The 119,369-nt window shown below is 41.8% G+C and overlaps 9 protein-coding genes and 1 pseudogene across 15 annotated transcripts; 4 read left to right on the top strand and 6 right to left on the bottom strand.

The window, feature by feature from the left end:
- Window positions 1-2,057: 2,057 nt before the first annotated feature.
- Window positions 2,058-10,029, bottom strand: LOC115146934 (high choriolytic enzyme 1-like; annotated as a pseudogene).
- A 1,577-nt stretch (window positions 10,030-11,606) lies between these two features.
- LOC115101332 (steroid hormone receptor ERR1-like) lies at window positions 11,607-24,043 on the top strand. Of its 2 annotated transcripts, XM_029620735.2 has the most exons (8): window positions 11,607-12,096; window positions 14,437-14,559; window positions 18,105-18,488; window positions 18,669-18,785; window positions 19,002-19,115; window positions 19,353-19,520; window positions 19,751-20,020; window positions 20,603-24,043. In XM_029620735.2, the coding sequence occupies exons 3-8, from the start codon at window positions 18,110-18,112 to the stop codon at window positions 20,854-20,856; spliced, it is 1,302 nt and encodes a 433-aa protein (XP_029476595.1). In that variant the 5' UTR covers window positions 11,607-12,096; window positions 14,437-14,559; window positions 18,105-18,109; the 3' UTR covers window positions 20,857-24,043. The 2 variants fall into 2 exon arrangements, with proteins under 2 accessions (XP_029476595.1, XP_029476594.1); XM_029620734.2 differs by lacking the exons at window positions 11,607-12,096; window positions 14,437-14,559 and adding an exon at window positions 14,580-15,161.
- A 931-nt stretch (window positions 24,044-24,974) lies between these two features.
- Window positions 24,975-30,044, top strand: LOC115101331 (mannose-P-dolichol utilization defect 1 protein-like). Its single transcript, XM_029620733.2, has 7 exons — window positions 24,975-25,142; window positions 25,461-25,526; window positions 25,715-25,847; window positions 26,026-26,111; window positions 26,375-26,493; window positions 28,785-28,895; window positions 29,096-30,044. The coding sequence occupies exons 1-7, from the start codon at window positions 25,028-25,030 to the stop codon at window positions 29,216-29,218; spliced, it is 753 nt and encodes a 250-aa protein (XP_029476593.1). The 5' UTR covers window positions 24,975-25,027; the 3' UTR covers window positions 29,219-30,044.
- Window positions 30,045-36,164: 6,120 nt separating this feature from the next.
- LOC115101330 (peroxiredoxin-5, mitochondrial-like) lies at window positions 36,165-49,038 on the top strand. The gene is made up of 6 exons (XM_029620732.2): window positions 36,165-36,396; window positions 41,214-41,348; window positions 41,896-42,027; window positions 47,829-47,867; window positions 48,321-48,385; window positions 48,495-49,038. Exons 1-6 carry the CDS (start codon window positions 36,304-36,306, stop codon window positions 48,601-48,603), a joined length of 573 nt encoding a protein of 190 aa, XP_029476592.1. The 5' UTR covers window positions 36,165-36,303; the 3' UTR covers window positions 48,604-49,038.
- Window positions 48,804-71,797, bottom strand: LOC115101329 (nuclear RNA export factor 1-like). Its single transcript, XM_029620731.2, has 21 exons — window positions 71,590-71,797; window positions 63,704-63,929; window positions 63,456-63,600; window positions 63,273-63,356; window positions 62,918-63,022; window positions 62,496-62,576; window positions 62,192-62,261; window positions 61,988-62,076; window positions 61,792-61,899; window positions 61,473-61,582; window positions 55,622-55,658; window positions 55,397-55,468; window positions 55,235-55,290; window positions 54,024-54,131; window positions 50,953-51,011; window positions 50,688-50,803; window positions 50,561-50,603; window positions 50,370-50,442; window positions 50,073-50,255; window positions 49,853-49,913; window positions 48,804-49,662 (listed from the first exon to the last, which is right to left on the bottom strand). Exons 1-21 carry the CDS (start codon window positions 71,621-71,623, stop codon window positions 49,624-49,626), a joined length of 1,899 nt encoding a protein of 632 aa, XP_029476591.1. The 5' UTR covers window positions 71,624-71,797; the 3' UTR covers window positions 48,804-49,623.
- Window positions 71,798-74,555: 2,758 nt separating this feature from the next.
- Window positions 74,556-83,194, bottom strand: LOC115101328 (seipin-like). 6 transcript variants are annotated; one of them, XM_029620726.2, is made up of 11 exons: window positions 83,022-83,193; window positions 81,895-82,449; window positions 81,545-81,626; window positions 81,249-81,392; window positions 80,591-80,725; window positions 80,053-80,150; window positions 79,743-79,878; window positions 79,533-79,605; window positions 79,371-79,451; window positions 76,374-76,442; window positions 74,556-75,764 (listed from the first exon to the last, which is right to left on the bottom strand). In XM_029620726.2, the coding sequence occupies exons 2-11, from the start codon at window positions 82,101-82,103 to the stop codon at window positions 75,580-75,582; spliced, it is 1,212 nt and encodes a 403-aa protein (XP_029476586.1). In that variant the 5' UTR covers window positions 82,104-82,449; window positions 83,022-83,193; the 3' UTR covers window positions 74,556-75,579. The 6 variants fall into 6 exon arrangements, 5 of the variants coding, with proteins under 5 accessions (XP_029476586.1, XP_029476587.1, XP_029476588.1 ...); XM_029620727.2 differs by having other exon boundaries at window positions 79,749-79,878; window positions 81,895-83,194; XR_010459949.1 differs by having other exon boundaries at window positions 75,735-75,764; window positions 76,374-76,823; window positions 81,895-83,194.
- Window positions 83,195-84,098: 904 nt separating this feature from the next.
- On the top strand, window positions 84,099-88,264 carry gng3 (guanine nucleotide binding protein (G protein), gamma 3). The gene is made up of 3 exons (XM_029620724.2): window positions 84,099-84,282; window positions 85,975-86,074; window positions 86,191-88,264. The coding sequence occupies exons 2-3, from the start codon at window positions 85,976-85,978 to the stop codon at window positions 86,317-86,319; spliced, it is 228 nt and encodes a 75-aa protein (XP_029476584.1). The 5' UTR covers window positions 84,099-84,282; window position 85,975; the 3' UTR covers window positions 86,320-88,264.
- On the bottom strand, window positions 87,750-96,947 carry LOC115101326 (barrier-to-autointegration factor-like). The gene is made up of 3 exons (XM_029620723.1): window positions 96,840-96,947; window positions 89,108-89,279; window positions 87,750-88,895 (listed from the first exon to the last, which is right to left on the bottom strand). Exons 2-3 carry the CDS (start codon window positions 89,231-89,233, stop codon window positions 88,749-88,751), a joined length of 273 nt encoding a protein of 90 aa, XP_029476583.1. The 5' UTR covers window positions 89,234-89,279; window positions 96,840-96,947; the 3' UTR covers window positions 87,750-88,748.
- Window positions 96,948-99,966: 3,019 nt separating this feature from the next.
- On the bottom strand, window positions 99,967-106,818 carry LOC115101325 (U4/U6.U5 tri-snRNP-associated protein 1-like). The gene is made up of 20 exons (XM_029620722.1): window positions 106,212-106,818; window positions 105,717-105,771; window positions 105,578-105,633; window positions 105,323-105,449; window positions 105,115-105,217; window positions 104,920-104,997; window positions 104,585-104,684; window positions 104,310-104,455; window positions 103,900-104,106; window positions 103,580-103,689; window positions 103,363-103,499; window positions 103,126-103,250; window positions 102,763-102,930; window positions 102,434-102,544; window positions 102,144-102,231; window positions 101,918-102,008; window positions 101,575-101,710; window positions 101,345-101,434; window positions 100,988-101,109; window positions 99,967-100,212 (listed from the first exon to the last, which is right to left on the bottom strand). The coding sequence occupies exons 1-20, from the start codon at window positions 106,483-106,485 to the stop codon at window positions 100,194-100,196; spliced, it is 2,343 nt and encodes a 780-aa protein (XP_029476582.1). The 5' UTR covers window positions 106,486-106,818; the 3' UTR covers window positions 99,967-100,193.
- Window positions 106,819-107,374: 556 nt separating this feature from the next.
- si:dkey-175m17.6 (N-acetyllactosaminide beta-1,3-N-acetylglucosaminyltransferase 2) lies at window positions 107,375-111,283 on the bottom strand. The gene is made up of 2 exons (XM_029689028.2): window positions 110,183-111,283; window positions 107,375-109,488 (listed from the first exon to the last, which is right to left on the bottom strand). The coding sequence occupies exon 2, from the start codon at window positions 109,480-109,482 to the stop codon at window positions 108,145-108,147; it is 1,338 nt and encodes a 445-aa protein (XP_029544888.1). The 5' UTR covers window positions 109,483-109,488; window positions 110,183-111,283; the 3' UTR covers window positions 107,375-108,144.
- Between the last annotated feature and the right edge of the window lie 8,086 nt (window positions 111,284-119,369).

The raw sequence follows: 119,369 nt of genomic DNA, 5'->3' as shown, positions 1-119,369 counted from the left end.
GACCAGAGGAAAGAGTGCCTCCTACTGGCCCTCCAACACCACTTCCAGCAGCATCTGGTCTCCCATCCAGGGACTGACCAGGATCAACCCTGCTTAGCTTCAGAAGCAAGCCAGCAGTGGTATGCAGGGTGGTATTAATAAGTGCATCGATGACATCATCCCCACAGTGACCGTACTTACATATCACATACTTACATATCACAACCAGACGCCAGGCAACATCCTCACTGAGCTAAAGGCTGCCACTTTCAAGGAGTGGGACACTAATGCGGACATTCATAAGAAATCCCACTATGCTCTCCAAACAGATAAAGAGTCAATACAGGACTAAGATCGAATCCTACTACTCTGGCTCTGACACTTGCAGGATGTTTTTATTTTTTATTTGAACCTTTATTTAACAAGGCAAGTTAGTTAAGAACAAATTCTTATTTACAATGACGACACCGGCCAAAACCAGACGACGCTGGGCCAATTGTGCACCGCCCTATGGTACTTCTAATCATGGCTGGTGGTGATACAGCCTGGATTCGAACCAGGGTGTCTGTAGTAACACCTCTAGCACTGAGACGCAGTGCCTTAGACTGCTGCGCCACTCGGGGGCCCCATATCACTCATATACAGTATGTAGCCATGAAATGCTTTTGAAAGGCTCACATCAACACCATCATCTCAAACACCCTGGACCCACTCCAATTTGCATACCACTCCAACAGATCCACAGATGACACAATCTCTATTGCACTCCACAATGTCCTTACCCACCTGGACAAAAGGATTGACTACAGCATCATAGTGCCCTCAAAACTCATCACTAAGCTATAGACCCTGGGACTGAACACCTCCCTCTGCAACTGAATCCTGGACTTCCTGACGGGCCTCCCCCAGGTGTTGAGGGTAGGCAACAACACATCCGCCACTGCTGACCCTCAACACGGGGGGCCCTCAGGGATGCTTAGGGCTTAATCTCCTACTGTACTCCCTGTTCACCTACGACTGCCTGGCCATGCACGACTCCAACACCATCATTAAGTTTGCTGACAACACGACAGTGGTAGGCCTGATCACCGACGACGATGAGACAGCCTATAGGGAGGAGGTAAGAGACCTGGCAGTGTGGTTTCAGAACAACAACTTCTCCTTCAACATCAGCAAGACAAAGGGGCTGATTGTGGACTACAGGAAATGAAGGGCTGAGCACGCCCCCATTCACATCGACAGGGCTATAGTGGAGTGGGTCGAGAGCTTCAACTTCCTCAGTGTCCACATCACTAAGGATCTATCTTGGTCCACACACACCAACACAGTCATGAAGAGAGCACTACAATGCCTCTTCCCCCTCAGGATGCTGAAAGGATTTGGCATGGGCCCTCAGATCCTCAAAAAGTTCTACAGCTGCACCACTGACAGTATCTTGACTGGCTGCATCACCGCTTTGTATGACAACTGCTCGGCATAAGACCGCTTGGCGCTACAGAGGGTAGTGCGTACAGCCCAGTACATCACAGCTCCCTGCCATCCAGGACCTTTATTCCAGTCGGTGTCAGAGAAAAGCCCTAAACATTTTCAAAGACTCCAGCCACTCAAGTCATAGACTATTCTCTCTGCTAGCGCACGGCAAGCGGCACCGATGCACCAAGTCTATAACCAACAGGACCCTGAACAGCTTCTACCCCCAAGCCATAAGACTGCTAAATAGTTAAACAAATAGCTACGTAGACTATCTGCATTGACCCTTTTTGCACAAACGTTTTTTGACTCATTACATATGCTGCCGCTACTGTTTACTATCTGTCTCTTTATTCCTAGTTATATGTACATATCTACCTCAATCACCTCGTATCCCTGCACATCGACTCGCTACTGATACCACGTGTATATAGCTAAGTTATCGTTACTCATTGTGTATTTATTATTACGTGTTTTACTTTTCTATTATTCCTCTCATTTCTTTCTGCATTGTTGAGAAGGGCCTGCAAGTAAGCATTTTACTGTTAGTCTACACTTGTTGTATATGAAGCATGTGATGAATTAAATGTGATTTGATCCTCTGAACATCAACATCCTATTTTCACAGACGGGTTAGGAATAGGAGTGATGGTGTCCTTCCCGTTCTCAATTGAGAAGGCAGGTCCTAAAATGGAAGAGGGACACATTTTATGAGAAAAGAACAGTATCAAAACAGTAGGCAGTTGACTCTTAAAAAGTGTGCCATCATGTCTTACAAAGCTTGAAATCCAAATTGGGTAATGGATAACAGATGAATTGTCATATGGCGTATTTGGATTGTTGGTGTCCTGTTTCTGGAAGTATAGATGGATATGAGTATATATGAAAGTGCTTCTGATACTTGTTGATGTTGTTGAGGTAAGATAGCGCAATTCTTAAAAGGTGTCAATGAATTTGATTTGATATATGGGCACTTGACCATGAGAGTGAGAGGATATTTTCCCCAATTGACCAATAGATCTTGACATACTGGTCTCCGTCACTCCTGTTCTGCTCATAGTAGATGCCCAATGTGTGGACATGTGAGTAAAACTCATCCAGTTTTACTCTGAATGTCAATGTAGTCTGACTGGCCACTCCAGGGACCAAATCGAATGCAGGTTCTTGTGTGAAACGATTTCATGGACGTCTCAATCATAGCCTTTTCGGAGTCATCTGTGATGAAGACCAATAAGACTTCTGTCTCACTTGCGTTATCACATCATAACATCAGATTATATGTGTTCATGGTTTAAGAATAAATAATGAATGTGCTATGTCAATTTATAAATAAAATAATTATTTTCACTTACAGAAGTAATTGTCTTATGATATAACACCTCCACCAGTCCAGAGGAGGATTTGGTCCATCTGCAGTAGTTGCTGTTGCCCCAACACTTCATGGCGTTTCTGGTCCTGAGTACAGCTACATCTCCCTCCATCAGCATCTGGCTCATCCCTTAGTGCAGAGTCAAGTGGATGGCTCATTCCTTAGTGCAGAGTCAAGTGGATGGCTCATCCTTTAGTGCAAAGAGTCAAGTGGATGGCTCATTCCTTAGTGCAGTCAAGTGGATGGCTCATCCCTTAGTGCAAAGAGTCGAGTGGATCACATAACGAAGATATGGATTGTAGATGTTATGTTAATCAGATACTGACTTGTGAGCTTATAAATCAATTTTATGTACCTTTGTTTGCCTCAAGGATCCTTGTAGTGATGTCTAAAGTATTAGATTATTTGGTAATGACATCTGAACAGGAGTGTACAGTTACATGGCAGCTGCCATACTGCAGTATTTAAATATTTCTTGCTAGTTCAGCATTGTGTTTCTAGCTAGTGTTGTAAATTGCACAAATAATATGTACCTTTTCAATATACAGTAGACATGATTATTATATAGCACTGCACAGTATTGTGCATTTAAAGTGAAAGCGTACCATCCTCAACAGGCCATTCATGCAGAGGAGACAATCACTGCGTGAGTGATTCTGAACACTACAGTGAGTTGAGAGTTTAGATAGGAGCTCAGCCGTGCCGAGGGCTCCAGCTTTTACAAGCGGAGAGTGGGCCTGGGAGACCAAGCAGGAGCAAGGCGAAGATGGCGAAGTTGAGGCTCTGGTCCGTGCTCCTTTAGCGGGTGGAGATGCTCAAGGTGGAAGCAGGTGTGTGAGTGAGACAGAGCATAGTTTTTATACAGCCACACAGGGAGGGACCACCAGGCCATATGTCAACACGAGGAGCCGAAAACAAGTATTTTAGAAGAGGGATTAGTACAGTAACCTCGCCCATCCATTCAGTCACTAACTCATGTTACATCTACAAGGGCAGGTAGAGTTGTGATAGCTATGTTTTTCATGAATGGCCGGGGTATCCTGGAAGGATATTGATCTCATCCCGTCAGTAGAGGATGCCTGGATATTTTTTTTTAAATGCCTTCCTAACCATCTTAAATAAACATGCCCCATTCAAGAAATTTAGAACCAGGAACAGATATAGCCCTTGGTTCTCCCCAGACCTGACTGCCCTTAACCAACACAAAAACATCCTATGGCGTTCTGCATTAGCATCGAACAGCCCCCGTGATATGCAGCTGTTCAGGGAAGCTAGAAACCATTATACACAGGCAGTTAGAAAAGCCAAGGCTAGCTTTTTTCAAGCAGAAATTTGCTTCCTGCAACACTAAGTCAAAAAGTTCTGGGACACTGTAAAGTCCATGGAGAATAAGAACACCTCCTCCCAGCTGCCCACTGCACTGAAGATAGGAAACACTGTCACCACTGATAAATCCACCATAATTGAGAATTTCAATAAGCATTTTTCTACGGCTGGCCATGCTTTCCACCTGGCTACTCCTACCCCGGTCAACAGCACTGCACCCCCAACAGCAACTCGCCCAAGCCTTCCCCATTTCTCCTTCTCCCAAATCCATTCAGCTGATGTTCTGAAAGAGCTGCAAAATCTGGACCCCTACAAATCAGCCGGGCTAGACAATCTGGACCCTTTCTTTCTAAAATTATCTGCCGAAATTGTTGCCACCCCTATTACTAGCCTGTTCAACCTCTCTTTCGTGTCGTCTGAGATTCCCAAAGATTGGAAAGCAGCTGCGGTCATCCCCCTCTTCAAAGGGGGGGACACTCTTGACCCAAACTGCTACAGACCTATATCTATCCTACCGTGCCTTTCTAAGGTATTAGAAAGCCAAGTCAAGAAACAGATTACCGACCATTTCGAATCTCACCATACCTTCTCTGCTATGCAATCTGGTTTCAGAGCTGGTCATGGGTGCACCTCAGCCACGCTCAAGGTCCTAAACGATATCTTAACCGCCATCGATAAGAAACATTACTGTGCAGCCGTATTCATTGATCTCTCCAAGGCTTTCGACTCTGTCAATCACCACATCCTCATCGGCAGACTCGACAGCCTTGGTTTCTCAAATGATTGCCTCGCCTGGTTCACCAACTACTTCTCTGATAGAGTTCAGTGTGTCAAATCGGAGGGTCTGCTGTCCGGACCTCTGGCAGTCTCTATGGGGGTGCCACAGGGTTCAATTCTTGGACCAACTCTCTTCTCTGTATACATCAATGAGGTCGCTCTTGCTGCTGGTGAGTCTCTGATCCACCTCTACGCAGACGACACCATTCTGTATACTTCCGGGCCCTTCTTTGGACACTGTGTTAACAACCCTCCAGGCAAGCTTCAATGCCATACAACTCTCCTTCCGTGGCCTCCAATTGCTCTTAAATACAAGTAAAACTAAATGCATGCTCTTCAACCGATCACTACCTGCACCTACCCGCCTGTCCAACATCACTACTCTGGACGGCTCTGACTTAGAATACGTGGACAACTACAAATACTTAGGTGTCTGGTTAGACTGTAAACTCTCCTTCCAGACCCATATCAAACATCTCCAATCCAAAGTTAAATCTAGAATTGGCTTCCTATTTCGCAACAAAGCATCCTTCACTCATGCTGCCAAACATACCCTTGTAAAACTGACCATCCTACCAATCCTCGACTTTGGCGATGTCATTTACAAAATAGCCTCCAATACCCTACTCAACAAATTGGATGCAGTCTATCACAGTGCAATCCGTTTTGTCACCAAAGCCCCATATACTACCCACCATTGCGACCTGTACGCTCTCGTTGGCTGGCCCTCGCTTCATACTCGTCGCCAAACCCACTGGCTCCATGTCATCTACAAGACCCTGCTAGGTAAAGTCCCCCCTTATCTCAGCTCGCTGGTCACCATAGCATCTCCAACCTGTAGCACACGCTCCAGCAGGTATATCTCTCTAGTCACCCCCAAAACCAATTCTTTCTTTGGCCGCCTCTCTTCCAGTTCTCTGCTGCCAATGACTGGAACGAACTACAAAATCTCTGAAACTGGAAACACTTATCTCCCTCACTAGCTTTAAGCACCAACTGTCAGAGCAGCTCACAGATTACTGCACCTGTACATAGCCCACCTATAATTTAGCCCAAACAACTACCTCTTTCCCAACTGTATTTAATTTATTTATTTTGCTCCTTTGCACCCCATTATTTTTATTTCTACTTCGCACATTCTTCCATTGCAAAACTACCATTCCAGTGTTTTACTTGCTATATTGTATTTACTTTGCCACCATGGCCTTTTTTGCCTTTACCTCCCTTCTCACCTCATTTGCTCACATTGTATATAGACTTGTTTATACTGTATTATTGACTGTATGTTTGTTTTACTCCATGTGTAACTCTGTGTCGTTGTATCTGTCGAACTGCTTTGCTTTATCGTGGCCAGGTCGCAATTGTAAATGAGAACTTGTTCTCAACTTGCCTACCTGGTTAAATAAAGGTGAAATAAATAAATGAATAATCTTAGCTCTATTTAATCTTCATCTGATTACAGATAGTAGGCCTATGCATCTACAATGTATAAGTCAAGTTGGACATATGGGAGTACGGAGTTGGCAAAGCTCCCATACTAAGACATTAAAATATCACTCAAAGAGTAAATTTATAGAATCCATTAGAAAATTAATTAAGTGCTGTATATATTACAAAGATTCTTTGAATTTAACATATTAACATAAATCTGTATTGTAAAGCAGACAGATTAAGGGCTCTATTAATTCCATACTGCTAAAATTCAGCATTACAACACAATTGAAATTTAAAGGCAATGTTCCTGTGTTAGCAGAGACTGCATTCATGGTAAATGCTGCAGATGTCGGCTTAATAGGACATGACCTTTACATTTCTAGCGTGCTCTCTGTAACACTTCAGCGATACAGATTGAATAGAGCCCTAATGGTCCAAATGCTTCAGTTTTCAGCGAGGGAGTCCATTGTGGATGTTCTGTCACTAAATAAACCCTTACTTCTAACAGTAGGCTAACACTTTACATTAAGGTACCATTTAGGGCCTCCTGAGTGGCGCAGCGGTCTAAGGCATCACTACAGACCCAGATTCGATCCCAAGCTGTGTGACACCCAGCCATGACTGGGAGACCCTTGAGGCAGCGCACAGCGTTGTTTGGGGTCAGGGGAGGGTTTGACCGGTCAGGATGTCCTTGTCCCATCATGCTCTAGCCACTCCTTGTGGTGGGCGGGGTGCCTGCAAGCTGACTTTGATTGCCAATTGTATTGTATTGGTGCTGCTGGCTTCCGGGTTAAGCGAGCAGTGCGGCTTGGCAGGGTTGTGTTTCGGTGGATGCATGGCTCTCAAACTTTGCATCTCCCGAGTCCATACGGGAGTTGCAGAAATGGGACAAGGCTATAACACCAAATCGGGGAGAAAAATGGGGTAAAAGTACAAAAAATATATACAGTACCCGTCAAAAATTTGGACACACCTACTCATTCAAGGGTTTTCTTTATTTTCTACATTGTAGATTAATAGTGAAGACATCAAAACTATGAAATAACACATGTGGAATCATGTAGTGACCAAAAAAGTGTTAAATAAATCAAAATATATTTTAGATTCTTCAAAGTAGATTCCTCAAAGGTACCATTTATAAAGAGTATACAGTTGTTTATAAATAGTAAATAATAAACTACAGATAATAGTTAGTTTACTATAGTTAAATTATAGTTTATTGTATTACATTGTTTAACATATATAGAAAAGAGTTTTGATCCCATAACCATGTAATCTGACATACTGGGTGAGGTTGCTGCAGTAAACCCTCTGCTAAAATGCATGTTGACCCAAAGTGATGATAAAAAGCATAAGCCTGTCTGGTAGCACCTCCCTATGTGGGTCTCTGACAGTCTCACACACCTGTTCCTATGCACCGGATGACGGTATCATAGGTCAGCCATTTAGATAAGGTAGAGGTTAATCAAACTCGACCAAAACAACAGAATTGCCATGGAATCGCGTGGGAGAAAGGGCCGTGGGGGAATGTTCCTGAGTCTCCTCATTGCCCTCCAGAAAAATGTGCCTACATTTAGGCTATTGTTCATATGTGTATTTCACATGTTGCGGTAAAAAGCTGAGTATAATGCTTGTATAGATGTCAACCCCAACACATGTTCATCGTCCTCTGGGGTGACAGGTAGCCTAGTGGTTAAGAGCGTTGGGCCAGTAACCAAAAGGTTGCTTGTTTGAATCCCTGAGCCGGCTAGGTGGAAAAATTGGCCATTGTGCCCTTGAGCAAGGCAGTTAACAACAACTGTGCCAATGATGTTGATTAAGGCCGCCCCCCACACCTCTCTGACTCAGAGCTTAAATGCGGAAGCATTTAGGTTGAATGCATTCAGTTGTCCAACTGACTATCACCTTTCTCAATCAACTGCATTACAGTAAAAGGCGACTGACCACCACCACCGAGTTCTGTATACTAACCATTTTACATAAACAGGACTTTGCATTTAGCAGTCACTTCTAAACCTGAAAAGGGACAACTTGTACAGCCAAATCTATCCAAATCAGACTTTAGTAACCACATTGTGGGCCTGTTACAATACATCAATCATGACGGATTTGATGAATATCCAATATTTTTTTACATCAGATGTGTGGAATGCGCTCCAATCTGGTCAATGGAACAGTCTACACTCCTTTACCGCATCTATGGTTGCTATGTTCATACCATTCTGGAACTTTGAGGGGTCATGACATAGCCTCTCTAGTAATTCAATAGGATCTCAATGAGCTTATTCTACATTGCAGTGCAGGCGAGTTTGAGAGCATCAAACTGTGATATATCCAGTGCTTGACTTGGACGGGAGCTCACCAGAGCTGAGTACCAGCACCTCAAATTTTCTTCTGCTTGAGCTCCTGTTCCTCTTATAGAATATTAGCTCAAAATAATTGTGGTGTTCCTGCACCTAAATATAAACAGTAGGCATACCGGCACCCAAAATGAGTACTGGCAGCTATTCCAGTCCAAGTCAAGCACTGTATAGATAAATGGTGACTGACTGACTCATCTACAAATAATAATGAGTATTTATTTATGATGCAAGGTGATTTGTAGATCAGTCAATCGGCTGTCGCCTGCACCTATGGTTCTGATAAACCATCAAGCCTGCATGCGCAGTTGACTCTGTGACCTTGTGCTCGAGGACACGAAAGCAGACGTCACCACAGACAGGCACATACTGTAATTGGCAATGTAATAAAAACACCACTAGAGAGCGCTACAATACAACAACTAATGAAATGCGACAATTCAGATTCCCCTGACATTGAAAAGCTAAAAAATAAATGTATATTGATCAAATATGTCTGTCCTCTTTCTAATTCTATAACATTTATGTATGCTAAAATATTGCCACTCAAAACCAATACTAACAGGTGACAGGTGTCCTATTCCACAATGACCCAGTAATAACTAACACAATAACTAACAGGTCATGTGACATGCCATGCGGCCTAACAGTTATGTGTGTTTGGCTATTGGATGAGTAAAATTAAGATACCAGTATGCTTTCTCCATTCAGACAGGATAGGGTTGTCTACTATATAGAGGGTGTTGGTCTTCAGAGATGAAGAATGGCAGTACTAGAATGTAATGTTCGGCTGGCTGGTGGAACATTTCCTGATATGACAAGGCTTACTTTTTATTTTTTATATCACTGAGGGTCTCTCTTTCACCCCTTCTCCCATTTCGACCATGTCCCGTTTCCCTATTGGTTCAGTTCACTCTTGGTTACTTAACCTTAGATGGACAAGAACAGGCTGAGGACACCCTAAATAATTAACTCCCTTTATATCCGTCTCTGCAACCATTTGGCAGCAGACCCCCAACGCCAGGATGAAAAAGCATAATTCAATAAAAAGCCATCTCATTAAAAGTACGCAAAACAATTAGATGAGTGGGCTACAGTAGTAAGATACACATATGCACAACAACTGGATCACAAAGAGAGTAGCCTAGCTTTGTGGAAGCTATAGTCGGCATACACTTTTCACTATACAAAGCATTATCTGTGTGGTTGCTTGTTTTAGTGCCTGTGTGTCTGTTGTTCACACCTGTCTCTGGTCATATGACCTGTCAGCATGCCACCATCCCAGGCCATGGCCTCCTTTGACATACAGCACATTCGTTCATACCTAATTCTAAAGTCGTACAATGGTTCACGTGACTCCTCAAACGAGGAGTGTTTAAAGGACTAGGCAAGGCATCTTATGCTCTAACAACTTAATTAACAATAATAAATAAAAACATTCACTTCAAGCTCCTAAACCTACCAGTCGCCCAGAATATAGTGTATGTGAAACGCCGTTTTTGCAATAGGGGATAATGCGTGTGGAGGCTGACTGCAGCAACATGCAAACCGTTTGAAATGCAGCGCATGCGGAATCCGCGTATGACCTTCAATTCAAGGTCGATGTTTTTCTCAATGACACCGGGAACACTGCCATCAGTCTCCAATCTCTCTGCAGTGTCTCTGAAAATGTTCTCAGACGTCATAGGTCTAACACATGAACATACAATACATTATTATAAGCGAATTATTTTATGATTGATAGGTTTGATTAAATAATATTTACTGTTACATATTTGTATTATAGGAGACTACCGCATGTGGTCTTCCTCATGCTAAGCTATTTTAACAAACACACTACTTAGATAATTCCAGTTGCCAACTGTTCTGTGTTTTAAAATTAATTTTCCGCGGACAGAGGAAATGGGTTGTCGGCTCTTTCCATGACTGCGATAGCACTGCATGCGCACCCCTCTCCCTTCCTCTATCGATGCCAGCTGTTATAGTCAAGTTAACAAGCGGATTCTAGACTTCGGTTTTTCCTCTTCTCATCTCGTTGCAGTCGTCCACTGACCCCCACTTCCTTGGCATCGATCCAAAACTCCGCGTACCAGCTGACGAGTGTTGCCTACGTAGCGCAGTGAGCCCGGTCAGAGTCACAAGACCGAGTCGACTGAGCTCGGTTGCAAACATTTTCCATGCCATCTAAAGCTATGTTTACTATGGTGTCGTTTGATCCATTGGGGGACATGAATTCCACTGCATTACAGACATGTACGAATAGAATGTATTTTGCAAATTGGCCCATAATTAACTGGTTATTGTTCATTAGAAACTCAGGTATGACAGGACTAGGAAATAGTGCAGAATTTATATTGTGAAGCTATTTGGATTGCATAATCATATAGCTGTTTCTGAAATGAAGTAGGCTAGGCCTAGACCAACAAATTATCAAACTGCATAAGCAATCCAAAAAGCAGCCTTTATGGAAGTTAGTAGGGCCTAACTTAATTGGCCTTCCTGGTAAAATAAAACATGTAATAAAGATCACCTATTATTGGTCCAACTATTTATAATAGGCTGGGCCTACTGTAAATTATTGAAATCCATGAACCTGTAAAAGGAATTATGGCATATTACTGGTTGGCATTGGAGTTTAGAGGCAGCACATAGCCTATTCGATGCAATAATAAACCAGGCACTCTTACTGCGCTTTCTGTATGTTGGTAGTGAGCACGATCTAAATACCATAGGTAAATGATCACGACAGGTTTGTTTCTATATGCGATGTATAAAACCTAAAACAGTGAGGCTACAGGCTGACGCTAGACTACAGTAGGTCATTTTTTCATTGTTGCAACGCAGATGACGCTGATGGAAGGAGGCTGGATTGGAGGGCGCGCACGGACGTAACCGAGACACCGCAGACGCAAATTGAGAGAGGGAGGAGAATGGACAAGGGATAGGCTATACGTAACTAAAACCTCAGTTGTAGCAGCGAGGATAATCTACAACCTCCAGTAACATCAATATGCAGGACCAGGCCTGATAAGAGAATAGCCTATGGATTAAATACCACATTTGGTTTACCATTTTTTATCAGCTGCAATCAGTCTTTCGACGCTGTGTCCCTTGATACATTGTCGCAGCAGTTTCTATTTTCAAGCAATCATTTTAGAAACATTTTGCGCTACGACGACTGATCGCAGCTCAGATCCTACAATTTAAACATAAATAAACGTTATAGGCTATTATTTTGGCCACGAGCTGCATCCACTCTTGTGGCAATGTCGAAACCCCGGTGAGTATAACCGTGGCTTGTAGTGGAGTTCTCTGTGGCTTCCGTAGCGACAGTACTGCCTGGTCTGAGACTTCTTTCCTGCGATGTTCACACAAATACAAGTAAGTGCTTGATAATGGTCAACATTGTAAATCTGTCAAAATATAGGCCTACTGTAGTCTGTATTCCGTCTGAATCATTTGCACGCGCAGCTCCTCTCTATTCTGCAGCTGATTAACTTTGCATGACCACGTTATTGAAGTGGGACGCGCTAACGATAATTGTAACGGTGAGTTTCTGTAATAATAAGATACCGAATGCTTTGGCATGTGTGTTGTGTCACTGGGACATCATGACTGACCCAAAGAGTTCAGTCAATTCCCTCTAACCTACATCAAGCTAAAGCTTTACCCTCACTCATCAGCGCAATGTAGTTACCTACACATTTTCATGTAGGCTTTTATTAATCCAAACATATTGGTATGAAATAGAACCAAATAAATTATCCTTACTGTAGCATTTGGTCTGCAGTGGACTAGTTCTTGTTTCTGGACTTTGGCTACCACAGTTAAGTCATACATTGTACATATATATATATTTACCATTTAGCAGACAGACACTTATCCAGAGTGATTTACAGGAGCAATTAGGGTTAAATGTATTGCTCAAGGGCACATCAACAGATTTTTGACTAGTCTGCTCAGAGATTCAAACCAGCAACCTTCCGGTTACTGGCCAAAAGTGTTTAACCGCTAGGCTACCTGCCACCCTTATCTCTCCAGGTAAAGGCCTGACCAATAGTCTTTGATGGCATACTGAGTGACAACCATAATTTAAAGATACTTTTATGCTTTAGGAACTCAGTTTAAACACTCACACAGTCCAGTTTCTCAACTGCTGTTCTACATTTCATCATCAGAATGCAGGTGAATAGTCTCCCACGGGAATAACCTGTGCAAACTATGACCCTCCAGGACCAGGATTGAGATTCCTGATCTTAAGAAGCCATAATCCAGTTTTGCAATTAACCTTTCACCGGTCTGAGATCAGTTGGCAAGGTCACCTCTGCTGCTCTCACTGTCTCTCCACAGTGCTGCATGCAAAGCTTTCAAATTGAACTTTAGATATCCTCAGTCCTTTACACAGAAACACCAATTGTGTTCTAACAGTTCTTAATCTGAGATAAGGAACGTTTACAGAGATAGTTAACTGAAAAAAATACTGGTATCAGACAAAGAAAGGAGACAGAATTGGGTCTTTTGTTGATGCTGTTACTGTTGAGTTTAAAGTGTCAATTGTCAAGATAGATTTTCTTGGCTCAGAGCTCATCATGATGGTCATTCAAAGCCTTTTTTTATAATGTGCTAGATGTTGTAGAAGATGGTGCCTATCATCGTGCAGAACTTGTGTTAGTAAAAAGATGACGCTATCTAGAAACAGTTTTAGACAAATTTGTCTGTCAGTTTTTGAGCTTCACTTCAGGTTAAACTATTTGTGATGCATGTGAACAATAGTTATGGTGCTGTATTTTCAACTTAAAATAGGAAAATGTATATGAATAATTATGCACTATTTTATACATATGGCATGTAAATCAGAGATTCTTTTAACTTTTCCCCTATAACATACCAATTTAGTCATCCTATCCCCTAACATTTCTTCCAATATTGTTTTGTCCCCCGGTCTTAAAACATTCATCCAACTTAAACATGTTCTGTGTGCTTGTGTCTGAGGGAGGCCGAATTGCAGTTACTCTATCTGTCCTTCAAGCTTTCCTGTGACTTTGACCTTTGGAATGTGTCACAGAGGGAGAGAGTTGGGGGAGGGGTGGTTGGGTGTAGTGTGCAGAAACGTGTATATGTGTGCTTGTGTGGGAATGGGAAAAGTGACTGCAATGATCCAAATTGTGTCTGTGAGAAAGACAAAAATGGTTTCCCCCTTTGTCAGCAATTTCTACCAAATGGTGTTGATGAAGATAACAGGACATAGTGTATGATAGACAGTCACTCAGTCATTTGATACAATTTGGTTTAGAGATAGGGAGTAGTTTAGTAGTTTTACAAAGCTTTGACAAATCTCTCTCTCTCTCTCACACACACACACACACACACACACACACACACACACACACACAGGTTTTGTTGGCTATACATTTCAATACCCTAATAAGCTTGAAAATCCTAGACAGAGTGCTTAAAATATGATTGAGCCTTATAACAAGAAAATATATCAACATCTTCGGGCTTATGTTGGTTAAAGCAACCATTATGTTTGGTGTACAGTACATACTGTATGTACACGTGTGTGTGTGTGTGTGGGGAGGGGTTAAGATTTAGATAAAGTAACAATTGGGAGACCAAGATGAAATGGGTTTTGTCCCTGTCCTATGACATAATCTTGAACATGCACATAAAAATACATGACCTGAGAAGAAATCAGAAATGTTTTGTCTTCCCTCTTAGGTTTCCTGATAATCAGACTGTTCTACCCAGACCATAGCCACAATTCTAAACCAATAAAAAAAAAGTGAGTGTGTTTACCAGGAGAGGAGACGAATACGGCTTTACAGCAGCACAGCAACACAGGTAATTGCTTTGTCTTCTATATCTTTCAATCAAATCTGAACCAACAGTAATTATGGATGTTCAATAGTGATCTGATCTATTAATGCGGTTGTGAAGTTTGCTGAAACTATTTTAAGATATGGTCAAACTGATTGACTTTAAGCACTGACAAAGTGTAGGACTACATACACTCAGCCTGTGGAGGATATGCTTGATAAAAGTTTGAAGGGTTTAATGATTTCACAGATCAAAAAGTTGCCATTATTTGTCAAATTAAAGTTGTTATTTATGATGTGTTTGCTTTTTATAAAGACTTTTAGCTATGCTACTAAGGCATACTGTAGTAGGCTGGGGTAGACAGTCACCCTTGTCTCAGTCTTTCATTGAATGACTTACATTGACTACTTCCTATTATGCATCAGACTTCCCATCTCCTCCTGTCTGAAAACCAACATTCGATTTCGACACGTTTGAGGATCATGACACGTTTTAGACGCGTTATAACATGTTAGCTACGTTGTGTAGCCTCTCAACAACACAAACCTGTGGGATAATATCGCCGAGGGAAAGCACATATTTGGGGAACTCAAGCTACATTGAGGGAGAGAGCTTGCTGGCTAGAGGTAAGTTGATGTCACCTGATGAGGAAAGCCCAACAATACACATAGATTGCTAGCTAACGTTAGCTAGCTATTGTAACGTTACTCGTATATTTTCTTTAGACTTCAGTTTGGGATTACCTAGCTAGTTATCTAAATATACGTTTTCCATTCAGCTAGGTAACTGAACCTCCAACACAGATCTAGATAGGGAATATTAGCTGGAAGGCTAGCTCGTTATACCTGAGAATGTGCCAACGCCACACATGGAATTTCACTTGCTATAACGGCTAGCTGTGATACTGTCTAACGTTAGCTAGCTAGCTAAATTCCTCATAAAGCCAGGAAGAATAATAGGGACGTGGCATTCATTTTCTTATTACCTACACTTTTTCCTTTACCTGACCAACCTGCCTCTCACCGTCCCACGAATGGCTTTGCCCGAATTAAAGTACACGAAAAAATAGTTAGTAAATGCATAGCTGTTAACACAGCTAGCTAGCTAGCTAACTCACATGCACTGCACATTTTATTGAATCTTGCGGGGGCTTCTTCCGGTTGTCTCTCGAGTTTGAGTTCAGCGATGGTGACCGATTATATTGTTAAGGCTCATTCTGACAAATAGGCGTGAAGAACTCAGCATTTGTCAGATCATTGTCAGATCATTGAAATCTCTGTTTTACCACTTCATTTTATCACTCTTGAATATGTTAATTTCATAAAAGTCAGGAGATTATTATTTACCTGTTGGGATCATCATTATCAGAACATTGTAGTTATTGAATAGCTTCACAAATAATAAATGCTCACCTATGCCAAAGATGGGAGCTAGAACAGTGTGTGAAATTCTTGGCATGGATATATTTTTACTAGAAAGCATCTGTGCCTGTGTCTCTCTCCCTCCTTTGCAGTTGGACTGTAACTCCTGTTACAAATAGTAGAGAGGTGGGGTTGGGGTCAGGGTAGTAATGTCATAGTTGACGTGTTACGTAAAGGCGTAAAGATTACAGGCCATAGTGAACGGCGTGTGAGAAGCATTTGGCCACTGGACCAACCAAAGTACATTGGCCCACATTGCAACACCTCCTGCTGATCTGTGGAAAGGAGGAGAAGGGTAGGACCAGTGGCCTACAGTGTAGAGTTCAGAGACAGGATCCCCTTTTTACACAATCCCTGTCTGTGTGCTGTGTGCTGTCATAATCCCAGAATCTCTTTAAGTAACATTTTTGCATTACATTTTGAAAGTGTTCTCTTTCTACAGTTGTACAGATGATTAAGTGATAATCGGCCATGCACAACTGTCTCTAATGCTGTTTGTAGGTTCAGTGCGTCACAATGGAGAGTGTTGGGAGTGTCGTCCATCTCCTTACTGGGATTCCTTATGGGGTTAAGGGATTGCTGCTACTCTGCTCTGGATTAATGACCCTAATCTGGAGAGGTCAGAGTAGGTTGGAGCTGGGATTATGGTCTCTCTCACATCCCTTAGCATTTTAGCGCTCAAATACGGTACATACGGTACTCTCACACGCATGCATGCTTGAACACGCTCTCCCTTCCCCTTCTCTGTCTCCATCTCGCTCGCCTATTTCTCTCTCTCGTAATTCAAAATATCCCATTATTGTTACGTCAAATTATTCTCTGCTGGTGTGCAGCCATTTGTCTTATAGGCTACTGGTTGTTGCATATCTATGAGGCAATAGGTACCCACACTGCAGTAGGGCTGGGAAGCGCCAGGGACCCCACGATACGATATCACGATACTTAGGTGCCGATACGATATGTATTGCGATTTCCACGATTCTATATTTATTGCTGTTCAATATTGTGATTTCATGTTCCAAATATGTCTACTGCTGAGAGATGAGAGCATGAGAACATTAGTTTGATCAGTCATTGAAATTAAAGTGCTGAAAACATGTTGGCTCACTATTTAAAAAGAGGATGGAGAACAAGCTAAATTAGGAAAAATACCAGAGTTTTGGTGCAGATGCAGCCGACAAGCTCTAGCTAACGTACTTTGACTCCAATGTAATATTGTCCAAAATAATATTACGATATGTAACTGTCATTGTTTTTCCTCCCATCACCTAGCAAGAATGATGCAATGTTTAGAGATAAGGAGGAGACTCCACCCAAAGTGGGGTATGAATACCATCACGGGGGAAGCCATGCCTTTGTCTGAATTACAGCTGAATCGACCCTTTGGGAAGAATTCAACTTGGTTAAGCTTTTCTAGTGTCCGTGAGTTATTTACTCTGAAAATTAGAACCTAACCGTTGGCGTTGTCGGCAGGATTCACCATGATTGTTTTTATCAAACCAAAGAGTCCAGATCAGTTGTAATTCAGACAAAGGCATGGCTTCCCCCGTGGTGGTATTCATACCCCACTTTGGGTGGAGTCTCCTCCTTATCGCTAAACATTGCATCATTCTTGCTAAGCAGGGAACTAAGTGATATGAGCCTTTAACGGTTTCTCCCCTTATCAGTACTGTCACGTGCGATTGTTTTCCCTGCGCTCAGCCCCTCCCAAGCTTCGTTATGGCACCCCTCATGTCTCTTTTGTAACTAATGTTCCTATACTTCTGAGTATAAGTGTTCCAAGTTTAACCTCAAATCCAACACTGTGAAAGCCTACAGTTTTTTGTTGTTACTTTTAATAAATCAAAAGGAGGCATATTACAGTGTGTATTATGTTCAGTCTTTGCAGCTCTCTGTTGGTGCTTGGCAGTCAAGCCAAAGGTGTCTTCGCCGTGACTTGTCAGATGTCAAGCGAGTGATATAATTCAGCATTGAGGCAACAGCTTTGATTATTTTAATGTTGTCTCCTTAGGATTGATGTTGGTCCTGGTTGTCTGGAGGGGTGTATTGATACTAACATGTAATGAAAAGGTGACTCAGAAATGGATGTGTGACAGTCTCATACCTCTGTCTCACCCCCCCCCCTATCTTTCTCCCCTCTGTCTGCAGTGATCATGTCTTCCAGGGAGCGTCGGTCAGACCTGTACATCAAGGCAGAGCCCAGCAGTCCAGAGGGAGGTGGTGGGGGCCGGGCCAGCCCAGGGGGAGCCTCCTCAGACTCCTCCCAGAGTGGTGGAGGTGGGACAAGAGGAGACGGGGTTGGGCGCTACTCACCCCCTCTGTACACACCGGCCCTGCGGTGCCACTTCAAGGAGGAGGGTGGTGATGGGGTGGAGGAGGGATCCACAGGTAGCGGAGGAGGGCGGTGCAAGTATGCCCTGAGCACACTACCCAAGAGACTGTGTTTAGTGTGTGGAGATGTAGGATCTGGCTACCACTACGGTGTAGCCTCGTGTGAAGCCTGCAAGGCCTTCTTCAAGAGAACCATCCAGGGTAAGGATGTGTGTGTGTGTGTGTGTGGATGAAGTTGAGTGTGTCTTGTGTGTTTCTGCAATCCAGTACAGTGAATGAAATGGGATAGACCTTGATTGCTTTGACAGAAGTCTCATATCGCTATTGTTTGTTTATTCTCCTTCTCTCTGTCCTTCTTTCCACCTCCTTGCCTTACCTAAGGTAACATCGAATATAGCTGTCCTGCGTCAAACGAATGTGAGATCACCAAGAGGCGCAGAAAGGCTTGCCAGGCGTGCCGCTTCACCAAGTGCCTTAAAGTAGGCATGCTGAAAGAGGGTGAGCGTATGACCCATAGCCCTTAACTAGTGGTCTGGACTGGTCTGGTCTGGAGACACTGTTTGATGCAGTGTGGAAAGTAGTTATTTGATTAAGATCTGCCTTTTTTTATCTCCATACTTCTCCAAACAAAGGGAATTTGTTTCTCTTTTTCTCTCTCACTCTCCTACTCTCCTTTTCACTTTCTATTAATTGTTGTGGTGTTGTGTGTTGCAGGAGTCCGTCTGGACCGGGTCAGAGGAGGGAGACAGAAGTATAAAAGGCGTCCAGAGGTGGAGAATGCGACCTACCAGAGTGCCCCTCTACCGCTTAGGAAGGAAGGGGAGAAAGGTAGGAGATTGTTCAGGAGACATTTTCAGAGTTTTTCAGTTAAGAAACACTCTTAACTGTGCAGTCTGTTTTTCCAGAGAGCCTTCATTTCTGAACAGAAGCATCAAGTAACATCATGGAACTATTTCCACATAAGGATGAGTTTAGATTAACATAGTGCCTTTGTCCTTTGTTTTATGGTAAATGTAACATCAGTTGTGCCATGACCTTTGCTTTCTGTTTGTGTGCGTGACCCAGGCTCCTCCAACATCATCGTGTCCCACCTCCTGGTGGCAGAGCCAGAGAAACTGTTTGCCATGCCTGACCCCCTGCAGCCTGATACGGCTCAGCGCACACTCACCACCCTCTGTGACCTCGCTGACCGCGAACTGGTCGTCATCATCGGTTGGGCCAAACACATCCCCGGTAAGGGGGACAGGGAAGAGGGATTGGTGGGGAGGGAGATCGGCATGAGAAGAGAATGGCGGAAAGTATGGAAAGTAAGGTGAAATAAGTTAGTGGGAACTAGCCCTCAACTCTTATCAGTAGCCCTGCAGTGGTTCATTATGCCTTGATCAGGGACTAGAATGCTGTCTCGTTGTATCAGCTTTTAGCCTAGTGATTGATCAGTCAGTCTACCCTGTCCCCCACTGTAGGCTTCCTGTCGCTGTCTCTGGCAGACCAGATGTCGGTGCTGCAGTCCGTGTGGTTGGAGGTGCTGGTGCTGGGTGTGGCCTTCCGCTCCCTGGGCTGTGAAGATGAGGTAGTGTTCGCTGAGGACTTTGTCCTTGACGAGGAGATGTCCCGCGTGGCTGGACTGACAGAGCTCAACGCAGCCATCAGCCAGCTGGCCCGACGCTTCCGTTCCCTGCAGCTGGACCGGGAGGAGTTTGTCATGCTCAAAGCCATCGCACTCACCAACTCCGGTAAACTAGCTATACAAAAGTATAATCCTAGAATACCTTTTACAATTGGCATTATGTGGAGTGTCACAACATGAAAATGTGATGATAGAAGTAGGTGAGACTGAAATACCGAACCCTCCATATGTACAATTAGTTGCTAATATGATGACATGCTTTATTTGAAGCACTATTCCACTTTCAGTTCCATTAAGGACCAGTTTATGTCCAACCGTTTATTTAAAAGAAAATACAACTCAAGGAATCAGCGAAGACAGATTAGTAAAGATCGGTGTCATAGTCTCCATTTTTGAAGAGATTGTTGATGAAAATAACTCCAGCCCTGAGGGACTGACAGACAATTACTGTAAACAGAAGATGCACCCCCACGGTCTGCTTAACCCACAAAGGCACTATGTGTTATGCAAATACAAAGATGGTCATTAGTCTGGACTGGTGTGTCCTGTTCCTTAATCATTCACATTTTCTGCCAAACACAATCTTACAAAACCATCTCTCCAAAAGATAAAATAAATCATTTAGAAAAAAACACCCTCTTTCCCCACTGATATACAGTCTGACCATGCTCCCCCTCTCCTCTGCCAGACTCTGTGTACATAGAGGACATGGAGGCAGTGCAGAAGCTGAGGGACCTCCTCCACCAGACCCTGTTGGAGATGGAGTGCCAGCGACATCCCGAGGACCCCCAGCGGGTGGGGCGCCTCCTCCTCACCCTCCCCCTCCTCCGCCAGACAGCTGGTCGCGCCCTCACCACCTTCTACAGCATCAAGACCCGAGGTGGCGTGCCCATGCACAAACTCTTCCTAGAGATGCTGGAAGCCATGATGGACTCGCCCTAGAGAGAAGGGAGGATGAGGAGAAGCCAAGGAGAGCGGATGCAAGGGCACGATGAGAGACGGGCAATCTGCAGAGTGAATGGCTGGCTGCTGTGAACGGAGAGGTTTGTCTTAGATTTTGACCATGAAGAATGTGGAGATAATCTCTGGCCTCTTCAAGAATTTCAAAATGGTGTTAAAAAAAATGGAGAAAACATGTATACATGTTGTAGATGCCCTCAGTGGAGGTTGATTGATGGTGGAGTTTAACACCTTAATACTTGACTGCCAAACTTCATTGAAAGAGTCCAAGACATAGTCAGTTTGAATGTCAGAATCATATTAGATTTCCAGTATCACTAAGGTTTTTCATTTGTAGCACTGGGCTCAGACATCAATTCAATGACTATTCCATGTTGGTTCAACATCATTTCAACCAGTGTGTGTGCCCAGTGGGTAAGCTTCACATCAGAAACTACTGAAGAACTGCAGTTAGATATCTAAGGCCAGACTGTAACCTTGTGGCTGAGTCTTGATTGTGAAAAATGCAATAGCTCCCTCCACACAAAAGCCATACTAAAATACCAGGCAAAGAAACAACCATTTACAAAGACTGCAGTATAGGGTCAGACCACCCATAAGAGTAGTAGGTTAGTCTACATACACAGACGCACAGTCTTACAATTTACTCATAGGAATTACTTGCAATATTTTTAAAGCAATACAATACTTTACATACAAAAGAAAATAATAGTGGTAACTGGTTAGGCAATGACTGGCTATACGTATAGGCCTATGTGGCAGGGTGGGTGTGGAAAAACAGCTTATAAAAGGCTGTGCAAATGGTTATTAGTCCAAGAAAAGGGAATATGATGATTGTCAACAAAGTGTTGAAGTGTCGCTGTACTTGGAAGTTGTTTGATTTTATTTATACTGTAAGTAGTCCCAATAGGCATACAAAAAAAATGAATTATGCGCAAGCCTTTGTGTGAGTGTATGTGAGAGAGAGAAGGTGCGCTGTCATTTTGCAGTGTTGGCACCACACTGAAGCGGCAAGATCAGGGGAAAAAGTAACTGTTCTACTTTCTTGGTCAGCCTGGCCATAACAGAGTGAATAAAGAAGATTGGGTCAGAGGGGAACAATGGCTCCTGAGCATGTTTTCATTGGATTCTTGATTCTCCAGATCTCTTCACTGGTCCTCTCCAACCCCTCTGATTCAGATGGAATGTGCTGTTTAAAACCATTAGTTTGATTAACTGACTGCCGTTATTAGTGATCAAATCGATTTGGGGCTAAAATTAGGAATTTAAACTATGTTTTAAATATATATATATATATATATATATGAGGTGTTGTTTCAGCGGAACAGTTTGCTTCTCCTCTTGCAGCCACTGAAAGACTGAAGAAAGGGACTTCTGTTGTTTTGACCTGGAGGTCTTCGTACTGTGTATGACCTTTGAACTGCAAGCCTAATAGTGCCCAAATGGGGTTTAGAGCAACATGAAATGCAACACATTCAGCCTCATATGGGAATCTACAGCCACTCTGACTGAGACCCTCCTTTTAATCCTTCTCATAGTTTCTATTTGTCTGTTTACTCTGTTTTATGGGCTTGATTTGTGAACTACATTTATCTATTCAGAGCTTACAGTTTCTGTAAGCTACAGTGTCTGTAAGCTACAGTCTCTGTAAGCTACCAGAAATTGCCAAATGTAAAGGGCCTGGACTGTTGGTCCTTTGGCCACTTGCTGAGGAAGAATGTGATTGTAAATCAATCAGAGCAGCAAAATGCTAATTCAGTCTACAATGTCATAACATTTCTAGTAATACAGAACCCAACATGTATGATGTAGACTCTAAATCATACTTGTTGGGTGCTGTATTACTATAGATAAGTTATGACTGTGTATTTTCACTGTTGAGAACTTTAAAGCATGGTAAAAAGCCCATAAGAGCTGAATCCAGTAAATGTGGTTGTCCCTGACATGAATGATGGGATAGATGAAACTAATTGCCACTTTTAATTGAAATTCATACTTGAGTATCTGTTTTTTCTACAGGATTTTAATCTTTGAGTTTAGATTGTTAAACTTGGAAAGTTTGGTACTGAAATAAGACGGTTAAACTCTGAAAGTTTGGTACTGAAATACCTGAATAAGGCAATCCATTGTGAATGTTGTGAATGTTATGTTTCAAATTTATTACTGAAATAGATTTTTTTTTCTGATAATGCATTGAAGAAAACCCATGTTCTTTAGTATATTAATTCAACCATGTGAATTAACATACTCTCCTCTCAATTACCCCACCTAGTTGTGAGAGGAGATTTTGCAGTCTGGAAACTCCCAAACAAATGTTCGAGATTTAGTTCTGTTCTTCGTGGCTGTGGATGTTTGCGTTTGATGACCATTTGTGGCTCCATTATTGTAATTCAGGTTTTTAAATTAAAAAGTAACACCAGGCGACAATTGTTTCAACTCTGTACTATATCTTGCTGTCTGATTTGTTATGTGTTCTATCATAATTTTTGTATTTTGTTTCTCAAAGACTGAATTAAAAAAAAACAAATGTGTACAGTTTAATAAAGTTAATGTTTGTGTCAATATTAACTCTAATATAATAATACAAAGGTAGTGTTTTCATAGGGATACGCAATATGTAATGCCACTTTGTCTGTCATATATAGGTACGGTTGGTGGGGGGGATTTAGACTATCACAATGTAGAGGATGTAAAGTCATTGCTAATTGTTAGTATGTTTGTGTACATTGACGTAAATGAGCAATACAAGAAATTACCAAAACTCAGTTTCACATTTCCTTGTATAGTCACATAATGTAAATTAAACATCAACAGTAATAAAAATAATTAATAGTAGTACTAAAGCTTATAATATGGAAAAATTCTAATCGATATTTGTATTTAAAAAAATACTGTATTTAAAATATTAAATTCTATTTTTCACTCAATTTGCTGATGTTTGTTAATACTCGTTTAATTTTTTTGTGTGGGTTTTAGTCTAATGGCTGTGAATGTCTGTGTTTGTACTGTTTTTCAGTAAGCTACAATGGTTCATTTGATGTGACTGTCTATACAAAATGTTCATAATTAAATCACTGTGAAGACAAATGCTACACTGCAGGAAACAAGGGGTCAATCTAAATATTGTAGGTGCTTTGTGTTTTGTAATAAATTAGCAGACACCATCACATATCATTGGTCTCGTACGTCTTCTGTCATGATCTGTTTGTTAGAATGTTTGTCTGTCTGCTGCTGTCCTGTTTCCCAATCATGTTAAACAATATTTCCTGTCCTGCTCACCAAAGGTTCATCAGTCAGATATAACCAAAGATATCCTATTACATTAGTTATAATATGTAAGTCTATGGACATAACTGCATAATGCAGATTCTCAGCAAACATGTACCCCTCTGCAGAGGTACAGTATCATATCAGATTTCATTAAGAACCCCAATTTGAAAGACAGTCAGTTTGTGAACTTGTTGTATTTAGAACAATCTCCCATACCAACAGTTTACCATCAACACATTAGACATGTATCCTGCACAGCCTCATGCACAGTGATCTCTATTTTTATTTTATTTGACCTTTATTTAACCAGGCAAGTCAGTTAAGAACAAATTCTTATTTTCAATGAAGGAACAGTGGGTTAACTGCCTGTTCAGGGACAGAACGACAGATTTGTACCTTGTCAGCGCGGGGGTTTGAACTCGCAACCTTCCGGTTACTAGGCTCTAACCGCTAGGCTACCCTGCCGCTATAGCCCTATGACCTAGGGCTATAGCTCAGTTCATCACCATTTACAGCAGGAGGCACATTATCTATCTATATGGTCAATGGGCTTGAACCTGGGTCATCTGTGGAAGATTATATTAGCCCTCTTCAGCTAAAAACCTAGGCATTTTTTAAATAAAATAAAAACAGCACATTATCTGCCAAACGCTGCCACTGTCACTGACACCAATGGAACCTAACGATGTGCTCTGGTCTCTCGGTTTTGATTGGTTGGATCAGAGAGGATCTTGCTAAAACTGTCTTCTCATTGGACACTGGGAAAAGTGCAACAGCTTTTGCTTCCCGTTTGCTGCGCTTTAATGACATAAGTTCCGCATTATACTTTTTGTTTCCCTAAAATCAGTGGGAAAACTTTCCAAGGGCACACAGTTGTAGAACGATGGACACGTCGGAGGTGGAGGAATTGCTGTCTCCAACTAAACAGTTTCTACTCACATACTTTTTGCCAGAGAAATGTTACAGCTATTTTTTTGTCGACTTAAACTTTCTCCACGGTGAGGTTCGCTGTCCTGTTGGTCCCGAAAAGATGTGCTGCTGACGTGATATTAATTTCAGATGTGTTATTTAGAGATGATTACGTAGAGCAAAGCTGAGGAAATTGTTGCATGCGTGATTGTTAAAGTGTTACAATGTTTCAGCACCTTTTGTATACAGTGTTTTTATAAGCCTTGCCGAAGGTCTTGTAAAGCCTACAGTAGATATTTTCTAATATTTTAACAAGTCCTCCACCCTAGATGTTCATCTGGAAATTTGGGTCACAGCTTCATACTGGTTTAGGTGGTCTGACGATACTTTTTTTGTTGTAATAATAGTGCCATGCTGGAAGATAGTTCTGAGCAAAACTGTGGGAGTGTGGATCATTCTTGGGACTGTGATGGGTGAGAAAAACCTCTCTCTGTCTTTTCGACTGCTCTCACACATTATGCAAGGATTAATAATCGGGAAACCTCTGTTACGCAGAGGTTCTATATCTACATATCGCTTTCTGTCTGTTGCTATGCCTTTTTGCTTTTCCCCCTCTCTCATATGCCCTTCCCTCTCCTCCACCTGTCGGTCTGCCAAACAGCGCAGCTCCCTCAGCTGTGGAAGGTACTGAGGGCCAGGAGTGCATCGGGGATTAGCTGGTGGTCTGTCCTACTGCAGGTCTATGCCATCACAGGTCCTGTGGTCTACTGTATCACCAACAACTTCCCCCTTGAGTATGATCAATTCAGATTTTTTATTACACACTCCCTTTTAACAAAAGTGATTTACACTAATCCAGCCAACAGTGTGACGCTGATGAGCGCAAACCAGTGAATTGGACAGAATTTGATTTGATTTGATTTGGACAAAGCCTGTTATTGACAACATTTGTGTGTCTGTCTGTCTGCACAGAGCTTGGTCAGAGAGACTGTTCATGTTTATGCAGGGTTTGGCCATGGGCTTCCTCATTCAACACTACAGTGGTAACACCCTCAAAGGTTTGACCACTCCTCTCTGTGTATACTTGTGCTTCCAGTGTGCCTGAGTCCCTGCCTGTAGATTAATTTTACATCAATACTCACAATAGTGGCGAGATTAAATGTTTTAAACACGTTGATTAGCTACTGTTTGGTAAGTCACCACCCCCTTGGTAAAAGGAGCAAATTAGGCAATGTTATGACAAAGTAGTTCAACAGTTCACAGGAATATGAGTGTATGGTCTGTACCAGGGCTGTGGCATAACTGTCCTTGTTTCCTGCAGGTATAGTATTCATCTTGGCCTACGGTGGTGTTATGTTGCTCCTGACCTCTCCTCTGGTCCCTGAACACGTCATCCCTGCGATGCAGGCCTCCAGCATGCTGGCTGTTGTTGCTAGCCGAGTATGATACAATACTTTTATTTTCAATTTGCATGGAAATGTAATCAACTGCAAGGCTTATAGCAGTTAAGGTACAGACAGCAGATGGTGTAGAAGTGTTGGTTGTTTAGCAACAAAACCAACGCTTGTGAAACTATGGAGCAAAACAGACTGGGTTGGTTAAACTTTTGACAGCATGTAAACTATAATTTGTCTCAATGTTTATTGAAAACAAATACATTTGCACAATGAGCACAGGTCTCAAATGCATAGTTCCAGTTGCCATATTAGCATAGGCATGACATCAGTCAAAACACCTCAAAACAAGACATGGTCTCAATAACAAGATACAAAGAGGCTGAAAAAAGCTACCTAAGATTATTTTTTTTACATTTCATCTTAAGGGGTGTTGGTAGTTATTTAAGATACTTTTCAAAGAGGTAGGGTTTAAGATGTTTTGGAAAGATGGGTAGGGACTCCATTGTCCTGACTTTAGGGGGGAAGCTTGTTCCACCATTGGGGTGCCAGGACAGAGAAGAGCTTTGAGTGGGAGCTGCCCTCCCGAAGGGGTGGGAGGGCCAAGAGACCAGAGGTTGCGGAACGGAGTGCTCGGATGGGATGTAGGTTTTTGCACAACTTGAAGGTAATGCTGTTCCCCTTGCTGCTCTGTAGGCAAGCACCAGGGTCTTTAAGATAATGTTTGCTTCGTCTGGAAGCCAGTGGAATGTGCAGAGGAGCGGGGAGTACTTAGGAAGGTTGAACACCAGGCACGCTGTGGGTTTGATGGCACAAGTGGGAAGCCCAGCCAACAGATTCCAGGAGTCTAGACGGGAGATGACAAGTGCCTGGATTAGGACCTGCACCTCTTCCTGCGTGAGGAAAGGTCGTACTCTACAGATGTTGTAGAGCATGAACCTGCAGGAGCGAGTCACTGGTTTGATGTGTGCAGAGGACAGGGTGTTGTCCAGCGTCACGCCAAAGTTCTTTACACTCTGGGAGGGGACACCGTGGAGTTGTCAACCGTGATGGAGAGGTCTTGGAGAGGGCAGGCCTTCCCCGGGAGGAAGAGCATCTCAGTTTTTTCGAACTTGAGGTGGTGAGCTGAGATGTATGCTGGGTACACAGAGATGTGTCGCCACCTGGGTGTCAGAAGGGGGGAAGGAGAAGAGTAGTTGAGTGTCATCCGCATAGCAGTTATTTATAGGAGAGACCATGTGAGGAAATGACCGAGCTGAGTGACTTGGTGTAAAAGGAAACGTAAAGGAGGGCCTAGAACTGAGCCCTGGTGGACACCAGTAGTGAGAGCAGACACAGATCCTCTCCAAGACAGCTGGTAGGAGCGACCTGTCAGGTAGGAATGCACCCAGGAGTGTGCAGAGCCTGAGATGCCTAACCCTGAGAGGGTGGAGAGGAGGATCTGATGGTTCACGGTGTCGAAGGCAGCGGATAGATCTAGGAGGATGAGAACAGAGGAGAGTGAGTCAGCTTTGGCAAAGCCTCTGTGTCAAAGAGAAGAGCAGTCTTGGTTAAGTGACTTGTCTTGGTTAGAGCCAAGAAGATTATTCTGAGAGAGATAGCGAGAGAATTGGTCAGAGACGGCACACAAGTGTTTTAGAAAGAGAATAAAGAAGGAATACTGGTCTGTAGTTTGACGTCAGAGGTGTCGAGTATTGGTTTCTTACGGAGAGGAGCGACTGGCCATCTTGAAGTCAGTTGGAACGCGGTCAGTGATGAGGGAAGTGAGGAATGGGAGAAGGTCTCCAGAGATGGAGGAGGGGATGGGGTCAAGTGGGCAGCTTGTTGGGCGGCCAGAGATCACTAGGCAGCTTCTTGTCATTGTTGCTAGCTACCTGGCCGTTCATTTCCGTGCCGCTGTCAGTCAACCCGTCTATAGGAGCAGAGGGGTATACTACAAAGCAGGATTAATGAGTTACCCAGCTAACTTTGATAAACAAAGGTTGATTTTCTGGTCCATTTAAGAAGGCAACGCTTAGATATGCATTTTTGGATGTTGAGTCAATTAGACCGTGTCCATTTTATGCTCATCTTTTAGAAAAAAAACATTATTTCAGAATAGTTCGCTGGCTCAGTCATTGATCTTGCTTTTTGTGTACCCCTCTGGCCGATGAGATAAGCATGCTTATCTCAAACTTCAGCAGGAGAAGTACAACATTGGATTAGTCTGCTGTTATCATTTAGGTCTTTGTCAATCGAGAGAAAAGAGAACTGCTTATGTTAGGTCATAATAAACATTTGCCTATATTGACTTGTACAGACTGACTGTTGATTGTTTTATGTTGGATGTTTATCCAGGTGATCCAGGCAGGGACTAACTACTACCATGGCAACACGGGCCAGCTGTCAGCTCTGTCTGTGTTCCTGGTCTTCACTGGCTCCCTGGCTCTTATCTTCACCTCTCTACAGGTATAAAAAAAATCTGTACCTTTACATTCCCTTTCAATGCCTCTTTGCATTCTACCCTGCCTTCTCATTTGACTTCTACCATCTCTTTTCCCTTGTCACTCCTCTGTTCCTCATCCTTCTCCTACATTATTCCCCTCTCATACCTTTCCTCCCTTATCCCCCTCTCATCCCTCCTCCCCTGGCCTTATCCCTCTCTGTAGGAAACTGGAGACTGGAGCTCTGTCTCTACTGTGACCCATGTAGTGGCTGCCTGTCTCAGCTGCCTGCTCCTGACCCAGGTGGTTTGTTACAGGAATAGCCGTACTAAAGACAAGACAGAGTAGTGGTCAACCACAATTCAATCCAAGGACCCGCTGTTATAGTAAATGGGATACATTGTCTAGGTTATTTCAATCATTCTATTGTGTGTGTAGTATGGCAAAGTTTGTTCAATTTCAGGTCACATAATAAAATCTAATGCTCTATAAACTATATTACTATATAAATGGTATATATATTTGTACTTCCAGTAATTGCGTTGTGGGTCGGAGACCAAAGTGTACTGTGATTCTCATGCCTATCTTGAGGAAAGCTGCTGCAGAAGTGTAATATCTTCCCTTCTTTTACAGATACATTTTTGTGTCTCCATTGGCTCATATATGGGGATTGGGTTATTGAATTTGTTCAATTTTGTTATTAATAAAACTTTTGAATATATTGTCGTACAGCAGGGTCGTTCCACAAATAGAATTCCTTTTGAGTCCCTTTGATATTTTAAGTATAAATTGTGCACCAATATTACTTTTGAATACGCCTGTTTTTATTAAATGAAGTGCCTAATATGAACCACAGAAAATTCAAGAAATCAGTTTAAAGAATAAAGACGTGCTAAAGTGCATGTTTTTCTGACTTCAAGGAGGATTTTATCCTACTCAACCCCTAAATTTCTCTTACGATCATTGCAAAGCAGTAGTTATTTTGTTGCTTTGACTGTAATGTCTTAAGATGAATATTCATTTAATGTGATTAGTGATTCATTTACGTCTGTTCCTCATTTTAAGGTCAACCCTGTTAACATGAACTGAAATCTTGTTTTAATAATACAATTGTTTCAAAATGTAACATTGGACATATAGTGAAATCTGTGTAAATATAGGTGAACTGGTTCTACTCTTTGGCCATTTTTTTGTGTTTTCATGGTGTATTAAAAAAAATGAATTAGAGCACAACACATCAACCCTGTTACTCATAGATGGGCATGAAATGTTTGAACAATTAACACATTTTTGTGAAACTTGCATTCTATTGCCCCTCCCCTGTTGTACACAACACGCTTTCATTCCTCCTGTCACAAGGGGGATTTATCGCATAAGATGAAAATATCAACCCTGTTGCAGTCAACTCTGTTACTTTATCTGGTAGTTCATTGGCACTTTACAATAGTCTTTTTTTAAATTTACCTCTTGAGATGGGAAACACATGTTTTTAAATGCAGTTAAACCACGTTAAAATTAGGTAAACAATATTTTACCAAATTACACTGCCCAAAAGGCACAATTGGTACATCCTTCATGAGAAAGGTAGTCTCACTGTGTGGGTGCAGCATGTAATGATCTTGTTTGTGTGGAAGGCTGTGGATTTATTCTTCACCTTCACCTGAAGTTAAGCTTCATATCTGGACTGGCTCATATCTGCTTGAGGCCCAATGTGTTCTGTTCTTATCTACCTGTACAAGCTTATGCATTTCCAAATTCCCTGACGCATCGATACGTGTGGCAGGGTGTCTATGCCTTTGTCCTGCTTTTTGATGTTCTGTTGCACGGCCCAACCCTTCACAGCTCTGATCTAAGGATCTGCATGTGCCCAATACTTGTCCACGTTTTGTTCAGTTAGGGGTGGGGTAGGCAAATCTGAACTCATCTTGAGGGGCTACAGTGGATGTGCGTCTGCTACCCACATCCATACATGCAGTCAGAGCCAGCCCTAGCCTTATGTGGGCCCTAAGTTAAATTTTGTCCCTCCCTTGCAAGCAAAACATGACCTACAATTCTTCATTATTTGCCATGGGGCGTAAAGAAAATGTTGCCGTTTTAAAGCAAGTTTGCTGCAATTTTCCACATTTTGCCATGGATGCAGAGAGAAATATTTGCACATTTTAGAGTGGCCTTTTATTGTCTCCAGCACAAGGTGCACCTGTGTAATAACCAGTGGCGACCTGTCATTCAGAGCCTCACCTGTTTAGCAAATAATAATAATACAAATTGCCTCAGTGTTCTGTCACTCATGGAGACACTACGTCACCGCAAAATCTACGGGGAGAGCTCGGAAATTCAAGCCCCTTCGGTGCTGCCATAGAGTTACAGTTCACATTTTGTTATGTTACAGCCTTATTCTAAAATGTATTAAATATATTTTTCCCTCATCAATCCACACACAATACCCCATAATGCCAAAGCGAAAACAGGTTTTTAGAAAGTTTTGAAAAAAAAAAGATACCTTAGGTATTCAGACCCTTTGCTATGAGACTCGAAATTGAGCTCAGGTGTATCCTGTTTCCATTGATCATCCTTGAGATGTTTCCAAAACTTGATTGGAGTCCACCTATGGTAAATTCTATTGATTGGACATGATTTGGAAAGACACACACCTGTCTATATAAGGTCCCACAGTTGACAGTGCATTTCAGAGCAAAAACCAAGCCATGAGGCCGAAGGACTTGTCCGTAGAGCTCCGAGACAGGATTGTATCGAGGCACAGATCTGAGGAAAGGTACCAAAAAATGTATGCAGCATTGAAGGTCCCCAAGAACACGGTGGCCTCCATCATTCTTAAATGGAAGAAGTTTGTAACCACCAAGACTCTTCCTAGAGCTGGCCGCCCTGCTAAACTGAGAAATCGGTGAGGTGACCAAGAACCCGATGGTCACTCTGACAGAGCTCCAGAGTTCCTCTGGGGAGATGGGAGAACCTTCCAGAAGGACAGCCATCTCTGTAGCACTCCACCAATCAGGCTGTTATGGTAGAGTGGCCAAATGAAAGCCACTCCTCAGTAAAACGCACATGACAGCCCACTTGGAGTTTGCCAAAATGTACTTCAAGGACTCAGGTCTGAAGAAACCAAGATTGAACTCTTTGGCATGAATGCCAAGCGTCACATCTGGAGGAAACCTGGCACCATCCCTATGGTGAAGCATGATGGTGTGGGGATGCTTTTCAGCAGCAGGGACTGGGAGACTAGTCAGGATTGAGGGAAAGATATATGAAGCAAAGTACAGAGAGATCCTTGATGAAAACCTGCTCCAGAGCGCTCAGGACCTCAGACTGGGGCGAAGGTTCACCTTCCAACAGGACAATGACCCTAAGCACACAGCCAAGACAATGCAGGAATAGCTTCGGGGCAAGTCTCAGTATGTCCTTTAGTGGCCCAGCTTGAGCCCAGACTTGAACCCGGTCGAACATCTATGGAGACCTGAAAATAGCTGTGCAGTGACGCTCCCCATCCAACCTGACAGAGCTTGAGAGGATCTGCAGAGAAGAATGGAAGAAACTCCACAAATTCAGCAAGCTCTAGGAAGACTTGGTGGTTCCAAACTCCTTCCATTTAAGAATGATGGAGGCCACCGTGTTCTTGGAGACCTTCAATGCTGCAGACATTTTTGGTACCCTTCCCCAGATCTGTACCTCGGCACAATCCTGTCTCTGAGCTCTACAGACAATTCCTTCGACCTCATGGCTTGGTTTTTGCTCTGACATTCACTGTCAACTGTGGGACCTTATATAGACAGGTGTGTGCCTTTCCAAATCATGTCCAATCAATAGAATTTACCACAGGTGGACCAATCAAGATTTAGAAACATCTCAAGGATGATCAATGGAAACAGGATACACCTAAGACTCATAGCAAAGGGTCTGAATACTAAATAAGGTATTTCTGTTATTATTTTCAAAACATTTTCAAAAATATCTAAACCTGTTTTCGCTTTGTAATTATGGAGTATTGTGTGTAGATTGATGAAGGGAAAAAATTATTGAATCTATTTTAGAATAAGGCTGTAACATAACAAAATGTGGAAAATGTCATGGGGTCTGACTACTTTCCGAATGCACTGTATAACAACCTATGTGTTGTGATAATTGCGTTGATTGCTCTATAACCTGTGTTGGAGCAAACCATTGAAGTGAGCTCAGCATTGCATGTAGATAGGTTTGGCTGCTAGGCTAAAGTAGCAAGGACATGCACATTAAGAGAAGATGATATCCAGGCCATATGACACCCAGACCATACTCTATTTTTATAGGAATACATTAACCAGGACCATACGTGCATTCATGACAGCTGAACGTGCTGTGGTCAGCAGGGTATAGGAAGAAAGATGTAGGCAAGATAACTGATGACTAACACGTAAAACATAGGCATGCAATACATACATTATTTTTAGAACATGGAAAGAGTTCTGCCATCGTTGTTACCAAAAGCATACTAAGGGGGAGTAACTTTATTTACATATGTGATGTACCCCACTACTATGTATGTATAAAAGCAGAGCCAGTGTTAAGAAGCGGCGGCTTTCCCGCGGACCAGCACGGCTTTAATAACTTGTATTAAAGTCTACATTGAATTCAACAGTTTCTTCTGAGAGTATTATATTTCTATAGACAGTATTATATTTCTGTAACAATTATCTACGACACCTGTAAATTCATATGCCTTGCGACCGTGATATACACTACTGGTCAAAAGTTTTAGAATACCTTCTCATTCAAGGGTTTTCTACATTGTATAATAATAGTGAAGACATCAAACCTGTGAAATAACACACGGATCATGTAGTAACCAAAAGTTTTAAACAAATCAAAATATATTTTGAGATTCTTCAAACAGCCACACTTTGCCTCGATGACAGATTTGCACACTCTTGGCATTTTCTCAACCAGCTTCATGAGGTAATCACCTGGTATGCATTTCAATTAACAGGTCTGCCTTCTTAAAAGTTAATTTGTGTAATTTCTTTCCCAGATAATGCATTTGAGCCAATCAGTTGTGTTGTGACAAGGTAGGGGGATATACAGAAGATAGCCCTATTTGGTAAAATACCAAATCCATATTATGGCAAGGACAGCTCAAATAAGCAAAGAGAAATGATAGTCCATCATTACTTTAAGACATGAAGGTCAGACCATACGGAAAATGTCAAGAACTTTGAAAGTTTCTTCAAGTGCAGTCGCAAAAAACATCAAGTGCTATAATGAAACTGGCTCTCATGAGGACCGCCACAGGAATGGAAGACCCAGAGTTACCTCTGCTGCAGAGGATAAGTTCATTAGAGTTACCAGCCTCAGAAATTGCAGCCCAAATAAATGCTTCACAGAGTTCAAGTAACAGACATCAACATCAACTATTCAGAGGAGACTGAATCAGGCCTTCATGGTCGAATTGCTGAAAAGAAACCACTACTAAAGGACACCAAAACTAAGAAGAGACATGCTCGGGCCAAGAAACACGAGCAATGGACATGAGACCGGGGGAAATGTATCCTTTGGTCTGGAGTCCAAAGTGGAGATTTTTGGTTCTAACCGCTGTGTCTTTGTGAGATGCGGTGTGGGTGAAGGGATGATCGCTGCATGTGTATTTTCCACCGTAAAGCATGGAGGAGGAGGTGTTATGGTGTGGGGGAGCTTTGCTGTTGACACTGTCTGTGATCTATTTAGAATTCAAGGCACACTTAACCAGCATGGCTACCACAGTATTCTGCAGTGATACGCCATCCCATCTGGTTTGGGCTTAGTGGGACTATCAGTAGTTTTTCAACAGGACAATGACCCAACACACCTCCAGGCTGTGTAAGGGATATTTTATCAAGAAAGAGAGTAATGGGAGTGCTGCATCAGATGACCTTGCCTCCACAGTCCCCCGACTTCAAACAAATTGAGATGGTTCGGGATGAGTCGGACCGCAGAGTGAAGGAAAAGCAGCCAACTCAGCATAGGTGGGAACTCCTTCAAGACTGTTGGAAAAGCATTCCAGGTGAAGCTGGTTGAGAGAATGCCAAGAGTGTGCAAAGCTGTCATCAAGGTAAAGGGTGGCTATTTTAAGAATCTCAAATATATTTTGATTTGTTTAACACTTTTTTGGTTACTACATGATTCCATGTGTTATTTCATGGTTTTGATGTCTTCACTATTATTCTACAATGTAGAAAATAGTAAAAAATTAAGAAAAACCCTTGAATGAGTAGGTGTCCTAAAACTTTTGAACGGTAGTATATATAGGCCTAAAGGCTGAGACAATAAAAAGACAATAAGAATACCATTTTAGCTTTTACATTTCAACATCATCAAATCACCACTGCTTAGTCTAATACAGTGACAACTAAAAGATACCAAAAACGATTTAGTCCATTCAACGTAAGCTAAATATGACATGGCTGTCTATGGTGCTGATTTCTGCGTGCGTGTGCGTGCGTGTTCCTTCAAGTAGAAAATATATTAACTCACCCTACTTGTAGAGAAACGCCAATGCCATCCTCCTCTCTTTCATGTTGACGAAACTGTCTATCACTCGGTCATACAGTACACACTTACATTTTTTGTTGTCCTCGGCTTCCCGGCTAAAATGCTTGCTCACTAGCCTAACTTCCATTAATGGGCAACGTTAGCTAGTTAACATCAGCCTTCTACGTATCTACATATTGAACTTCCATCCTCTCAGGCCAGGGGCACAACATTGTATGAATTAATGGTTGGAACAGAATCGCAGTTATAATCATTGGTCAGTATTCCATGGCTAATTTAGGAAAGGGTCAACTTTTGGTGTCTCTCTTGTCGTGATGTGTGTTTTGTCCTATATTGTTATTTTATATTAGTCCCCTCAGGAGGCCTTTTGCCTTCTGGTAGGCCATCATTGTAAGTAAGAATTTGTTCTTAATGGACTTGCCTAGTTAAATAAAGGCACAATTAAAATAGCTAGCTAGCTACTAGCCACAGGAAGACAACACAAGGAGATGCAACAATTCATGCTGTTTCTGTCAATGATTTATGCTCTCAATGCGATTTGATAGGAGTGATGTCAAAACCAAAGCTGGCTTCCCTTGACACTTGTTTTTGGTGCGCCAGGACTATTCATAGTTTAGCTCGTACAATTTAGCTCAACGCTGATTGGCACATTTTTTGTGAAAATAAATTCTCACGGGAGGCCCAAAAATGTTTGCGGCCTACAAAAGGGGGGACGCAGTCCACCCACTACCACCAGTTACTCCTAAGGTGGTAACTGTGTTAGAGTTGACAAAATAAGTATTGCAGTAAACTGGTATTTTCTGGATTGTAAATTCCGTTGCAAACGGACGCGTGGGGCGGGGTAACTGTTGTGTAAACATTTTTTTTGTGACATCCGCACTGAACGGCGTCAAAGGGGCTCGCCTCAACACAGGCCAATGATTTCCAGCTCAGCGATTCTCAAAGGGACCGGTTTTGTCCAGTGCATCAGACCACTACACACCACGATCATTGTCAACATGCCTATCAAGGTAAGAAATGCTGTCAACAAAAATGTTTAAATCTAAAAAATAACGATCCTTGTTGACCTTGACTGTAGACAATTTTGAGGTTTGTAAAACTTTATTATTATACTTATTCTCGAGTCCATGACTCATACAGCCGCCATTCTCGAGTCCATGATGCAACTAGGCATTTGTCCTGATTGGGGTAAAAACATGAATATGGTCGGCCGTTGCATTCAAGCGAAGTCTGCTTTTTATAATCGGCAAGATTAGATAACCGGATTGGGAAGGTTTGTCCACTTCATTTGTAGGGAATCAGATCTGACGCATGAAAGAAGTATACATAAAGGATTTACAACATGAAATCCGTTTCTATCTAATACATATTACTATACAGTTACCACCGTAGACCCCTATCCATAGATTTTCCTACATCCACTTATGTATTTATTATTTGTGGCTGTAGGTGGATAGCCTCGGAAGAAATATCCTCATCTCGCGAATTGACATTCTTTTTCGCTATCCATGTAGCAAAATGTAATGTATGCTCGCGAGATCAGGATGGGTTTTTGAAAAACCTGTATTGCACGAAACACCAGTATGCATAAAAGAAAAACAAACACTGAGTATACAAAACATTAGGAACGCCTGCGCTTTCCATTACATAGACTCGTGAATCCAGTAGAAAGCTATGATGCCTTATTGATGTCACCTGTTAAATCCACTTCAATCCGTGAAGATCAGTGGTTTCCAAACTTTTTATAGTACCGTACCCCTTCAAACATTCAACCTCCAGCTGCGTAAACCCTCTAGCACCAGGGTCAGCGCACTCTAAAATATTGTTTTTTTTTTGCCGTCAGTGTAAGCCTGCCACACACACAGTATACATTTGATTAAACATATGTATTACTTTTTGTAACAATCCGGCTCATGGGAAGTGACAAAGAGCTCTTATGGGACCAGGGAACAAATAATGATTACAAATGTTGCTCTTTATTTAAACATCTTACATTTTAAAACTGTATTTATTCATTGAAAATTGTGACTAACTCACCACAGGTTAATGAGAAGGGTGCATGTGCTTGAAAGTATGCACATAACTCTGCAATGTTGGGTTGTATTGGAGAGTCTCTGTCTTAAATCATCTTCCACACACAGTCTGTGCCTGTACTTCGTTTTCATGCTAGTGAGGGCCGCGAATCCACTCTCACATAGGTATGTGGTTGCAAAGGGCATCAGTGTCTAACAGCGCGATTTGCAAAGGCAAGAAACTCTGAGCGCAGCCCTCTCTAGAAATCTGGCAGTGGCTTCTGATTTAAATTCAATTTTCACAGAACCGCTTGTTGACTCTTTACGTCCGACCCCCTCGCCCCGACCTGGCGCGAACCAGGGACGCTCTGCACACATCAACAGTCACCCTCGAAGCATTGTTACCCATCGCTCCACAAAAGCCGTGGCCTTTACAGAGCAAGGGGAACCACTACTTCAAGGTCTCAGAGCAAGTGATGTCACCGATTGAAACGCCACTAGCGCGCACCACCGCTAACTAGCTAGCCATTTCACATTGGCTACACCTGCATAATTGCACACCCAACTCCCACAGGTGCTTCGCTATTTGACATTGTCCGTAAGCTTGTTCATTTGCACACCAAAAATCATACAATAATGGAAAGACCGGTGTGTTGTTAATGCAGACAGAGAAGAGCTCCAACGTCTTAATCATAGCCTCAATTTTGTCCCGCACATTGAATATAGTTGAGGAGAGTCCCTGTAATCCTAGATTCAGTTCATTGAGGTGAGGAAAAAACATCACCCAGATAGGCCAGTCGTGTGAGAAACTCGTCATCGTGCAAGCAGCCAGACAAGTGAAAATGATGTTGGGGAAAGAAAGCTTGTCTATCAATTTTTAAAAAACGTGTCAATACTTTGCCCCTTGATAACAAGTGCACTTCTGTATGTTGTAAAAGCGTTACATGGTCACTGCCCATATCATTGCATATTGCAGAAGATGCATGAGCATTCAGGGGCCTTGCTTTAACAAAGTTAACCATTTTCACTGTAGTGTCCAAAACGTCTTTAAAGCTGTCGGGCATTCCCTTTGCAGCAAGAGTCTCTCGGTGGAGGCTGCAGTGGCATTGGGAGAAACTGCTTGCACGTGCATTACCACTCCACTATGTCTCCCTGTCATGGCTTTTGCGCCATCAGAACAGATACCAACACATCTTTACCACCAAAGTCCATTTGATGTCACAAAGTTGTCCAGTACTTTAAAAATATCCTCTCATGCCATGTCTGTTGACTCCTCCAGCTGTAATGCATACAATTCAATGGCTTGTATGCGAAGCAGTAATTGTTTCTAAACATCTCCTGCCATGTCACTGATGCGTTGTGAAACAGTGTTGCTTGATGAAGCAATTGTCTGTATAGTTTTTTGGGCCTTTTCCCCCAGCATTGTTCTAGCCATATCCACATCAGCAGGAAGAATGAAGTCCTCCGCAATAGTATGGGTCTTGACTGTCTTAGCCACTCGGTAGCTCACTATATAAGACGCTTCTAGACCCTTCTTATTAATGGTATCTGTTGCTTTTATACATGCCTTACTACTTGATAGTCATCTTAATTCTTGCAACAAAAAAACTCCAGTGGCTTATTTTTCAAATTGGCATGTTTTGTTTCTAAATGTCTGTACAAGAGTGAAGGTTTCATCGAGTTGTGAGATAGTACTTTTGCACATAACACGCTATGGAAAGGTACTACTCCCAATATAAATAAGTGAGCCCCAGATCAATGTAGTTATCATATTTGCGCCTCTTCGATGGTCCAACATCCCTGTCTGTTCGGTGCTTTCCCGGGTAAGGGGGCAGTAGCTCTTCGGCTGCATCAGGTTCACAACTGTCAGTGTCCATGCTAGCTGGGCTAACAACAATTACTGACGCTAGCATTGGATGTGCTCGTGGAAGCAGAACAACTTGTGTCGCCGACAGGTGCAGGTACTGCTGGTAGTAGCAGTACTACCAGTAGAGCTGGTATGTGTATCTATGGACGCGGGCCTTACTTTTTTTTCTCCATTTTATCCATTTTCGAGCAAACGGAAGGAGCAGCAGCTACGTTTGGCTACATGCGGACCGTCCGTTAGTGGAATTCCTGCGAGAGAGTAACGGTTAATTATTTGACTAGGCTACCTGTATTTGACATTGTGTTGTTATTTCACTGAACACTAGATGGTTTAATTTGATTTTTGCCAATGAAACAAGGCTACGTAGGCGAGAAAAAAACCTCACCCAAATGTATAGCCCCGTTGGAAAATATAAATGGACTGTTTGAAAATGTGAAAGAAAAAAAATGGAAATCACATTTTTATTTGGCATACCCCAGACGGCATTACGGGGTACGCGTAACCCAGTTTGGGAATACCTGGTGTAGATGAAGGGGAGGAGACTGGTTAAAGAAGGATTTTTGAGCCTTGAGACAGTTGAATGGGCAAGACAAAATATGTAAGTGCCTTTGAACGGTAGTAGGTGCCATGCTCACCGGTTTGAGTTTGTCAAGAACTGCAATGCTGCAGGGTTTTTCACGCTCAACGGTTTCCCATGTGTATCAACAATGGTCCACCACCCAAAGGACATCCAGCCAACTTGATACAACTGTGGGAATCATTGGAGTCAACATGGGCCAGCATCCCTGTGGAACGCCCCTGACGAATTGAGGCTGCCCTGAGGGCAAAAGGGGGTGCAACTCAATATTAGGAAGGTGTTCCTAACATTTTGTACGTTCATTGTATACGCTATATGCTAGGGTTATAACAAATTAGAGATTATACAAAGACCTTAAAAGACACACAAATTGACTGCTTTTACAGCTTTCTTATTTCTAGAATGATCCTAATGTACTGCTCAAACTCCTTATAGAAATAAAGTTAGTGTTTTTGCATTTTTTTTTATTAGTGAATTGACATTTCCATTGGCACAATTAATTTGCGGTAAAAGTTTTTCTTTATCCTTATTGTAGTTAAGGAAACCGAGCCACACTTTTTCTCCCATAATAAACAAAAGTCATCAAGAATATTGTCATTATCTACAAATATCTTGCCATAATCTCTTTACATGTAGACCATGCCAAAATAAATGCACAACCGTTCATTGATGCTCAACACAAAAAGTACAGTTCATGTTAATCTTTTTGTGTTTCTTCATGTAATGATTCACTGGGTAATAGTTATGGATAATTCTGAAAAATACCTCTACTTTAACACACAGGTATTTGTGTGGTAATAATCAAACATTTTGCCAACTGATATTATTGACAAATGTATTCCAGGAGTTATGAGAATGAATAGATAAAATCCCTTTGATATAAAGCACACAATCGGAGAAACGCATGTTTCCTACTGGAGAGTGAACTGGACTAAGCGAGTATATCTCAAGAAGGTGAGGTCTGGTTACACCTCTGAGATCAAGATTGTTTGTACGAGGCTAGTCGGTAGATGCACCAACACTGCGCATGGCTAAACATACTGCTGACAGTGAGTGCCCCAGAAAGGACTCTGCTCTAACATTAAGCAAAGTCTTCATGCTCCAGTAGTAACTTCAAGGCTGTTGTGGTGGCAGACTGTCCCTAACCACTGCCTGGGTCAAATACATTATTCACCAAATTCTGCTGTACATGAGTACGGAATTAGTCAAGTGCATAATTATGTACCTCTAACTAAATAGGGGTTGCAATTTATGTTCAACAAAACCATGGTTTACTTTCAAATGATTTTCAGCTTTCATGTGATTCCATAGCATTTGATTGACCTTCAACAGTGTTTGATTGAACTATTGTCTCCCCTCTACACACACTAGGTTGGGGATAAGCTTCCTGCGGTGGAGGTACAGGAGAATGAGCCAGGCAATAAGGTGTCTATGGACCAACTCTTCAAGGGGAAGAAGGGAGTTCTCTTTGCTGTGCCAGGGGCCTTCACTCCTGGGTGTTCCAAGGTAATGTCCCTTTAGAGGAGGGGCGGAGGGGGGGGGGGGGGGGGGTTGGCTCTAGTACTACACAGCGGATTCAAATAATCAAAGCTTGATGATGAGTTGGTTATTTGAATCAGCTGTGTAGTGGGCCTCAGGACAGAGTTTGGAAAAACATGATTTTGAATGGGATTTTGTCCCAACGAGGCACCACACTGAGCTAATTAATCAGGTCAGTGATTGCTTAAATTCAACACACCTGGCACTCCAGGACCAGGGTTGTCTACCCCTGATTTAGATCATCCTAGTTTCAATGAATGGACCTGGATGTGCGTTTCTCTTTAGCACTCTTTTTTTCACCATGGCTGCATTTAGACAGGCAGCCCAATAATTTTTTTCACTAATTGGTCTTTTGACCAATCAAATCGGCACTTGATGTGTAAAGATCTGATGTGATTGGTCAAAAGATCAGAATTGGACTGCCTGTCTAAACGCAGCCCATGTACGTCCCTTATGCACCATCTGAAATCACTGTTTCACATCCCGCGTCCTTTCTTGCTCCTGTATCCCTCAGACTCACCTTCCAGGCTTTGTGGCGCAGGCAGCAGAGCTGAAGAGCAAGGGTGTACAGGAGGTCGCCTGCATCTCCGTTAACGACGCATTCGTTATGGCTGCCTGGGGAAAGGAACATGGAGCAGAAGGCAAGGTGCAGAATGCTGTTTGAAAATGACAAGCTGATACCTTGGCCTTCAGCCTTCTGAATAGTAATTGAAATGTAGTCTACAGTGTATTCCTCAGGCTATGGCTGAAAAACTCTGTTCTGTTATGATGATTTCCAGCATTTTACTTGGTACAGGAAAACATTTTCATCTGGTTGCAGGTATCTGTCCTGAGAAATCAATATGAAGTTGCTACATACATTTTTAGACTTTTAAATGGAATGATATCCATTGATTCTTGAACAATATAATTTACAAATGCCTCATGAGCTTAGGCTACGACAGTTGAACTATCAGAACCCCAAATGTAAGCATGTTTTTTGTAAACAAACACTGTATAGGTGGGAAACTTTAACTATAATTTTGATCTCATAGATGGTCAGGCCTTGCATCCATAGCTTTGTCTATGAGATTGAGTGGTTACATTTCCCAAGCCCAATTCCTCAAAACAGTGGCGACCGGTGTCTGCTTTGTTGTTTGAACTGCAGATTGCACCGTTAAGTCATTGGACAGATCTTATCTCCCAAACAGAAACATGTACTACATCAACACCATAACTCGTTGAATTATATTGAGAGATCCTTCAGACAGTGTGGCTCTTCAGTCTAGACCGGTCTGACCCAATGATTTATATATCTCTATGTCATTGGTCGGACCCAGGGCTGTTGCTGTGTTCAAATTCCACTTGACCGTTTAGTCACGGTAATTAGGCTTCTCCAAGCTCTGATGCTGCTGATGGTCATTAGTAGCCTACCAAACTTTCCAACTGCCTGGTAATCCGCACTCTAATGTCCCTCTAATTACTCTGACATCAATGCAAATGTGATTGCAAATCTAATCAAAGACTTCATGGGAGCCCATGAGCTCATGTTGTCAACATTTCTTTAGGCTATGCAATTGCGCATGAAAACGGAGTGATGGCCTCTATTAAAAAGAGGATCCCATTAGCTTTCTATAGGTTAGGCCTATTATATTTATTTCTCAAGTTTCTTAATATTAAGAACATTGCTTCTCTTTACAACAGGAGTATAGCCTATCTGGCTGGCATGAAAACGAACCAAGGGAAAAGTTTCCTCCATTCTCTATTTAAGTGCATAGATGACATGTATTTTTTCCCTGCTGCCCCTGTTCCGAGACGGGTGCATGATAATGGTCCATTCTAAATCAAAACAAATTTCACACATATTATATAGTATATGTGAAGATAAAATGTAATCAAGAATCGTCTGATGGTTGACACTATTAGCCTATGACTTGTGAATGATGCCCAGCATAAGGCATGAGACGATGCCTTTCTTTGCAACTTTTTCTAATTATAGCCTAGCCCATGGGCCTATATGTTTTGATAAGGTATATATCACTATAGTGGCCAAATAACTATTTTAATTGAAGCACATTAATCTGCTTTATAAGGGGTGTAGAGCCTAACTGTCATACATAAGCAGCGCTTGAGTTTCAAGTTTGGGGAAGATCATTTTCACAAAAATGCACCGTTTATAATAAAAGCATTACATGTATAATCGCATTTGCGGTTACTTTTGATAATGGTGTTTTCCCGCTAATAGAAGTCGTGCTTATAGCCAACTACCATGTGCACATTTCTGCGCTTACAATGTGAAGAAATAGCCTAATGGTTTATCAACATTTAAAGCTAAATGTTAAAAAACATGTTTTGATGCTAGTGGTTGTATTAATTGGGGATCTATTGCATCCCACAACCATCCCAGACTGTTTGGAATATTTATTTTTTGCACAGAATAGAATAGGTCAACTTTGTACTATGGGGGATAGTAGATTGACATAGTATAGTGCTTTTGCTGTTCGTTAGGCCTACTCATCTTGTTGGCTGACGAAAAGTAAATGTGGACAGATCTTCAATATGCACCTCAGATTTGGATAGGACCGGACTGTCTGTCTTCACTTGTATCCAGTGAGAAAGACCCGATCACGTGATTGAGAGCCATGCGAGTGAATGGTGCTTCAGAGCGCGCAGCACTCTGGGAGAAGGGCACAACGTCCTCTGGCCGCAAAAGGCAATCATTTTTTTAGGGCACATTATAGCCCTAAAAAAAATGCAGCCGTGAAATTCGAGGCATAATCAAGTTCTTGTCAAATTGTGAATGAGATGGTGTGTACAGCCTGCGCAAAAAAAAAACAAAGCAGAGCTCATGCTTTTTAAGCGACTTTTATCAAATCATCATTAGTCGCATCATGCAGCCTTACAATGTATTAAAAATCAAAACATATAGCCCAACGTTTGTAGAACTGAAGTTACATAACTCTAAATTAAGGATATAAAGGTAGATATTTATTTGTTAACCGCTCAACACAGAATAGCTGTATGTGCGCACTTCCTCAAATCGTTTGGAGAAAATGTACTTTCTATTTTATTCAGCTTTGTTCAATTGCATTCTTCATACCATAACACGAACTAGTGTAGCCCACAGCCATTTGGCATAGCCAGTTCAGGATATAACATAAGGAAAACTCTGTATGCTATTCGGTTCTTCTGAGATGGACTACCTTTTCTTCGTATCATGCTTATTTAGACCTGTCTAAAATTAATGAATTTGAAGGTGTAGGCTATATTACATGGATTTATTAGACTTTTTAAAATGTAGATGTTCCAAAGGTCTGCATCAGAGGCTAGTAAGCTGTGTGGTAGCCAGGAGATGTTGATTAATGTGAGACCGACAGTTATTTGCCTGACAATCACAGGCTGACAATTTCGTGACTTCCACAGCCCTAGTCTGACCTGACATATGGTTGTGGCTTTGAGTGTTATCCCCGTCACTTACAGGACCTGTTCTTGAACATGTTGCATCTTAAGAGTGTTATGCCGGGATTCATTCAGTTGCGCTTCTAGACAATGCGTCTTTTAATGGCTGGTTTATCACATTCACGGCGATCGCATTCAAGGTAAACGCTGCAGATTTCAGCTCAAATGGAAATTACCTTTAAATGTCAAGCTTGCGGTTTCGGATTGAATGTATTCGCGGCCCTTAACTGTGCAGGAGTACCGAGGTAAAAGACAGTTTCAGGTTGGATATTCGACAGATATTCGCCTGTACTTTTCCTTACGTTCACCAACAGCAATTAGGGACCATCAACATAGTGACAAATCAGCATTTTCTAATTTCAATAGCTCTTTAACCATTACTCCTAAAACTTTCAAAACTGGTTGTAGCTAACCCGATGGCATAGACACACATTGCACACTTTTTTGTTGTTGTCGATTTTACATATCACACCATTTTAAATGAAATATTTACATATTTGAATTTCAATAGCTCCTTGGTCATATGACCTACTGACTTCAAACAAGTTTCAGAATGTCCACTGACTACCCTTCTATATTGCACACCCTTTAGTTTGTCCATTTTAATCTCACAAGATTTTACATGAATTTTTACACATTTTACAATTTCAATAGCTCCTTGGTCATGTGACCTATTGACTTCAAACAAGGTGCAGAATGTCCATTCAGTGGGCCTACCCACTGCACATCCTTTAGTTTGTCCATTTTCATCTCACAAGAAAGTCATATCACAAAGATCACAGATGACTGTGCCCACCATATCTATGACAATGGAGAATGAATTGTAAGCACCAAAGTGTGTTTGTCAAAATAATATCTGAAAATGTCAGTTGAACATAATACTTCTATTTGCTATAGATGCAGTTGAGGAATATTCCATGTACCAACACTATATGTAGGACGGACATAAGACATTCCCACATACAGTACACACATGCAAAGAGGCGTTTTTCAGCTATGATTTTACCACTCAGAATCCAGAATGGATACGACAATGTGGCAGCACAGGATGTAATACACCCTTACAACAATCTACTTTTTGATCTTGACTTATCTGGTAAACTGCTACTGTGTGTCAAGAAAAGAGGCCAAATTAGGGGTTAGTGTACTCCAGTTAAAAAAGGGCTGGTTTAGATTAAAAACTATTGCCCTGTATCCCCGTTCATAGGGGCATGAGAGACTAGTCCGTGGTAGAATTGAGTTGGCACTTTGTTGGCCCAAACAACCACAGACCCACAAGGTTGAGGTTACTCATGGACAGTAATTTTTGTTTGTTGCGTCGATGCATTGTCTTCTAACTGTCCAAGAATAGGATCCAAAGTGTTAGCAAATATTTGTTCCCATAAATACAAAGGAGGATGTCTCTCCTCATACCTCTGTCACTTTAGTCAGACTGCCAGACTGTGCACCACAGAGCCAATCAGGAGAGAATACATACAGGTCTACGGTGCCAATTGAAAGTCAAGGGGTGTGTCCGTGCCTTTTTTGATTACTCTCTTTACAGAGAACCCCTGTGGTTCAAGTCAAGAGCTACCCTTCCCCTTTCAGTCTGCTCTGCGCATGTCTGAAAGTGACAGAGCCGATAGCCAAGTTTTTCACAGTATGTCATAAATTCTTACGTGTATGTAAAATGCTAATATGTATTAGATCCAGTACAATGGAATAACTAAGACCTTAATTTGAATGCAGCGTGTTCCGATTCCTCCTTTTTCTGTCCAGCAGGGTCAACCAAAAACACTTGTCCTGATGGTTCTTGCAGATACTGGGGAAGCAATATTGAAATGTATTGATCCCTTAAATGATTTCACTATTAAATGACCCATATCACAACCCTCATACCTCTTCACAAAAATGTACCTAAATCGATTTTGGAAAAAGGATTTTACAAAAGACGTAGGAGTTAATTTTCCAGTTAGAAATAGGCCGTGCATCAAAACTATTTATCAGAAAAACTAACCTTTCAAATGCACTATTGCATTTTGTAAGTTGTCTGCAGGTGGCTTGTTGTGAATGCACTCGTATCAAGTCATTATCAGGTTATGTAACCTGTGTTCTAATACTCAACGTAGGATTAGTCTTAATGTAAAGTATATGAAAGTGATGCTATGAAAAGGATTTTCACATTATCAAGTTCTCTGACTGCCAAATCACTGCGATTAAAAAAGAGCACATGAAACATTGTTTTTCATGAGGCCTACAAGCACCTCTGTTCGAACACCTCTCCTGTCCTTGATCCATACCGCATACAGCCATTTGCGGATCTTTTCAGTGTCCAGGTGAAAGAAAGTTATTGCGAGGCTGGAAAATGTAACTTATAAAAAATATAACACCCATGCAAAATGAAGGCCTGCAAGCTTACACTAAAATGTAGAAAATTCATGTGAGATGAAAATGGACAAACTAAAGGGTGTGGATTGTGTATGCAATGTGTATACATTCTGAACCTTGTTTGAAGTCACTAGGTCACATGACCAAGGAGCTATTGAAATAATCATGTAAAATCTTGAGATAAATGGACAAACTAAGGGGTGTGCAATATAGAAGGGTAGTCTGTGGACATTGAACCTTTTTTGAAGTCAGCAGGTCACATGACCAAGGAGCTATTGAAATTCAAATGTAAAAAATAATTATACTTTGTTTACGCTCCCTAACTAATTCAACTAGGAATACAAAATGCTGCTCACATTTCCACATGTTTATTAGCTTTGGAAAGTGAATTAATGTCCAAATCGTGAAAATAAGACCTGTGCAATTTTTCCAACATAACACTTATTTGGAGTCTGTGGCTCAAGTGGTTTGAAAGCGCAAATATCTGTTGAATATCCAACTTGAAACGGTCTTTACCTCGGTTGCAGGAGTTTAAGAAATCTTGTGTGTATGAAAGTAATACCTTTTTAGTTGAATCAAATGTGTGCTACAGCGTACAGATTTTATACTTGCATGTTAATGTCTATTGCATGTGTTTTGCAGGTGCGAATGCTAGCTGATTCTACTGGAGAATTCACCAAGGTCGGATATGTCTTCAAAGCTTTGATTTTTATTTAAAGGCCCAGTGCAGTCAAACATGACATGCCTGTGTTTTATATTTCCACACACAGGTTGAAATAATACTATGAAATTCTGAAAATTAGAATGCTTTTAGTTGCATTTCTCCCAGTAATGATTCGCAGGGTAAAAGACTGCCTGAAACTTCAGCTTGTTTTGGTGGGATGGAATTTTGCCCTGATCGGTGACACCACCAGGCTGTAAATTAGTTAACAGACCAATAATGGCTAGTTTTCCTCTTCCCACTCATACCACTGAGTCCTAGCAAAATTCTTGCTTGAGAAATTGCTCTTTGAATTTACTATAAAATCACAGTATGGTACTTAAAGCTACCCAGAAATGATTTGCTGAAAACTGCTGCGTTGGATCTTAAAGAGTTCTCGTGTGAATGTGACACCAATTTTCTTTTCTTTACAGGCAGTGGACCTATTGCTAGACAACGATCAGATTGTGGCTGCGCTTGGAAACAAGCGCTCCCAGAGGTGAGGTCTTCTCTATTAGTGTTGCTGCAACACACTGTAGAGTGGGTAACTCCTCTCAACATTTGGATTTTACTTTGCAAAAAGCATTGTCACATTTCTTCTCTCTCAGGTACGCTATGGTGGTGGAGGATGGAGTTGTGAAGAAGATCAACGTGGAGCCTGACGGCACCGGCCTCAGCTGCAGCCTGGCTTCCAACATGCTCTCTGAGCTGGTGTAGGCCTGTTGGGACCAGAGCACTCCAACCACAGTCTAACTTTATTTACTACTCACTATCATTCTAGTTTACCTGATCCTTCTTTTCACGTCTGTGCAACCATGATCTTAGGCAGCGGAAGGAAATAGATGTGGTTTTAATGTACAGCCATTGTATGCTTTGTAAACTGGAGTACAAAACCGATTTAAAAAAAATTTTAAAAAAAATAGATGTGCTCAAGACTGCAAAGAGGTGTGCTGGTTTTTTCCACCGGGCTTTATGGATGGCAGGGCAGTCCTACTTGATGTCATTACTGGCTGCTCAGGGAGATTGTCTAAAAATGATCCCAGAGGCAAGAGAAGCTGAATTTAAAACGCACAATTAAGCTGAATGGCACTTAAATCCTTTCTGTATACTTTCAATTCTGTTACCTAATAAAATTTCCTACAAGAGCAATAACCATGTCTGAATCGTTTACATTATTTGATCCTGATATGCTGTTAAGTAAAAGGCATGGTAGTTATTTTGAATCCTTGTAAGTTCATAAAAATGTTTGCAAGTAGTTTTGCGTTACGTTGATTGTATTCAAAACATTAGGAACACCTGCTCTTCTTGAGGTTGATCATAGCTTTCACTTGTTAAATCCACTTCAGTGTAGACAAGTTCAAACATTTGTAAGCCTTGAGACAGCTCTGTGTGCCATTCAGAGTAAATGGGCAGGACAAAAGTGCCTTTCAACAGGGTATGGTAGTAGGTGCAACAATACTGTTTTTTCACACTCCGTTTCCCACCACCCAAAGGAAATCCAGCCAACATGGGCTAGCATAGTCCATGCTGTTCTGAGAGCAAAATGGGGGCTGCCACTCAATATTAGGAAGATGTTCGGTGTGATGAAATAACAAGCCTATTTGAACACGTTAAATCATGTTTAATTATACAAATAATGAAGTATATGTTATCTTGTAATCCAGGAGGATAACTGCATAAGAATCAACAGAAATAAGACCAATGACAATAATTAAAAAGCTTCACAGCCATTCCTGTTCACTTTATGAAAGCGACATCTGGGATCTTTCCATGAGCCTGAGGAGAAACAGTAGAAGTTGTTTTTACTATCTGAAGCCTAAAAGGGTGCATAACATTCGAGGTAAAACAAAATTCTGTCAAAACTAAAGCAACACACATTGCTCCCTTAGATACTTTACTAGGATGAAGATTTGAATCTAGGAATGTTTACAGTCTCATTTACAGAGTAAAATAAGGAGTTATTTACCTTGAGGTCTGTGAAGACCTGCCCTGCTCGGTTGAAATCCCACTCATTGTCCTGTAGGCACCTGATATACATCGATAAAGTAGGTTAGAACCAATATGAATGCAACATTACACCCACAAAACCCTGTACATAAAACAAAGCAACGCGACAATAGGGGACAGTGTTTGTCACTACTTGAGCCAACTTAAAATCAAATGCAAAGTAAGTGTTTCCCACTTACTTCTGGGACCATTCAAGATTCATGCCGGACTTGAGTGAGAAGGCAGAGAGCATCTCTTGCTGGGGGGCTGAGAGGGTGGGGACAGGACTGCTGGATGGGGTGGGGGCAGGTGCCACAAAGGCCCGGCGGATCTCCTCAGTTGTAGCATTGCGCACAAACAGCTCGTCATTCACTATGCAAAGACTTTTGAAACGAGAGGAATGCATGAGAAATGGTTTTCCCGTTAGTATCAACATTTTTATTGAGATCAAGACAAAGTACATATCTGGCTGAGTTTTGGCTAGCTGTAGGGCCTACCTTGTCCCTCCAGCTGGCACTGTGACAAACACCCGACAGAAAGCTCTCACAGAGTCGCGGGATTTACCTTCAACTGGCGTGACAGAAGGAGAACGCAACATACATGGTTCATGACTTTTTGGGGAATGAAAATGTGGGAAACAAAACAAACTACATACGTTAACCAAGTTAGGAAAGGTGAACAAACATACCTTCTTTGAACACTCCAGTGACCGTGAACGACAGTAATGTGTTCTACAGGAGTAGGAGAGGGACAGGAGATCAAGGATGGTCATGGGCTTTGAATGTGAATTGATGGTTTAAAAGTATTCCACTCACGGTGAAGGTGTTGACGTCCACAATTAGAGATGCAGTGTCATGCTGCGTTTTGGGCAGTTCGCTCAGGAAAGCCACCACATTCAGACGAGTGTGCTTCAGTAAGCGGAATCGTGTGGCTGAAAGAACAAAGGTTTTCAAATCATTTACTTTGTGTATATGAGTGAACACAATCATGGTGACTCACTACCAACAGGTTTACTACATTTACAAGAGATGACATCATGACAACCATCACTTCTGAAAACTGAAGTAGCACGAGACTCACTGGGATCCTTGAGCTTTTTCAGGTTGCGACTGTCTTTATGGTAATCTCCAAGACTGCACCTAGACACAAAGGGAGACATTGACCAACTGACTACCTTAAAAACAGGTGACAAATCGGTGATACTGAGTGACTCAAATCAAATGTTAGTCACATGCGCCGAATACAACAGGTGTAGACCTTAGTGAAATACTTACTTACCTTAACCAACAATGCAGTTAACACTTATTTAATAGTATTTACTAAAATAAACCAAAATAAATAATTAAGGAGCAACAATAAAACAGTAGCGTGGCGAAATACAGGGCCTACCGGTACAGTCAATGTGCGGGGGGCACCGGTTTGTGAAGGTAATATGTACATGTAGGTAGAGGTCAAGTGACTGCATGGATAATAAACAGAGTAGCAGCAGCGTAAAAATGTGGGTGGGGTTGGGACAAAGCAAAATGCCTGGGTAGTCATTTGACTTGCTGTTCAGGAGTCTTATGGCTTGGGGGTAGAATCTGTTAAGAAGCCCTTTGGACCAAGAATTGGTACCGCTTGCCGTGTGGTAGCAGAGAGAACCGTCTGACTAGGGAGGCTGGAGTCTTCGGCAATTTTTTGGGGCCTTCCTCTGACACCACCTGGTATAGAGGTCCTGGATGGCAGCAAGCTTGGCCCCAGTGATGTATTGGGCCATACACACTACCCTCTGTAGTGCCTTGCAGTCAGAGGCCGAGCAGTTGCCATACCAGGCAGTGATGCAACCATGGTGCAGCTGTAGAACTTTTTGAGAATCTGAGGACCTATGCCAAATCTTTTCAGTGTCCTGAAGGAGAATAGGCGTTGTCGTGCCCTCTTTACGACTGTCTTGGTGTGTTTGGACCATGATAGTTTGTTGGTGATGTGGACACAGAGGAACTTGAAGCTCTCAATCTGCTCCACTGCAGCCCCGTCGATGAGAATGGGCACGTGCACGGTCCTCCTTTTTCTGTAGTTCACAATCATCCCCTTTGTCTTGATCCCGGTGAAGGAGTTTGTTATCCTGGCACTGACCTCCCTATAGGCTTTTTCATCGTTGTCTGTGATCAGGCCTACCTTGTGTCATCAGCAAACTTAATGGTGTTGGAGTCGTGCTTGGCCATGCAGTCATGGGTGAACAGGGAGTACAGGAGGGGACTGAGCACACACCCCTGAGGGGCCCCTGTGTTGAGGATCAGCGTGGCAGATGTGTTGTTACCTACCCTTACCACCTGGGGGCAGCCCATCAGGAAGTCCAGGATCTAGTTGCAGAGGGAGTTGTTTAGTCCCATGGTTCTTAGCTAATTGATGAGCTTTGAGGGCACTATGGTGTTGAACCCTGAGCTGCAGTCAATGAGCATTCTCACATAGGTGTTCCTTTTGTTCAGGTGAGAAAGGGCAGTGTGAAGTGCAAGAGAGATTGCATAATCTGTGGATCTGTTGGGGTGGTATACAAATTGGGGTGGGTCTTGGGTTTCTGGGATAATGGTGTTTATGTGAGCCATGACCAGCCTTTCCAAGCACTTCATGGCTACATACGTGAATGCTACGGGTCGGTAGTCATTTAAGCAGGTTACCTTGGTGTTCTTGGGCACAGGGACAATGGTGGTCTTCTTGAAACATGTTGGTTTTACAGACTCGGTCAGGGACAGGTTGAAAATGTCAGTGAAGACACTTGTCAGTTGGTCAGCGCCTGCTCTGAGTACACGTCCTGGTAATCCGTCTGGCCCTGCGGCCTCGTGAATGTTTAAAGGTCTTACTCACATCGGCTACGGAGAGCGTGATCACACAGTCGTCCTGAACAGCTAATGCTCTCATGCATGCTTCAGTGTTGCTTGCATCGAAGTTATTTAGCTCATCTGGTAGGCTCGTGTCATTGGGCAGCTCATGGCTGTGTTTCCCTTGGTAGTCCGTAATAGTTTGCAAGCCCTGCCACATCCAACAAGCATCGGAGCCAGTGTAGTACAATTCAATCTTAGTTCTGTATTGATGCTTTGCCCGTTTGATGGTTCGTCGGAGGGCATAGTGGGATTTCTTGTTAGACTCCCGCTCCTTGAAAGCGGTAGCTTTACCCTTTAGTTCAGTGCAGATGTTGCCTGTAATCCATGGCTTCTGGTTGGGGTATGCACGCACGGTCCCTGTGGGGACGATGTCACCAATGCCCTTATTGATGAAGTCAGTGACTGATGTGGTGTACCGTCTCTGGATGAGCATTTTCTTGTTTGCGTATGGCCTTATACAGCTCGTTGAGTGTCGTCTTAATGCCAGCATCGGTTTATGGTGGTAAATAGACAGCTACCAAAAATAGATGGAAATGCTCTCGGTAAATAGTGTGGTTTACAGCTTATCCTGAGATACTCTACATCAGGCGTGCAAAACCTTGACATTTTCTTAAAATTCGATTTTGTGCACCAGGTGTTATTTATAAATAGACACAGACCGCCACCCCTGGTCTTAACGGAGACAGCTATTCTATCTTGCCGATGGACCGAAAACCCCGCCAGCTGTATGTTATCCATGTCGTCTTTCATGCATGACTCTGTGAAACATAAGATATTACAGTTTTTAATGTCCCGTTGGTAGGATAGTCTAGATCGGAGCTCATCCATTTTGTTACCCGATGATTGCACGTTGGCTAATAGGACTGATGGTAGAGTGGGATTACTCACTCGCCGTCGGATCCTTACAAGGCACCCCGACCTACATCCCCGATATCTCCGTCTCTTCTTCATGTGAATGATGTGGATTTGGGCCTTGTCGGGGTGTCTGAAGTAAACCCTTCTCGTCCAACTCGTTAAAGAAAAAAAATCATGGTCCAGTACGAGGTGAGTAATCACTGTCCTGATATCCAGATGCTCTTTTCGGTCATAAGAGACGGTGGCAGAAACATTATGTACAAAATAAGTTAAAAATAACGCAAAAACCCCCCACACAATAGCACATTGGTTAGGAGCCCGTAAAACGGTAGCCATCTCCCCCGGCGCCATCTTAATTTTTTTTTGTTGACACTTTATTTTAAACCGTTTATGCATGCTGCTGGAGACAGGGAACATTAATAACTAGCCAAGGGGTACCTGGAGGGGTTCTGCATGGTGAAGGGCATGCTCAAGGAGAAGGTTGCTCCATCGTGGTAGGCATCTAACAAAGGCTGTCTGTCTCCGGAATCATACACACTGTAGTATCTGGGGGAAAAGTTATTCTTTAAAATTTACATCATAAGAAACACACAACAACTTGCATTTCCAATCAGTACAGATAGTATCTATCAAAGCAGATCAATGTGTCATTTTATTTTTTTTTTAAATGTAAAAGTTTTTTAAAATCATGCTGCATTTTTGTTTTAAACAAAAACAAAGGTGTGTTGTAGTGCATCAGAGCATTTTGGGTTCCGGCTTAGTTGAGATTTGCAAAGGATACGAGGTTAATGTAACGCCGGATTGGCTCACATTTAACAAATCTGATCTAACAAAGTGGATATTTGTCAAATCCGTCATGATTGATGTATTATAACAGGCCCACAATGTGGTTACTACAGTCTGATTTGGATATATTTGGCTGTTTTCACTGCATAACATTTAGAAGTTGTCCCTTTTCAGGGTTTAGAAATTACTGCTAAAATGTTCACTTCCGTTTGTATAAGCTGGTAGCATAGCTAGTGTAAGAATATTTCGAAGATAAATACACAACGCAGAGGACGATAGGTCAATAGAGTACTAAAAGTCAATATAGTACTAACGATCAATGGAAATAGTGTTTTTTCTGTAATAGGGGATTAATGACCAATGGGTTAGAGACATGGGAGGGATTTCAGTCCGGGACTCATAGCTACATGCAAGTTCTCATTGGTCCAACTTGTTTATTATACATTGAGCCTGAAATAGGATGCTTTGGAGTCTGTGCTATTGAATAGTAACATCAACTGCTAACACTAGCATACAGAAATCAGTGGTGATGTTCAAAGTAGTCTTTAACTGTAATGCAGTTGATTGGTGACGATGACATGAACATGTATAGGAGTTGGCATCCATACAAGCATTATACGATGATTTCTATATCAACATTGTGTGAAATACACGTATAAACAATAGCCTAAATGTAGGATAATTTTGCTGGGGGGCAATGAGGTCATTCGTAATCTTTCCACCAAGAGTTTCCTTGGCATTTCCATTGTTTTGGTTGAGTTCCATTGACCTCTTTACCGCATCTATAACAGTGTGTAGTGTACGTATGTATTTGTTCAGTAATGTGTATGCATTTGTGTCCGTTGATTCAACATAAAACTCACTGTTGTAGGAAGCCAACGATGGGAGTCTTGATCTCTTCAGAGCAGAAGTAGCTGGGCTGTGACAGCAGTCGAAGGGTGAGAATTTAAAAGAAAACACTCCTGTTTTGACACACGGTTACATGCAAAGCCCCTAAATGAGAACCAATGGTGTGCATGTATTACCTTGCAAGGTGGAAGGGCGGCAGGAGTCACCTCCACATCAAAGACTATGGGCGGGGGGAGATCCTGACCGTCCTAGTGAGAGTTATAGAGAGGTCAGGAAGAGAAGACAAAGATGACTAATTGAAGAGATGTAAATTCTTCACAAATACAATAATAATAATAATATCCAAAACGAGTTGAATAAACAATTGTTGAAATCCTAAAAGCGTTTGATTGAATCCTTACCAGTTTGAGAAGCCTGGGGAACCTCTCTCTCACCTCGCTGTCCGACATTCACAAAAACACAGAAGATAAGAGACAGGAGTTAGTGCTGATTATAAATAGACAGTCATCCCCTAAACACTATTCAACCACAAACACATATACAGTGGCGAGAACAAGTATTTGATAACCTGCAAAATTGGCAGTGTTTCCTACTTACAAAGCATGTAGAGGTCTAATTTTTATCATAGGTACACTTCAACTGTGAGAGACGGAATCTAAAAAAACAAAATCCGGAAAATCACATTGTATGATTTTTAAGTAATTAATTTGCATTTTATCGCATGACATAAGTATTTGATACATCAGAAAAGCAGAACTTAATATTTGGTACAGAAACCTTTGTTTGCAATTAGAGATCATACGTTTCCTGTAGTTCTTGACCAGGTTTGCACACACTGCAGCAGGGATTTTGGCCCACTCCTCCATACAGACCTTCTCCAGATCCTTCAGGTTTCGGGGCTGTCGCTGGGCAATACGGACTTTCAGCTCCCTCCAAAGATTTTCTATTGGGTTCAGGTCTGGAGACTGGCTAGGCCACTCCAGTTCCCTGGCTGTGTGTTTCGGGTCGTTGTCATGCTGGAAGACCCAGCCATGACCCATCTTCAATGCTCTTACTGAGGGAAGGAGGTTGTTGGCCAAGATCTCACGATACATGGCCCCATCCATCCTCCCCTCAATACGGTGCAGTCGTCCTGTCCCCTTTGCAGAAAAGCATCCCCAAAGAATGATGTTTCCACCTCCATGCTTCACGGTTGGGATGGTGTTCTTGGGGTTGTACTGATACTCATCTTCTTCCTCCTAACACGGCGAGTGGAGTTAAACCAACAAGCTCTATTTTTGTCTCATGAGACCACATGACCATCTCCCATTCCTCCACTGGATCATCCAGATGGTCATTGGCAAACTTCAGACGGGCCTGGACATGCGCTGGCTTGAGCAGGGGGACCTTGCGTGTGCTGCAGGATTTTAATCCATCGGCATAGTGTGTTACTAATGGTTTTCTTTGAGACTGTGGTCCCAGCTCTCTTCAGGTCATTGACCAGGTCCTGCCGTGTAGTTCTGGGCTGATCCCTCACCTTCCTCATGATCATCGATGCCCCACGAGGTGAGATCTTGCATGGAGCCCCAGACCGAGGGTGATTGACCGTCATCTTGAACTTTTCCATTTTCTAATAATTGCGCCAACAGTTGTTGCCTTCTCACCAAGCTGCTTGCCTATTGTCCTGTAGCCCATCCCAGCCTTGTGCAGGTCTATAATTTGATCCCTGATGTCCTTACACAGCTCTCTAGTCTTGGCCATTGTGGAGAGGTTGGAGTCTGTTTGATTGAGTGTGTGGACAGGTGTCTTTTATACAGGTTCAGAGTTCAAACAGGTGCAGTTAATACAGGTAATGAGTGGAGAACAGGAGGGCTTAAAGAAAAACTAACAGGTCTTACTGGTTGGTAGGTGATCAAATACTTACGTCATGCAATAAAATGCAAATGAATTACTTAAAAATCATACAATGTGATTTTCTGGATTTTTGTTTTAGATTCCATCTCTCACTGTTGAAGTGTACTTATGATCAAAATCACAGACCTCTACATGCTTTGTAAGTAGGAAAACCTGCAAAATCGGCAGTGTATCAAATACTTGTTCTCCCCACTGGGCGGCAGGGTGGTTAGAGCGTTGGACTAGTAACTGGAAGGTTGCAAGTTCAAATCCCCGAGCTGACAAGGTCGTTCTGTCGTTCTGCCCCTGAACAGGCAGTTAACCCACTGTTCCTAGGCCGTCATTGAAAATAAGAATTTGTTCTTAACTGACTTGCCTAGTTAAATAAAGGTAAAAAAAAATATTTTTTAAAAAGTATATGCTCATGCACTCACAGCCTCACCCATGGATAAGGATCTCTAATAGCCACCCAAATGTTGATATAATCCCTGTCCATACAGTTAACTGAAATGAGGGGCGGAACTAGGCAGTAAACACCAACATGGACTTGATTCGTCATTATAACCGCATATATTGGTTCGAACTGATTGTTCAGAATAGAACACACCCATTCCTGAACATGACATAGTCAGCTCTGCATATCAGTGGAGAGGTTCTCAATGTTACAACGACACATCCTCTTGTACTAATATGAATGGTACAATACAGATAAACCAATACCAAATCAATCTATGACGACAGCCCCTTTATTTATGTGTTTTTTTGGTACTTTTTACCCCAATTTCGTGATATCCAATTGGTAGTTAATCTTGTCCCATCACTGCAACTCCCATGCGGACTCGGGAGAGGCGAAGGTCGAGAGCCATGAGTCCTCCGAAACACAACCCTGCCAAGCCGCACTGCTTCTTGACACACTGCTCGCTTAACCCGGAAGCCAGCCGCACCAATGTGTTGGAGGAAACACCGTACACCTGGCGACCGTGTCAGCGTGCATGCGCCCAGAAGCCACAAGGAGTCGCTAGAGCACGATGGGACAAGGACATCCCAGCCGGCCAAACCCTCCCCTAACCCGGACGATGCTTGGCCAATTGTGTGCCGCCTCATGGGTCTCCCGGTCGCGGCCGGCAACGACACAGCCCGGGATCGAACCTGGATCTGTAGTAACGTATCTAGCACTGATCAGTGCCTTAAACCGCTGTGCCACTCGGTGGGCCTCGGCCCCCTTTCCTGTGGCAATGTACTCACCCCTTTGTGATGATACTCACCGTCCCCCCCTACACGCCGAAACACACGTTGTCTTGGAAGGGGTGTGAACGTTGGTTGTGAGCGCCCCATACCAACAAGAGACAAATCAGTGCTTTTCACACGTATAGGGGAGTGGCCTGGTGATTGGGAGGGGCCCGTGGTGTGACCAATGTACTTGGTAGAGACCACAAGAGTGAGATTATGGTCAAACTACTCAAATGTTGCATGTTTGAGGTGTCTGACACACACACACACACACACACACGTCACAGGACCAAGAGACAGTGAAATGGAATCTAAAGACTGTAGAGGAGGTGATGGAGACTGTTGGAGATGAAAGATTGACATGAATCATGGGTAAACACGAGGGGGTTAATCCATTACATTAAGGCTAGTTAAAGTTACACCATGTCGTTTCAGGTAGAAAGGGAAGAGGGAAAACTTATGGTAACATAGAAAAGACAGGCATGCTCGATCAAACCAAAACAGCAGAGAGGAGTTCACAAAAAGCTTTGATAGAAGATGCAATTCCACTAGGGTGATTGAGTGGTATGTTAGCCAGCCTTAAGGAATAGAAAATGTGTTATTTGAGGAGACCATGCAAAGCATCCCCTTCAGATGAAGAAAAGACAAATAGGAAAGAAAAGAAACAGAAAGAGCTGGGCCCTGAGCGCCACTACAGATCACTACAGGAGGAACCTCTGTTGCTAGCATTGATTAATGCAAGAATGATACTGCATATATCTTACACAACATTTTTGGTGCCACAAATAAATACAATTTTGGACCCCACTTCAACTTTAACATTTTGGGGGTGGTTAAACAAATAGGGCATCCAAGCCCTATTAAACAAACATGTTGAGAGGGATATCTGAGGAAGGACCAAACAAGTCATCAACTTTATCAGTGACCATTCTGAGGTGACTGCATGTGTTTATGACCACAGAATAAACATTAAGTGTTATATCCTTAACCGGAAATCAACTTAATATATTTAGAAATCACACTAATTGAGGGTCTCTTGATACATCTTTGTGTCCCTCGTTCTCAAAGCCTCTCCTTCACTCCAGCTGTTACATTCTGAGATGTGTCTACCAACTTGTGGCACAAACAAGCCTTGAAGGCATGTTAGATTTAAGGGAATTATGAGAAAGCTTGTATTTGGGGACTCTGCATGGCTTTTTGGAAACCTCTCTCCCGCACCAACCCCAGGCCTGCAGCGCAAATCTTTGTTCTTTACTTCAATGTCTTCTTCGTTCAGCATATACTGTACGTATCAAAGTGCATACGTACGTAGGTATGATGTGGCCAGATGCACGACTGTGCCTGTCTTAGGTTGTCCCGGTATCAAAGGTGGGATCTTACCCGTCATTGGCTAACCAGCCCTCTTCACTGGCCACATTTCATGACCCATATAGGGGAGGATGAGAGGATGTACCAACACCATGTTCCCATATGAATCTTTAATATATAAACACACACACTATATGCCATTTGGTAGATGCTTTGATCCAAAGCGACTTACAGGCTTGCATTCATACATTTGACGTATGGGTGGTCCCGGGAATCAAACCCACTACCCTGGAGTTACAAGCCTCATGCTCTATCACCTGAGCTACAAAAGGATTCCTTTCCAAAATGCCATTTTAGTGATCCAAGTTCTTCCCAAAGTATGAGTCTCATTCACAATGCTGTGGTCAGTATTATCCATGCCAAGTTATGTATGCTGGAGGTAGTGGCTCTTGAAATTTAAATTGTCAGGATTTTGTTAAAAAAAATAATACAGGGGTGCCTGTAGGGGGCACAGGTCCATCTTCACAGTAGAAAACAAATGGAGGAAAGATCAGCTGCTGAGTTTCAGAGAGGCAAAGCGTGAGATCAGTTGAGACAGACAACAAAAAGAGAGTACCCAGACAGACAGTTAAACCTGCATCTAGAAGGGGGCAGGGGTGTAGAAATAATTGAAATGATAGCCATTTTCCTCAACTAAAACCATCAAATCAAATTTTATTTGTCACATACACATGGTTAGCAGATGTTAATGAGAGTGTAGTGAAATGCTTGTGCATGCATTTGTTGGCTGGTTAATATTGAACTATATAGTATGAAGAGGTTCATGGTTTGATCATGTCAACTTGGGCACATATGGCATGCACCTAAAATAAAAAAGAATCATAAACGTGGCTTTACATTTGAACTGAGGTGCAGCCCCACAAGCATCGAGTAGGCTATTTGTGCGATTTCAACACTTGCCCAAGAACAGATAATGTCAAGTCTTAACAACTTAATCACCACCTATGTTATTGTAGTAATGTGAGAGGGCTCAGTGAGACTCTCTGATAGCATGGTGATCAACAAGTCACTCCAGTTCCTTCGAAGTTGAGCGTTGTGCTGCTATTCAGTAGTACCAGACCAAACATGTCCTTCCTGGCTCATATAATCCATAAACAACATGTGATATCCCACAGAGTAGGGCTTTCCTGAATACAGTCAAGTTACCCCCTGAAATACAGGGAATAGAATGAACTATCCCCCCTCCCAGCCATCTCACAATACACTGTCAACAGCCTACCATTACACACCCAGCCATCCTGAGCACATCACACCGTCAACAGCCTACCATTACCCACCCAGCCATCCTGAGCACATCACACCGTCAACAGCCTACCATTACCCACCCAGCCATCCCGAGCACATCACACCGTCAACAGCCTACCATTACCCACCCAGCCATCCTGAGCACATCACACCGTCAACAGCCTACCATTACCCACCCAGCCATCCTGAGCACATCACACCGTCAACAGCCTACCATTACCCACCCAGCCATCCTGAGGACATCACACTGTCAACAGCCTACCATTACACACCCAGCCATCCTGAGCACATCACACCGTCAACAGCCTACCATTACCCACCCAGCCATCCCGAGCACATCACACAGTCAACAGCCTACCATTACCCACCCAGCCATCCTGAGCACATCACACAGTCAACAGCCTACTATTACCCACCCAGCCATCCTGAGCACATCACACCGTCAACAGCCTACCATTACCCACCCAGCCATCCTGAGCACATCACACCGTCAACAGCCTACCATTACCCACCCAGCCATCCTGAGCACAGACTGACCTGATGTATGAAGCCTGGTCCTTGAAATAGTCACAAAGGGGGTTCCTCTCCAGCCATAACTCCACCAGCTTAAGACCCTTGATCCTGTCCAGGTCGCGCTCTGTCTTTAACTGGAATGATGGCAGGAAAAGAACATCCAATAAAACAGCCAGGTGTTACTCACAAGAACGGACACAGAGAGAAAACTCATAGTCCCAGTCAATTGACTAAATGAATTATGTGGATAACTGAAAAGTAAGAGGAGACTTTGTGCAGTCCCAGTAAAGGTCAGTGCTGGGGTTAGGTCCCGTTGAGCCACAACCAGACCCAGTCTCCTCACCTCGTTATGAGAAAGGTTGAGTGTCTTCAGGTTGGGAACCTTGTTGACCAGCTCTGACAGGTCATCCAGCCTAAATAGCTTGTTGTTGCTAAGGTTCAGACAAACAAGCTGTGGAAGGAAAGGAGAAGGGATAAGTGGAGAGGGAGGCATCCATATTCTTTCATTATTCAGCTACAAGGACTGACCACATCCATACCTCTGGAATATTCTCCTCAATTATCTTAATAACAGCACGCATGGAGTTCTTTCTGTTCAAAGTCACATCAATGTTCTGGGACACCAGGTCTGTGGAAATCAGGGAAGTATAGGAGTGTTGAATGGCAAAACCAGAATACAGGTCGTATAACGCAAATACAACATTGAAAAACGTTTGATGTGACTAATTGCTCTTGCCGTGTACCTGGGTCTATCCGGATGTTGTTCAAGTCCAGTGCTTGTTGAGGGCGATCAAAACGTTTAGCCATGCATTGCTAATGAGGGAAAGACAGTTTTACGCATTTAGCCCTTACACCTCTCTATACATGAAACTAAATAATGAATGTTGCACTATTATCATTAGCGGGTACTTGAAAGAATAGGAGGCATTACTAAGTAGAGTTGAAGGAAAGAAAAAGTAATAACCTTGCTGATGGCTCTAATATCAATACAATAATGTCATTTAAACAATCACTCCTCCTATTCGAGAGCTGGTCTCCTCGTCTTACCTTCAGGTGCTCCAGATCAGCTGGCTTTAGTTCAGACTGAAGAGAGGGTGGTGGAGGACAGGGATTCATCAGTACAGTCACCTGGACAAGATGGAGGATGGAGGAGTGAATGACATGTTTTTTAATGACTATCCCCAGGGGGAAATGGTTATGTCCTAGAATTTCTATTGAAAGGCCTTTATGAAGCCGTAATCATTAACCACAGCCTTACCGTGACCCCTTCTCAAGGTCCTATTTATTGATGGTCCCATCCTTATTGATTGCCATCAAACTTAACTCTGACGCCAGCCTTGTTGCTTAAAACTTCTGCTGGCGTTATTAATGTGTTCTTGTCTGGTGTCCAGTCTGCCAGAAATATCCCGCTTAACACCATTTGATAAAACCACCAGAGGTCGGTTTTGTGGAGAAAAAAAAAATAGTACCTTATAGCCCTCTTTGTCTGTGATCTTCCGTGATACCTTAAGCAAGGCATTCGCAGTCGTGGAATCATCAATAAAGAACTCTGCTCGGTTTCCCTCTACGTGGTACTTTAGAAAACAGAGGTAAAAAAAGAGAATGCCAATCAAATTAAGCTATTTCAGGGGAATGAAACTAAGCCCAGTGTTTCCCCTAGAAATTATTTCAGCAGTGGTGGCAGAGGTAAATAAAACATTTTTTATATATTTTTGTAGTTGCAGTGGAGGCACAGCTGCTAAATGTATAAAGGGGAAACACTGCTCAGTCTATTTCTGGATTAGATTGACTAACAAAAAGAGCCCCTAGGCAGCAGTCACTTACATGTACTGGGGTGAAGGGCATGGAGCAGATATTCTGCAGTGCTGTTATCAGCCAGTCTTTGTCGTATTTCTTTCCATAGGGGACCTGCAAGAGTCACAATTTAGCATTGACTAAGTACAATCCAATCAATGACAGTTTAGTGAATGTGTAAAGCTACCCTATTATTTTACAATGTGGACTCACAGACATCTTGAACCAGTTCTTGCGGCCACCTCCACCTCCATCCCCTCCTTTGTTATTCCCACGACCCCTGTGACCTCCTCCACCACCTCTGCGGCCCCGGTCAAATCGGTCGTCACCACGCCGATTTGGCCGTCCATAAGGGTTACTAGCAGGGGAAAAAACATGAGGGTGTATAAAGGATCACTTCTAAGATCAAACCTAAAAACATATTCAGTGAAATAGTCTTGTCTTCAGCCTGACAAACTCACAATCTGTGTTGGGAGGATCCATCTTGGGAGTTGCTGTCCGCCATTGCCACATCTCCATCCTCATCGTCGAATCTCGCTCTGGGTCCCGGGCCACCGCCGCCTCTTTGGCTACCACGATGTCTTGGTCTTGGCCCTACTGGCCCCTGGTCACTATACATAGGGGCCCTGAAAGGCCCTCTGCCTTTACGGTTGCGAACCTTTTGTCCTCCAACTCGGTCATCGTGATCTGATGGATAAAGAGTCACTATAGTAAGCTTTGAGTTCACAGAAAATGAAATTTAACCAAACTACAGCAATTATTAGCCAAGTAATGGTCCAGATCTGGTCTGTCATCTTCGTTTGATATCATGCATGTTTGGCAAGAGCGCGAGCTGGGCGATTCCACACCAGGATGGCCCTTCTGGCATTTCTCACACATAAACTTCATTGGGAGGAAGGATGTTTGATATGCTTTATTATGAAATACAATGTCACAAATGTATTCAACATTACAAATACTAATATCTCAAAAGTACTTTTTGGATTTTGCTTAATTTTAGACATATTGTTTAAAAGTGCTACACAGAATTTCTCCCCTATGTGGAAGCTAGGGAGAATCGCGGAGACTCGCACTTGAGCCTTTTACTTTCAGTTTTGGTCCACCAGCTTCAAACAGCACTAAAAATGATATTTTTTGTTATTGAAAATATATTTCACAGCAATTTAGATGGTACAATGATTCCCTAAACTATTCAGTGCTTGTTTTTTTCTCTCACATATACTTAAATTGAGCAAACAGTGTAGAATTTTAGTAACCAGGAAACTACAGAGCAATTTCTATACTGAACAAAATTAGAAAAATGCAACAATTAACGATTTTACTGAGTTCCAGTTCATATAAGGAAAAATTAATTAGGCCATAATCTATGGATTTCACATGACTGGACAGGGGAGCAGCCTTGGGTGGTCCTGGAAGGGCATAGCCCCCCCCACTGGGGAGCCAGGAATAGCCATTCAGAATGAGTTTTCCCCCACAAAAGGGCTTTATTATAGACAGAAATACTCCTCAGCTTCATCATATGTCCAGGTGGCTGGTCTCATACAATCCCGCAGGTGAAGAAGCCAGATGTGGAGATCCTGGGCTGGCATGGTTACACGTGCTCTGTGGCAGTGTGGCCGTTTAGACGTACTGCCAAATTCTCTAAAACAACGTTGGAGACCGCTTATGGTAGAGAAATTAACATTCAATTATCTGGCAACAGCTCTGTTGGACATTCCTGCAGTCTGCATGACAATTGCACGCTCCCTAAAAACTTGAGACATTGTGTTGTGTGACAAAACTGCACATTTTAGAGTGCACAGGTATACCTGTGTAGTGATCATGCTGTTTAATCAGCTTCTTGATATGCCACACCTGTCAGGTGGATATTGGCAAAGGAGAAATGTTCACTAACAGGGATGTAAACAAATTTGTGTATTTTTGAGAAGCGTTTGTGTGTGTGGAAAATATCTGGAATCTTTTATTTTAGCTCATGTAACACTTTACATATTGCATTAATATTTTGGTTCGGTTAATATTGGCCGTTTGACCCGATTTCCACTAGATAACACAGCCACAAATTTTAAGACCCATTGAAGTATAAAAAAATACATCAATCTACTCATTAAATATTTGGAAACCAATGGTTTGGGGTAGAAATATACACTATAGACTAAAATATATGCAAAGTTCATATTGAACAATATTTCTTTATCATTTACATTCTGTATATAAGGGTGCTTTTTGTGCTACTGTAACCTAAGCCCACCTGAGATTAATGTAAAATTACAAAAATGGCATCTATGTCAAACAATGCAAAGTTAATTTAACAGTAAAATAACATCAACTGCATTTAAAAATGTAAGCTGTGAATTCCTGAAATATATTATCTTGTTGTAGTTCACCAAGTTATGTTGCTACTGTGTGACACACGATTGATAGCATGAGGAACCTATATTTTTAATTGGCATTAGATGGTAATTAATGTCCATGAAATAAGCCATCATGTGCATATATCAGCAAATTAATTCCTTAATTTTACCTAAAGTATGATCACTTATCTGAGAAGGTACAAAAAATATCTGAAAATGTGTTCGAGGGTCGCCTCCACACCAAAGTTTTTTGTCGCTTTGAAAATTGACCACCAGTGGGAATTTACAAAAAACTATCAATAACATAAAACATTGATTAGCTTAGAATAAAAACGTATGGCCATAACAACCAGATGAATTGGTTAAAACATTAAACAGTAGAACATAAAGTTTTTTATTGTAATTCAAAGATGGAACGGGGCGTAATGGGTATGTGGGCTTAAAGGGTACACTACCCTAATCTGCACAGCCGGTAATACACGTCACCTAGCGACCGTTTTTTGTACATAAAATAATTCCCTTGCGCAACAAGAAGTTGCCCCCATTCCTCCTGCTAATTGGATAAGTATTGCAACATTTTGGTTGTCTGAGCGAGGGAAATGCTGTAAATTAAAAGGACTATGTATTTAGAAAGATGAGACTTTGAGGATTATAATGTAAATGTAAATGTATAATAAATACTGCTTTGATCTCATACAAGCAAGCCAAACACCCGCGAGTCCAAATGTGCACTTCACATTTCCATATCATAAATAGTGACGACATTTATAATTACTATGTTTGATGTACAGTTACAAGATGACATGGTGTCATACCCTGGGTTGATCTGAACAGAATGTGCCTGTGTGTTTGTCTATTGTGAAGAAAATTTGCCATGGCACACACAACTGAATGCACTCAAGACCACTTTCTATGTGCACCAAAATCATGATCCGTTTCCCTGAATTGTATTGTGAAAACCTAACACTGTAATATAGTATTTTATAACTTACAGTTGAAGTCGGAAGTTTACATACACTTAGGTTGGAATCATTAAAACTCGTTTTTCAACCACTCCACAAATTTCTTGTTAACAAACTATAGTTTTGGCAAGTCGGTTAGGACTAGAGGTCGACCGATTATGATTTTTCAACGCCAATACCGATTATTGGAGGACCAAAAAAAGCCGATAATGATTAAATCAGACAATTTATTTATTTATTTGTAATATTTATTTGTTATTTGTAATGACAATTACAACAATACTGAATGAACACTTATTTTAACTTAATATAATACATCAATAAAATCAATTTAGCCTCAAATAAATAATGAAACATGTTCAATTTGGTTTAAATAATGCAAAACAAAGTGTTGGAGAAGAAAGTAAAAGTGCAATTTGTGCCATGTAAAAAAAATCTAACGTTTAAGTTCCTTGCTCAGAACAATGAGAACATATGAAAGCTGGTGGTTCCTTTTAACATGAGTCTTCAATATTCCCAGGTAAGAAGTTTTAGGTTATAGTTATTATAGGACTATTTCTCTCCATACCATTTGTATTTCATATACCTTTGACTATTGGATGTTCTTATAGGCACTATAGTACTGCCAGTGTAACAGTATAGCTTCTGTCCTTTTCCTCGCCCCTACCTGTGCTCGAAACAGGGACACATCGACAACAGCCACCCTCGAAGCACCGTTACCCATCGCTCCACAAAAGCAGAGCAAGGGGAACAACTACTTCAAGGTCTCAGAGCGAGTGACGTCACCGATTGAAACGTTATTAGCGCGCACCCCGCTAACTAGCTAGCCATTTCACATCGGTTACACCAGCCTAATCTCGAGTGTAGGCTTGAAGTCATAAACAGCTCAATGTTTGAAGCAAAGCGAAGAGCTGCTGGCAAATGCACAAAAGTGCTGTTTGAATGAATGCTTACGAGCCTGCTGCTGCCTACCACCGCTCAGTCTGACTGCTCTATTAAATATCAAATCAGACTTAATTATAACATAATAACACAAAGAAATACGAGCCTTAGGTGATTAATATGGTCAAATCCAGAAACTATCATTTCAAAAACAAAACGTTGATACTTTCAGTGAAATACGGAACTGTACTGTATTTTATCTAACCGCTGGCATCCCTAAGTCTAAATATTGCACAACTGTCAATGTTATGTCATAATTATGTACAATTCTGGCAAATTAATTGCGGTCTTTGTTCGGAAGAAATGGTCTTCACATAGTTCGCAACGAGCCAGGCGGCCCAAACTGCCTCATATACCCTGACTTTGCTTGCACGGAACGCAAGAGCAGTGACACAGTTTCCTAGTTAAAAGAAATGAATGTCAGCGGGCAAAATTAACTAAATATGCAGGTTTAAAAATATATACTTGTGTATTGATTTTAAAGAAAGGTGATGTTGATGTTTATGGTTAGGTACACATTGGTGCAACAACAGTTCTTTTTCGCAAATGCGCTTGTTAAATCATCAAGTAGGCTGAGATTTGTTGAGAAATTAACTGGCACCGTACCAATTATATGCAATGCAGGACAAGCTAGATAAACTAGTAATATCATCCACCATGTGTAGTTAACTAGTGATTATGTAAGATTAATTGTTTTTTATAAGATAAGTTTAATGGTAGCTAGCAACTTATTTTGGCTTATTGCTGCACTCGCGTAACAGGTAGTCAGCCTGCCACGCAGGCTCCTCGTGCAATGTAATCGGCCACAATCGGTGTCCAAAAATGCAGATTACCAATTGTTATGAAAACTTGAAATCGGCCCTAATTAATCGGCCATTCGGATTAATCGGTCGACCTCTAGTTAGGACATCTACATGACAAGTAATTTTTCCAACTGTTTACAGACAGATATCACTTATCATTCACTGTATCACAATTCAAGTGGGTCAGAAGTTTACATACACTAAGTTGACTGTGCCTTTAAAACAGCTTGGAAAATTTCAGAAAATTATGTCATGGCTTTAGAAGCTTCCGATAGGCTAATTGACATCATTTGAGTCAATTGGAGGTGTACCTGTGGATGTATTTCAAGGCCTACCTTCAAACTCAGTGCCTCTTTGCTTGACATGGGAAAATCAAAAGAAATCAGCCAAGACCTCAGAAAAACAATTGTAGACCTCCACAAGTCCGGTTCATCATTGGGATCCATTTCCAAACGCCTGAAGGTACCACGTTCATCTGTACAAACAATAGTACGCAAGTATAAACACCGTGGGATCACGCAGCCATCATACCGCTCAGGAAGGAGACGCATTCTGTCTCCTAGAGATGAACGTACTTTTCTGTGAAAAGTGCAAATCAATCTCAGAACAACAGCAAAGGGCCTTGTGAAGATACTGGAGGAAACACGTATAAAATTATCTATATCCACAGTAAAACGAGTCCTATATCGACATAACCTGAAAGGCCACTCAGCAAGGAAGAAGCCATTGCCCCAAAACCGCCATAAAAAAGCAAGACTACGGTTTGCAACTGCACTTGGGGACAAAGGTCATACTTTTTGGAGAAATGTCCTCTGGTCTGATGAAACAAAAATAGAACTGTTTGGCTATAATGATCATGGTTATGTTTGGAGTAAAAAGGGGGAGGCTTGCAAGCCGAAGAACACCATTCCAACCGTGAAGCACGGGGGTGGCAGCATCATGTTGTGGAGGTGCTTTGTTGCAGGAGGGACTGGTGCACTTCACAAAATAAATGGCTCATGAGGAAGCAAAATTATGTGGATTTATTGACGCAACGTCTCAAGACATCAGTCAGGAAGTTAAAGCTTGGTCGCAAATGGGTCTTCCAAATGGACAATGACCCCAAGCATACTTCCAAAGTTGTGGCAAAATGGTTTAAGGACAACAAAGTCAAGGTATTGGAGTGGCCATCACAAAGCCCTGACCTCAATCCAATAGAAAATTTGTGGGCATAACTGAAAAAGTGTGTGCGAGCAAGGAGGCCAAGAAACCTGACTCAGTTACACCAGCTCTGTCAGGAGGAATGGGCCAAAATTCACCCAACTTACTGTGGGAAGCTTGTGGAAAGCTACCCGAAATGTTTGACCCAAGTTCAACAATTTAAAGCCAATGCTACAAAATACTAATTTAGTGTATGTACACTTCTTACCCACTGGGAATGTGATGAAAGAAATAAGCTCAAATAAATCAGTCTTTACTATTATTCTGACATTTCACATTCTTAAAATAAAGTTGTGATCCTAACTGACCTAAGACAGGGAATTTTAAGTAGGATTAAATGTCAGGAATTGTGAAAGACTGACTTTAAATGTATTTGACTAAAGTGTATGTAAACTTCCGACTTCAACTGTAGCTAATCATGGTGCCAATAGAACAAGCTTTCAAATGAACAAGCTTTCATAACACCGAGATTGCGATTTATAACAGACCGTTTTTGGATTGTGCAAACAGTAATTGTTTGGGGGGAAAAAGCACATACTTAAAGACATGAGCCATGAAAGTGCATTGAAATTACTTAGGACCTGTGCACACTGGAGGTACCAGTTAGTACGCTCACTCAAACCCTTGTCACTTTGTTGTCTTTTGTTGCAACTACCCCACATTTTCCAGGAATATTCTAATGTTACTGAATGTATCCAGAATATTTTCAGATTTATCAATCAACAAATGTGGCAAAAAGTACAGTAACTGTGAAACACAAATGCAACAGTGTAATGTCTGGATTCAGTCATGTCAGGTGAACTGTTGTGTCCTCACCTTTAGTCAAATAATTTTCTAATAATCTCCAAACTGTTCCCTTTCAATTGCTACCATGGTTATTCATTTCATATTTCTTCTGTAAGAAACATTTCAATTTAGACTTATCCATATAGGCCAATTCACATGTGCGTAAAGGGTTAATAAAACAATTTTCCACCACCACTTTCAGACAATTCCTGGATGTTGCGCACTGCGTTAAGCCAATCAGGTTGCAGTTTACCCCTGGCTGAACATAGTATGCAATATCAGGAAGTACTGTATCATTAGTCCCTCTTTCATGGTGGTGGAAAAATTGTGTTTTATTAAAGGGGCAATCTGCAGTTGTTTCTGAATTAATTAAATGTACCCATTGAATCTTGAAAAATATGACATACATGCCCCATTGGGGCGGCAGGTTGCCTAGTGGTTAGAACGTTGGACTAGTAACCAAAAGGTTGCAAGATCGAATCCCCGAGCTGACAAGGTATAAATCTGTCGTTCTGCCCCTGAACAAGGCAGTTAACCCACCGTTCCTATGCCGTCAATGAAAATAAAATCTGTTCTTCACCGACTTGCCTTTTTAATTAAACGGGTAAATAAATGTTAAAAATAGCTTCAACTGTCGTACCCCATCACAATAGAACATAAGCTTTTTTCACTCCAATGTAAACCAAGTCAATGTAAACAAACACTATATAGCCTCAAAACATGGTTAAAACCATCAAATTGACGCTTGATCATTCCTTGTCTATGAATTTAAGAGTAGTTACATTTCTCCAGCCCTATCCCTCAGGTGTTGATTAATTTATTTATGGGCCTTCGTGGTGTGGAATCGCCCAATTCTCGCTGTACTACGCAGACACGTTTTCAGCCAAATGTCAATGTTGTGATGTAGCTAGAGCGCTAGTTGTGAAATTACTCAACATTGATGTTGGCTACAGTAACTAGTTACCTACGTCTATAACACAGGTGATGTTAGCCAACTACGTGTGTTGTCATATAAAAATGTATCCGCACACGCACCATGGTCCTGAGTAAAACAATGCGCTAACGTTACATATAAACGTTCTAGCTAACTAGCTTCTAAAGTTTAACCACAGCTAGCGAATTACTTTATATTGCTAGCTACCTACCAAGCTAAATCATTTATAGGTAGTGTCAACTCCTAGTTATCCAATTCAGAACACATGTCGTATTACGAAAGAAAAATAGCTGGCAAGGAAGAACATCGTTGTTTACAGGTAGCTAGTTAGCTACGTTCGTTAACGATTGCTAGCTAACATCAACGTACCGTTGTAGTAACGTGAATCGTCGGCTGTTGACATAGTCAGGAACCGAACACCCACTTAACTCCAATAATAGTGGGTATTGTTAGTTCTATATGTAAAGCAAATGTGCGTTTATCGTCCGTGAATAGTTAGCAAAGACATTCGCTTTGTTCGTAACATGCGATGTAGCTTTACGGCCCCGCCGTCTGAGCATGTGCAATGGTTTCGAACTCGCTTTGCTCACGACCCTCTGGTAATGACCTCATGGACACTTATTTCTCAAACGTGAAAAAAAAGTTCTCACACATTTTCATTATATATTTCTTAAATGTACGTATTATTTGTTTGTGTGTGGTCCTCTGATGTTGGATCTCACAGTGTGAAGTTTTTTTTTTGTGTGTGTTTTGTTCCATAGTAGGCCAACAAATCAACCTGTAATAAAGCGTCCCAGAGTTTGAATGCTGACCTAGGATCAGTTTGGCATTTTAGATGATGGTGAATTGACAATGGGTACCTGGTCCTAGATCAGCACGCCTACTCTGAGACGCTTTGTAAGTAAGTGCGGACCCTGGTCCCAGATCTGTTTGTGCTCTTGACAACTCCATCGTTCATCGTAAAGCCAAATTTTTTTTTTTGAAAAGAGTAGTCAACAGTTTACATTATGACCAATCGACAAGTTACATCGAATCAAATGTTATTGGTCACATACACATGGTTAGCAGATGTTAATGTGAGTGTAGCGAAATGCTTGTGCTTCTAGTTCGGACAGTGCAGTAATATCTAACAAGTAATCTAACAATTCCACAACAACTACCTAATACACACACATCTAAATAAGAATATATACATATAAATATATGGATGAGCAATGACCGAGTGGCATAGGGAAGATGCAATAGATGGTATAAAATACAGTATATACATACAAGATGAGTAATGTAAGATATGTAAACATTATTAAAGTGGCATTATTTAAAGTTACTAGTGATCCATTTATTAAAGTGGCCAATGATTTGAGTCTGTATTTAGGCAGCAGCCTCTCTTGAGTTAGTGATGGCTGTATAACAGTCTGATGGCCTTGAGATAGAAGCTGTTTTTCAGTCTTCCGGGTTCCAGCTTTGATGCACCTGTACTGACCTCGCCTTCTGGATGGTAGAGGGGGGAACAGGCAGTGGCTCGGGTGGCTGTTGTCCTTGATGATCTCTTTGGCCTTCCTATGACATTGGGTGCTGTAGGTGTCCTGGAGGGCAGGTAGTTTGCCCCCGGTGATGTGTTGTGCAGACCGCACAACCCTCTGGAGAGCCTTGCGGTTGAGGGCGGTGATACAGCCCGACAGGATGCTCTCAATTGTGCATCTGTAAAAGTTTGTGAGGGTTTTAGGTGACAAGCCAAATATATTCAGCCTCCTGAGGTTGAAGAGGCGCTGTTGCGCTGTCTGTGTGGGTGGACCATTTCAGTTTGTCCATGATGTGTATGCCGAGAAACAAAACTTTCCACATGAAATATACTTAACAAAAATATAAACGCAACATGCAACAATTTCAAACATTTTACTGAGTTACAGTTCATATGAGGATATCAGTCAATTGAAATAAATTCATTAGGCCCACATGACGGAATAGATATGCATCTGTTGGTCAAAGATACCTTACCAAAAATGGGCCTCAGGATCTGGTCACGTTATTTCTGTGCATTCAAATTGCCATCAATAAAATGCAATTGTTTTTGTTGTCCATAGCATATGCCTGCCCATACCATAACCCCATCACTACCATGGAGCACTCTGTTCACAACGTTGACATCAGCAAAACGCTCCCCCCACGACGCAATTCATGTGGTCTGCGGTTGTGAGGCCGGTTAGACATACTGCCAAATTCTCTAAAACGACATTGGAGGCGGCTCAAGGTTGAGAAATTAACATTAAAATATCTGGCAATATCTCTGGTGGACATTCCTGCAGTCAGCATGCCAATTGCTTCCTCCCTAAAAACTTGAGACATCTGTGGCATTGTGTTGTGTGACAAAACTGCACATTTTATAGTGGCCTTTTATTGACCCCCAGCACAAGGTTCACCTGTGTAATGATCCTGCTGTTTAATCAGCTTCTTGATATGCCACACCTCTCAGGTGGATGCATTATCTTGGCAAGAGAGAAATGCTCAATAACACAAATGTAAACAAATTTCTATACAACATTTTTGAGAAATAAGCTTTTTCTGCATTTGAAACATTTCTGGGATCTTTTATTTCAGCTTATGAAACATTGGACCAACACATGTTGCGTCTATATTTTTGTTCAGTGTAGAATAGGGCTGTTGTGATACTGTAAGTCAGAGGCTGCTTATTCCAACATTGGTGTGAACTGGGCACAAAGAAAACCCTGTCATAAACACATTTCACATCAAAAGCCAGGACGTTACAGCGCACGGTCACTGCATTGTTATATTTCAGTGTGAAAAACTGTCTACCTACTGCTAGGACACTACTAACTCTTAAAGAACCACTTCACCGGAAAATAACCTCAGATGTTATCATCAGCATACAACCATTTACCTGATTACCAACAAAATATTGAATGTATTCATATTTTGTGCACAGCATTTTTTTTTTTAAACTCGGGCAGTAAAGCTTAAATATCATAAAAACAATCATTGCTTGACAGTCATTGCATGTACACAATTGCAGGTAAAGAAAAACAATGCACATGCACTGTAATGAGTCAAACAAAACTATGACTGATTTGATATCAAAGTCAATAAAACTAAAAGTTGTAAAGAACCAGAGCATTCATCAGTTGCGTCAAATATCTTTTTCAGTTTGAAATTTGTATGAATTGACTTAACTATTTCTGATCATTCATATACTGATACAATTCTCATGATCTTGAATAGTTCTCAAATAACATTTCAATGATACTTAAGTCAAATCACCTTCCATTCATTACCCTCATTCACATTTGAATGAACCTCACAAATGACATTTGACCATATCACAGACCATATCTTATTTATTTTCTACAACACTTTTTTCATATGAGTACATTTCAACAAAACTTCCAATTGTAACTTAACATATCCTTCATTGCTCCTTGAAACATTTAGTTATCTAAAACAGAAAAAATACATTAATTTAAAACAAAGTAACATTAAGGACCACTTTGGAAACAAGTGCTTTAATAAATACTTTTAAGTGCTATCCTTTGGGAATAGAATGTACACCTTGCTGTATATGTTTCGGCCCAATTAAATTAAATTCAACATGTGGTGGTCCCTGTAATAGCTCTAAAAGGCATATTTCCTCAAGGAAAATCATACAATAACCTTCTACAGAGGCGTAAACATAATGCATGTTCCTTGCATTTAAGATGAATAACTCTGGAGAAACTTTAAATGTGTAACAGTGTAATCTGCAGGGTCATCATTCAGCAGCTCAGGGCACTCTTGATTCTTATGGTAACCGTAGGCTTCAATCACAGAAACAAAAGGCATTCTCAACTATGCTTGTGTACCTGCTCAATCACATTCCTTAAAGACTCATTCGTAAAACAAAAAGGCTGAACAACGGTCTCTGCTACAATGATGCAGGCTAGGGAATTAAATAAGTGCTTAAAGACCGGAGTGATTATTTGCATAGCTCTGAAGGACATGCAAGAGTCAGGATCGAGCTTAATCCTACAAATATTTGCCTAACTAAAGGCGGCTTATAACCTTGACACTGGTTGATCTTTGAAAAACCAAAGAGCATAGCTATTATGCCACAGTCCAAAGTCATTTTTAGATAAAAGCCTCTACTAAATGGCATATATTATTATATTATATGATTATTATTAAATTACGGTACATGCTAAGTAAAGTGATAGGCTATAGGGAATATTTGTGCAGGGTGTTTGTGGGAGTCAGTCTGTCAATCGATCTGCTTCAATCCCATACATCAATCTCTCTCTCTTTGCCTGTCGGTGAAAGGCACATTGAGGGACCTGTGAGCGTTTGAATGTCTGAGCGATGATCCATGGTTCAGAGACTCATCCAGGGTCCCTGTCTCTGACGCAGCGTAGATTCCCCTGGCTGAGGTACCTGGGGTCCCTCCAACAGGACTGCTCCTGCACCTCTATCCTCCAGATCAGCAGGCTCCTCCTGACTTGCACCGGTCTTGTTAATCTGAGGAGCCTCCAGGGGCACATCTGATGACGACTCTAGAGCTAACACAGGGAGGCAGATAGAGGGACAGGTTGAGTTAGACTAAGGAAATTATTATAACAGTGAAAGGTTGGGGCCTCCCGGGTGGCGCAGTGGTTAAGGGCGCTGTACTGCAGCACCAGCTGTGCCATCAGAGTCCGTAACCGGCCGTGACCAGGAGGTCCATGGGGCGACGCACAATTGGCCTAGTGTCGTCCAGGTTAGGGAGGGCTTGGTCGGTAGGGATGTCCTTGTCTCATCGCGCACCAGCGACTCCTGTGGCGGGCCGGGCGCAGTGAGCGCTAACCAAGGTTGCCAGGTACACTGTGTTTCCTCCGGCACATTGGTGCGGCTGGCTTCCGGGTTGGATGTGCGCTGTGTTAAGAAGCAGTACGGCTGGTTGGGTTGTGTATCGGAGGACGCATGACTTTCAACCTTCGTCTCTCCCGAGCCCGTACGGGAGTTGTAGCGATGAGACAAGATAGTAGCTACTACAACAATTGGATACCACGAAATTGGGGAGAAAAAGGGGTACAAATAAAAATAAAAAACAGTGAAAGGTTATTACAAATGACTCAAGTAGTTCAGGAAAAAGACAGAGCGTCAACAATCTTAGTCTGAAATAGTCTTACCTGTTTGATTCTCTGGCAAACCAGAGGGCTTGTTCAGGGAACCAATCACATCTGGTGTTTCCAGCTCCACTACAAAAACAAACAGCCGTTACAACTGTAGTAGATGCAAGAATATAATGTAATAATATAATGTAAACAGCAACTATGCTGAACAAAAAACATAAAAATAACCTGTCATCATAATCCACAACTACTCAAGTAGGCCTACAAATCCACAACTACTCAAGTAGGCCTACAAATCCACAATGTGTTTATTTTTATTTTTTTAATCTTACCTTTATTTAACTAGTCAGTTAAGAACAAATTCTTATTTTCAATGACGACCTATGAAAAATGGGTTAACTGCCTTGTTCAGGGGCAGAACGACAGATTTTTCTTTACCTTGTCAGCTCGGGGATTCGATCTTGCAACCTTTCGGTTACTAGTCCAACGCTCTAACCACTAGGCTACCTGCAGCCCCAAAATACGAGTCCATATAAATTAAATCAAGATCAGTTGATTTAATATACTGTTGTGTATATCTTGTGTATACACCAATTCACACATTCCCATGGATCTTTCTATAAACTAGGGTACCAGTTTCCTACACTGGACAACTTTTTACAGCTGTTGATAAGTCATTGATAATAGTCTGACATTTTTTTTCTTCATGTCATTACGTTAAGATATAAGGGGGATCCTAACTATATTCAATAAAAATCACAAATTGATTTAAAACTTAACATTAAACACACATTATCATTGGTGGTGTCTTGAGGGACTTTTCTGTCCTTGCATTTATGCCAGTGTAAGTTGTCATTATATCATATATTAAGCATTAATCAGTTAAATTAGACATTGAACTTGAACCCTGTAAGAATCCTGGATCTAGCTGTTTTTTGTATAGAGATAACAGAAATGCAGTGTAACTACGTAACATCTCGTCTCCTTATGTTACCGGGTGAAAACAGTTTTCATGAACACAAATCCAAAATTATCTACGCGATTGCAAAATCAATTGCTTCTAAATAGATACGGTCATTAACGTGGTTCTTCAATAATTATGCACAATACTTGTTGGATGCATATTTGGTGTCCAGCTGATTAGTTAAACCATTACATTTTCACACATCATCATCTGATCCAGGAAGGAATTTTTCAAATGACAGTCAAGTGCTGGAAAAATGGTGTTCGCAAGGAATGTACAGAATATTTTGGTGTCTCATGCATTACGCTGGTGAAGACAGTTGCCTGGATCCACTTTGGGTTTAATATCCCTAGCGAATTGATGTTGATCATCTGTTGTGGTCTGCTTGATTTACAGCAGGGTCTCATTAGACTTACAGAGAAAAAGCATCAAGATAATGAGTTAATGTTTTCATACTGAATGTATTGGACACCGAGTCTACTGTGGTCAACTGTATAGGATAGACTATTGAGCAACACCCAACGCTATTCTTATTAATTGTTCTGGATATAATGAAAACAAATTACATCGCCTAGTGGACTTATTCACAACATGATCTGGTAATAAAATAACATGAAAAGTACATTTTGTTTTCCATGTTACACCTGCAATGTTAAACAATAAAAGGGGCTTGAAGTAGTTTACTAGAATTTAGAGCTCAGAGAATCAAGTACTGGTAAAGGCCTACCTTGAGCATCAGACATTTCCTCAATTTGGTGCTTGACAAGTCCTTGTAATTACTGTAGCCAATTTTTAATTTCTCCTGCTCCCTTGTAATTTTCCGCAATTTAATTTTTGATCCGTTTTTGTGAGAGATGTGTCCACTTTCATTTGTTTCCCGCCATTTCAATTGAAGGGTGCTGCGCTACTCTTTTTCCGGTAAAACCACTTGCGGTTATTATGAGGACGACAACATCTAATGTTGGCTTTCCAAAGGATACCTTGTTTTTGTTCACTTGTTCATCATAAAACAACGATGGTGAGATTCAAATGGTTAAATGAATGCTACCGCTATTCATGGTTTTATCATGTGTACCTGTGTAACAGAGTTATATTGGTGATTCCCCTTGCCACTTTATTGTTAAGCCAATGGGTTTTTGGTTTTAGTTTTGTCTTGCCTTCACCTACTCAACATGGGATTTTATTGGCTGGTTTGCGCGAGGATGTTTCCGTTAGAATCGTCCCAGTAAACTAGCGTTAAGTTGTTGGTTGCAAAGCACTGTAAGTCAAAAGTGATTTTTATACTCCCAAGTGATGATTTAAAATGTACAATTTATATCAATTTGTTTGTAAATGTTATTCGAACATCACATAAGATGCAGCGTTTTTTGGTGAATATTTGTTGTACATTTTGTTATAGAGAATTCCCGCTAATACTAGCTAGCAACTTACTGTGTGGTGGGGGGTTCGTATATTTTGTACAGTGCGTGAGTGCAGAGTTGGATGGTGAGCCGTGCATTGCATGACGTGCAATTTTGTGCTGTTCCTATCAGAATAAATCTTCATGACTGGTGCTACAAGTTGGATTTCTTGTCGATGATTGATTGTACACAACGCAAGAAGAGTACTGTTACACCTGCGCATAGCCGCAGAAAGTAGCACCCCCTGAGAAAATCGGAAAAGTAAATATTTATATATTTTAGAAAACATTTTTTTCCCACAAAAGTAGTGCACTGGGCCTTTAATTGTCCTGTATTAGCGGACCAATATAGACGCCTGCAGCGTGGAGAAACCCCCCCTCACCCCCAAAGTTACTTCCCGTGGCTGCGTTAGCCACATAAACTACAAAGAAATCGCCATGCATTCAATCGATTTAGTCAGGCAATGTCCACATTATTCTCACATATTTTAGAATGTAATAATAAATTAAATATCTATGTTGTTGTATAGGTGGAGTTATGGGCCAATTTCCATATATTCACTTTTATTCCTCTAAGCACATGTGGAACTGCATGAAAATCCTTTTTATTTTTAGTTTCAAACCAATTTAAAATCGATCCCAATGTCATACATTGGCCCCATTATTTATAGAAAGACCCTAATACCCTCACCTTTCTTTATTTCTGATGCTTGTTGTCTAGGTTCTTCCAACTGCTCAGCCACACGATCATTATCTTTCTGAGGCATTTGAGCTAAAACACATTCAGATGAACCATGTTATGTCTGTTTTACACAATGGGTTTGATGCGTGTTGTAGAGTAGTACTAACTCACTCTGTGAGAAGGACATGCGCTTCCGAGCCTCTTCTCTTCTACGTTGCAGGCGAGTCGTGTCTCCCATCATAACCTACAGACATATTAAACAAAACAAAACACAGCTTAAGTTGAGGATCAGTTCCAAACAGATATTTTAATGTAAGATTAGATATACTGTATGGATGGGGAACATCACATTACAGTGGAGAAAATGAGACAGCATCTTACCCTGACCTGCTCAGGAGGCCAAAGTCCCCCCCATATAAACTGTAGGTATCCGAAGAGCACAACGACACTGAGGAAGGCAAAGTTGCTGGCCACGCCAATCACTGCAGACGTCAATGGGAAATTGTACAGGAGGTATCTATTAAGACAAAGGGTTCAGAGAAAGAGAAGGATGGATGGACAATAGGATGAAAACAAAAGAACCGAATACACAACAGTCAAAAAACAAATGGCATTCTATGTATTCGGCTTATTGGCATCAAATAATCTGGATTTGAAACCAAAATAATTGATACGATCGGGAGGTCTATACCTGATACCAGTGAAGAAAGCATGGATCCTGAGCTGAGCTGAATAGATTTGCACACGCCGAGACTGGATCTCAATGACCGCACCAACAGTGGGTTGATACTGCAGTGAGAAAAATATTTGGACCTTATTACCTAAAAAAGATTAGTCTGACTTGGCCAGTCTTGCAGAATTGAACAAATGCGAGACTAGGTGGTCTGGCTTGCAAGTTATTAAAACTCATTTTCACTTTGAAAGAGTACATTTTACTCAGGTTGTATTTGTCTGGACTGCTTCTAAATAAATGAGTTCTGTCCAAGTACTTTTAATTGAAAGCACATGAACATCAAATGCTGCTGAAAGGGAAATATGCTTGGTAAATCGAATTACATCAGATAAAAATTAAATGATTCAGATAACATGCTAATAATGATGATCACAAGATCACGACAATCTGACTCATTGAGCAGGCCCAGTGCAGAGAGCGTGACAGGAACTAAGTGCACGCTCTGTGGGAGAGGAAATGGATTTGATAAGTACAGGCAACCACAAATAGCACTTACAGAATTGGCCTTGTAGTCTGAGAAGAGCTCAACCTCAACGAGCTGCTTCTGCTCCGTCATCCCAGTCAGCAGGAGAGGAGAGAACAGTAGAGTATTCAATGTCTGGAGGAGACCAGATCGGTAGTGCAGCATAGCCTGGTAGAGAAAATTAATCAGTCACCGTCAGAGGGCCACACAATCATCAAATAACAAAAATGTCCATGTTTATTTCTAACATTGTAAAGTAATAGAGGAAATATGTTGGAGGAAACTCAAGGAATCAAATCAAAGTGTATTGGTCGCGTACACAGTTTAGCAGACGTAATAGCGGGTGCAGGGAAATGCTTGTGTTACTAGCTCCTAACAGTACAGCCAAAATGTCAAACACATACACAAATAATAATCAAAAACTAGAAACAGGAAATCTTAAACGTCAGAACAAATCCAATTAACAACCCAAATAACCCTCAGTAATCCAAATGCAATCTATGCGTATATATACCAAAACGATATACTAAGAATGGTATGCACAGCAGTAGATGTATTACAGTGAGCTATGTCGAGAATCCAGTTATGTGCCACATGGCACAAACTGGCACTGAAATGTTTGGAGAGGCTCAGAAGAGAAATTGGTGAAGTAGGAGGCCAAACAGAATCAACATAGCACTGTATCACTCACAGAGCGTGCCACAGCTGCAACTGTCTGGCCGTCCTTGGTGTAGCAAGACATCTTAATCATGAACATGCCAAGATGTTCGTTGACTGGCGACTCAGGCATTTCCAACTCTAAAGAGATTCGATATGGCTGACCATAAATCATAACCTAGGAAAGACAATGAGGGGTAGAATACTGTAAGAGAGACAGTGAGCATACCTGCCTACAGCGATAATTTCTTTGCATATTAAAATTATATTAGCATCTAGCTCAGGATAGAGGGGGTGAGGAAAGTAATGGTTAATATGTGAAGAGCATACCTGGTCTTTGCCATTCTTTAGCAGCGAGATGTTAGCCATGGGGAAAGAGCAGAGGACTGAATTGGAAGCATCACAATCGGTACTAGAACAAATAGTGGTCAGGAAAAAAAGTGTGACATGTTATGGGCCTCCACTTTTTACCTTGTCATGGTACTAATAGCTCAAAACAAAAATCAGGTGCAACAGCATATGAGTATTTTGTTAAGTGTAGCTAAATGCTCATGCAAAAGCAATTATATATATTTTTAAATAAACCATTCAAAAGGTTAGTGAAAGGAGAGTAAAGAGTGGATTTAACTTCAGTTTGAAGACAAAAAGGCACAAAACAAACTTTCAATGTCTCTTGGTACCTGTAGTGGTAGTGCACTGGTGTAGAAAAGCTGACGGTGGGCATATAGGAGTAGTAGAAGCTGCCATAGAGGAAGATGGCCACCCAGACCAGCAGCACTAGAACGCAGGAGAGGATGGCAGCCTGCAGTAGAGTCCTGCGGGCTCTGAGGAGAGTTACCCCTAACACATCCTGTAGCCACAGGAAAACTGGTCCCGTTACACCACCCATGGTGACTGACCTAGCACTGACTCTTCCTGACGTTCCACACCACTCCCTGGAATTTCACTGCCCTATTCCTGTGGCTCCTGCCAAATGCCCCGCTCTCTGCTTCCTTGGAAAAAATAGCTTTTCTTTTGAGGGTTATGGCTGCCTGTTAATTGGAGGAAGCCCACTTAACAATTCCAAGAAGAAAACCCCCTAACATCCTGAAGAAAACCCCTTGTGACAAATATATATATATTATTCCACATGCCCTTAATATGACATTAATTACTTAGCTAATTAACGTTTTCTTTGTCTACTAATATATCTGATAATGAGCTGTTGACTGGGCCTTTATTATTTCTGTAGCAAGCTGTAAAATAGAAGAGAAAAGCATTGAGACTTTAATGCAGATGAATACTGAATTCAAAGGCACCATTCAAATCTACATCATTCACAAGAAACTATTTCTAGTGTCTCAATGTGTTTTACGAGTTTTTTTCTTTACTGCCAACGGAAACGTAAGAGAACAATTTTAGAGATACGTATGTCAGAGTAATCTGTAAAAGCTTCAAGGACTTAATCTATCAATGACACAAAAAAAATAGTACAGCCAGCCTCCTCACGTTAGTTAGCTATGCTGCTGGCCTGAGCCATTTTACCTTAATAACATTAATAGAAGGCTCATCTGCTGCTAGCTAGCTAAAACATTGAGGATGACAACGACATTTCAAAATGACGATGAATGCCATTGCTAGTTACCGTCATTTGAGCTGAGATTCAGTTGACATACAACTACCTTTATAGTAAAACACCTGCAAAGGTAGCAAGCTAACGTTAGCTGACTAGCTAGCTACATGCTAACAACTGGCTAACTCGCCCAAGACAAGTGGTGCAAGTGCTTGGTTAAAATGTATCCAATATTGCAACACTCCTCATACTCACATTTTCGTCAATAGTAAAGCTGCAGCACTATATATTAACAATTAACATGCACGTAATTGTGATAATTAAAATTAAAAAGTCTTACAATAGTTATGGACATACACAATTATATTTACTCTATCTAGCTAGCTACTTCCTAAAGGAAAAAAACTACAAGAAACCTGTAACTACGATACGGACGACAGGACAAACTTCAAGAGCAAAGCAACGCGTTCATAAGTAAAGGGTGCACATAGAGGTTGACATTGAGAAGAACATGATGTCAAACCTCCATCTGTAACCATGAAAGGTTTTATCCATGGAGATTGGTGTAGACATTTCAAACAAGATAAATAGCATAGATTAGAAAAGGGGAAATTATGTGGTCAAAACCATAGTCTATGCTACAATCTCATTGCTTCCTATTGTAGAAATAAGTTATTATTAATTTGTTCATAATTACTCAAAATGATTCAACTGAATTTCCCATTATGATAAGAGATTTTATCCATGTTATTATCATGTCATTGTATTTTTTCACTTATTCTATTCTCTCCAGTTTAAATCAAGATGTCTGGAGAGAGAGAAGAGAGAGATAGACTGTAACATTAGAGGGCATGATGGGGGAAGGGAGAGAGAGTGGAGACGAGAGGGGGCAAGTGATGGGCAGTAATGGTTTGCGGGACTACAAAGATACTGTATCTTGCCAAGGTGGGAGAAACCATTGAGGGCAGTATGATGACAGAATGTAAAAGACAAGGAGCTAGAGACTGCAGCAGTTCCCATGGCAACAGAGGAGAGAGAGGGGGGGGGGTAACTGAGGCAAATAACAAACATAATTTAAATTCCAACAGTGCATATCAAAGATAGTGAACATTGTATCTTCCCTTTGGACACACAACATAAAACTGCATGCTCATATTTTCTTATGACAAGGAATTATTTTGTGAGATTCCATATCTGCCTAATTACCCTCTATTTTCATGTAAGGATGGTATGATCCAGCTCTCAGAAGAAAAACGATTCCAATGGAGCCTTCCTCCCTTTGCCTGGAAGGTTCCACTCACTGCAGAGGGGGTTCTTATGCATGTACCAGGAGTCTGATGTTCATTGTAGCAGAATTGCAGTGCACTGGACTGTACAGAACAGTGTAGCATACACTGTCTATGAGGGGTGGGGTTCAGCTACACTAAAATCACAAACACAGGCAGATAGAGGGTGAGAGAGCGAGAGGGAGAGAAGAGGAGGGAGAGAAAGCACCTGAAGAGGAATTACAACAAGGGTAAGGGAGAAGATGAGAAGGAGCTGATGAAGGAAAGGAATATTAAGAGGGGAGAGAGAGGACCAGAATGGTAGAAATAGACTCCTATATGGACTGGTCTTGTTGCTTCTCTCTCTTTCTCCGGTTATCCATTTCTCCTCACACTTCTTGTCCATTCATTATTTATTTTCTGTTGAACCTTCTCTGTATGCTGTCAGTTCAACTGAATTTTTATTAAGCAGGCAGTGGTTTGCTTTATATCCCTTGCATATTTGATGTGATTTGATGATATTCACTCACATTGGGTGTATCTGTGTGCTGAGGCAAGTGTATATATATCTGTGCATTTCTCCCAGTTTTTTGGTTGCTTCAGCCATTCAAATAGTGTGCTCCCATCAAACGAGGTCCCATAAAAAGCTGACCATATCCAATAGATGTACAAAATGTGTCTTTATCATACTATTAGCCTGACCTAAAACTATTCGTTTTCAGCTAGTTTTTTTTCTTCCTGTACCTTCTACAATCTCTAGAGATTTATGTCTGCCATTGAATGCGGTCTGCTTCAACACTTAAGAGACATACTGATGATGGAATTTATTAGAATGTAACCACTTTTATGTTACTCATAGATTACAGTTAGAGTGGCATGGTATGGTAGAGAAAATCATACCTGGCCTCTGGACATAAGTGTATTGTACTTCTCTTCTAGCCAGTGCATAAAAACATTTTAACTAACAAGCTGACTATCCGTAAGAAGGCAAATAAATTGTCCATATAATCAAATTGTCCATATAATCAATGTATACAGTATAAATGGTCCTATAGCTTAAATATGTTTTTATATCAAGGTGAGATATAGTTTTTCTTGGGCAGAGAGCTTTTAACAAGTAAGTAGTAACTTACACCATTGGTCCCTAGAGATAGAGACAGACAGACAGAGGAGGGGAAGGAGGAGAGCAGAGGAAGATTGAAGTGAATGACCTGAAAAAAAAATAAGTGTGTCAAATTTAGGAGAGGGTGAAATTGGACACAGTCAGTGATTCATAAAAATGTACACTGAGTATACCAAACATTAGGAACACCTTCCTAATATTGAGTTGTTGACCCCATGTTGACGCCAATGCTTTCCAGAGTTGTGCCAAGTTGGCTCGATTAGCTTTGAGTGGTGGACCATTCTTGATACACACAGGAAACTGTTGAGCATGAAATACTCAGCAGCGTTGCAGTTCTTGACACAAACTGGTGCACCTGGCACTCACTACCATACTCATTTAAATGCTTAGATTTTGTCTCGTGCCCAATCATCCTCTGAATGGCACACATACACAGTCTATGTCGCAATTGTCTCAAGGCTTAAAAATCCTTCTTTAACATGTCTTCTCCCGTTCATCTACACTGATTGAAGTGGATTTAACAAGTGACATCAATAACAGATCATATACTGTAGCTTTCACTTGGATTCACCTGGTCAGTTTGTCATGGAAAGAGCAGGTGTTCTTAATGTTTATATACTCAGTGTATATTTTCATTAATAAGAATCCATACAAATGTAAGTTACCTAGAACAAATACAGTGAAATTGTTTAATGTCATGCAATACAGCACGCTGTACATCTGCCTTTCCAGCTGTCAGTGGTATCTTTTTTCTAAAATAAAATGATTGAATGTGTTAGTGTGACTCATGCGCCATATGTTTCATTGGCTCTCTTGACAGGATGAAAGGAGACACCCCAGTGAACAGCACCATGAGTGTCGGCCAAGCCAGGAAGCTGGTGGAGCAATTGAAGATTGAAGCCAGTTTCTGCAGGATCAAGGTAAGCCTTGCCAGAGGCATCAGGTCCATTGAAACATTGTACGCGCCTTAGTAAGTCTCCGCTAAATATCCACACCCTCATTTCCAGTCTTGATTCCCACTACTTGCCATCCTCAGGTATCAAAGGCAGCTGCAGACCTGATGGCATACTGTGATGCCCACGCTATTGAGGACCCCCTCATCACCCCTGTGCCCACCTCGGAGAACCCATTCAGGGAGAAGAAGTTCTTCTGTGCACTCCTTTGAGACAAACCACAGGATGGTTGGGAAAAATACTGTCCAGATAGAACATAACGTGCACTGAGTATACCAAACATTAGGAACATCTTCCTAATATTGAGTTGCACGCACCCACCCCCTGCACTCAGAACAGCCTTAATTCATCAGGGAATGGACTCTACAAGGTGTCGAAAGCATTCCCCACAGATGCTGGCCCATGTTGACTACAATGCTTTCCAGAGTTGTGTCAAGTTGGTTTGATGTCCTTCGGATAGTGGACCACTCTTAATACACACACGAAACTGTTGAGCGTGAAAAACCCAACAGCGTTGCAGTTCTTGACACAAACTGGTGTGCATGGCACCTACTACCATATCCAGTTCAAAGGCACTTTTTGTCTTGCCCTTTGACCTTCTAAATGGCATACATACACAATCTATGTCTCAATTATCTCTTTAACCGGTCTCGTCCCCTTCATCTACACACGGATTTAACAAGTGACATCAACATGGGATCATAGCCTTCACCTGGTCAGTCTGTCATGGAAAGAGCAGGTGTTCTTAATGTTTTGTATACTCAGTGTATGTACATGCATTCACCACATACACAAAGCTAAATATAACTTATTCATGTAGCCTGCTTTATCTTATGAAAGGCTGCAGATGTACATATCCTCCTAAGTAAAATCAAGACTAATTCAACCAAAATTTACATTTAGATCTACATAAACCATTAAAATATATTTGGAGTTATGCGTATACATACCTAAAACACATCGAAGCTTATAGAATCATGAACTGTAGCACAACATAAAAGTGGATATACATACAATATGTAAAACAGCTTAGTCCTAGCTCATTTTTCAAATAGATGGAGGGGTGACAACTACACATAAATTGTTATCATTTTAATACACACTAGTCATTGCCTAATCTGAGTTTGTAAAAAAAAAAAAAAAATTGTGTGTGATGTCTTTAAAGTCCTGTATGTCACTTTAAGCTGTTGCAGAAATGTGCGTGAGGTGTAGGCGCCACTGTAGACCAGTAGGACAGTATGAGGACAAGTAAATACACACCAATCCAAATCATTTCACTGGCGCTGTATGTACAAGAGGTGGTCAGCCACCTTAAGATCAGGGGTCTATAATGACGGGTTTCCAAATACAATGATCAATGTTGTTTTGATAAATAAGTGGTTTAATTTGTCAAGTGGATGTCTAAGGCTATATGGCATTAACAAAAATAAGCAGTACATTTAATAAATATATAACAGCAATTTGTATGGTATTTTTTTTCGAGACCAGTTTTTTTGGTTGCTTATCTGATCAAGTTCAGAAATGTTATTACTATTTTTAGATCAGTGTTACTGAAACCTTTACTGTCAATATTTCTTACCAAAACAAATTAAGAGCTTTGAATAAAAGGGGACTTGGGAATCAAAGACAAAATTAAACAAAATTATTTGTGCATGTAATTTTATTGTTTTTTTCTTCTTCAAAAAACAAAACAAAGTCAGAATTGTCCAGATCTTGCAGTTGCTTATTTCAAAAGAAAAGAAAAAAACTAACATGCTTTCACTGTCAATATGCAAAAACATGAACCAGTGTTTCAGTAAAACCATCCTTCAACGATTAAACAGAGCAACACAAGTATGCTCATAAATGAATTCCTGAAAAAGTGCTACTTACTGTGGTTTTACTTCAGGCTTTCATTTGTGTGACGTTTGAAAATGAGGTGATTTGTAGTAGCTAGCTTCTTAATCCGCATGCACTGCTCCACAACTCAAGGTACATTGCAGATAAATGTTGCTTTAGCATTACAACGTTAAGGCATCGCTTCAACATCTCTTAAAACAAACACATAAGATAACATGGGGCAATTACAAATGTAAATCTTAAAACGGTTTCCTGTAAACTCAGATATAAAATTAACAGTGCAACATCTTATAGATGTCAAAGCCATGTGGTGTCAAATGGTTTAAAATGCTATTCATTAATTTAGCGACAAGTTCATTTAACTAAATGCAGGGGCAAACTGTCAGAGAGTTGGAGATAAGTACAAGCATTAGTTATACATTTATGAAGGGATAGTAATTATAAAAAGTGGTTATTTGACAGAACAAAATTGAAATATAAAGTGCAGGAAAACAAATTAACTCATCCCCAAGGCTTCTGTACAGCCAAAGATATTAATCATAGGAAAGGTCAGGATTACAGATCTACACAGTTGGGTGAAACAACCCCATGGATGACTGCAGCAAAGTATGTCTTACTAATTTTAAGCATCCATAGGTCTCTGAATTGTGACTCGAATAAAATAACCAGGTGTTCCAATGTATGACTTTGCTCAAATGCCTCATGTGCAGTGTTCCCATATGAAGTGAAATTTAATGTGAGACCAGAAGTAAAAAGATGTTTGGGAAAACGTTATATAAAATGGAAAAAAACAAAACCTTCTCTACAGGAAAGAATCGCACCATTCACGCAGACAGCCATAGCAATCACCCTGCTGTTTGACATTGGCCCCGCATGAGTCTTTCAGCCAGTCCCGGAATAGTTCCTCATCCTTCTTCAGCACTAGGAACTGACCCAGGACCACGTAAGCCTGTAGATGTATGCAAATGAGAACGGAGTTGGAAAAGTGAAAAAGAACATGAATGACAATACACCAACTTAAAACACTAGGTATAAGTTGCACAACTGCATTGTCCTCTTCACTTTGTTGTACTTACTATGACGTGACTAAAATGTAGAAATTCACAAAACAACGTTCCATTATGAAAGTTCACACAAAGTTAAGTAAAAACTCTGCATCACCTTGTCGAAGCCCTTCTCCTCCAGTCTCTTGCCAAGCACCTCTCCAATGCCAGCAAGTGCATTGACTGGCTTCTCCCCCATGGGTTCTGCCACAAACTCTTTGTGTTTCTGGGATGTTGACGACATGCCTGCTTTCAGTCAGTGAACACCTTAAGTACCTTCACACAGGACACTGAATAGAAAATGAAGCAATTTACTAAAATGTTTGGTTATTATTTCACGTTTTTTTATTTGAAAACATTGAGGCAGAGGCACACAATTTATCTACACCAATATGGTGTAACCATAGAAAGAGGAAACAATCATATTTGGTGTAGCTGTATCCAACAGGATACATCAGGTAAACATGATTCACAGTAGTGTCACAATTTGTTTAGAACCCACAGTATTTGGGATTGGAGTGCCCTATGACCCCAAAGTGACATTATCAACTAAAAAAACTGAAACCAAAATCTTTCCATGTTACCCATAACACCTGTCATAGCTGAATCAGAATTAGTTTGGTAACATAGATAAATAAGATGTTTTATTTACTTTCATAATATGCTTATGTGAAATACTTGTCATTAGGATGTATTTTTTTGGACTATACTGTCGGCAGTTGCATTTTTCTTTCTTCTCTAGGGAAAAGTCACTTGGGGCCCAGAGAGGGGAGAGGTCAGGCTTGTCTTTTACATGTCTGTTAATATACAGATTATCAGAAAGGGAGAAGTCAGATTAGAAAACAAAAATCATATGTGAATGTATCTGTTAAACCATGTGATGGGGAGATGTCGTGGAAAATTGCAAGATTATGTTATAGTGCTTGTAAGATTATTTTATAATCTTTGTATTGCATTAGAATGGTTGTTTTAGTCAACAGAATAGAATCGGTCGACTATTGTGTGTTCAGTGTTCCACTGAGGATGGGCCTCTAAGATAGCACTGACAGAGGAGATTTACGATGTCTTTGGCCAATAAAGCCTAAAGAGCATTCCAGATTGTACCAAAACATTACCTCACTATGAAGTACCAGGAACGAGATTAGAATCTCGTTTTAGAGACCAAACCGAACGATAATTTATAGCTAATGCTATCTGGCTATGGGATACTCCTTTCTTAAGTAAAAGGCCCTTTGTGAAGAGTTCCTGAGATCTGTGGTTTGTCATGTAAGTTGAGAGGGGTGGATCTTTGCTATAAAAGATCTGTTGCCATTATGTTAGGGCTCAGAATTCATTTAGACACACTGAATTGATCTGAGAGTCAAAGGGCTATGGTGAAGCTCATTTGATTAAAGATGAAGTTGAAAATATAACTCTTGACTTGTGTGTTTTGTAAACTCTCATTTAGTAATACAGGAAATTACCACGACACACCACCCAGAGAGAACGATCTCTAAGTGTTTTGTTGGAGCATGTGTCAATAATGATAGGATCGAAAGAAAGGGAGTGCTGCTCTTGGATCAACCTTCTCCATTCAAATCTTACCTTAACATTGTTTCACAATACTGATGACAGATCAGCTCCTAGGGGGTTATCTACCACCTACGGTTGTAAATATTGAAGCAGCGTATTTAAATGCTTACCCAACGCACCAAATCGGCACATCTTATTATATGCCGCTTGTTTGTATCAATTGCAAAGACATTGGCAACTTAGTGTTTGTGGTCAACTTTGTTTAAGTTATCGCTGTCAGAGATCCAAATAAACCATGTAATTGTAGCCATATTCAGCGTAGCCTTGATCATGACTGTCAGTTCCACCACCACGTCAAAACATTTGTTTGAGTTTATTTTTGTGCAGTATTAAAGCTAATTTCCTGCAATTTTATACATTTTGCCATGACATATTAATATGATAGTGACAATGACTAACATCAAGATGGGTGGGGCCTGGAGGTCCGGACCCCTGGGCATGTGCCCGGTCGGTATTTGGAAATGATTACTACAAGTTTAGATAGCTGGTTAGACTAACTGCCAATCCAAAAATTGTTAGCTGACATGGATAATTGAGTGACTGTCAGTGACTGACATTAGAGAAACTGGTGATGCACAACCAAATTGAGACCCAGACAGAGTTCCTAGCAGGATCTCATAGCATCCGGGGGCCCTAAATGCGTCAGCATGCTTCAGTTCGACTGGCGACTAGGCAAACTGAATGAGTGCACTCGCATGCTACCTAAAACGACATTTGCTTGAAAAATAAAAACAATTGTCAATATTACTCTAGGACAGTAGAGGGCGAAGAGCTGGTAATAGCCATCTATGGCCAAACAAGAAAGACGTGTGGGAGAATTTTAAAGTGTACACAGAGACAATTAAACTTGTGTGAATTGCCCGGGATCTACTAGATTTATGTACCTAGCAGTACCATATGAATAGGTGAGATACAGAGACAGAAGATGCCTGCTACAGGTTCACAGTGGTGGATGTAGGGGCATAAGGCCTAGAGAGCTATGGTGGAGTGTTTCAAGAGTTCTTTTTGGGTACAAATTGCCACCGAAGACACTCAATTTACCATGAGAACCTCATGCGCCCTTAAATGTTGGAATCCATTTAACTTAGTTTATGGAAATGTGTATTTTTTTTCTATACTGAACAAAAAATTAAAGGCAACAATGAAAGATTTGACTGACTTTATTGTTCATATAAAAACTACAGACAGAAATACACCTGTTCCATCAGCTGTCCAGGTGGCTGGTCTCAGACGATGTGTCAAGGGGCTGCAGCTCTTTTCTCCCTTCTCACACCCCTGCTACTGCTCTGTGGCATCAGTGAGGAGCAAGCCAGTGGAATAGGTATTGGAGGTGAGCCCAGGATAGAGCTTCCCGGGTCCTGCATGGAGATGGCTTCTAATTTTACACTGCAGCTTAGTGCATGGGCCAATGAAAAGTCTGTCCCCAGTACTGAGGTAGTGCTTGGGCGCAGAGAACAAAACCAGGTGCTGTCTCCATTCACTGATGTTTGAGCCTTGTCAAAGAAAGAAAAAAGTTGAGGGTTATTCAGTACATATCCAAACCATCCAAAATGAACAATTAACCTAAAATCATTAACAGAGACTACAATTGATCATATGTTGCAAAGGTTTGAGCTAAGTAGGCCTGGCCTAGCTACTCAACTCTGCTCAAACATTAGAAACATTGACTTGCTGGACCTTGCTAACTTTAACTTGTGTTACCAATGTGGGAAGCTTATGATTTTCTTTATGACAAAATGTTTGATCAAAAGTAGTAAATATCTTTAGTTTAGTTGGTTGGCTTGCTTGCTTTCTCTGCACACGTACAGTATGCAGCTAAGCTAGCTAGCCACTAGCCAGCCAAGTAGCTAGCTACTCTTTTCATCGACTACAATATAAAATACAACATACCTCATTCTTTGGTGAAGACGGCATGTTGCTTTCAGTCTTCTCATGCTCCACGTGCCAAACAAGCCAGCAGCAACATTTCTGGAGTAGCCTTTCTTTCCACTGCAGCCCTTTCTTTTCTTTGTCTTGACGAACTTGTCGAGGACCCTACCCCACTTTTTCAAACTAGTGGTTGGGTTGGACTCCAGCATCTCCGCAATCTCCCAACATGAATTGGCATTCATTTATATAATGAGTGGCTAGAATCGCAATGTGAGGTACAGAAGTACCTTCCTCGGTCAAATCGATGCTCGAAGTTGTCATTCGCCATGTTGAATCCACAGAGTTTAATCTACACACAATACCCATAATGGCAAAACTTTTTTTTGCTTTAGGAATGTTTGCAAATTTATAAAAATAAAAACAGAAATACCTTAAGTATTTACACCCTTTGCTATGACACTCAAAGTGAGCTCAGGTGCATCCTGTTTCCATTGATCATCCTTGATCGTTTCTACAACTTGAGGAACCTGTGGTAAAGTTGTTTGGACATGATTTGCAAAGGCACACACGTCTATATAAGGTCCAACAGTTGACAGTACACATCAGAGCAAAAACCAAGCCATGAAGTCAAAGGAATTGTCCGTAGCGCTCCGAGACAGGATTGTGCCGAGGCACAGATCTGGGGAAGGGTGCCAAAACCAATTCTGCAGCATTGAAGGTCCCCAAGAACACAGTGGCCTCCTTTCTTACATGGAAGAAATCTAGAACCGCCAAGACTCTTCCTAGAGCTGGCCACCCGGCCAAACTGATCAATCGGGGAAGGTCACCTACCTGACCAAGGCCAAAGAACCCGATGGTCACTGACAGAGCTCCAGAGTTCCTCTGTGGAGATGGAACTTTCCAGAAGGACAACATCTGCAGCACCCCACCAATCAGGCCTTTATGGTAGAGTGGCCAGACAGAAGCCACTCCTCAGTGAAACGCACATGACAGCCCGCTTGGAGTTTGCCAAAAGGCACATGAAGAATAAGGTTCTCTGGTCTGACGAAACCAAGATTGAATTATTTGGCCTGAATGCCAACCGTCACACCTGGAGGAAACCTGGCACCATCCCTACATTGTAGCTTTCGTGACAGCATCATGCGGTGGGAATGTTTTTCAGCGGCAGGGACTGGGCGACTAGTCAGGATCAGGTAAAAGATGAACGGAGCAAAGTACAGAGAGAACCTTGATGAAAACCTGCTCCAGAGCACTCAGGACCTCAGACTGTAGCAAAGGTTCACCTTCCAACAGGACAATGACCCTAAGCACACAGCCAAGAAAATGCAGGAGTAGCTCCGGGACAAGTGTCTGAATGTCCTCGAGTGGCCTAGCCAGAGCCCGGACTTGAACATCTCTGGAGACACCTGAAAATAGCTGTGCAGCGACATTCCCCATCCAACCTGACAGAGCTTGAGTGGCTCTGCAGAGAATAATGGGAGAAACTCACCATATACATACAGCCTTTGAGCCGCCTTGGGTAATTGCTGCCAAATGTGCTTCAAAATGCTGAGTAAAGGGTCTGAATACTTATGTAAACGTTGTTTAATTTAACTTCTTTTTTTCAGGATATGCATTTAATTGGTAGTATTGAATAGAAAACACTAAGAGTTTCCAAAACTGTTAAAATAATGTCTGAGTATAACAGAACTGATATGGCAGGCAAAAAGCAAGGACAATCCATCCAGAAAAAATACATTTGTTGGAATGCTATGGCTATCAATGGGAATATAAAAAGGAAGACCTCCAAGATTGCAGTTCCTAGGGATTCCACTAGATGTCAAGTCTTTAGAAAGAGTTTCAGGCATTTAAAAAAAAAAAAAAGAGCTAGAATTTGTAGTTTTAGTAAGTGGCTCCCATTTTTGCTGTAGTGTTTGTTGCGTGTTCCGGTGAGTGCGAGTACTTCGTTATTTATCTCCGGTATTATCCGTCTTAAATCTGATTGTTTATTTACATATTAGGGTACCTGAGGATTGATTAGGAAAGTTGTTTGATATGTTTGGAAGAAGTTTATTGGTATCTTACGGGATTCATTTGTTTGCATTTTGAACGAGGGAAACTGGTGGATTACTGAGTCTAGCGCACCAATGAAACTGACTTTTTTGGGATATAAAGAAGGACTTGATCGAACAAAAGGACCATTTGTTATGTAGCTGGGACCCTTGTGATTGCAACCAGATGAAGATCTTCAAAGTTAAGCGATTTATTTTAATCGCTATTTCTGACTTTCGTGACACCTCTGCTTGGTTGGAAAATGTATAACGCTTGTGTGTGCGGGGATCGCTGTCCTCAGATAATTGCATGGTGTGCTTTCACCGTAAAGCCATTTTGAAATCAGACAAGGCGGCTGGATTAACAAGAAGTTAAGCTTTTAAATGATGTATGACACTTGTATTTTCATGAATGTTTAATATTATGATTTCTGTCATTTGAATTTCTCGCTCTGCAATTCCACAGGATGTTGTCTAGGTGAGACGCTAGTGTCCCAATGATCCGTAAATTAAGAAATTAGCACAAAAAAATAACCTGTTTTTGCTGTGCCATTATGGGATATTGTGTGGAGATTGAGGCGTCAGTATGTTTCAGCTGAACTGAACGAGTGTGCTCGCATACTCCCATAAAACCTTCGCTTGAAAAACAAGGGGAAAAAGCAGCAATAGTACCGTTTATTCATTGAAATCCTGTAGCCAGTATACACTAACTCAAATTACAATTAATCTAAGATACTTCAAAATTAATGACATTTGAGTTTTTTTGCAGAGGATCTTTGTCATGCAATTTTACATCTAAGATGGAGTATTTCTGAAAAAAGTCATGAAGAGTCAACTCTCATTGAATGACTGACTTAAGAATCCCTACTGTTGACTAATCCCTGATGAAGAGTTATAGGCTTAAGCTTACCCCAAGAAGTGCCCGAACAGTGCAAAAAACCCTTACTGAAGTCCAAAAACATGCCACAATAGATGCAAACTCCTCCGAACTGTTTTGGCTAGAAGACGATCGTGGAGAAGACGGGAACTGATTTAGTTTGAAACGGCAAGTGAGTCGGGTGTAGCTAATAGTACCGAAAGTGAGAATGAATGGCGAACACAAGAAGTAAATCTGTGGTAGAAAATTGGAAACCATTAGACTAGTCTTTAGTCTGAGTAGTGATTTTGGATCAATGCTACTTGGGAAATCTGGAATGTGTTGGAGGAGTGTGTAGTCGGTGAGTCACAAGTGGTCGTCTTATTTTTGTGTGTGTGTTCGCAGAGCAGAAGTGTTAAGACTCAAAGATATCGGAGTGGAATGTTACCTGTATGGATTTTTCATAGCTGGGCACCTATCAAGGGGGCTATTTGGGGTGGCACAAGGAAACAAGGCAGAGGATATTACTAAAGACATTGATTGAGTGGTTGGTGCACGTCAACTGACCTGTATGGTGGATGGAGAAAAGACATTCACCTCTTCCATGCTAATGGACTTTGATGAAGAGTCTCTCCCTTCTCATATAATGTTAGGATTCATGAGATACCCTGTAAGAGCTTTTGGGATAGCCTGCTGCCGTAGGGATGTATTTGGGAGTGGACTGTGATTGAATAATGGGATGGGTTTTTGTATGATGTGGTTGTCCCCCTTTCCCGCATTTTTTTTTAGTTGGTGGCGGTAAAGCACCATTAACATTGGATGCCAACCGCGTTTAAACCCGATTGTTCTGACTGGGAAGCACGAGGACGCTTTTAAGCGACAGCTTATGCCTGGAACCGGCCCTGCTCCTTCAATCCAATATTGTGCTGTTTAGCGGAGATCTGTACGTAAATGTGGCGCAGGAAGGCAACAACAAAAAAACACATCTAATGACAGCTGTTCTACGAGTGGTCTGAAACAAGCGTTAGATTCCGAGCGTTTAAGTGCAACGTTAATAACGATGGTTATGGGAAACACCGGGCCCAGGATCAATATCTAATTAAACGCATGCACAGCTATATTGCTAGTTTGCTAAATAGTCAGCATGCGCACATTTTTGAAAGTCAAACTGCGCGCCGAACAAGAGTTAGCTAGCTAACTAACAAGCAAAACACAGGCAGCTAGCATAGCTAGCTAACAAATGGGTGTGATAAAAAAACAGTCCGAAATAACTAGCTTCTACCTACGCAAATGTTTGGATCACAATTTAAATCGAATCTCGCATGGCTATTAAATGTTTACTCATGTAAAACTGATCGTGTGCCAACTAGCTACCTAACGTTAACCTGCACCGCGGTCTCCTCCTGTGCCACCAATTTGAGATTTAGATCAAGCGTAGACGTTTACAAACATTAAAACAATAGCATACTTGGGTTTTTTTTACGTTTCTCTTGAACAAAGCAAGATCAAGGTTGATTTATTACCTTGTTTCTGAAGGTATACGGGTTGTGCCCGTTTCCAACCACGAAGACGGTAGCTGGTTGTGTATGAGATCAATGTACGTTTTCACAAATTCCAATATCACTTCCTTATCCGTCTGTTGTGCTATTTCCGCTTCCGTTACTTCTTGTTATAGTTCATGAAGTTAAATTTAATACATGTTTCATAAATGTTAATTTTCCACTTTCCCATATTGTATAATGTAAATATACTAATATACTAATAATCATTTAGCAAATAAATCTCAACCTTTTGCCTTTTGGGGAGCATACTTGGTCATTCACAAACGTCCTCCAGCGGGCTATTTTTCGAGGTTTTCTCAATTTTCACGGATGTTCCTACTTCTTCAGATTATATTTTTTTGTTGTTGACGAAAACGTGTCAGTTTGTCACTACCACGAGGTTGGAGTAATAACATATTCAATTGGTGAAGATATTAGCTCGAATCTAGGTTGTGCCTTTAGATTTCGAGAAAATTAACAGTTAAAGAATAATGTTTCAGTTCTCCAACCCCAAACGCCACCCGGTCTGTTTCACGATGCTGCGCTTCTGGGTTTAGACTGTGGATACACTTTTACCCCTCCGACACTACATAGTAATTGCGTCTTTTAGTAGGTAGAAACTCCGCCATGGTTCATTGGACGGTCTATGAGGACATTAATGGCGCTTTTGGATAAACACTGAAAATAAGGTCTGTGGTAAACACAGGTTTAGGAGATCTTATACGTTTTGTTCTTTGAGATAATCTTCATCAGCAAATGGTCACTTTGTGAATTTTTAAGAATTTAAGTAATAATAAAACAAATCAAAGGCTTCATAATTCATAAAGGTCATGTAAACTGGTATCTCATAGAACAAAAAGAATAATATCTCCTAACCTCAGACCATATTTTAGGCGTTTATTCCAAAACCGTATTATGTCCACATTCATTTTGCGCATAGGGATGGCTGAACAAACCGGAGACAATTTATTTTCGGGTTTTAGGACTACAAGCTGGCGAGCTCTATCGCCATCAGCTGCCAGCGTTGCGTGATGTTCAACAGCAGTATCCAAGCTCAAGAATCACTGAGGTTCAGTAGAGGCCCTCAGTGGTGGTGTCACAATACCCATAAAACCTAGCGGACAAACAGGGGAATGGTTCCAATTGTTTTTCAACCATTAATTTTGCCCATAGGGGATTTTAGAAACTTAGGGCTGTTTTCTGTAGGCTTACCCTGACATAACATTTTGATAATAGAGTTTCCCATTTCGGAGGTGGGGTTATGGTATGGGCAGGCATAAGCTACGGACAACGAACACAATTGCATTTTATCGATGGCTATTTGAATGCACAAAAATACTATGATGAGTTCCTGAGGCCAATGTGAGGCCCAAAAGTGGACACCCCTTCAAATCAGGGGATTCAGATATTTCAGCCACACCCGTTGCTGACAGATGTATAAAATTGAGCGCACAGCCATGCAATCTCCATAGACAAACATTGTCAGTATAACGGCCCGTACTGAAGAGCTCAGGGACTTTCAACATGGCACCGGCATAGTATGTCACATTTCCAACAAGTCAGTTCATCAAATGTATGCCCTGCTAGAGCTGTCCCGGTCAACTGTAGGTGTTGTTATTGTGAAGTGGAAATGTCTAGGAGCAACAACAGCTCAGAACCGCGAAGTGGTAGGCCACACAAGCTCACAGAACGGAACCATCGAGTCCTGAAGCGTGTAGTGTGTAAAAATTGTCTGTCCTTGGTTGCAACACTCACAGAGTTCAGAACTGCCTCACAAAGCAACGTCAGCAAAATAACAGTTTTTTGGGAGCTTAATGAAATGGGTTTCCATGGCAGAGCAGCCGCACACAAGCCTAAGATCACCATGCGCAATGCCAAGCGCCGGCTGTGTAAAGCTCGCCCCCATTGGACTCTGGAGCAGTGGAAACGTGTTCTCTGGAATGATGAATCTCGCTTCAACATCTGGCAGTACAACACTACCTGCCTGAATGCATACTGTAAAGTTAGGTGGAGGAGGAATAATGGTCTGGGACTGTTTTTCATGGTTCAGGCAGAACCAGTGTCGGGAAATCTTACCGCTACAGCATACAATGACATTCTGAACAATTGTGCTATTATAAAGGGTGCGTTCGTAAATGCGCTCTGGCTATCTACTCCGACTCCAGAGCACTCGTCTGAGTGTGCCAGAGTGCAGAAATACTGATGAATTTACAAACGCTCTACACACGTTGAATATGGCCGGTGTCAGTAAAAGTGTATAATTAAATTGTATCCAGCAGCAGTTACAGTCACCAATGCTCTGGATAACTTGAAAACAGCCTAACCATCTCTGCTAGGGCGAGTAAAATGGCACCGCTTGGTTTGCTTAATATAAGGAATTAAGAGATTTTTTTACTTTTGATACTTAAGTATATATTTTGCAATTACATGTACTCTTGATACTTAAGTATATTTAAAACCAAATACTTTGACTTATTCAAGTAGTATTTTACTGGGTGACTTTCACTTGAGTAATTTTCTATTCAGGTATCTACTTTTACTCAAGTATGATAACCCAGTGGTGGAAAAAGTACCCAATTTTCTCATGTGTCTGGAAGTTGCTAGCAAGCTAGCCAACGTTAGCCAGTTAACTTGGGCGCTTGATTGCCGTTGTGAGGTCAGAACGCTATCAACCCTACTCCCCAGGCAGAGCGTCCAGTGTGCGCTCCGAACGCCGAATGCTCCGAGAGCAGAACGCTCTGAATTTACGTAAACCCAGAGCACGCTCCAGATTGAGTTTACAAACACAACCAATGTCATTAAATAAAACTAAGTAATATACACAACTGAAATAATTGTATTTTATAGTAATTTCCTATATTGACCTGACAGAGACAATGCAATACATTGGCAATTGAATGTTCACTATTTGGGGATTTTGAAGCTCAAAACATGTCATTTCATAATGCATGTGTAAAAAATAAAAATAACTGAAAAACGTGATTTTTTAAAAGAATCTAACCAAATGCAAACTCAAAAAGCACTAATCGCTCAGCACTACTAGTCAGATATGTACCTTCAACTGCAAGCATTCACATGCTGCAAACATCTGTAAAGAAACCAGACAAAGTCATGTCAAATCTTTAATGTATGTAAATAACAAATTATAATCATTGTAGACATAAATCCAGGGTCAAAAGCAACAACGACTTTCTTTACACACACACAACAGTAATAGGCCGCTACTTGATTTTATTCAATAAGGAAAATAAACTTAACATCAGTTTGTCTGTATGCGTGTCTGTGTAATGGTGCACGGCACACGTCCTCACTGGTCAGATCCCTCCTCAACCACATTTATTTGGTGATGTTGTTTCTGGGGAAAGAGGAGGATTACAGATAAAGCATATTAAGAGTGAAACAGACAGTGTGACGAAAACTAGGTACATACTCAGTTCAAATTCTCCTTAAAATTAAAAACATTGAAATGAAATACCCTGAGCTGTTACTTGCAACCCTGCTCTGTGTAATCCACGGATGGGAAACTGATGGGGTGGGGCCACAAAAAAAGGGGGATACATTTAGCCCAATCAGAACTCATGAGGGACCGCAGTGGCTGGTGGGTCTGCGTTCCCACACACAGTCAGCCAGCCAGCCTTTTGGGGAGCCCCAAGTGACATTTTGTTGTAAAAAGTTGTTTTAGAGTTCATTTCCTGCACGTTTACACATTTTGCCATGGGCGGAGAGAAAGGTTTGTAGTTTTTAATATAACTGAGTGGGGGTGACTAACAGAATCAACAGGGGCCCGCCGGTTGGTCATTTTACCATGAGTACTACAAAATTCAGGAAACTGGCCGCTAGACTAATTTAACAATTTAAAAAATGTTTGCAGACACGGGCAAATTGAGTATCAGTCAGTGACTGACAGAGAAACTGCTGATGCACAACCAAATTTCAAAATTGCACCTTGTGTATTCTACTATTCATATTCTCAACAGTAAGTTGAGACCCAGACTGAGTTCCGACAAAAAGGGGGATGCCAGTTGCCCATCCCAGGTTTAATCAATCACAAAAAGTGGCACTGTAATTAGACTAGAAATACATACAAGACAGGGTGAAAGAAAAAATAAAGAGGTTTATAAAATACTCACGCATTCATGCTCTTCCCACTCCCACTCAGAACAATGTAGGGGGTTTTCTGTGACTTCTGTTTCTCCTGAAGCAAAGCGACAGTTCCCAGAGGGGTATCGCTACTGCTCATCTTCTTCAGCAGCTGATAAGAGACACGTGGTGGGAGAGGTATTTAAATACATACTCGGTCAAACCACTGACTAGACTGGAAGCTTGCTAGGTCATATCCTCAAGGACTCAAATTGGGCAAGCCCTGCAACATTCATTTTCTAGTAAGGCCTGGAAATAAAGTGTCATTCAATTGAAAGCCATATGTGATGAAAAGTATCAGATAAAAAAAAAAATAATAATCTTTGAGTGAGCTTAGTTAGACATACCGCTTCCTCTTCCAGCTTTTTCATCCTCCTCTCAGTCTTCATCTTGCCAGACCCCTTCCCATGGAATCGATGTGAGAGCTGCCGGAAAGCCTAGAGAAAGAACAGGGCTAGCGTGAAATATTCTCAATGAGCACCATTTACCTAGATTAAAAACAGCAATTGACACAATGTGACAAAAATCATCATTCTACATGTCAATGATTTTAAGGGAATTTTAAATCACAATGTACCTCTTTGGGAGTGAGCTTCCGTCCAGATTCATCCACATACTCTATCTTGACATCTGGCTTGTAGGCGTCCTTCTCCTTGAAGTCCTGGGTGAAGCCTCTATATTCCTCCCTCCGACTGTACTTGTCATCTATCGTCCTAGAGTTGGAGAAACAAGGACAGAGTATTCCATGGAGGCTAACGGGATTCATACATTACACATGAGCAACCCAGGCTTTGAGCCCCAAAAGAAAGGTAAATTACTAAATACATGCCATTTTATTTATGTTGTAACTTTTGCAATGTGTGTGAGAAAGTGGTGATTATTTAACTAGCATATAAGCACAAAAAGTAAAGGTAGCTCACATCTTGTCCTCAATGCTGTAGTTATCATTGGGCAGGGCACCGGTAGGCGCACGGACACGGGATATCTTCTGCATTTGAGTGTCCAAGAGACCTATGGGAGAGAAGAGTATATGAGAGCATGAACGAAACTATGGAGATAGGAGACGAGAGGAATAAATAAAAAACACTACGGTCCTTTTCTAAACAAATACTGTCAAAGTGGGGACGTCTACCCCCAATCTCTTACCCTTATTCTTGCAGAGCGCCAAGGCAGCAGCCAGCCCAGAGTTGACAATGGGTTCTTCATCCAGGATGGTGGTCGAGGCTGTGGCAAACTACAAGATAGAAGTAAGAGGCAAGTCAAGCACACCCAGCTGACAAGTTTTCACTTCAGTAGTTCAGGGGGAAAAAGCTTTGCGTATTCTTATGGGTCATGGTATGTTATTCTCTATATTACCTACTAGAGTACTCCAAATGAGCACTACTGGTAAATGCATGGGAATATGTATGAGACTACAAGGCAGTAGGATGACTCACATCAGGCTGCTTCTGCTCCTCATCCACGTTGACGATGCTCCAGCCAACATTCTCATCCCCGTCGGAGTCTGAACCGCCAGCGCCATCTCTCTCCGCCTCCTGCTCGAAATCCTACAACAGAAGAATGAATACAGTTTATACAAGAGACAAACCAGTGTTCAAGTGCAAACACACAGAGCTCATGGTTATTTCAATTCTCCCTACTGAGCACATTAGAATACAATTGGAATCGCTTCCTTGTTCATGAGGTAGTCATGTGCCAATTCTAACGAGGTACATTTTTTAAAATTGAACAGTTAGCTATAGCCTGTCTCTTGCACTGTACCCACCATGATGTCCTCCTGGTCCTCTCGGTTTCCCGACAGGCCGTAGGTGGGGATGTCACCCAGAGTTCTGCAGAACTCAGAGGTGGCATTGAACACAATGTTCAGGTTGTTCTTGTCTTCTTCATCGTCACTGTCGTCCCCTCTTGCAAGCCCTCGGACCTGCTCTGCCACCTGAGGGCCAAGAGAGTGAGAACAATGTTTAAACATTTATTGGTGATTAAATATCACAACAGATTTGTTAGTAATCCACTCAATATTGCGGTTTTCCCATTGTCAAAGGAAAGATCCTATCCAGTATACTGATCTTTGGCTACAGTGATATTCTAGCATCGTAAAGAGGAACAGCTCTGAACAGAATGCTCACACCTTTTCCCCAGAGTTTTTGAGCAGCTGTTTCTGTTTGAGTTTTCGCTGTTTCTCCAGCTGCTTTTGCAGCTCCTGCTCTGCCTCGTCCTCCTCCAGCACAGCCGGATCAGGGGGGGTGAAGTTCTCTGAAGGAAAAATAAAGAGTAAGTGTTGTCATAATATTGAAGTAAACCAGGCATGAGTGAACCAGACATGCATTTAGCTCATCACTAAACCACTAACAGATGTCTCCCTCACCATCGTCACTGATGTCCATGTCCGCCATCCTGATGTCATCTGACTGTTGGGGTACATCTAGTCCCGGTATGATGACACGCTCCTTCACCCCTTCCTGGCCCTCCTCATCCAACTGCTTGCGACCCCGACCCCGAGCCCTGGAGAAGAGAGAAAGAGTCAGAAAAAAAGAAAAGAAAGGCTACTCTGTCATTCATTTTGAAGCTGATGGGAGCAGAACCTGGAGCCAAAGTCGGTGTTGCGTGTGTCGTCTAATTGGAGCTCATCAGGCAATGCCTTCTCCTTCTTCCTGATCTTCCTGACGCGCTGCTTGGTCTTCTTAAAGCCCACCTATAATAACAAAATAAGTAAGAACCTGTCTGTGAATAATAACAACAATTAACGATAACTCAGTGTGTGAACAATTTTCCCAAAACACACACACAGACTTAATATTCAAAAGAAAACGCATTCAAGCAGTACATCTGAGACAAGAGCAAACATATACAAAGGACAGCTTCCAAGGCCCTCTCCAGAGCACCCCCTACCCACAGCCCTCACCATCTCCTGGGGTGTGTAGTACTCTGAGGCAATAGCGAGAACAGGCATCTCCAGGGACTGGGCCTGGTTCCTCAGGGTCTCCCTGATGGCCTGGAGCTCCCGTTCCCGTTCCCCCTCAGCACAGCCCCCTTTGCTCAGCCGGAAACTCTTCTTCTTCTCTCCATCAATCTCCTCATCATACTTGCCCAGCACAGTACGCGGCTTGAACTGCAGAGGTGAACATTGGACAGTGAGATTGAATTAAGCGGTGAGAGTGACATAGAAGTATTTCAGAAATAATGAAAAACAAAGTTTACACTTCATATCTTACCCTAACCATGTCATCCACACTCTCATCCTTACCGTAACCATGTCATCCACACTCTCTCGACCTTACCGTAACCATGTCATCCACACTCTCTCGTCCTTACCGTAACCATGTCATCCACACTCTCGTCCTCTTCATAGGCTTTGTAATCAGGCTTTTTCTTCTTCAACTCCACATTCTTCTCAGCATTTTCTTTATCCACCAGACCCACATTTACAAGAACATCGCCCCCCTCTTCATCAAGCACACCTGAAAGACACACAAAAGGGCAATGAGTGGGTGGGCATGTACCACTATGTTTATGATGTGAGTCTGGCTTAAGCATGGTCTTCATGAATATATTTGTGTGTTATTGGTAACATTTCAACCTGCTCTCACCTTTGTCTTGCAGTGTGAGAATGACAGTCTCCCCTTCATTAAATGACTCCATCTTGTGCTGGACAGTGAGACCCTTTAGGTCCCGGGAGCTGTAAGCGACCTATAACAAAGACACGCAGAAGAACATAAGATCTAGAGGCATTCTCTCACATCAGATCACTTAACGACCCAGTCTGCACAAAATCAAGACATAAAGTACCTCCCTTAGGGGTAGTGACTTCACAGGGGGGGGGGACTGGCATATTGCCAGAATGTTGTTTATATCTAGCTTGCAATCACACACAAACCATTAAGTTAAGCAGTTGAGATATTCATCACACTAGAGCACATTTTACCTTCTTGGTCTGTCCAAACTCCTCCTCCACCAGATTGCTCACACCAAACTCCTCATCCATCTCCTGCAGAAGCTTGGCCTATAGGGAAAGAAAGGAAATAAAGGAACCAACCAAAACAAAATAACATCATGACTAATACACACAAACAGCTCCTTTCATCTCACAGCCCTCATACATGGTTCCCACTCTACTCACTCTCTTCTCTGCCAGTTCTTTCTCTTTGGACATCTTCCGGCTCCTCTCAACCCAGGCAACAGTGTCATCCAGCCAGTCGTCTTCTGCTAAGGTCTTCACTTTCCTGAAAATCACAGCAGGAGAGGAAGAGAAAAATAAAATTAATTGGATCACTAACTACTATAGTCCAAGTTGGTGTACGTACAGCCTTCCTGCCATTAGATCTTACCCCAGTTTCTTATTGAGGAGCCTCTTTTCCTTCAGAGCTGCCAGTTTCTCCCTCATCTCTTTCTGCTGTTTAATGTACACTGGGTTGATCGTCTCTGCAACAATTGGCTGCTCCTTCGTGCCGAGCTCTGGGGCAGCAGACAGGGAGGGGTGAGTCAGTAAAATTACAAATCAGCAAGTCTCACATGACCTTACTACTACAAACATGGTCATCTAGTTCTAGTCAGACAAGTAACATGGCTCAAGTTTGTCTCACCTTTAGTGGTGTCAGTCATTTCCAGAGGCTTCAGACCAAGCTTGGCCCTCAGCTTGCTGTTAGAAAGAAAACCAGGGAAGAGTTATTCAGAATTCACCATCATCAGTGCTCCATCATTCAATGTCTGTCTTTCTCTTACTTTGTCTCTTCAATGGTAAGCGAGGCATCTCCACTTGCAGACTGTGGTGCAATTTCTAGAGGAAAATAACAATTGAAGTTAACAACACAGGAGAAAACCTGGCACCTTCGATGTCATATATGCAATAGGTCAGACTATATTTAAGCAATAAGGCCAGAGGGGGTGTGGTATATGGCCAATATACCACAGTTAAAGGCTGTTCTTAAGCACGACAATGTGGAGTGCCTGGATACAGCCCTTAGGCGTGGTATACTGGCCATATACCACAACACCCCCCCCGAGGTGCCTTATTGCCATTATAAACTGGTTACCAACAATAATTAGCAAAAATACATGTTTTGTCATACCCATGGTATACATTCTGATATACCACGGCTGTCTGCCAATCATCATTCAGGACTCGTACCACCTAGTTTATAATTGAGTGTATTGCGCACTGATAGGACGTAGTTATGAATGTTTGTACGTGGAAATCTGCATGACTGATGTATTTACCTGTGCCCTCACATCCGGGCTCCACTTTTTCTTTCTTTACGCGAGGCTCCCCAGTACTCCTCTCCCCTTTACTGCGACCGTCTCTCTCGGAACCCCGTACACTCCTTTCCTTCGATCTGGACCGTTTCCTTTTCTCCCGCTCTCGGTTGCCATCTCGTTCCTTGTCCCTCTCCCGGTCCTTATGACGGTGTTTTTTGTGTTCGCGGTGACCACGTTCTTCGGCATCCTTATCTTTATCACGGCCCTTTTCCTTGTGTTTTTTCGACGAACCCATCTTCCTTGTTATGTTCTGTAAAATTGCTTTCTAACTAGTTTTAAAAAATACTACTAACTTTACCTGTCCGTATGCAACAGCTAACGTTTATATTCGCTAGCTAAGCTAACGTGCCAGCGATTGTTGACAGTCAGTAGACGATGAAGATATATTTTTTAAGTTATCTGGCTAGAGGAAAAACGTAAAACTATAGTCAAACACATTGCTCGTAAAAACCCATCTCAGGGCAAGCTGCAACAAATTATTTAAGCAAGTGTTTACTTACGTGTGAACAAAAACACAAATCGCACTGGAAACGAGTGGACGACTTGAGAACGACCTTTTTAGAGTTATTTCCGGGGTCAAATGAAACGTCACTTCAGAACAAAGACTTTTTGTTGTTGAATGAACTATGTGAGAAAACCGACTCCTGATACTTCCATCTGAAGTACACGAAGTGATTTCGTTTTCCCTAGGTTGTGTTGATGAATAAGTCAATTTGCAGGTAATATTTCAGAGTTATATTTGTGGTTTTGATGATAGCCTACTGTTGTGAAAATACCAACTTCACCCGTTGACATTTTGTTTGACACAGTGAAGTAAGAGTGAACTAGGCCAATGTTTTGTTGAAAATAAAAATAGAAGAGATAAGGTGAAAAATAATCTCTTTTTTTTCATTTGCAAGTCTCATGATATATGATAGTGTGTCATACAAAATCTATGACTGTTATTAAAAGGTTGTATTTTCATATACATAACATGCCACTTGAGAATAGCCAGCACAAATACCGTATGGTTAAATTGTAAAAAGCCTATAACAACTACTTCAATTTCACATGAATAAATATGTTTCTATCTACATGTAAAATACAATTATTTATTTATTTGAACATCAAGCAAAAAATTCAACTGACAGTTGAATTGATTTTATTGGAATTGGAATGAAACAAGACTTAAAATGTCTTGATGACATGTTCTGAGTAAATTAACTAACTTAAGCATCGAGGGTTGAAGCTATGGTCACTGCCCTAATGGCAGTGGTGGAAAAAGAGCCCAATTGTCATACTTGAGTAAAAATTTAAAAAAATAAACCTTAATAGAAAATGACTCAAATAAAAGTGCAAGACACACAGTAAAATACTACTTGAATAAGTATAAAAGTATTTGGTTTTAAATATACTTAAGTATCAAAAGTACATGTAATTGCTCCAATATACTTAATTATCAAAAGTATAAATCTTCTCAAATTCCTTATATTAGGTAAACCAGGCGGCATGATTTTCTTGTTTTTTTAAATGTACAGATAGCCAGGGGCTTACTACAACACTCAGACAATATTTACAAACAAAGCATTTGTATTTAGTGAGTCCGCCAGATCAGAAACAGTAGGGATGATCAGGGATGTTCTATTGATAAGTGCATGAATTGAACCATTTTCCTGTCCTGCTAAGAATTAAAAATGTAACGAGTACTTTTAGGTGTCAAGGAAAACATGGAATAAAAAGTACATTATTTTCTTTAGGTATGTAGTGGAGTAAAAGTTGACAAAACATAAATAGTCAAGTAAAGTACAGATACCCCCAAAAACTACTTAAGTAGTACTTTAAAGTATTTGTACTTAAGTACTTTACACCACAGCCTAATGGCCGTGGTCTGGTGCCCCACCCTTTTACAGTTTCTTCAGCATGGTGAGGGTGGACTCTGCAGCCTCCTCCATAGCGTGAGCATCTCTTTAGGGTTTCGCTTATGAACCAGCAGCACAGAGCTGTAAGCACAAGGCTTCTCCCTCTCTGTTTCTGGGAGATCAAAGGTATAAAATCCAGGGTGATGGATGGGGGCCACCCCAAGTCTGTGGAGGCACATGCCCAGATACACATCATCGATGGGGAACAGATGCACCCTCTCTGACACTTGTCTCAGACGCATAGCAAGTGCACCAGAGTACACCACTCCTCCTCCACCAGCATATGGTGGGTATGCACCTTTGTAAAAACTCTCTGAGATATAGTATTTGGTGGTTGGCTGTCGGTTTGGCATTGCATTCTGAATTACATCCCCCACAAATAAATCCTTTATCTTCTCAGTTTTGTTCCTATCTGCGCTCCACATGCCGTTCTCCTCCCTCTGTTTATGCAGGTAGTCCAGGAGGGAACTTGTCCTAACAAAAACATCATCATCACCCTTGAAGACAAACTGTGCCCCTGGACAGTGGTTCTGAAGCCAATGCCAGAAAAGCAGATCTTTCAGGGTCAGGTTAAAGAAAGTGTCCCTGAAGTCCCACTGCAGGATGTCCCCATACTGCTGGCTCTCCAGCATCAGGAGGCCCCCAAGGTCTGGGTGAGGGCCCGTTGTCGAGTCCTGTCTACCCAGCAGAAATACTGTACGCACCAGCCCACCTCTCCCCCCGAGCTCCCCCTTCACCCAGCCACTTCTCCCCCATGTTTCCCGGATAGCCTGCCTGTTCTCAAAGTTACCCACCTGGGATTTGATGGCCATTAGCAGCATAGGTAGCTCCGGCCCAGTGCTTTCATTGCCAGCACACACTCTGGGCTGGTTCATGAGGAAGGGGTACACCCTGCAATGCATGGACTGGACAAATGCCCTCATCTGCTCTGGCAGGGTATTGAAGTCAGGTAGGTGAGGCAGCCAGCACTTGTCTGGGCCACAGTCTGAGGAGACCTCCATCTCTGGTGGCTGAGTGCTAAGCCTTGTGATCATACCTGCAGTTGAGTTGCCCCTCAAAATGGGGTTATGGTGCCGGTCCCAGAGATGCTGAAGCTGGTTCCACAAAGCACTGTCCTCCAGGCGAAGGTTCCAGAAGGGGCCCAGGGGATGGGAGGCCAGTGCCCCAGAGTTGGCAGAGACCCCTGGGGCAACAAAGTGGACAGGTAGGTGGGGAGGGGAGTAGGATATGGATACAAATATGGACACCATGATATAAATCAGGAGATGTCCCATCATCACACAGGGCATGAGGCAGAGGCACACGATCGTTCCATTGCATCGGCATCGGGCCATTGGCTGCTGTATGTAGTAGGACATGAATAGAAAGAATGAAGAGAGAGAGAAATAGAGGAGAGGGGGGGGGGGGGTTAGCAACTCTCCGGCAAAAAAAAACATGAGCATATAAACTGGTTAAATGAAGAGCATAAGTATTTATCAAAATGAGGTACTTTGTTTTATTAATTAATGTGAGACCAATAAGGGGATACAGCCAGTCAGAACTAGAGGCAACTGCAGGTCTCTGAGGGTCAGTGTCCTAGGTGATGTTCCAGAGAGGCTTGTTATCTGTGCTTGGCCAAGGACTCAGAGCATCACACAGCCCAAGATATTTACATCATGTACCTTTCAACACAACATTGATTAGGAAACCTGAAGGTATACCATGTTTCCTATTCCTCTAAAAGTTGGTGAAAATAAACTAACAAACATCCAGTTGCCAGAGATATAACAACTTCCATGTAATACTCGTTTCAAGGTTATTAACCCACATAGTTTTGTCTACATTTTGCTATTGTGAATGTATGTTTGCCATCATGAACCCCCCAAAAGATCAACAATCACATACAACTTAGAGGTTATAATGAATACATTAGGAATAATATCCAAAAGACAAAATGTAGACCTACATTATTAGCTAAAATAAGGTTTCCATTACAACCGATTACATTAGCATACTGTTCATTTTATAACAAGACTAAGGTCAGGAGTAACTTACAAAAAGTACTGTAGGCTCAGGCGTGGAGAAGACGTGAGTATCAGTAGAGGAAAGAAAACGTTATTGAAGATCCATCATTTTGACTATTCGATCCTCTTATGCTTTTCTGCTCCTTTAGTGATGGCTGTAGACTAGGTTTACAGTGGGCGTCTTCTAAGAAGTCGAATACATAATAAACTAATATTAAACATTGAATTAGAAAATGAACACCAGCAATGTACAATAATCGAGCAAGCTGCATAGGTTGTTCATAGGCTAGTCAACATCCCAAGATTTAAGAAAATCATGACGCCTCATTTATCCATTGGTAGGAAAAGGAAAACCAAAATTGCCCATATTCTTTCCTACCGTACCATTGAGTTGAATCAAAATAATTATATGAATTCTTAGCTTTGGTTAGCATTGTGTTCAATAGGTATCATTCATAGAGCTTGAAGAATGCAGGAGAAGCTCCGCAGGTGAATTCACCACAAGTCGGCATTTGCACGTAAGTTATGGCTGGATGGCAACAAGGTAGAAGGCAAACCACACCCATAGGCCTACGACATCTGTCACGAGGGTTTGAAATATGAGGCCACCACAAACACAAACAGTCAAATTCCTCCAAGCAGTAAGCTTATTGTAAAAATCATGGTATTTACAAATCACAGACCACATAGTTCCGTTCAGCATAGCTGTTTAACATATACATTCAGATTTACATTGTTCTGATTGCAGATTTGTATTTGACTATATGATTTGATTGATGGATATAGACATAATAAGGGCAGCTTCATAATAATATATCGTACTTTTTAGAGGACATCAGCCTATAGAGGAAAACATGTCTGCAATTATAAGGTCATAGGCTAAGTTGAGTTTGAATGTAAAAGATTACTTCAAAATGGACTCTTCTTTTCTCATGATATGGATTGTGAACATATAGCCTACTACCTCAAGCTTCATCACTCTTTCTCTTTAGTTTTAACACACACGGAAAACACACATTGTACAAACCTGACTAAAACTCCCTCCCTCTAAGGCCATTTTAGTTTTAGCACTGTCGTGATAACTGCATTGAGGGACACCCGTATCAGAATAATTTCTCTACCCCTAGATTCCTTGCCGGTCTATGGCCCTCCCTCCTCTCGCCCTGTCCCTTTTGCTCACCGAAACCTGCCATGGCCCACTCCCTCTCTTCCCTGACATCATCAGTTTGTATGCAACGATGGAACCAAAGTTTGACCAAGGACAGAGGTCCTTGGCAAGGCAACATCAAGTGTTTCCCAGTTTCAGTATGCCTGTACCTGTCTACTATTGTTGGCTGGAGAGGCTGTTGTCACACAGACCACATGCAGTGGATGTGAGTCCCAGAGTGGGGCTGCTGATTGATCTGCCCCCAGGGTACCTAATCACACCACCCTGCCTCCCAACCAACACTTATGTAATGGTGAACAGGGTGTATCCGGGTTCAGTGAAAATCTGATTCATCAATGGCAATCTGACAGTCCCACTGACTGTATAATGTAACTGTTCGATAATTTCCAAATTGGCACTCATGGCTTGAATGTCCAACAGTCACTGGGGAGAGAGCAGCAGCCTCTGTGCTTCTTCAGAGTATCACTCACTAATGTGCCGTTATATTGATAAAGTCTTTTTTTGTGTTGATTTCACCTTTCACCTTCACATGTGCGCATTTCCAGTCAACAAAGTCCACAATATATACACTGAGTGTACAAAATATTAGGAACACCTTCCTAATATTGAGTTGCACCCCCTTTTGCCCTCAGAACAGCCTTAATTCACCGGGGCATGAAGTACCATGTGTCAAAAGCGTTCCACAGGGATGCTGGCTCATGTTGACTCCAATGCTTCCCACAGTTGTGCCAAGTTGGCTGGATGTCCTTAGTGGTGGACCATTCATGATACACATGGGAAACTGTTGAGCGTGAAAAAGAAGCATTGCAGTTCTTGACACAAATTGGTGCTCCTGGCACCTACTACCATACCTCGTTCAAAGGCACTTATACATCTTTTGTCTTGCCCATTCACCCTCTGAATGGCACACATACACAATCCATGTATCAATTGTCTCAAGGTTTAAAACATCCTTCTTTAACCTGTCTCCTCCCTGTCATCTACACTGATTGAAGTGGATTTAACAGGTGACATAAACTAATAACTCATGTTTTGTATGCTCAGTGTATATATACTGAACAAAAATATAAATGCAACATGTAAAGTGTAAAGTGTTGGTCCCATGTTTCATGAGCTGAAATAAAAGATCACAGAAATGTTCCATATGCACAAAAAGCTTATTTCTCAAAAATGTTGTTCACAAATTTGATTACATTATTGAGCATTTCTCCTTTTCCAAGATAATCCATCCACCTGGCAGGTGTAGCATATCAAGAAGTTGATTACACAGCTGCACCTTGTGCTGAGGACAATAAAAGGCCACTAAAATGTGCAGTTTTGTCACACAACACAATGCCACTGATGTGTCAATTTTTAAGGAGCGTGCAATTGGTACGCTGACTGCAGGAATGTCCACCTGAGCTGTTGCCAGAGGAATGAGTGTTCCTTTCTCTACCATAAGTCGCCTCCAACATAGTTTTAAAGAATTTGGCAATATGTCCAACCGGCCTCACAACCGCAGACCACTTATAACCACGCTATCCCAGGACCTCCACATCTGGCTTCTTTACCTGCGGGATCGTCTGAGACCAGCCACCCGGACAGCTGATGAAACTGAGGAGTATTTCTGTCTGTAATAAATCTCTTTTGTGAGGAAAAACTCATTATGATTGGCTGGGCCTGGCTCCCCAGTGGGTGGGCTTGACTCCCAAGTGGGTAGACCTATCCCCTCCCAGGCCCACCCATGGCTGCGCCCCTGCCTAGTCATGGGAAATACATAGATTAGGGCCTAATTTATTTATTTAAATTGACTGATTGCCTTATATGAACTGTAACTCAGTAAAATAGTTGAAATTGTTGCATGTTGCATTTATATTTTTGTTCAGTATAGATATGGATGTTTCATGTGTGTGCCATTCATACATAAAAAGTCATACTAGAAAGTATTGTCACAACAGATTCACATGGTTTGATGTAAAAAAAATGTATTCCAATAAACGGTTCTGGTTTTTCATATTTTCCAGAAATTATACACAGTGGATGATTTTATATTCCAGCTATCTGTTTTTGTCCTGCACATGTTTTGGAGTGGCTGCAGAATCATTATCCTCTCCCTTTTACTTGTCCTTCATATACAATGGGTAGATGATTCTCATAACATACAGCATTGTAATCCTGTAATCAACCATTAATATTGTTGGTATTAACATCACTGATTATTATTGTCGCTGAACAGCAATATCACAGTTTCTTTATCACAGTAAGTTGTAGGACAGAAGAATGTTCTCAAACATAAAGATTCTCCCCCTGAGCCATCAATTATGAACAGGATGAAAACCATACAGTTTGTATGCGTGTGCACACAGTCATACTGATATAGATCAACACATTTACATTTTAGTCATTTAGTGGAATGCTCTTATGTAGAGCAACTTACAGGAGATATTAGAGTTAAGTGCCTTGCTCAAGGGCACACACATAGATGTTTCATCTTGTTTTTTCATCTAGCGACCTTTCGGTTACTGGCCCAATGCTTTTAACCGCTAGGCTACCTCATGCCACATCCTTTCTCATGCACCGTGGCATTGAGCAGGTACACTGCAGTCTGGATTGATCAGAGGAAATATAAGCAGGGTTGAGAACATGCATGTCCAGATCGTATCAGTTGTTCTGAGTCAAATTCACAACTTTCCATCCGCTGAATGTGATGCTCTGATCACGCCTGCCTAACAAAGCAGCATCATATGAATCACATTGCACTCCATACAAAGATCACTGATCAAAGGTCCAGGAAGATAAAACTGTACATTACAGGGTAGGGGACCCATTACTACAATATGAAAATAGTATTATCTGTTCATGAGAATCAATTGTTCAACGGGTTGGACAAAGTGAGAGTGTTTACAACAGAGTCATCAGAGGCTGTCGGAACTGACCTTTTGATCTCCCAAGGATGCAGAGCAACAGGGTGAGAACACTACAGAACAGTTCTGATAGTTCCCCCACATCTTATGGACAGTTCTTACCCTCCTCATTAATAAAAGGAGGATGTCTCTCATCAGACGGTTATCAACATCATCCTTGATGTCAATATTTGGAACAGGAAATAAGAGAACAGTAGAAAACAAAACATTCAATACATACATGAATAGATGTAAAATCACACAAATCATCAATTCACAGATTTACAAGTTCCAAGGAAATCATACAACAGATCTTTGTTTAAATTGTTTGCTTCTTTTCATGTGCAAACTACAAATGGAAGATTCTTTACTCATCACATGACAAGTTCTGTATTAAGTCCTTTGCGTCGCGTGGACTACAGGGAGAATGTTCAAGAAGCAGTCAGAGATTAAAGTGACATCTATACAGCATCTCTTTTCTTTATCTAACATATGACTAATCATTTTACCTCAGGGAAGCTTCTGAATTGTGTGGATGCCTGCTTTGCGTAAGCCCTGCATCTCTTTGACAAGGCTCATTCACAAAAGATCCCATTAGAAAGATGTCATTCAGATGAACTTAAAAGAACTGCAGGAAGAGAAACTCATTGTGGAGGTCACAGTGGAGTACGGCGTGTTGACACACAGCACACCTATAGTGAGGTATGGTGAGTGATTGAATAATACAGAGCAAAACTAAGCGCAGCTGGAGGTCATTGTTTCGGAAATACCTGGTAAAGGTAAGATGACTGGATGCGCTTCTTCCAGACATCGACAGTCAAGAACTCACTCAGATGCACGTACGCACAAATGTGTGCACGTCATGAACAAACAGAAATGTAGAAAAATATAGATCAACACATCATTACGAAGTAGGCAGGAAAAAAATCCCAGAATCAATTACGTATTTGGAGACCAAACTATTTAACTGCAAAATGAATATGAATGGATGTTACATTGCTTTGGAAGACCAAACTATACACAGCTTAACCAAAGGCATTCTTGGTTTTAAGATTTCAGATTTCTTGCATTTCTTACCTAATGTGTTTACAAATTTGGAAAAAGGGCTACTGGCAGTTTTTCGACCAAAATGTGTTGAGGGAAATTATGCTTTTATAGCAAAACACTTATGGCATAAACTGATTCAGGTTGAACCTCTTTATCCTATAGAACACTTATATGAAAGCCATAATCTCAAGTACAAAAGTTCAAGTTTTAAATACACATATTGTTGTTCTGGTGTTTTTTTACAGCAGCAACACCCACCCATGAGCTAGGTTTTGTCTAGCCAATCACAGAGCACCCTCATCAAACTGAACCCTTTGGTAGGTCTTTCTGCACCTAAATCAAATGAAACAACCATCTATAGGGGTCAAATAATCAGACAAGTGTGTGTGAACACCAAGAGATCGTTAATATAATCTATGTCCACATGTCATACATAACAGCACCTTAATAGATCATAATTTGCAATAATGATCAGTAAATGTAAAATTTGTGAAAAGGAACCAAGGCATAGTCAGATAGACAGGAACTCATGGGCGACTTAACAACCCTCCGTATTAAAAACAAGGATGGGTCTAACCTTAAGGACCAAGGCTGAGAACTATAACCAATATGCAGGAAGAGTGGGATTCACAGTGTACTCAATGATAAAGCTTTGTTATTGTTTTCACAGATTAAATCAATATTTCTAAAAGAACAATGCATAGTATTGTAGTAAAAGAGATTCAAACCTATAGAGGCAGATAGGAGCACAGAGCAGACACTGTAGGGCTAAAGAAGGGATAAGGCGTCACGTCAGAAGATAAGAGTAAAAGGGGCATCATTTTAAGTCTGCTACAAAGGATTGCCCCTTTCTGTTATCCTGAGCACTGTATAACATGGTATACAGCTGGGCTCTCCAACCCTGTTCCTAGAGAGCTATCGTCCAGTAGGTTTTCGCTACAACCCGAATCTAGCGCACCTGATTCCAATAATTAGCTGGTTGATATCCTACTTATCCTACTCCTCCTCTTTTCCTCTGGTGATGTAGAGGTGAATCCAGGCCCTGCAGTGCCTAGCTCCACTCTTATTCCCCAGGCGCTCTCTTTTGATGACTTCTGTAACCGTAATAGCCTTGGTTTCATGCATGTTAACATTAGAAGCCTCCTCCCTAAGTTTGTTTTATTCACTGCTTTAGCACACTCTGCCAACCCGGATGTTCTAGCTGTGTCTGAATCCTGGCTTAGGAAGACCACCAAAAATTCTGAAATTTTCATCCCAAACTACAACATTTTCAGACAAGATAGAACTGCCAAAGGGGGCGGTGTTGCAATCTACTGCAAAGATAGCCTGCAGAGTTCTGTCCTACTATCCAGGTCTGTACCCAAACAATTTGAACTTCTACTTTTAAAAATCCACCTCTCTAAAAACTAGTCTCTCACCATTGCCGCCTGCTATAGACTACCCTCCGCCCCCAGCTGTGCTCTGGACACCATATGTGAACTGATTGCCACCCATCTAACTTCAGAGCTTGTGCTGCTAGGAGACCTAAACTGAAACATGCTTAACACCCCAGCCATCCTACAATCTAAGCTTGATGCCCTCAATCTCACACAAATTATTAATGAACCTACCAGGTACCTCCCCAAAGCCGTAAACACGGGCACCCTTATAGATATCATCCTAACCAACTTGCCCTCTAAACCGAACAGAACTTCTGCACTCAACAATCCGGTCGCATTTCGCTTCGCTCCACAGGTAGTATCACATTTTTCATTTCATTTCATTACAGTACAACGGCTTGATTTGTTTGATCGTAGCTAGCTACATAGCTAGCTACACAGCCGTCTTTGTATCAAAGATAATTGTGTAGCCTAGAGCGATTTCCTAGGTTAGTTAGCCAGCTATTGTCGTTCTTTTAACGCATGGCGTAACGTAATCAACACTGCTAGCTAGCCAGCTGGCCCGAATAACAGCACAGTAGAAACTATTACACTCAACGGAACGACTTGATTAGTGTAGTGTCAACAACGCAGCCAATGCCAACTAGCCTACTTAGTCAACAACGCAGCCTCTGCCAGCTAGCCTACTTCAGCAGTACTGTATCATTTTAATCATTTTAGTCAATAAGATTCTTGCTACGTAAGCTTAACTCTCTGAACACTCGTGACGTGTAGTCCACTTGTCATTCAATCTCCTTTGCATTAGCGTAGCCTCTTGTGTAGCCTGTCAACTATGTGTCTGTCTATCCCTGTTCTCTCTCTCTGCACAGACCATACAAGCGCTCCACACCGCGTGGCCGCGGCCACCTAATCTGGTGGTCCCAGCGCGCACGACCCGTGGAGTTCAGGTCTCCGGTAGCCTCTGGAACTGCCGATCTGCGGCCAACAAGGCAGAGTTCATCTCCGCCTATGTCTCCCTCAGTCCCTCGACTTCTTGGCACTGACGGAAACATGGATCACCACAGACAACACTGCTACTCCTACTGCTCTCTCTTCGTCTGCCCACGTGTTCTCGCACACCCGAGAGCTTCTGGTCAGCGGGGTGGTGGCACCGGGATCCTCATCTCTCCCAAGTGGTCATTCTCTCTTTCTCCCCTTACCCATCTGTCTATCGCCTCCTTTGAATTCCATGCTGTCACAGTTACCAGCCCTTTCAAGCTTAACATCCTTATCATTTATCGCCCTCCAGGTTCCCTCGGAGGAGTTCATCAATGAGCTTGATGCCTTGATAAGCTCCTTTCCTGAGGACGGCTCACCTCTCACAGTTCTGGGCGACTTTAACCTCCCCACGCCTACCTTTGACTCATTCCTCTCTGCCTCCTTCTTTCCTCCTCTCCTCTTTTGACCTCACCCTCACCTTCCCCCTACTCACAAGGCAGGAAATACGCTCGACCTCATCTTTACTAGATGCTGTTCTTCCACTAACCTCGTTGCAACTCCCCTCCAAGTCTCCGACCACTACCTTGTATCCTTTTCCCTCTCGCTCTCATCCAACACTTCCCACACTGCCCCTACTCGGATGGTATCGCGCCGTCCCAACCTTCGCTCTCTCTCCCCCCGCTACTCTCTCCTCTTCCATCCTATCATCTCTTCCCTCTGCTCAAACCTTCTCAACCTATCTCCTGATTCTGCCTCCTCAACCCTCCTCTCCTCCCTTTCTGCATCCTTTGACTCTCTATGTCCCCTATCCTCCAGGCCGGCTCGGTCCTCCCCTCCCGCTCCGTGGCTCGACGACTCATTGCGAGCTCACAGAACAGGGCTCCGGGCAGCCGAGCGGAAATGGAGGAAAACTCGCCTCCCTGCGGACCTGACATCCTTTCACTCCCTCCTCTCTACATTTTCCTCTTCTCTCTCTGCTGCTAAAGCCACTTTCTACCACTCTAAATTCCAAGCATCTGCCTCTAACCCTAGGAAGCTCTTTGCAACCTTCTCCTCCCTCCTGAATCCTCCTCCCCCTCCCCCCTCCTCCCTCTCTGCAGATGACTTCGTCAACCATTTTGAAAAGAAGGTCGACGACATCCGATCCTCGTTTGCTAAGTCAAACGACACCGCTGGTTCTGCTCACACTGCCCTACCCTGTGCTCTGACCTCTTTCTCCCCTCTCTCTCCAGATGAAATCTCGCGTCTTGTGACGGCCGGCCGCCCTACAACCTGCCCGCTTGACCCTATCCCCTCCTCTCTTCTCCAGACCATTTCCGGAGACCTCCTCCCTTACCTCACCTCGCTCATCAACTCATCCCTGACCGCTGGCTACGTCCTTCCGTCTTCAAGAGAGCGAGAGTTGCACCCCTTCTGAAAAAACCTACACTCGATCCCTCCGATGTCAACAACTACAGACCAGTATCCCTTCTTTCTTTTCTCTCCAAAACTCTTGAACGTGCCGTCCTTGGCCAGCTCTCCCGCTATCTCTCTCAGAATGACCTTCTTGATCCAAATCAGTCAGGTTTCAAGACTAGTCATTCAACTGAGACTGCTCTTCTCTGTATCACGGAGGCGCTCCGCACTGCTAAAGCTAACTCTCTCTCCTCTGCTCTCATCCTTCTAGACCTATCGGCTGCCTTCGATACTGTGAACCATCAGATCCTCCTCTCCACCCTCTCCGAGTTGGGCATCTCCCGGCGCGGCCCACGCTTGGATTGCGTC

Source organism: Oncorhynchus nerka, linkage group LG19 (assembly GCF_034236695.1).
Source record: "Oncorhynchus nerka isolate Pitt River linkage group LG19, Oner_Uvic_2.0, whole genome shotgun sequence".
In the NCBI taxonomy this organism is placed as follows: Eukaryota; Metazoa; Chordata; class Actinopteri; order Salmoniformes; family Salmonidae; genus Oncorhynchus; species Oncorhynchus nerka.
This window is presented reverse-complemented; position numbering and strand designations above follow the sequence as displayed.

Bases quoted from the DNA above. Each gene is read 5' to 3' on its own strand.
- LOC115101332 (XM_029620734.2), top strand. From the start codon at position 15,044: ATGTTAGCTACGTTGTGTAGCCTCTCAACAACACAAACCTGTGGGATA. The intron at 18,489-18,668 runs GTAAGGATGTGT...GCCTTACCTAAG, and splicing joins CTTCAAGAGAACCATCCAGG to GTAACATCGAATATAGCTGT. The intron at 19,116-19,352 runs GTAGGAGATTGT...TGCGTGACCCAG, and splicing joins TAGGAAGGAAGGGGAGAAAG to GCTCCTCCAACATCATCGTG.
- LOC115101331 (XM_029620733.2), top strand. From the start codon at position 25,028: ATGGACACGTCGGAGGTGGAGGAATTGCTGTCTCCAACTAAACAGTTT. The intron at 25,143-25,460 runs GTGAGGTTCGCT...TTGTAATAATAG, and splicing joins CGACTTAAACTTTCTCCACG to TGCCATGCTGGAAGATAGTT. The intron at 25,527-25,714 runs GTGAGAAAAACC...TCTGCCAAACAG, and splicing joins CATTCTTGGGACTGTGATGG to CGCAGCTCCCTCAGCTGTGG.
- LOC115101330 (XM_029620732.2), top strand. From the start codon at position 36,304: ATGATTTCCAGCTCAGCGATTCTCAAAGGGACCGGTTTTGTCCAGTGC. The intron at 42,028-47,828 runs GTGCAGAATGCT...TGTGTTTTGCAG, and splicing joins AACATGGAGCAGAAGGCAAG to GTGCGAATGCTAGCTGATTC. The intron at 48,386-48,494 runs GTGAGGTCTTCT...CTTCTCTCTCAG, and splicing joins GGAAACAAGCGCTCCCAGAG to GTACGCTATGGTGGTGGAGG.
- LOC115101329 (XM_029620731.2), bottom strand. From the start codon at position 71,623: ATGTCAACAGCCGACGATTCACGTTACTACAACG. The intron at 62,262-62,495 runs GTAAGACGAGGA...TTCCCTCATTAG, and splicing joins CTGATCTGGAGCACCTGAAG to CAATGCATGGCTAAACGTTT. The intron at 61,583-61,791 runs GTGAGGAGACTG...CCATCATTCCAG, and splicing joins TCAACCTTTCTCATAACGAG to TTAAAGACAGAGCGCGACCT.
- LOC115101328 (XM_029620726.2), bottom strand. From the start codon at position 82,103: ATGGGTGGTGTAACGGGACCAGTTTTCCTGTGGCTACAGGATGTGTTA. The intron at 80,726-81,248 runs GTGAGTGATACA...TTTCTCTACCAG, and splicing joins TTGCAGCTGTGGCACGCTCT to GCTATGCTGCACTACCGATC. The intron at 75,765-76,373 runs GTAAGACTATTT...TCCCTGTGTTAG, and splicing joins TTTGCCAGAGAATCAAACAG to CTCTAGAGTCGTCATCAGAT.
- gng3 (XM_029620724.2), top strand. From the start codon at position 85,976: ATGAAAGGAGACACCCCAGTGAACAGCACCATGAGTGTCGGCCAAGCC. The intron at 86,075-86,190 runs GTAAGCCTTGCC...TGCCATCCTCAG, and splicing joins CCAGTTTCTGCAGGATCAAG to GTATCAAAGGCAGCTGCAGA.
- LOC115101326 (XM_029620723.1), bottom strand. From the start codon at position 89,233: ATGTCGTCAACATCCCAGAAACACAAAGAGTTTGTGGCAGAACCCATG. The intron at 88,896-89,107 runs GTGATGCAGAGT...ATACATCTACAG, and splicing joins AGGAGAAGGGCTTCGACAAG to GCTTACGTGGTCCTGGGTCA.
- LOC115101325 (XM_029620722.1), bottom strand. From the start codon at position 106,485: ATGGGTTCGTCGAAAAAACACAAGGAAAAGGGCCGTGATAAAGATAAG. The intron at 105,218-105,322 runs GTAAGATCTAAT...TGTGATTTTCAG, and splicing joins CTCCTCAATAAGAAACTGGG to GAAAGTGAAGACCTTAGCAG. The intron at 102,232-102,433 runs GTGAGTCATCCT...TCTATCTTGTAG, and splicing joins AGGAGCAGAAGCAGCCTGAT to TTTGCCACAGCCTCGACCAC.
- si:dkey-175m17.6 (XM_029689028.2), bottom strand. From the start codon at position 109,482: ATGGCCCGATGCCGATGCAATGGAACGATCGTGTGCCTCTGCCTCATG.